Source organism: Cloeon dipterum, chromosome 2 (assembly GCF_949628265.1).
Source record: "Cloeon dipterum chromosome 2, ieCloDipt1.1, whole genome shotgun sequence".
NCBI lineage: Eukaryota > Metazoa > Arthropoda > Insecta > Ephemeroptera > Baetidae > Cloeon > Cloeon dipterum.
The window spans coordinates 6214842-6339050 of NC_088787.1; the positions used below are offsets into that span (position 1 = coordinate 6214842).

Genomic DNA, 124209 nt, shown 5'->3' on the forward strand with positions numbered 1-124209 from the left:
CAAGTTGGAAGCAATTAAACTCGCTCAATATCAATTTGAACAATTATCCCTTGATTGAAAGTCCTCAGACCATGCTAAGATTGATTTTAATTATAATTAATGTTATTTAAACGTGATTTAGCATCAATTTACACCTTTTCGGCGTGATCAGGGGGTTATAAAGAGTTAAAAAAAGGTTTGAAATAATTTTGTCGCTTTAAAATATAGTTTAACTTATTAAAATATATGATAAATTTTTACAATTTCATTTAAATGGAGTATATTTTATTTCTTTATTGGTCCAGGAGCATAAATTCATTCTCTCCCGACTCCCAACCAAATTGATAAGAAAAACAATATTGAAAATGTATCTCACGTCGTGCGTCTCTGCAAACCCTTTTCGGACAGCTTCCTGCTCTTATTCCTCGCACGGAGAGAGAGAAAGAGCAAAGATAATCTCTTTCCCATTCCAACGAGCAAAAAACGCAGAGAGTGCAGATGGTGCTTTTGTGGGTGGCGCTTTGTATGCACACTAATGAGGCGCGAGAGCTGCTATGCTTTGTTATTCCACCCTTGTTATTTTTTCTGCCGCCACCGAGATTTGGGAAAAGCACTCTCTCTCTCTCTCTCTCTCTCTCTCTCTCTCTCTCTCTCTCTCTCTCTCTTCGTTGATTTGTTTGCTCAGCGCGCCAGAATCTCAGCTTACGCGCGCGGCGCGGCCCCTGCATGTTTTTGGCTTTTCGCTTTACATTATATACACAAATCCGCTTTGTTGCGCCGGAGCTAATCCGCAAAATGAAACACACCGAGTTCGTGTCAGTTAACTATATATTTTATTTATTTACTCGTTCGTCGGCTGCAGGACAGTTATTGTGATCGAAGCATACGCCGCCGCGAAACAAACACATCGAATACTCATCGTTTCTTTACATAAGAAATAACAACGATTTACATATATATGTTTTCTTATTTACACGAGAGAGAAAGATAATACATCCACGAAAGCCTACGAGTACGTGTATATTATTAGTTATGCGTTTACAGCAGAGGTATTTATGTATTCTTCTTGTCTGTTTGTCATTCGAAAATTCGGACATTGATCACAAAAGGCGAAAAGACACAAAAGCTGTATGTGTGTGAATAGAGAGCGCCAGCGGCTTGCTTTTAATTGGGACACTGCAGCTTTCTATGGACACACTCTACGGATATAATTGTTTATATGCACGTGCGCGGCTTTTTGCGCGAAATGAATTGTGCCGCTTCATTGAGTGAAAATGTAAAAATCAGACAGGACACGGTGAAATGGCAAATTGAGCAGAAAGGTCGCGGAGTGAATCGTACACATTTGAAACGAATTTTGAGGCTTTTGGCGCCTAGAGCAGGCCTCAATCGGCCGCCATTTTGGATTTTTGGCGCTAAAACAAAAGAAACTTTGCGTCATCACCGTTTCTGTCTTAATAAACCCGTTTATTGAGTACCAAAATGGCGCCCTTATTCAATTTCTGTCCAAATTTTGTTCCAAATGCGTCAATCCTTTATTTAACCATTGAATTAAAAGCCGTAGACAGATGGCAGCACTGTTCAACCGTGAATTCTGGACACAAATATGATTTAATGTGGTTTATGTGAAGAATTTCTGAATCAGATTTAGTTCACAGAGTATCAGAGCAATTATTTTCCCGATTTTCATATGCAAACAGTTGCAGAATTCCCAGAATTCAACAATTGAGAAGATCTTAGGTGTTCAAAGCCGCCACAAGATGGCATCACCGTTCTTTTACACTTTCTGCTAATTGCCAGAAAATTTATCCTGTCCATATTTAAAAAAATTTGCGCTATAATTTTGTGCAGCAATTAATTAAGAACACACAGGTTGATCCGGTGTAAACACTCTTCGATTTTCGCGACCTGTTGAGAAATAGAGGTATCACATGTAAAAATTAGCTTGTTATTTTATTTGAATAACACCGCGTGCTTAATTATTTAATCGACACCGAGGGCTGAAATAATATCGCGCTCCTTTTATTCACTCTCTCGCAGTCGGAGTGCCGCATTCACGCACTAAAACCATATTGTTCTCGTTTTAATATTTGTTTAATTGTTATTTCGCGTCCGTCTTTTCTCTTTTATTGCACGTTTTCCCACAACACGCCGCACAAAGGTTCTTTTGCGAGTTCGCACACGAGGGATGAACTAGACTTTTACAGACTGGAAGCCACTGGTTCGATTTTTCGAACCTTTCCACAACGTTGCACTGGGATTTTGTTTTAATCGTTCTTTCGGCTGGTTCGCATACGCCAGGTGCGCGTGGGCACCGCCACAAGCGTGCGCGGCAGGAACTAAAACTGTCCATTCGACGGATTGAAGCTTTGAAATTGAATTTTGAGTGTATAGGGGATGAAATAATAAACTATGCCCGAATTTTTGTTATAATTTTGGGCAAAATTAAAATTTAGCTATTTTTAGCCGCCAACAGGTGGCACCACTTGTCTACTTACAATGTTATGGTGCTACAATTTCAGATTTTAGACGCAGAAACAGTTTATTTGACGTGGTGAAAACCAAAATAGGTTCAGCCAGCAGTCGCAGTAAAAAGAAAAAAATATACCGTTTTGTTTTTTATGGTTTCAAGCACCTCCAATGAATTTTTCGACATGAAATATTAAAAGTGCTTCAAAACTGTAACTCAATATGGTGGTGCCACCTGTTGAAGGTTTCAAATAAACTTAAAAAAATTAAAGAGAAATATAATCCAAATATCCCTGCTATCACAATTATATAAATAATCATCCGCCATTTTCCAAAATGGCGTCTTTTTAACAAAAGAACATCTAATTGCGTAATCTCAGGGCCTGTTTCTTTAAATTCGGATTAAAACCTGTAAAATAATCATCTGCCATTTTCCAAAATGGCGTCTTTTAACAACAGAACTTCTAATCTCTGGTAAATTCGGATCAAAACCTGTAAATTTCCATGAAATCCCCTCCTAAAAAAAAGGGCCTTTCAAAGCTTCATCGCAGCACTTAGATCTATTTCAGCACGCGCAATTTCCAGTCTCCACCTGGGCTCAGGGTCCCGAGGAGAGGTCGTGGTGGGGCGGCGGCGTCGAGAAGGGCCGGTGGATCATTCCTGGCATGGACAGGGGGCGCAGCGTGGTGAGCGGCAGCATGGGCAGCAGGCCGTGGTGGCCGCCGAGGCTCGAGCCGGGCATCGAGACCGGTGGCAGGCCCAACAGGCCGCCGCTCCGGGCCACCGGGTACACCAGTTTGTGCGTCTCCTCGTCCGTGCCGATGCTCAGGCACGAGTCGGAACTGTTCGAGTCGCTGTGGCCCAGCACGTCCACGTCCGGCTTCGACGAGCCGGCGCCGCCGGAAGAGGACGACGTCGACGCATCGCCGTTGCTGCTTCCGCGGTTCTGCAACCTGAAACATGACACGGAAAATTTCAAATTAGTGAAATTTATTTATTTAATTTTTTTTTAATAAAGGGTGTTTTTTTAGCCGTCAATACAAAATGCAAACAGTTATTATTTTCAAGCCGCCAAAGCGAAAAGTAGCGATAAACCTGTAATTTATTTATTATATTTGTTTGTTGTTGTACATTTGTAAGTGTATAATAAATATTTTATCATTATTATTTTCTGGGGTTTAATGATTTTATAATTTAAATTTTACACAAATAAGCAATTTTTTTTAATTTTTTAGGTTTAAAAATTTAGTTGCAGTATATTTTTTAAAGTTTCTCTCTGTTCTTCAGACAAAAACATTTATATTAATTTGAATTATATTTTTAATTTATAAACTCAGCTGTTCTGAATTGTTAAGGCCGCTCATAGTAAAATAAACTATAGAATTTTCACGAAACTTTCTACTCTAGTATTTAAATCAAACCAGCAACAACTACATTTTTTAAAGGATTAGATATAAAAGATTTAAATGATTTAACGTCGGTTATATTTAATTGAACATTTTCACTAATTTTTAGATTGTTTAAAATGAGCAAGACAATGGAAAAAGGTTCACACATTTATGAAATTTGGTGCATGTGTTGCCCTACGTCTCAACTGAAAATTTAAAAACAAATTTACAGGGGCTCAAAGTTTTTTTGGGCAAATTTTAATTTAAGTAAAAGGCCAAGGTCACTAAAATCAAGTCAAATTTTAAACCAATCGGAATATACTGATGGAAACAAAAATGTGTTAATTTTACTCATCAAAAATGTGCTTCATTTAATGAAAAATATTATGGTGCCATCGTTTTCCCTTGTTTTTTTTTTTTAGCAAATTGAATACGAAAATGTCGAAAAACGTGATTTTCGGCATCCCATAAATCGAGAAATTTGCAAATTCTCGAGATTGTGATCGTCCTGGACTAATTTTGAGTATTAAAGAGGGTTTAAAATAAATCCCATCCTGGGGAGAAGGTTAGTTTCAATCGGAATTTCAAATTTTCTGCATTTGGTTATGTTCCTCGAATCGATTCCTGTATTATTGCTGACATAGAACTCAAATTTAAAGTCACAAATTTCTCCATTTGAGTCCAATTCACAATTTTGAACATTTTGGGTCGCGTCTGATTGTTATTAGCTCTCGCATTGTTTCAAATATGTTGCAGATGTCTATCAATAATTAATAGGCCCACTATTATAGTTGGGAGGTTAAATCATTTGCTCCAAAACAATGTTAAATATTTGCTTCAAAAATCAATTTTATAGCGTTTCAAAATATTTTTTAGAATGGATTTTAACGTCAATCTCATAAAAAAACGTTCTTTCTAATTATTCTATTTACAAAATAGTTTAATATTAAAATTTGGTTTGGTCTCTCTTATGTATTTAGATAAATTTCCAATAACAAATTAGTTCGTATTTTTTTCCTCGGCCGTATAGCGTTTTCTCAAGCTCTCTACTTGCTTAATAGGATCATAAAATTCCTTTAAGGAACTTTTCAGGGAAAACTGGCTTAACAACCCCCATTTCTGGTTACGAAAAAACAGAGACAATTAAAAAACGTTAAAATTGTGTCTATTTAGCTCCCAACAGTCGTTTTTATAAAGACAGGTTCTTTTCAAAATAAAAATGTCGCAATTTGTCGCGACAATTTTGTCATTCAGCCTAAACGAAGCTAAGAAAACATGGCTTTAAACGATTTTTAAATCCCTTTTTCACGTTGTTGTTCACAGGATTTCTGGCTGCTCGAGTTGCGGCCGCGTTGGAAAAACATCTGTTCGTGGGCACGGCGGCGGCATTGACTAATTGAAATGTTGTCACACCTCGGCCTGCCGCAGAGAGCAAGCAGATCGCGGCCGATAATTAAAAGCGAGTGAGCGAGAGAGCGCGTTTCGAGCGCATTCACACGTTGCAGCTGCGGAGACGGACGCGAAATCTGCTTTTGTCGATCTCTGCTCTCAGTTCGTTCGCAAGACGACGGCGATTTTTTCCTTAGGGTGGGGGTCTGTCTATTTAGTATATTTACCCAAGAGCGAGCAAGCGAGCGAGATATAGAGAGGTGCAGCAGCCATTGAATCGACTGCACACAAAGCGAGTTTATTTTATGAACGATACACCTCTCTATACGTATAATATGCCATGATATCGAAGAGCACTTTGAAAGCACGCATTTTTCGCTGCTAATGAGACACGCTGGAGAGCACGTAATTATTTATCCGCCGGCCCCAGGAAAACCTAATTGAGCCGTATTGTGCGCCTAGCTGGCCGATTAAGCCGCTCGAATTTTCTTTCCTCTCTCTTTCGCTCTCTCATCGCGCCATCGAAATGAGTTGCATCTTTCAACGCGGCAGATTATTTTCTTTATATATTATTTTGTGTTTATTTGGCCTTGGCTCGCTTGAAACCTCTGCCAAATTCCTGTTCTCGGCCAAGCAAGAAAAACTAAAATTTGGTTTACATTGAATAAAAATTTGATTAATTTTTTTTAAACAAACCATATTTTTTATTGTTGTTGATAATTTAAAAAAATTATACCGATAAATTCAATAGCATAAAACATTTTAAAATTATTTAAAACACACCGACACTGTTATTGGTAGGAAACTGCGCTTGCTTAACTGGCAAATATGTGGGTAGAAATTTTTAAAACACTAATACAATTTATATAAAAAAATATTAATGTTTCCTGCAAATTTAAGATTGATATTCTTTGTTAATTTTTTTATTTTCAAATATATTTCTTAATTACGCGAAGCTATAAATTTAAATGACATGAATTCGGCGAGCAAAAACCTAGGAAATCCCATGATTTTAATTCTAAATTATTTTCAGCATCCGTAAAAAGTTCATATCGAGCGAGAATTCGAATAATTATATTTTATTCCGACTTTTAATTTAATATCTACCTGATTTGTTCACGTAATAATTTTAAAGTGGAATGATACTGGGCAACAATTGAAAATTATTTAAATTGTTCGATGCCATAAACAATTTGTTTAACAATTTGCAATTGTAAAAAAGGATCTTCCTTCAGTAAAAATTCAAATTTTGCCAATTTTCTCCAAAATTTCCAGTGCTTGAACATATTTTCTTTGCATATTCCGATTCCTCTCGTCGAGATCTGTCCAACGGTGTATGCCACTTATTGGGCAAACTCTTGGTTTTGAAATTAAATCGGATTTCAAGTAAGGAGACAGCCCTTTCCATTTGAAAAGCACGGCAACTTTCCAGCCAATTTTCTCGAAAAATTACAATGCTTCCTAAGTCAATTTAGGCTTTAACTGAATCCTAAGGGACGAGTTTATGTATTGGCAACAAGCATTTTCCAGGCTTTTGAACTATCATTCCTCTTTAATTGGGGTGGTTGAATCATATTTATAAAGAGCAAGAATTTTCCTCATTATTTTAATGGAACATCAAAATTCTAGCAGGGAGTTTTAAAGAACAAATTTTTTCCAATACCTCCAATTGATACGCAGAAAAATATTAAATTTATCCCATTCATTTCAGGTATACACGATTCGCAGAAAAACATCAGCTCCAACGAACATTCTTCCCTTTATACGCATTCTATTTTCACGCTCAATTGCATTCCAGACACTCTCGCAGCAGGCTGTTAACAATTTTCCCGAGCGAGAATAAGAAACCAGAGAGCTCGTCGTCGTCGGATAAGCAAATCCGCGCGCGGTTTCCCATTGATCCCGCAAAATAATCTCGAGTTACAGAGAGCTATATAACAGCGAGAAAGGAAGTTTGTAATGAGCTTTTCATTCTCGACCAGCAGCCAGCCAGCCAGCCAGCCAGCTCTGCTCGGACGAGAACAAAATAATAATAATAATAATAAGCCGCGGAGAGCAGAGCAGAGCAGATCAGCAGACGATGGCCGCTGCTTTGGGTGAATGGCAGGACCAGCCGCGCGATCGGGTTTCAGCCGCACAATTGACTGACGTTTCCTTCGTTTGCAACAATAACATGTGCCAATCATAATCAATGCGCCGCATTGGTAATAATTTCAAATCGTCCGCGGCACCCACACCGCCACGACCGGCTGGCTGATGCGATATTGCACAAGAGCTGAAGCCAAGATCGCTGCATGCGATAATAATTATTATGTTACAGGACCACTTTATGCATCGGGAGCGTCTCTGGGGATATTTCTGTATAAATTTATATTTTTTCAGTGCCAGGAAGGGTTGCGACGTTTACACGGATGCTTTTGCAGATAAGAAAAAATGAACCAGTTTTTCACAGGATAAATTATTTTATATTTTTGAATGGCTTCTGTTGACGTTTCATCCGGGTGTTATTTTTATTTTCTGGTGCACTGGTCAACTCATAGAATTCGTTTATCTGATTTAATTCAGGTTCAGTGTCGAAATTTCCTTATTCAACAATTTAAAAAAGGATAAAAATCAACAAATTTCCTTTAAATATTAAAAATCGTATTTTTTTGTCAATTTTTTCAATTTATAGTGATTATTTTTTGATCTTAGATCCCATCCTTCGCAGATTCTGGCGGCTGATGCAATTTTTTAAATTTGTTTAGCGTCAAGAAATTAAAATAAATAAAATATGATATTGTTATTCCCACATTTTTTTATATTTTAATTAATTTAGAGCTAAAACAGAGACCATTCAGTGAATCTTGATTTTCAACAGATTCTGAATTAAATTAAATCTTGATATTTAAGCTCCGTCCAATTAATTCATAAATTAGAGATCATTGTTAACAATTTAAAATAAAAATCAATTTTTTCATATCTTAACATCATTTCCATTTATCTCTTTTGGATAGTGCAATAACGTTGTAAAATTTTATCATTTATTCCAACGACAAAATGAATAAAATAGACAGTACGAAAATGGGTTCATTTTTTAAATTCAGAATCTGTAAAAAATTGAAATTCACTAAATGGCCTCTGTTTTGAACCGATCTCACCTTCTGTGAAATAAACATTATTTGCAAAATTCGATCCCGTTCTAAAAGTTGCCACTGAATGACTGAGATGAATATGAATCCTCAAAAGGTGTCTCGAAACTTGTTATCGGGCCCTGATGTGTCTGGTCTGGAGTTCCTAGGATTCTTAACAAGCCCTGCACACGTAGGCGGCGTGTGTCAGGGCTTCTATAAAGGGATCTCACATAGGGATTCAATCGAACCAGCATCTCTTTTTTTTCAATTTCTCATCTTGCCAACTGCATTCAAAAATTTATTGAGTTTTTGTATTAAATTTTTATTTTAAATAGGTATAATATGTTAGTTTCATATAAATCTGCAATGGAAAAATGATTTTTTTTTGTTCGCAACAGCAAAAATTTGGCTGCAACTGAAATTTATGATAAACTGAATGACTGATTTGAATGAACGAGCCTCATATATCTTTTATCGATATTGAACGATCGCAACCCGATGTGTTCTGGTCTGGAATACCTGAGATTGTTTACCAATGATTCGGGAATTCAATTGAACCAGCATACCTTTTGCTTTATAATTTCCAAGAATTTAATGCGTTATTTTTTGAAATTAATAATCTAGTAAAAAATATTTTTAAATTGGTAACAATGGTATATATTTATAAATTGATTATTCGGAGCTTAAGTATCGATTTAATTTAATTCAGAATCTGTTGAAAATCAAGATTCGCACTGAATGGTCTCTGTTTTAGGTCTAAATTAATTAAAATTTCAATTACAGCTGTAAAAATATAGATCAATTTCATGTTTTCTCAATTCCCTCAATTTATCTTAATACGACTAAAAAAACTGTCTGAGTGAGTCAATGAATCAATTTGGATCGTGTACACAACACACACACATTTCTGCTCGCGGTCGTGAGAAACGCGCGGGCCGCATTGTCTGCTATTATTCTTCTTCCTCCCTCTTTCCCCCGCCCGCTTTTGATAACAAAATTACATTCATTCTCGACAGATGAGTCAATGACGAGAGAGCAATTGGTATATTTCTGGCCGAGGAGAGAGAGGGCTGCTGCGAATTATCCATCTCGTGCAGGGCAGAGGCTTGTATCCGCGCGCGTATTATTAAACATGTAGTCGGAGGCCAAGTACACGTCGTCGCAGAGCGGATCGGTTTACGCCGCGGTGTCTGGTTACGCGCCAGTTGCGTTTGATCCTCGCTCGCTTGCAATAATGACATGACAAGCCTGCTGGAAAAACGCTCCCATGCACGCCACTGCCGTTGACGACTAATTGCTCCTAGATGCGTATCGCCCGGCACAGCCACCCCTTTGCTCCTGCTCCAATTAAACACACCCACCCGCCTCCGCGTTTTTCACGAGTAAAGAGCAAAAGCGAAATTTGCAGCTTTCACTTTGTCGTTTTGCAGTTGTAATTGTATGCCTTGTGTGATTACTCGGTAATTACTTTTGTCCGAGCATTTGCTCACATGTCACAAGGGATAAAATTAACTTGTTTAAAATTATCACTTCTCTGTTGCTATTTTTAAAAACAAAATTAAAATTCAGAATTTACTCATATTTATCAAATTAACAAAATTTAAAATAGTTTAATTATTCTTGTGCTATTTTGAAGCTTCAAATTTAATTTCAAACGAAAATTTCTGCCTCTCATGCCTTACAGAGAACTGATTTTTTTTTTTAAATTGACTTTTAAATAAATTTAATAATTTTGGAATTTTTCTAAATCATTATTAAAAGTTAGAAATTTATGAAGGTTTGATAATTTAAATTTTTTCTCCCTGTGAAACTTTTTCCAAATATATATGAAAGAATAATTAAAATAAAAATTAATATAATGGAAAATCTGCATGTTGAAATTTCAAAATGGTACACTAAGTATTTATCTAGGTATTATCGAATTTAATTTTAAAGACATTGAATTTTAATTTTTATTAATTGCAATTTTACAATTTCTTGCCACCAGGATCGTTCATTATTCTAATTATATGCTTCTATTGGAGTTTTTAATTTAAAAAAAAAAATGAATTTAGGACATTTCCAAGTTTAAAAATTCTCGTTTTCCCCATTCTTGCCCTTAGTTTTGTGGCTTTTTCGATTTTTTTTGCTTGAATTTTGTTAAAAAAAATACCGCTTGGCCTAGAAGAATAATCTCTCCTGATATCCAAATCAATTACGATTTTTTTTAATAAAAGGGGAGAAACCAATTTCCCAAAATGAATTAACACCATCGATAGATTTAAAGATATTCCAATAACCTATATCTAAAAATTTTGAATTTTGAGGCTGTAATAAAAATATTTAGTTCCTTTATTTGGATTAGAAAATTATTTTAAATTGCGGAGTCTAAGCAATTATTGTTTTTAAATCAAAGTTTGAGGTTGAGAAGCTAAATAGAAAATAATTTTTATTTCTTAATTTTTTTTGGAGCCATGAAAGTTTAAATGGTTTAATCATTCTTGCACCCAAAAACTCGTATAGAGACGAATTAGTTTTCAGTCTGTTACTACTACTACTGCTGTAGGTTATTGCTTTCTAATTAATTATTTTTTTTGTGAGATTTTCTACCATTTATTCATTTTACACTTTTACTTAGTTGTATTTGGAAAATAATAAAATATATAATAATTTTAGTTGTAACCTTTAAAAAAATTGTTTTTATTATAAGGAGGAAATTAAAATTAAATTGAAAATTGAAAGTCTTTTTTCAAGTGAAATAACATTTGCAAAATGTAATCCTTTTTCAAATTTGATCAAGAACACAAAATCAGGAATTTAACTTATGCAGCAAACCTTTTTTTTAGAAAATAAACTCACAAGCAGGTGATTAATAAATATTGTTATGGCTCAATTTTTGTTAAAATAATATTTAACTGCTAAAAAATTGTTTAATCTCTAATTTTGACTAAGTCACCGGACTAAAATTTAAGAAAAAATCAAAATTTAAATTTTCAACTCACCAGAATATTTTTACACTCGCAAAAATAAATTAAAAAATCCATCCATGAACCAATTTCAAACCCTATAGATGCTCTCTTTTCCGCTCAAAAACATGTGCTGACAATGCGAGGATTAATAATTCTTGTGCGGCCCTCGGAGTGACAAAGATTGATTTATATTATTGTGCTACAGCAATTTTCCTCGGGCACGTAGGAAACGAAGCAGCTGTTCCTGATTGGAGGTTGGCCGCAAAATGAACGAGGTGCCATTTAGAAAATTACACCGTGCACGCCTCCTTCCAACTCGAAATTATATGCTTTTTCTTGCGGCTGCTCAAGAGCGAGAGAGAGAGAAAAATATAAAGTATGGTTTGTGTAACGAGGGGTCCATTAAGGCTGGCAGTGTATTTAAACTGGATGACAAGTTTGCTGCCGTTAAAAGTAAACACTTGTCAAAACGGCGGCTGACGGCCTGGCGCCTCTCTCTGCTCGCGCTGTGCTTTTATTATTTTTTTATTTTCCTTCCGAACGCATAATGAGGCAGAAACAACCACGTGTAATTCATCCCCCCAGCCGAGGTGACACCGGAGAACAAATTTCCTCCGCGTGTACAGCTGAAAATTTGTGCTTTCCACCACTTTTTTTGTGCCTCTTCACCGCGCGTTTGTTTGAAAAGGCTCTTGAAGCCGCGTTGGCAAATGTTTGTAAATAAGCTGCTTTTTAATGGCCCTGATGGAGTGACGCTGAGTAAAATGGAGACAATTTTCTTGCGGGAATTCTTTCTCGAGAGACGAGAGGCGACGCAAATATGGCTCAACAGGGACAAATCCTTTTCTTTTATTCTTTATTTGTCGGGTTAAAAACACCTGCATTTAAATAAAATAGATAATTTTTGAATGCAGTTGCCGAGATGAGAAATTAAAAAAAATATATGCTGGTTTGATTGAATCCCTATGTGAGATCCCTTTATAGAAGCCCTGACACACGCCGCCTACATGTGCAGGGCTTGGTAAGAATCCCAGGAATTCCAGACCAGTCACATCGATTCAGTTTTGTAACACACGGATGATCTTATGAAGGCATTTATTTTCAAAGCCATTCAGTGGCAACTTTTGGAACGGGATCGTATTTTGCAAATGTTTATTTCACACATAGTGGGATTGGTTTAAAATAGAGGTCATTCAGCGAATTTTAGTTTTCTACGGGTTTTGAATTGAGAAATTATTTGATTTTGAACCTCCGTCCAATTAATTCATAAATTACGAGATATTTTTACTATTGTTACCATTTTTAAAATAAAATTTTCATTTTTTCCATTGCAGATGTATTAAACTAGAATTAACGCCTAATTATAATTCAAAATAATTAAAAAAAACATCGCAATGAATATTTGGAGAGAGTTTCCGAGAAATATTAAAAAGATGTGCCGGTTCGTTTGAACCCCGATTGATTCAGAGTCCTTGACATAGCAACTCAATATGCAAGGCTTCTCTAGAATCGCAGGAATTCCAGACCAGTCACATCGATTCATTTTGATAACACACGGATGATCTTATGAAGGCATTTATTTTCAAAGCCATTCAGTGGCAACTTTTGGAACGGAATCGTATTTTGCAAATGTTTATTTCACACAAAGTTTGATCGATTCAAAACAGAGGTCATTCAGTGAATTTTAGTTTTCTACAGGTTTTGAATTGAAAAATTATTTGATCTTTTAGCTCCGCCCAATTAATTCATAAGTTAGATATTTTATACTATTGCTACCCAATTTTACAGCAAAATTTCATTTTTTCCACATTGCAAATTGATAATACTAAGTTAAATCCTATTAAATTTAAAAAATTGCAATAAATCTTTGGATGCAGTTGCCGAAAAATTTTAAAAATTATAAATTTGTGACTGGTTCCGATTTTTCTTCTTGAATTTTGTTTGAAAATAACGCGTGGCCTGGAAGGAAATATCTCCTATCAAAGTTTTCTTTAAAATAGCGTAATACGTAATACACCAATTAATACAAAAAAATTGTTAAAGCCGCATTGAAAAGTGTTGAATTTTGAACCAACGGAAACAGCTGTTTTTGGAAAATTTTCAGCAAAACATTTTTAAAGAAAACAAAATAAAAAAAGCAAAACTCGTGTTTTTTCGCATCCACGAAGCGGAACTGTGCAATCAAAATTACTCTCTGCACTTTCCTTTCTCCTCCAACAATGCGAAACCAGCGCTTTTATGTCTGAAAATTTGTATTTGTCCGCGCGCAATGTATTCACGAGAGGTTGTTACATTTTTTAGTAATTTCACGCTTCCGTCGTTTACGAAGGGAATTACGCCGTCAGAGCGTAATGAAGCGACTTTTGCCGCCGCCGCTGGCTGGCTGGCTGGCTGGGTGGTTGGTTGGGCTGCTCGGTCGGCCGCGGGCGCGTCTCAAAGGGAGCTGAGAGCGGAATTGATTTCGTTACGCATCCCCTGCCTGCTGCTTTTCTCTGCGCGCGCGGAATTGCAATTTCGGCCCGCCGCCGCTGCCGCCGTAATTGGGTGAGGGGTAATAAGGCGTGCATCTCGCTCATGAATACGACAAACACTCAGTCAGTCAGTGTGTGTGTGTATGCGCGCTTTAATTTACTTCTGAGTGAGTGCGGCCCTTTCAAAAGGGAGCACAAACACACAATAACATATTCTGTACCAAAATTATATTATAAATAAATTTTCTCGTGAGTGCAGTTTTAAGAAATAATTTTCCAAAAATAGTTGTTTCCGTTGGTTAAAAATTCAACACTTTTATGAACTTTCAATTTGTCTATGGGGTTTCAATTTTTTTTAATTGGTAATACGCTATTTTCAAGAAAATTGCGATGTAATTTGATATGAGATATTTTTTCCCAGGCCACGCGTTATTTTCAAACTAAATTTAAGAAGAAAAATCGGAACCAGCCACAAATCTATTTTTTAAAAGTTTTTGGCAACTGCATCCAAAGATTATTGCGTTTTTTTTTTAATATAATAAGGTTTAACTAAATAGTATTATCAATTTGCAATGTAGAAAAAATGAAATTTTGCTGTAAAATTGGTAGCAATAGTATAAAAATTTCTATTTTATGAATTAATTGGACGGAGATAAAAGATCAAATATTTTTTCAATTTAAAACCTGTAGAAAATCCAGATTCACTGAATGACCTCTGTTTTGAACCGATCCAACTTTGTGTGAAATAAACATTTGTAAAATACGATCCCGTTCCAAAAGTTGCCACTGAATGGCTTTGAAAATAAATGCCTTCATAAGATCATCCGTGTGTTACTAAACTGAATCGATGTGACTGGTCTGGAATTCCTGCGATTCTAGAGAAGCCTTGCATATTGAGTTGCTATGTCAAGGACTCTGAATCAATCGGGGGTTCAAACGAACCGGCACATCTTTTTAATATTTTTCGTAAACTCTCCCCAAATATTTATTGCGATGTTTTTTTTACTTATTTCGAAATATAATTAGGCGTTAGTTTAAGTTTAATACATCTGCAATGGAAAAATATGAACATTTTATTTTAAAAATGGTAACAATAGTAAAAATATATCGTAATTTATGAATTAATTGGACGGAGGTTCAAAATCAAAGATTTTTCAATTCAAAACCTGTAGAAAACTAAAATTCACTGAATGACCTCTGTTTTAAACCGATCCAACTTTGCGTGAAATAAACATTTGTAAAATACAATCTCGTTCCAGATATTGCCATGAAATGGCCCAGATAATGATAATACCTTATAAAGTTTCCCAGAACTAGAGCCATGTAGCACAATATGTCTGGTCTGGAGTACCTGAGATTCTTGAAAGTCTTGCAGAAGGGGACTTGTAGTCAAGAGATCAGGGATTCGATTGAACCAGCATATTTTTAGACTCTCAGCAGCTGGATAAAGATTTAATGTTTTTTTTTTATAATTTAATTCAATTTGTTTAATTTTTCATCCATCTTTAATGATGAAATGAAAACATATCTAGTAAAATTTGGCAAACATCATAAAAACAGATAATTAATTTAATATTTAATAACAATTTCCCTTGAAATCCGATCAGTTATTGCTCTAACAATCATTTTCGGACCTCTTCTAATTAAATTCCCGTATATCTATAGTTACTGTGCCTCAAGCACGTATATTGAAGGCAAAAAGGTCGAAAACGAGATTCTACAACCGCACACACACGTACTGCAGAGGTTTTCCCCGGCAAAAGCGTTTCTTCCGCACCCTCGGCTGCCGGCCGGGATTTTTCCTCCTTTTCGCCTCGTCCGGGCGCACAATCGATCGGGAATCGCACTCGGCACAATTATTCGGCGTGCGAATTGAGTGCTTGGGCGTGTCGGCGGCGCCAATGGCGAGGCGCGTCTCAGTTCGGCGGCGCCGCCCTGCGCAACCCCCGCCCTCGGCGCGGGGCTGCTTGCGTATTCGCACCCGCGCCGCACAAGAGCAAGTCGATCGCGACACCTTTATTAAGTTAAGCTGCTTTCTCTCTCTCTCTCTCGCTCTTTCGTGCCATCGACCAAAATATACCGCCGTCATCAGAGTGCGCCCCAAAGTGTGTAATTTCGGAGCATGAATTTTCAGCTCGTGTCCCGTACAGCCGCTGCCGCACTGCACAGCCGAGCATTTAATTTTCTTCTCGAAGCAAAGGTGAATGATCGCAGACAATCGTATATATGGTTTAATTTTGATTCGTTAGTTCGACTATAGGATTAATTTATTTTAAAATCAACAAATTGTGTGTTAAAATATGATAGAACATCAGGAAATTGACCAGTTGTATAAACCTTTAGTGTTAGAAACTGCAAACAGATGGTGCCACCGTATAGTTTAGGATTAAATTTAGTTTTAAGACAATTCCGCTGCAGTTTCAGACTGAATCCCTGGCACTGTGCATTCTTCACTTAATATGCTTTCTTTGTACGTTCTGAAAACCAAAATCGGTTTAGCCAATCGCCGTAGAATCGTGAAAAGCTATTTTTAGAAATATAAAATCTTTTCCAACGTTTCTACGGCGAATGGCTGAATTGATTTTGGTTTTCAGCACGTGAAAAGAATACAAATTAAGTGAAGAATGAACAGTGGCAGGAGTGAGTCTGAAATCGCAGCGGAAGTGCCTTAAAATTAAATTTATTACGAAAGTACACGGTGGCGCCATCTGCTGGCGGCTTCAAACACTAACTAAGGGTTTTTCAACTGGTGCATTGCAGCAGTTATTTATTTGTTTGATATCTATTGGAAAGCAACACAAGTTTATTTAAATTTAAATAATTTTATGACCGGTTAATCTAAAAATTTTAAGAATAATTTAGAAAAAAATTGTTTCACTCATCTTTTAAAATTTGACTCAAAATAATTACTACCGAGAAATGTATTTGGAATTCAAGACCAGAATAATTTCTCTCAAAACCAAGTCTATTTAAAACAGAGACTTTTACCTCTAGTGAAATTGAATTTTTGTTAAATCTCTAATTTGTAAAAATTACAACTTGAAAAAATCCGTAAAATCTTGAAAAATAAAAATTGTGCAATGCCGAGGCAGCAATAAGTATTATTTTAAAGGAATTTTGATGAAGAAATTTCATAAGAAGAATAATTTTAAAAATCTTGATCTTCATCGTCACTAACTTCTTAGCTTTAAAATTTTAAATTCTTACAAAAATGTAGCTTGTAGAAAAATACTGTGCAGTCATGTGAATTTTACAGAAGCAAAACTTTCGAAATATTCCACAGTAAAAATGTCCAGAATTTATAAATATAGAAGACCAACAAATAAAAAATCCTTTTTTGAAATGCTCTAATTAATCTGGAATGTGCTTCAAACGCTTTTTAAATTGATAAACTATAAAATCGCAATAAATAGATATTTTATTCAACAAAGTGATTCATTGTCTGTCAGAAAACAGGGCGGATTACCTTTGCTAATAAAAAAATCAAATTAAAACTCTTTGGAAGAAATAAATATTTTTAAAATTAGCTTAAAAATTAAATATAAATTATCCTGTAAATTAATCTTCACGCATTAATTTAAGCACATTCCCCACGGCTGTGTAATTTCCCTTATTCTCATGCACACGCACCCGTTGTAAACAAACGCTCTCACAAAGTTCTCACTTTACAAAAGGCCTGTCACATAGAAACTGGATTGAAATTATTTATAAAAAAAAGGCACACACACACACACACACACGCAGCATCACAAACGTATATGCATATAATCGGTTCGAAATAATTGAATAGCGCGTAATAAGCACTCTGGCCGTGAAACCGGAGCGAGCGATGACTGTCGAGAGGTGAAAATTATTATTTACTCTCTCGTCGCGCATATTACATCGTGAATGGGAGCAGCCAGAGCCTTTGTTGGCGGCGGTTATGGCCCCCGGCAGGCAATTCACTCCCCCAGATCGGTTCGGACGAGATTGTCAACACGCGATGTCCCCGCGTAATCCCCAAATCCACGTGGGACTGCATGCTTTTTCGCCTTATTTTGATATTTTAATTCTCGTTGCGCAGAAACAACACGACATTATACATAAGCGGCGGCCGAAAAGAAAACAGTTAAAATTTGTTTCCATTCGCTTGCCTTTCAATGGCTGCACACGCGAATTAAGACGCAGATGCGGCAGATGGCCAGCCGGGGGACGGGAATTTATATACTGTGTGCCATTCAAACAATAATAATAATGCTTTTTGGTTCAGTCAGCTGACGCTTTGGAGCTCGATTAACTGTCAAAACACAAAGATAAAATTTAAGGAGGATTATTTTTAGGGAAATTAAACTGTATAACATTTTTAAATAAAATTTAGCCAGTTTTTGAAATTTCTCTAGAATTAAAAGTGTAGCAAAGCCTTGACAAAGTTAAAAAATTTGATCTTTGGAATATAATTTAGGCCAGCGGGGTCCAGATTCGTGCAACGCGCAGATATGGCGTCCGGCGAAAAAAAAGTTCAAGGGAAAAGGCCCGAAAAGAAGCAAGTTTTGGTCAATATTGTGACATAATTTGCATTACTGTCTTTTGGATCGTAAAAACAAACTCTTGACACTCGTACGGTAATACAAAGAGAGCTTTTTGTTTCCCACATTCAGACGCCATCTTGGATCTGCGCAGTGCGAACCAATTTTATCGCACATCTGGACCCCGCTGATTTAGGCTTTGCTAAAAAAATGAAAAATAAAAAAAAATAAATTTTAAAGTTAAATATTGAATAAGTCTTAATTTTCTGTATTATTAATTGATTAGAAATAGAATTCCATGTATAGATAATTTACAAAAATTGTAAAATATTAAAAATTGTTCATGTTTTATTTTTATTATTTTATTAAATTTTTAATAATGCATTTCAATTATTTATATAGTAGGTTTTAATTTTGTCCATTAAAACATTTAAATAAGAAGTGCTTATTATTTTTAGAAAGTGTAACTGCATCTCAGACTTTTATTGCTATCGTTAAAATATTAAATCGACATTCAACGTTTCGAACTTATAGAACAATCAACTAGGACAATATTAAAAACACTGTGTATTACTTTTCAGGGCGCAAAGCTGCAGTGGAGTAAATATTTGGCAGCTGATTACAAAAGGGAGTGAGTTTATCGCAGGCGTCGCGCGCGTTTGAAGTGAAGTTTGACGCGCGCGTCAATTGGATAAAAGAGCGTGCGCGCACGTTCGCAGCTGGAAACTGCATTAAAGGCGCGAGAGAGAGACTCCTTTGAGCCGACTTAATCAATCTCCCTGACAAATTGACTCCCGACTTGAGCTGCAAACACCTTTGATGCTGCTCAAGCGACACCCCCACTGCCGCTTTTCTTATTTTGTCTGACACTTAAAAAGATTGGTTCGGGAGAAAATGATTTTTTTTGTTGATTGGAAAGAAATAAAATGAATTAAATACTTAAATTTGTGGTTTAATTCGTAACTCCTATTTAAGATATTTTTTTAATTTTGTGCAAATTTATTTAAATTGAGTTTCTATGAATTTTTGTAGCTTTTAAATTTAAATAAAAACACTCACAGCTCAATATCTTGAGCAAATATAAGTTTACTTTAACGCGGGCTGACCAATAAAACTATCCTCGTTATTTTAAATCCACATTTAATTTAATACTGACCCAAAATAAAAGGAAATTCAAGTCAAAATCACCAGTAATAATTTTCTCCGTTTACTCAAAAGAAAATTGAGCCGTTTTGAAGGTCCTGGGTGTGCATCACGCGGAGAAGAAAAGCTGGTAATTGCCGCGAAAAAGGGGTATCAGCCGGGTTGCTGCCACTTTTGAAATTGGAGGAGAAAGAGCAGCAGCAGCAGCAGCGGCGGCAACGAGAGAGAATTACGCTTAACGCGCGCGCGCTCGCCAAATTACAAGGCACGCCGCGTAATAGGAATAATTGCATCTCTCGCGCCCCAAATCACTAAGCACGCTGGCTGGCTGGTAACAAGCAGCCAGCCACCCTCGCACCCTGCGGCAATGGGGTGCGAGGGTGGCCTGCCTGCCGAACTGCACCCCGCCGACTGAGAGCGCAGAGCAGAAAATGTTTATATTTATCTACTCCCGGCGGGCCTCGTCCAAGTCACTTTTATATCCGGCAAATATACTGCAAGACTTTTGTGGATGAATCTCCAAAATAAAATAATGAATTATTGATTTGGTTTTACTCTCGTCTAGTTTGATTTATCGTTTTATGAAAAAAGCAAAAAAATAAGGTGAAATGTTCATTTAAAAAAACTTCAGTGATCAAATTAGCTAAGAATTTAGTTAAAAATAATAACTGCACTATTTTTTAATGTTTAATAATTATTAAAAAATATTTTCTTAAAATTTTTATGTATTTTTTATTATTTAATTTTATTAAAAAATTTATTATGTTTTAAAATTTTTATTGTTGCATAAAATCTTACTGTGTTTAATGAGGTAAAATTTTAACTTGCGTTTTTTAATTTTTTTATATTGTTTGGCATAGACATGAGAAGGGTAGAAATTGTTAATAAAAATAAGTTAACTTTGAAATTTGAATCGAATGTGTTATAAAGACAAGAAAATGTGAAGATCATGATTAAAAAAAAGAAACATGAGAATTCAGCAGAAGCGAGTATTATTTCAGTCTCTTTTCAAATAATGCGTTGTAATTAATTTTCAAGGCTTGGACGTTTTTGTTTGAAATATTTCACTCAGATGGATTAAAAATGAGTTGATATCAACATTTTATTCCGTTTCTAGTAGATCTCACAATCAGTTGCAACCAAATTTTTGCTGTTGCCAACAATTTTACTTGGAAATTCCATTTTTCCTTGCAGATGCAGATGTAAAACTACAATTAACACCTAAATAAATTTCGAAAAAAACAACTTAATAAATATCTAGAGAGAGAGTTTCCGATAAATATTAAAAAGATGTGCCGGTTCGTTTGAACCCCGATTGATTCAGAGTCCTTGACATAGCACCTCAACATGCAAATATAGGCTTCTCTAGAATCACAGGAATTCCAGACCAGTCACATCGGGCGTTTTGACTCACTCAACACACGAATGATCTTATGAAGGCATTTATTTTCAAAGCCATTCAGTGGCAACTTTTGGAACGGGATCGTATTTTGCAAATGTTTATTTTACACAAAGTGGGATCGGTTCAAAACAGAGGTCATTCAGCGAGTTTTAATTTTCTACAGGTTCTGAATTGAAAAAATATTTGATTTTGTACCTCCATCTAATTAATTCATAAATTAAGTATTTTTTTACCAATTTTACAGCAAAATTTCACTTTTTCGTATTGTAGATTGATACTATTATTAAATCTTATTGAATCTAAAAATAATTTTTAAGACAATGCTATAAATCTTTGGAAGCAGGTACCCATATAAATATGAAATAAATAGATAGATTTTGTTTTAAATGCTCCACTTGATGGATAAAAAAGTAATTGATATAAAAAGATTTATCATAAATTCTACGAAGATTTTTTTAGAAAGGACTGTCTCCCTACTTGAAGTCTTTTTTATTATTATTTGGCAAAAAAACAGTTTTCCCCTAAGTGCCGTACCTGAATTAAAAAATGCTGTAAAATTCGTAAAATAGGCTACATTTGAAATTTAACTGTAGCAAGGTCCTTTTTTATTGTTGCTGAAGCAAATTCTTGAAAAAAATTGTCAAATCGACTGCCTGTTGTATAGCCAACAAGAAACGAAACAATTTTCGTTTTTTTTTTATCGAAAGAAAATATCAACAAAAATCAGCCTTTGGAATCACCAGCATTAATCTGAATAACTGCAAAACAAACAACAACATCCGGCGGAAACAATGAGCGCATATTATTACAATTGCGAGAGTGGCGGAAAATATTTGGCTGATTTGCATGCGTGGGTTTCAATGGAAATCCAATTTGGGACAATGCGACTGAACGATTGTCGGCAATGAAATCTGTAATCGCATTTGCTGCGCCGAGAGTTGCTGCTGCTGCTCGTGTTTGCGGACAGGCGCGCGTTATTACATTTGCAGCCGTATTAAGGGTGGAAAGGGGTGCGGCAGCAGCAGGGGTTGCCAAACAATTTTGATACAGAGTGAGAGAGAGAGAGAGCAAGGCCGCTTGCTTTATTATTTATCTGCTCTGTGTGTTGTGTGCAGTGCTGCTTTTGTGCAGGCGCAAATCCCTTTCCAAAATACGGATTGACATGTGACAAAACGAACGCCGAGGAGCCGCGTGTTCGCTCCTCTCCGTGCTAAAGAGCAAATAATGATGTCGACCAGCCTTCCTCCTCTTTTTTTCCCTATAATATATTATATATGCTGGACGATGGGGAAACTCAATGGCAAATCGGGTGTGAAAGACTTGTATATATTATACACTTCGTTTGTTAAAGGGATGCTATTTTTGATACGAAAAAATAAAACAGTTGAAATATTTATGTATATAGATTATTTACAGTGTGGAACAATTAAAAATATTTTGAATTGTTGGATGCAATATGCAGTTTGTTGACTGTTCTGCAAATTTCAATAATCAAAAATAGACTTTGTTAAATTTTCTCCGAAATTTGCAGCGCTTGACCACATTTTCTTGGCAGATTTCGATTCCTCTCGTCGAGATCTGTTCAACAGCGTATGAAACCTTTTAGGGAAACTCTTTGTTGTGAAATAAAATAGAATTTCAAGTAAGGAGACAGTCCTCACCATTTGAAAAGCATGCTAACTTTTTTCAAAATTTTACAGTACTAATTATATCAATTTTGGCTTCAAACGAATCATAAAATGGATCGGTTCATTCATTGGAAACAAGCATTTTGCAGTGCCCATCCTCTTTTAGGTTTATTGACCGCCTGGATTTAATTTTAATAACCATTTTGACTAATTATTTAAACATTCGAACAATTTCTCACAAATTTTCTTTTTAAATGTAAGAGTTTTGTCTTTTTTCTTATATATTTATGTGCAATTTTCTTTTTAAAATGTTATTGAACATCGAAGCTGAGAACAGGTCATGTTTTTCTAAAACTGTTGATTTCAGCATACCAATTCTGTGCCTTAAATAAATAATAATAAATTAAAACAATCTTAAAAAACAATATCCTGGTTGATAAATTAATTTTCAAGAGATTAAAATAAAAAATTTCAGATAAAAAGGAAATTTTAGAATCTTCCTGTTATTTCGTCGTTTTGTTTCTAACAATTTCGTAGCTAAATTTTAAATAATGCTCGTTTTTTAGCTGTGCTAAAAAATAATTACTCTCGGAGGACGCATCCCTTGCTTTTGCTCTATTATTTTTCCTTAAATATCCAGAAACCCAGAGGTCATTCAATGAATCTGGATTTTCTACAGGTTATAAATAGAAAAAATATTTGATATTTAAGCTCCGTCCAATTAATTCATAAATTACGAGATAATTTTACTATTGTTACCATTTTTAAAATAAAATGTTCATATTTTTCCATTGCAGATGTATTAAACTAAAATCAACGCCTTTTATTATATTTCGAAACAATTAAAAAAACATCGCAATAAATATTTGGAGAGTGTTTCCGAGAAATATTAAAAAGATGTGCCGGTTCGTTTGAACCCCCGATTGATTCAGAGTCCTTGACATAGCAACTCAATATGCAAGGCTTCTCTAGAATCGCAGGAATTCCAGACCAGTCACATCGATTCAGTTTTGTAACACACGGATGATCTTATGAAGGCATTTATTTTCAAAGCCATTCAGTGGCAACTTTTGGAACGGGATCGTATTTTACAAATGTTTATTTCACACAAAGTTGGATCGATTCAAAACAGAGGTCATTCAGTGAATCTGGATTTTCTACAGGTTTTGAATTGAAAAAATATTTGATCTTTTAGCTCCGCCTAATTAATTCATAAAATAGAAATTTTTATACTATTGCTACCAATTTTACAGCAAAATTTCATTTTTTATTGTATGAGTTTTTTGCTTAAATAATTATGAGCTAATTTCAAATTAAAATATTAATTTATTTCAAAGACTTCAATAAAAATCTTTTTTTGGTGAACCATACGTTAAAAAGCAATAGGTTTTTATACTGTTTATTACACTATATCAATCCTTTGCGTTAATTACATAATTCTTGATATTTTCACCATCTCAGAAAACAATATCTTGGTTGATAAATTAATTTTTAATAGATTTATATAAAAAATTTCATCAATATAGTTAAAATTAAATTAAAATTAAATGATCACAATTTATTTTTTTAAATAAATTTGTAAACTATCTTGATCAGACCACAATTGAAATTTTCAGATAGCAAGGAATTTTAAAAATTTATTGTTATTTCACCGTTTTGTTTTTAACAATTTCGTAATTAAATTTTAAAAAACACTCGTTTTTTATCTGTCCTCAAAAATAACTAAATAGCTTATTATTTTCCTTGAATATGCAGAAAGTCCGAACATAAATTTATATTTTAGCCTTTAAACAGTTTCATAAAGTGGAAATGAAATTTAAATTCTCCAGCCTTAATCGAAATTTAAATTTTTAATCAAAAAGAAAAGAAATTACCTCGTTTCACTCGTTTGAGAAACTAATTTTGCTGCTCATAAATAATTCGGTGCTCCGGCGAGAGGCGCGTAAGCCCATCGTGATTAAAGGGCTCACTCGGTAAGCCCGCGGACTTGTGCTCGGCGTGATTAAATTTAAAACACACGCGCGCAGCAACAACCGACTCAACAGCGTACACGCATGAACAAAGAGAGAACAGAACGCAAGACTATGATTACATAAATATTATTTTACTATAAATTTTATATTTAATAATTTAAAATAGTTTTTTTAATTGACATGTTTAATTTTAATAACCTTAACATGAAATATTTTTATCTTTAAAATAAAGTCGCCTACCTAAATTTTAATTCAAGATTTTTTGATCAAATTTGTTGGATAAATTATTGTAGATGAAGCTATTTAAGTCTACTTTAAATTTAATTATCATTTAATTAGTTCTTTGAGTGGATTTGGATTTATCATCAAAATTAATAAAATAAATAAATTTTGGCAGCTAATCGAAAATAAAAAAAAACGAAATATTCCGCCTGGCAAATAATCGATTTGATTTCTAGCAAAAAATTCTTTCCCCCTCAATCTGCATTGTTATTACCGAAGCTTTGCGGACGATTGAGAGAAAGATAAGTTCTTTTTCCCCGTTTTCCCGAGAGTGTGTGCGTGGGGAGGCAATTTAATACTTTGTGCGCGGATCGAACTTGTACATGATGTGATTTTGCGTCAAAAGCAATTTCGTCGGGGGCGCATATTCATATAGATTGCGTGTCCAAATTGAAAATCAAAGCCGCTTTATTGAGAGTGACATATTCGGAAAAGGAGAGCGACGGCTGACCCTTGGCCCTTCCCGTTCTTCGGGCACAAGTGCAAATTGCTTTCGTGCACGGAAGGAAGGAAGCAAGCAAAAGCAAATTCGCTCCTAATTGTCCGTCAAAATCGCCGCTGCTTTTCAAGTGAGACTTGATCGTTTCACAGGCAAGGGTTTTTTGAGAGTCAATTTACGCAATTTGTGCGAAGGAGAATAAAATATTGCGAAGAGATAGGAGGTATTTGATGATCAAATGCAATACAAATACGTTAAAAAGGGTTTTATTTATTTTTAAAATTACTAATAGATGATTTGATTAATGAAAAGTATGTTCATAAAATTTAATTAAACTACTAAATATATGTAAAAGTTCAATTCCCATGTTAATTAAATAAAATAATTCTAAACTAATTTTAAAAAAGCCACTCCAATATTTGAATTGTTTTGAAAGATAAATTATTTCTTCTATATTTGAGAATTTAGGCATATGATTAAAATAATGAATTGTTTATAACTTGAAGCAAGAGTAAAAACCTAAAAAATATAAAACAAAATTTAAATAAAGATTAAAAATCAATTTAATTCGACAATGAGTTTTTTAAAAAAATAATATTTAATTTTAACTTTTTTTCCCGTATTAAATTATTATATTTTAATATATTTATATTAAGGAAGCTTGCTTCTCTGGAAATATTAACAATAATTAACATTTAAGAAATTGCCAATTTTATTTATTAAAATAAAAAATAGAACAAAAGCTACGTAATTTCAAAGAAAAAAGTGTTATAAATAAGAAATAGTTTTAAGTCTAAAAATATGTAACCAATTTTAAATTTTTAATAAATTTGAATATTTGTTTTTAATTTAACTGTTTCAGAAAATCAAGTTTAAAATAATATTAATAAAATAACAAAAAATTTATTGCTGATTTAAAAGTTAAACTCAACTTGAAATTTTTAGTTGGTTTATATTATTTTAAAATTTAATTCCTAGAAGCTGCTTGCACTGAGAAAACTTTGTAATGAATCTTTCCTTTCTTACGAGGTAAAGAAATTGTTAAAAAAAAAAACTCAGCAACGAATTTTAAACCACGCTTGAGGGGCCAAATTTGACAAACTCGATTTGGAAACGAGAAGAATCAGTGTTGCATGAAAAAAGAAATGGATAGAGAGGCTGCGCGTGGTGTGTGTCTGACGTCGTCGGAAATCTAATTTTCGACTTGTGTATAAGGAGGGCGCGGACGCAATTGTTCTTTTTTCCTCATCGCGTCCCTCTCGTCTCGTCTCGTCCCGTCTCGTCGCAGGCAGGCAGGCAATTCGATTTGCGAGCAGCAAAAACGCGATTAGACTCACGAGAGCGTGCATCGCTTTGAAATAATAAGAGCTTGGAAAAATAGCAGAATATAAATTAATTATGCAAACACAGACACAAGTTGAAATATACTTGTTTGCTGAGCATTCCGTCGCGTCGGGAAATATTTTGAATGCCATCTGCTTATCGGCGGGGCGGGAGAGGGTGAATAAAAAGGGGATTCTATACATACACGTGTATAGATGTATGTATTTATCGTGCGCGCGGAGCCGCGGGCGGCCCGAGAACGAGATGCTTTCTGATTGCGACGTCATTCGAGGGCCCTTGCCGAAAAATGTTTCCTTTTTGTGTGTGTGTGTGTGTGTGTGTGTGTGTGTGTGTGTGTATTCCCGGCTGTCGGTCGGTCGGGCCAAATGGAAATAAAATGATTGGTGGTTTTATAATGAGCACACATGCTTCTAAAAGAGGGAACTGACAAAATGTTTTGGAATGAGAAACACAGATCTTATAATGTAGAGCCTACCCTGATGGTGATGGATTAATTTATTTCAAACTAAAAGGAGTATTATTAATACATTTTGAAATTCTGTTACAAATCAGATTTTTTAGGCCGGAAAATTAATCAATTTGATTTTAAAAATTGGTCATTTGTCATTTTCTATTCGCGGAGAAAATTTTAAATTTCATCAGTGCAAAGTTCTATGATTATTAATGTAAGTTTTTGTGACATATTTCATTAAATTTTAACATTTTTTTCTTAATTTTCATATTAAAAGATAGACTTTTATTTTTATTTTGAATTTATGATTCACTAAATTTTTTAATTTGAATTATGCTTAATAGTAACCACGCATCATCACATATTATATCGGTTTTTTTTTGGGGGGGGGGGGGTTATTAATTTTAAGAACTATTTTTTCATACTGAATGTCCTCACATTATTTATTTATGAAAAAATGTATATCTCTATAGCTATAAAAAATAAAATGAAATACGAAATTCAATTTAATTTTATATAGAATCAATTGTAATAAAAATAAAAATTAATGTTGAATTAGGTTAAGATTCTCAGTAAAAAAATAGTAAAAATTAATTCAATTAATTATTTACTAAAAATTGAAATGTATCAAAACAGTAGATCTATTTTATTTGAAATTTACAGAGCTTCAAGATACTGTCTTTGACGAAGTTTCTGATCACACCAATGGATTCTCGATGGTCGAATTAGGTAAAGTGGATATTTTTTCCGACCAAAAGGTCCAGCGCAACGTGTGAACTTTTTTTCCCGCCAAAACAATATGAATGTGTGAACTGCGCATGCGTCAGCGCTGGTTTGAGCTCTTGCAGAGAGACCGCCTGTACGAATGACTTCTTTGGCAGATCCAGTCAGCTCTGACGCATGCGCACTCCTCGCATTCATATTGTTTTGGCGGGAAAAAAGGTTCGCAAGTCGCGCTGGACTTTTTGGTCGGAAAAAATATCCGCTTTACATAATTCGACCCTCAAGAATCGAAATTAGTATGCTTAGAAACCTCATCAAAGACAGGTTTTAAAAAATTCTGATCTGCTAAAATAAATGATTCTTGAAATCCTTCTTAATTCAATTTTCTAAATATATGTTTTTTTTTTGTATTATAAGCACTCTAGGATTATCGTAATAAAATGTTAGTAAGTATAGAAGTAGGAAAATTATTTATATCAAATAATGAGAAGCTCTAAATTGAATTCAAAATTTATATATAAAAATAAAATGATTTCAAAGCTCTGTTTTTTAAGAAATTTAGATCAATATTCGTTTTATGCGAGGAAAATTTGTACCTGAATCTTTAAATAAATAAATAAATTGAAATTAATAATTTTAATGAATAATTAAAAAGACAAAATAATCTGCATAGCATTTAGTTCCCATGCAGCAGTGTCTAGCTAATTCGAATACATGGATCAGAGAGAAAATCAAGTTTAATTGCTGCGTTTGTTATAGAGAGAGTGGAGCTGCGAGCGGATTATTTCCACCTGTATTAGGCTGACAGAGGATTAATTCCGCGCCCCTTGCAAAGTAGATTAAACGCGTTGTGTATTAAGTAAGAGATGCTAAGTACGTATGCGAGAGAGCACGAGACTAAAAATAATAAGTCGGTCCGTTCGACTCTGACATGCACGACTCTCGCGTTTTTTTAATTCGAGGGAAAATTGAGTGTTTTGACAAGACAAGCTGACACCGTAATCCGACGAAAAGGAGAAATCTATCTGCCGATAAAATTGATCCGTTTTCAAGGGGACGCGTCAGACGATTGATTTTCCTTTTTAATCCTCAAATAAAAGAAAAGAAAATAACACAGAGTCTAATTTGTGCCGCAACTTTGATTGATCGGCGGCGGCGGGCTGCACGCGAGAGGTGCGCGCGCGATAAGTACAAATTCTGTGATGAGTGTAACAAATGGAAAAATCGCATGACCACAGACAGAGCGAGAGCGAGAGAGAGACCGAGAGAGGGCATCAAATTGCCTCGCACGTCACGTGTGCACAGCAGATAAGTCTCATTCATCACCTGCTGTGCTCCTATATATATATAATATAGCTTTTGATTAAAATAATGCATTATGTACTGCCGATCCATCTTCTGCTCCAAACGATCTCACACCAACTCAAAAGCTCCCATTTCTCCATCCCGTGCGTACACCGTCTGCTGCGCAGAAACTTTCTTATCGTTTTGCCTGTTTTCAGGATTTAAAATCGATACATGGCGACACTTGGAAATTATTTCAATTTTTGGATGCAGTTGGTCGATAAACAATTCAACAATTTTCAATAATAAAAAAGGACCTTTCTAACAGAAAAAAATTCAAAATTTGCCAATTTTCTCCAAAATTTGCAGTGCTTGAACATATTTTCTTGGCATATTCCGATTCCTCTCGTCGAGATCTGTCCAACGGTGTATGTCACTTATTGAGGAAACTCTTGGTTTTGAAATTAAATCGGATTTCAAGTAAGGAGACAGCCATTACCATTTGAAAAGCACGCTAACTTTCCAGCCAATTTTCTAAAAAAAAATTCAGTGCTTCTTAGGTCAATTTAGGCTTTAACTGAATCCTAAGGGACGAGTTTATGCATTGGCAACAAGCGTTTTCCAGGCTTTTCCAGTATCATTCCTCTTTAAAATTTACAAAAAATAAAAAAGGACCTATACGGTAAAAATTTAAATTATTTAAATTTTTCCGAAATTTTCAGCACTTGACCACATTTTCTTTGCGGATTTCGATTCCTCTCGTCGATATCTGTCCAACAGCGAGTGAAAACGTTTAGGGAAATTCTTTATTGTGAATTAAATTCAAAATCAAGTAGGGAGACAGTTCTCACCATTTGAAAAGCATGCTAACTTTGCAGCCACAAATCTAAAAAAATTTTAGTACTATTTATAGGGCAATTTTGGCTTCAACTTGCATTTCCAACAAGAATTTTCCAGGATTTTTCAGCATTAAATCATCTTTAATTTGAACTGTTCGACATACAGTGCGGGCAGATGATCAAATAATTAATTAGAAAAATTACCTCGATGCTCACAATTAACATATCAGGCTTTTCAATGAATATTTTGCTTCATTTCGATTCCTCTCCAACGATGTGGGAATTATTACTGATTAAATATCCTTTATGGCAAAATAATCTTGTTTTTTTAATAAATAAGACAAAACGCTCACCATTTGATTGACACGAAAACTTTGGTGCTGATTTTTTCAGTAATTCTAGTTAGAATCTGCAAGTAAAATTTAGCTATTTTTCAAGATATTATTTTTACAAAAAATTATTCTGTACTGATCCATTTAAAGCTATTTCAAAATTGATGAGAGAAAATTTTTGAATATTCAAAAGTGCTAAGCTGGCGTTGATATTAATTTTGTACGAATTATAAACAGATAAACACAAAAATAGTATATTTATTTCCAAAACAGCAATTTAGTGAAAAAATTTAAACAACTTTTTCATGTTTTTACAATACCTTTAAATTGATATAATTTTTAAGATATTTACATATATTTCTAAAATTTTAATTTTTATATGAAAAAACAAATATCTTAAAATTTAGAGTTTTTCTGTTTTTCTTTCAAATTTAATAGTTTCTTCCATACATATCTATTTCAAGAAAGATAAATTTAATGTTACGCTTTATAAGTTTGGGATTGGAACTTTAATTTACGATTTTATCGATTTGCAATAATTTATTGTTATTTTTGAAGCAGAATCCATAACGGTTAGGCTAGGATTTGGCTCGTTTTTTTATTAATTTTAATTTTTGCCAGGGGAGATTTGTCTAAACAGTTTTTACATTTTCAAGAGATTTGAATAAATTTAAACGGTGCATAAAAAATTGATTTATCCTGAATTTTACTTTATTAATTGAAAAATTATAGCCTCAAAAACCTGTTAAAAATTTATAGTGATCTCGATGCTGCTGAATTTAATACGTAGTACAAAACGAGTCAGTTTATATCGGGGGTGAGCATATTAATTTCCACGAAAGCGGATATTTTGACAGGAAAGCGTGATTTCGCAGTCGGTTTCACTGCACACGCCAGCCGAGCAATTTTGGTGTGTACAAAGAGAGTAAGAAAGGTGCACACGCGATGATTGCAAATACAAGACCCTGTCCGAGGTGAAAAATAAGAGAGAAAAAAATAAAAAAAAAGGAAGAAGGCAAGCTGCTGCGGCTAGAGAGAAAAAGAAATCAGATACATATCAGATGGGCCAGGTATGATATGATATTGGGCGAAAATTTGGTCATGCACGCGAGGAGCAGCGAGAGGAAGCTGCCGATCCGATCCGACGAGTATTATAAAGTGGTGGTGGATCGGGTTTCGCCTGGAATTGCTCGCTCAGGCTGAAAAATAGGCGCAGCAGCGTGAAATCCGATACAGATCCTTCTGCTTTTCTACTCTCTGAATCTGAACTCGATCGTTATTTGGCCCACAATAGAGAGAAGCAAAGCAGCTCGTGGAAATGCCACGCAGACAATGCAGCCGCACGCAGCACTTTGTTATTAGTTTTACGCTGAAATCAATCCGACCATTTAGCAGCGCAGAGCCGTCGTCATAAATATATTCGTTTTGTTTCGCCCTCTCGACGCAATTACATCGCCATTCTCCACCTTTTGTCCGCCCGCCCGCCCGCTCGCTCGATTCTCTCGCCCCGCAGCGAAAATAATCGCGTCTATTATGTCGTAATCAGCGAATGAATGAGCAAAAACGGATCCTGTGAATAATGCCAATTTCCATTTCGTTTCGGCAGGAAGCGAAATTGCTCCGGACGCCGGTTTTATTATATTTTTTTCTATTAAACGCACAAAGTGAACAACAAGAAATGGGGTTTATTATTTTCATCGCCTGGCACAAAAAATTAATTTGCATGAAGTTTGGTTCTGTCAGAATTGATGCTAAAAAATTATCATTATTGCTCTATTGTACAATTTGTATTTATTTGCTTTAAAAATTAAAATTTCTGAAGTTATTTGTAAATTTTAAAAACTGTCAGATTTTTTATTTAAATAATCTGAAAAGCCCCTGAAAAGCAGTTCAAGCGGCACGTTGAAGCTACTAAATAAATGAACACAGGATTAATTTGATTTAATTTTCGAGATGTTCTACTTCGAAGCAGGAAAACGCGATTTTTTTGTTGTGTTTTGCAAAGGTTGTCACCGTTAAATCTCGGGTTCTCACCATATCAAAAAATAACACACATCGTTAAGACCTCCCCTAATGATAAAAGGGTTGCTTTTACCCTCCAGTCCTAAAAGACCGAATTTCAACCCTTTGATTAAAATAATGGACACTCCGGAATTCTCGGCTCATTTTTACTCTTTAAAAAATGGCCATGAAAATTAATGTGCTGGAAGGGTTTTTGGTTTGATCCCACTTCGTAGTGGAATTAAATTTTCGATTTTTCGCCCCCTGTGAGGGAGGAAAATGGGCCTATATCCATCGCAGGATTTTACGGGACGAATTTTGAACTTCATGCCAAGATCTAGAACTCTTAAGTTGGAAAAAAGTGATATTGCGGGCGTTTTGGACCGTTATTTTCCAATTTTTACCAAATAAAAAGAAAAATCTTGCAATTGACCAGTTGTATAAACCCTTAGTGTTTGAAGCCGCCAACAGATGGCGCCAACCGTACACTTTAGTAATAAATTTAATTTTAAGGAATTTTCGCTTCGATTTCAGACTCAATCCTCTGCACTCTGCATTCTTCACTTAATATGCTTTCTTTTGACGTGCTGAAAACCAAAATCAGCTAAGCCAATCTCCGTAGAAATGTTGGAAAATATTTTTATGTTCCACAAAATAATCTTTCACAATTATGCGGCGATTGAATTACATAATCGATTTTTGTTTTCAGCACGTCAAAAGAAAGCAAATTAAGTGAGGAATGCACAGTAGCTAGATTGAGTCTGAAATCGAAGCGAAAATTCCTTAAAATTAAATTTAATATTAAAGTATACGGTGGCGCCATCTGTTGGCGGCTTCGAAAACTTAGGCATTATACAACTGGTAAATTTTGAAACCAGGAAGAAGTGAAATTGGAAAAAGTTTAAGAAAAATTTAAAAATTAGTGTTTTCAAATTTTAGAAAAAGTTGAAATCTATTTAAAACAGTTTTTTAAGCTCAAAAATTTGTTTCACAAACTTAATTTTAATTTATTTTATATTAATAAATAACCATATTAATTTTTAACAATATCACAGTCTTATTTTGATTCCAATTAAAGTCTTTTATTCAATTGCATTCAATATAATTTAAAATTACCAGTCCAAACTTATTGATTAACTTGTTTGCACAATATTTAAGCAATGTGGACACACACAAATGTTAATTATTTTCATTGAATAGGGCAAAAAATTAAAAAAAAAGAATCATGTTTTCCTCTCCTCACCTCCAAGCTTATACATTTTTTATTAAACGACCAATTGTTGAGCAATAAATTAAAGTCAGCCGACCGCAGAAAAGATTATCACAATGATTTGTCCGGTCTGACCGCAATCCTTGACCTCGTGCCTGCGTGAGTGAATGATACACACGCTTTTTCTCCGATTGTCCATTTGTAATTAGCATCGATTTGAGCGAAAGCCGAATGCTGGACGGCAGGCAGCAGCAGGATGCGCGCGCGGACGAGACGTTGGAAATTATGACTAATTACTTGCGTGGCACCTCTCACGCCGCTTCCCACAGCCTTTTCTGCGCCGCGCGACGAGTTAATTAAACCGCTCGAACCCATCACTCACTCGTGCTTTTATGTCTGTGTGACGGGCTAAACGCGCCCCTTTTAATTCTCCGCGCTGCTCTCAAAACAAAAGCAGACATATCAGAGGAATTTTATTTCTCTCCGCTGTTTTGTTTGGCTCACAATGATATTTTTTTTTAAAATCATGTTATTTGAATTCCTTTTTTATAAACAGGATTAAAAAATGGGAGGTGGTAATTAGGTGAATTTAATCAGGTATCAATACTTAAATTATAACTCTGATTAATTTAAAAATTCAATTAAATAGAGAAACACGAAAATTGTAACAATTTCCGATGTCAATTCAATAAAAATTAAAATAAATCCCTCTTAACCCTTTTATTTTTAATTTTCCAAAATAAAATATGGCAAAAATTGCGCCTTTTGTAATTTTAAAGCCACTAAATATCCATTTCAAATTCTTTAAAAAATTCAAACCATCACAGTTTCAATTATCTCTTCTCTTTGTTCAATATTTAGCCAGCTGGGCGGATAGATTTTTGTGCTTTTTACGTTTGCGGAGAGCGCGTTTAGGTTTAGGGAAGGGTCGGCGGCGCGGCCGCGGGCTGCTGCGTTGCACGCTTGACATCAATACTAATGAGATCTAGGCGCGCTGCACGCTATGGTGTAATGTTATTGTTTTGCACGCCCTCGAGCCTCTTCACTTTTCAAGCGCTTTATTATTCGATAATGCGCGCCCGCCGTGCAAAATACCCTGCGCCGCATACAAAAGGGGGAAGAACGCGCTCGTCTTGTCATAATATGTGCACTTTGCGTTCGATTCGGCGACAGAAGGCGCGGCTAATGGACCCACTCGCTCGTCAAACGCATCCTTCATCGTCTCCCTCGAGTCTTTTGAAACTCGACCGCAGAAAGAACAAAAAGCAAAATGTGAATTTCGGGTTGTAATAAAGGATGGATTAAAAGAAATGGTATTGTTGGGAATAAATCAAATTTCAGCTTGGAATATGTGGAATTTTTTATTATTTATTGATAGCCAAAATGTTGTAATTTTACAGTTAAAAAAATTTTGAATCTCATAGTCGGAGAATTTACTGAAATTGAGATTTAAGGCAATAAACTGCAGGGAGAAAATTTCATGTAAAAAATCTGGCAGTGTGTAGACGGAAAATAGGGCAAGAAAACATACTTTTTTACAACATGTCTCAAATTATAACAAAATAATGAGCTCTTCATAATTATTTTAATTTGGATTCTCATAAATTCTTTAAATTATATGTAGTTTTTAAGAGATATTGCGTTTTGAATTTGAATATTAGCCCCTAAATAAGACCAAATTTCAAATAGTTTAGCCCCCTCCAAAATTAAAATTAATTCCTCTAAATTTATTAAATTTATTGAAATAAAAAAAAGGATATTCATTCCTGTGGATGTTTGATTTTATCTGACAGTGCTTTATTTAACCACCCATGGAGGCGCCTTCTGTTTCTGGAACCCCAATTCTCCCCCTGCACTCTATGCTCGTTCCAATGGACAAACAAACGAAGCAAGAAAGAAAGAAAGAAACTATATATATAATATATACTTGTTCAGCTCGCGCATGCAGGCAGATCAATTTGTGCTGTTTCACGTGATTGGCCCGCCGCTCTTTTAAAACATAATAGCTGGCGTCGTTTTTCGTTCCTTCTCTCTCTATCTTTGCTTGTTGATTTTCCGAGGCGCGCGTTTCTACACAGCTCTTAATGGAGCAGAGATAAGTGCGTGCAGTGCAGTGTTTTCGTTTTATTTCCGCAGCCTGCCTGATGAGGGATGCGGCGGCGACGGCAGCAAATTGTTTTCCGCCAGCGTGGATAGAAATGTCAGCGCGAGGAGGGAGGGAGCGAGCGCCGAGAGGCGCGAACACGAGCAACGTCTTTTTAACACGTTGTTTGGTTTGCGCTTCATTTGCTTGACATCTTGGCGGCGCACTCAGCCAGCCTCTCCCGCGGTCCTCAGGGGGAAATGTTAAATTGGTAATGCCCCTCTTTAGCGAAAGGCGGCCTCTTAATTGACTCCCAAAGCACTGACCCTCTCCGCGTTGGAATTTACATCGGAATAATAATCCTCTCCGAGGAGAGCGCAGACTTGTAAGAGGATTGTAAACATTAGGGAAATGTCTACATTTAATTTCAACAGCCACGAAACATGGCTGTTTAGGCCCAGAATAAATTTTGGATGTATGGTTATTGGTGGAGTGTGGCGCGAAAAAACGGTCACGGGAAAATGCGCGACAAGAACCAAGTTTTGGTCAATATTGTGACGCATAATTTGCATTACTGTCTTTTGGATCGTAAAAACAAACTCTTGACACTCGTACGGCAATCCAAAGAGAGCTTTTTGTTTCCCACATTCAGACGCCATCTTGGACCTGCGCAGTGCGATCCAATTTTATTACAAATCGGGACCGCGCAGGTTTAATTTTTAAATCCTGAAGGAATTTAGGGTTTTATGGCCTTAAGAAATATCTTCATTCAACCTTAAAGCCAATTGACAAATGTATTTTTGCTCTTTTAGACCTTGGAAACTTAAGAGAGATATCTTGAGGATATATTGATATTAAATACACGTATTTATAGTCACGCTCTTGCTCAAGATCAGGATCTAAGGATATCTGGAGAGATGTTTTTTAAGATATATTTTAATCAATTCCTCTAAAATATGAAATACGAGCCTCCGGGTACCTTTCAAACTTGGCAGAGACATCTGGAAAATGTCTGATGTCCTACGAGATAGAAGCGTGTAAATTTATTTGTGATATTTTATGTGAATTAAAATCCTTGGAATCCGAGGAAAAATATCATGAGAACATTTATAAAATCCTATAATCTTTTAAGATATTTTACACATATCTTATATAAAGAGATATCTTGAGAACATCTTCCGATATCCGTCCAAATTGGCTTAAAAACCGTCTACTAGGAAATCCAGAGCAAAAATCTACCCTTACAACCCCATATTTTGAAATAATATGTCAACAAAAAAATCTGATTTCCCGTCAATCCCATTTTCACACTTTTAAAATGTCCTACTCCCCACATCTTTTCACTGTCCCTGCTCGATAGCAGATCTCCATTGTGTTCCTTATTGCAATGACGAGGAGAATTTAAGAGCTCCCGTGCGTAAGTCACATAAATAACCCTGGAGGCCGCGGGCAGCAGCCCCCTGCTTTTTCTGCGTATTTAACCTCGAGGCTAGCGCCGGCAAAGAGTGTCAAATTATAGTCGACGACGAGTGGGTCGCCGAGCAAATATTAACAACGACGACGAACACTCAATAGTCGCTGACAAGAAGGTTAATCCCTCGTCGCCTGCACGCAGCCCCCAGCCACAGCAGCAGCCGCGTCTTTTGTGCAGCTTTTCCAGCAGAAAAATAAGGGATGAAGGAAAATCATCGTGTTACGTCCGTTTTCGATTTTCGAGTTTCCTATTTTATTAATTGTTAGATAAGGATTTTTTTTAGAAATGATTGGCAAAATCAGCACGCAGATTAAGATGTAGTCTAGAGTTCTAGAAATTCAACTTCATTTCAGATTAGTGCGTCTTATTTAAAAATATAAAAATAAATTGCTATCAAATTACCCCAATAAAAATAAATCTAATTAAAAATTAAAATGAATAAAATTTATTGTTACAAATTAAAATCGATTAAATAAAAAATAGTACTAATTTAGATTTACAATGGAAAAAAGGAATAATGAGGTAAAAAACAGACAGAAGGATAAAAAAGAAGTGGTGCAGTTTGAAAGCGACGAGAGACGGACGCCGCGGAGAGCAGCGAATCCAATTTGCGCGATGTTTACAGAGCACTGCACATTCATGACGAGCGGCTCAAAATGATTATGTGCTCGCCCGGCTGCAACAATATACATATAAGAGCGAAGCTGCACGCGGGGGATGAAAAGGCTGCGTGAATATTTCATGAATATTTACGACACGCAGACGGAGCAGCTCATTTCCATTTCTTTCTCCTCCGCACGTGCGATTTCGAATTTCACGCCCAATTTGAGCAAATTCGGTTTCATTCAGAGCAGCCGAATATTTAATTTCTATTAGCGTATTCTCGATTTGAATTTTAAATTAATTTTTTTTATACACAGGCATCTGTAAAAAAATTTATCTCGGTAAAATTTTAAATAAAAATAATATACATTTTCTTGCAGTGTTTATTATTCCACCAATTGTTTGAAAAATATCATGAAAAAAATTCATCACTTAAAAAAATCGTGAAATTTAGGGACAGATTGTATATAATCCAATTTAAAATATATTGTACTGTGTATATAGCGTTGCGGCGTCGGAAGAAATATATATAGCTTGAGATTTTCGGTTTGTACTCACCGATTTTTGGCGGCTGCGGCGCGGTCGCGTTGCCGCCTGTTCTTGAACCAGTTGCCGACCTGCGTGGCGGTGAGACCCGTGGCGAGGGCGAGTTCGCGCTTCTTGGTCGGGTTGGGGTACGGGTCCTGCAGGTACCACTCGCGCAGCAGGGAACGCGTCCGCTCCTGCAACCCCAGTAGACGAAAATAAAAAACGATTGGACTTAATTTCTCAAACATTCTGCCGCCGGACGTATTGATATTAGATTTTTTTTGTTAAGAGAAAATAGGGGAAAATTAATAAAAAGCGTATGGGGTGCTTGATTTTTATAGAGATTTTAGATCAAGAAAGTTCATTACATTGTTTACCTTGAAGCAGTGGGTCTTGGCCTCGCCGTCCCAGATGCTGCGCGGCAGCGGGAATTTCTTGCGGACCTGTCAAGTGTAGCAGTCAATGGTCATTTTTATGTGCGCCTATCTCTATTCACTAAATAACGTTGTGAATATTTGTAAATTTTCTCCCCTTTAAAAATGCAAAACGTGGAGAGCCTATAATCACACAAGAAAAAATGTATGCGATGGAATTACAAAAAAGTGGACCAGAAAAATTGTAGATAATAATTGATCTTTGAGTTCTTTTTTGTTATAAAGAGCTAGATCATTACAAGTTTTAGTCAAATTAAAGCAACCCTTAACATTATTTTAAAATGGAAAATTCTGAATAAAGGCATTTTTACATTTTAATTAAGGCTTTAAAAAATTTTTGTTTAGACAAAAATAAAAAAAGCAAAACAGAGTTTTGCAAAAGGATTTAAAATAGCTGCGGATGCGAAGTCATTATATAGATTTTAAAATTCGTAAGTACAAAATTATTGTTCTGATCAACGTCTCATTGTCAATGAGAGCTAAATCTATTAGACAAATAATAAGATTTTCTAATAACAAGTTTGTATTTTTAACCATAAAAATAAATCTAATCTCAATTTATTCAAGCGTCGAAAGATTGAAAGTGAATAAAGATCGAAGTCCAGAAGACGCAATATATATCCTATATCCTACGAATTTTCTGAATGAGCATAAAGTTGCAGGTATTTTTAAAACTTAATTCAGACGATGTCCAGATAAACAGGCAAGAAATATATTTCCGTAAATTGGAACATCAACGGTAGATTAGTAAAAAATGATTTGATATTATGTGCATTAGAAGTGAAAAGATTTCCTTTGATGCGCTTCTCAAGCCCTAATATCAACCCGCTTTTAGTTGAAATTAAAAGCAAAAAATTCCGTCAGCTGCTTTTAAAATTTAATAGCATTAAAAATTCTATATATAGAGTTTTAATATTTGATTTCTTTATCTAATTATTGATGAAATAAAATATGGTCATTTGGGGGTGGAGGGTGAGAAAAACTCATTCAGCTCATTAGGGGAGGTAAAGGTACTAAATCTAATGATGTTAAGTTTTAGCATTTCTGATAAATTGAGATTTGGCAATGACAAAATAAAAAAAACGTTTTTTATTTAAATTTCTCTGAAATATCCAATCTGAAATTTGAATGCAGGCTTATTTGTGACTTGAGACTGCTTTTGAGGGGATTTTCAGATGTTTAAAAAATTTCACAACTTGGAATGTGGTGAAAAACGCCAAAACCCTGAAGAAATCAACGTGAGGAACCTTCTCTTTTTATAAATTAACCACAAGGAGAGAGAGATATTGCCATGTTGAAATATTTACTAAACAAAAATCCGATATTAATAATATATTAATATTATTTTTCACTCTATAGAGAATATTTTTAAATTTTGCTCCAAATTGTGCTATTAATTTCATAATTTAATTTATTAGACTAATTTTTTTGTCATTTTGTTAAAAATATGGCAGCGCAAGGTTGCAAAATAACTTGCCTTTTAACAAACATTACGTCGATGATGTTGACATAATTTTTTCAATATTTACCAATTTCTTGAAAGCAATGTTTGCTCCTCAGTTTTCAATAATTTTCTAATAATTATCGGCTTGCAAATTAGTCAGAAATTGAGGCAATTTAAAAGAAAAATCTGCAAAGTAGAGGAAATTTTTACCCCTCCGACCGCAAATTTTAGATTTTCACATGGAAAAAATTAATTTTTTGCATTTCTTTCGCAAGAAATTGGTTTATAAGCAATGCAGAAATATCAAATTAATATTAAAACAAATAAATAATGTTATTTCGGAGACTCACTCTGTACTTGTCGACGGGGCCGAGCGGCCTTCCGCGCAGCTTTTCGGCCTCGATGTAGTGCGCCTCGAGCCAGAGGGCCTGCAGCTTGGCGTGGCTGTCCTTGCCGAACTTGTAGTGCTCGAGGATGTGGTAGAGCTCCTTGAAGTTGTTGCTGTGGAAGGCGACGATGGCCCTGGCGCGCAGCACGGCCTCGGTGCGCGACAGCTCGGCGAAGTTTGGATTGGCGACCGGCAGCGACCAGAGGAAGCGCGCCAGCCGCTCGACGTCGCCCGACTCCTCCAGCGTCTGGCACACCGCCGACACCTGGCTGCACGTGAAGTTGAGCGTCGGCAGCGCGAAGATGGGCAACAGCGGCCGCGGCTGCGGCAGCTCCGGCGTCGACACGGGCGACGACGTCGGCGTCGACGGCACCGACGACGCCATTTCTTCGTTTGTTACCTCTGAAACAGCAGAAATGACCCAATTTTGGATTTAATCATTTGAATAAATTTAATTTCTAAATTGTGTATCGGTAATTTTGATGGAAAATTCAAATTTGAGGTCACGGTTACACTGAAATAATTAATTTTATGATTTTTATAAAAGAAATGTGGATTGATACACGACAAAAATTGAAAATTATTTAAATTGTTTGAAGCAATATAAACAGTTTATTGATTAAAAATTTGCAATAGTCAAAAAAGGGCCTTTTGCCTAATTTTTAAAGTTTTCTCCGAAATTTGGAGCGCTTGACCACATTTTCTTGGCAGATTTCGATTCCTCTCGTCGAAATCTGTCCAACAGCGTGTGAAATCTGTTAGGGAAACTCTTTTGTTGTGAAATAAAATAGGATTTAAAGTAAGGAGACAGTCCTCGCCGTTTGAAAAGCATGAAAACTTTGCAGCCACTTTACTAAAAATATTTAATGCTGCTACTCAGGTCAATTTTGGCTTTAATTGAATCTAATAGATCAGTCCCATGCATTGGCTACCAGGATTTTCTAGGATTTTGCAGTATTAATCCTCTTTAAAATGTTAAAAGCTATTAAGGAAGAAATTGCGAAGTGTTCGCGTTTCTAAAATGACAATCAAATATAGAAATGAATGTAATTTGCTCGGTAAATGTTAAAAAAATTAAATTTTAAATGAAATTGTCCTTTTAGCAAACCGAATTTAATATATACTTGATTCCCGCAGGTAATTATCGAATTATTCAATCTGGCGTTTAAATTGCATCAAATAATGTTTTAGAAAAAATATCCCTCTACATTATTTTACAATCACAACGATGAGAAATATTTTAAAAACTCCAATACGCCTTGACCTTTTTGTAAAATTATAAAATAAATCTATAGATCGCATGATAAATAAATTTCAATTTAATTTACAGATTGAAATACTGATGAGAGTGACGTGAGTGTCAATATTTTTGGTCAATGCGGTTCCCGACATAAGGGAAAGGAACAAAAATAATCCGATTTGAAGGGCGTGTAGGGGTGAAATGTGATATCAGGTCTAAAAATTGTGAGTAGGAGACACAAAAAGCTTATGTGAATGCTGATCGTATGGCTCAATTTTTTCTCTGCTCTTTTTTTTGATTGAGTAATAATAGACTTAAGGTCTCAAGCGGAGGATATGTTTTATATCAAACCAAACTGCTCTTGTAATGATATCAAACCTGGAAGATTTTGTTTTTAAAAATTATCAATTTTCAATATTAAAATCGTGTTTTAAAAATAATCATGAATTTTTTTAATTCTTGTTATTAACATTTTTTTTTTAAATTTAATGCACTTTCGTTCAACCCGAAAATTAACCAATTCATTAGAGTGACATGAACATCCGCAAATGAATATTTCCTGCTTATTAAATTGACAAAACGCGACAGACAAACAGACAGACAGGCAGCAAAGTGCCGTAGGTTTGTTTCATTCGTCAAATTGTATTTTCCTAATCAAAACAACGACGCATATTGGCCGTAAATTCGTTACCGCGGTGGTGGTGGCGGTGGTGCGGGGCTGCGGACAACATTGCACCCCCGACGCACGAGTTTACAAACAGAAACACGCGCGCCCTGTGCTGGTCCTCTGCCCATTGTGCGGCGCTAATTGAGTGCATTTGCTGTCGCAAATTGATTTCCACGCTCTCTCTCTCTCTTCTCTCTCTCACTCTCAATCACATCACAGCACACAAACTATATACGTGTGTTCCGTGCGTGTGTGTGCTAACGAGCGCGGGATGACAGCAGTTTTGGCGCCTATCTCGAGGGCTGCACTTCTCGCTGCTCTTGGAGGGCTTTTTCGATACACTTCTTCCCTGGATGAGCCGCGCCGCTGCTGCACCCTCGTCACCGAAAAATCAAACGTTGATTTTTAACCAGAGATGAGAACTTGTGTTTTTCATTTCATTAAATATATAACGAGCAGAAAATTCATTCGGGGAAAATGAAGCCAGAAATATAATATAAATTGTGCTATATACCGAGATCTTCTTGATCAGATTGGTTTTTGAAATAAATGCATTCCAAATTATTCCAAATAATGTGAGTACAAAAGAAAATGCTTGGATCTTCTACCGTAATATTTTATTTTCATTTTTAGAATCTAGTTTCAAAAGTATTTATTTTAAAATCAAGAAAGCTGATGTTCAAAATTTAATTTAATTCATGTTGCAGTTATCAATACAAATTTTTAAATACATTCCCAAGCAGTTCGCTTATTGTTTTGAAAATGTTATTAATAAAATAGCCTAGTCGTTTTGCACAACTCAAACGGCACAAAAAAAGAATAAACAGCTAAACATTTTTAAATTTTAGTGAAGAATTGTATACTTCATAGCGTGTATATTTAAAAATTTAGTTCGTCGTAGATGCATAAAGGCAGAAGCATGCGAGGTTTTGTTACTCATTTTGTGTCACAAAATAAAAATCTACAGAATGTCTTGTAAGAAGAGAATTAATATTTCCAGCTATTGAAGCTGGAGATAAAATTTAAGCAATTTATGAGCTTGTCGTTTAAATTGTTTTCTCTTATAAGAAATTTGCAGCCGGCAGTTTTTAGCCCGGCGCACCCTTCAGTTTGTATTTTATTTTACTTTTGAATCTGAACTCGCACCACTATTGGTTTTAAGTCGAAGAGAATTCTGAATTAATTGTCTGCTCGTTCTGTGATGAAATATTTATAACACCACACCGAGTCAATTGATGTTAAATTCTCCCTTTAAAAAATCTTAATCCTGAAGCATTTTTTGTCTTTGCAAGAAAAACTCAAATTTTATGCTTGGAAAAGATTTTAAAGCATTTCATAAATGACAAATGACTTTTTGATTTTTAACAAGTGTTTGCTGGTTTTAATAACCGGAGGAAACCAAGAAATTTTTGTCGGGCTTTAATTGGCTTTTTTTTAAATCAGTTGAATTTTAAGGCATGAAACGCGAGCTCTAATTAATAATGGAGAGTTTTAAAATTAAAATGATGATATTTCGCGTGCAACTGTTTAATTTCTTCTTGCTTTACATATTTCAGTGGACGGTTACCTCTAATTTGAGCTAATTTTTGTCAATTTAGCCGGTTAAAAAATCAGCTTGGCCAAATTTGTTTTTTTCGGAACACTGTATTTAACGCGGGATTGATCACGTAAAAATTTTCACTTTTCCCAGCAGTTCAGCACCAAAGTCGCTTCTAGCAAGAGACGGAAAAGTTCACTCAACACCTTGAAATGCAATTCAGTTTTGTGCCGAACTGGGAAAATTGTAAATTTTTGCGTGCTTCCCTCATGGTTTGTGGGATGAGGCAGGAAAATTTCAAATTTAGCTTTAATTCAGAAAATCCTGCTCTTCCGTGTACAATTATCAAATCCAGACTGAGTAACCGCGCGTGTTTAATTTTAGATTTGGTCAAATATCTTGAAAAATCACTGTTTAAATTTGTAAACGATATTTTCGCTTGATTTAAAATCCTCTCGAATTGTGAAATAAAATTTCCTTCTGGGAAGAAACAATATTTTCAAGCGCTGGCCAATTATTAAGCTTGAAACCCTTATTAGCTTATCTCTCTCTTAATTTTAATATTTTAAATAATTATCAGAATTGTGAAATTTCCAGAAAACTGCCGCACCCTTCAATTCGAATTTATTGCACTTTGAAAATTCTTCCTCCGCACAGCCCGATTTTTAAAAACCCTTTTTTCCGATTTGAGGATCGCACGCGATTGATCCGACTGGCAACGGCCGTTGGGTGTCGATGCGTTCGGGGAAACTTAACGCAGTCAATTAGCGGGGTGTGCGGCTGCGGCGCCGGGCGGGTCGGCGGCGATCGCTCGGCCTCAGCGCGGCACCTTGAAGGGTGCTTTTTGCGGCCGGAAGTACTCACGTTTGGCGAGAGGATCGATCACTGCGGCAACACTCGGCGACGACGGCGGCACATATTGCGTCGGCTGCTCCGGCGGCGGCGGTTCTTTTTCGGCGGTTTCGGCTGCGAGTTATTCGGCACAAATCAGGCAGAGATAATCTGAGAGCGCGTCGCTCGACATGGATATGCTATGATCCTAGCTTTGATACTGGTATAAATTACACAAGGTATCTCTTGCATTACGGACACGGATCTGCCTATGATCTGCTACCGACACCGTCATTCGTTGGCCCGCCAAGGTACGCCGCCCGCCATTGGCCGCCCCGCCCGCCAATCGCCCGCCCGAGTGGTGGGGAGCGCTCGCCACGCCCCCTAACGCTCCCGCTGCCGCCATTATTAATTAGCCTCTTACTTAACGCTCTCGCTCCGATTTTCTCTGTGTGTACGTGAGTGTGTGTGTGCTGCTGCCGCAACGAGATGAAATAATAATGAATGACGAAAAGCTGCTCGCGAGATTCTGTGAGATGGTTGGTTTTTCCAGCAAAAAACTGCTCGTGATAGGCTTTCCGCTGGGCACTTTAGCCAGGCAGGTTGCATAATTTACTCCCAAGCCAGCAAAATTGCTGAAAAATTACAGATTTCTCTCTTTTTTTGCTCTTTTTATCCCTGTCCTAGACTGGGAAGGGCGCGCACTGCACTAGCATGAATGCTGAAACCCCAATAAAACCGCGAACGGATTGAATGGGCGCACCAGACCGCACAGGGACCCAGCCCACTCAAGGGCCACTTGCCTCCGCACCGAGGACTTTTTTTGAAACGCTAGACATTCGTCCCGTGAAGCCAAATCACGCATGCTGGAAAGGTGCAAACCAGCCCGTTGAGCAATTTGAGCATTTCGAGTCACTAAACTAACCACTTTTTGCCATCTCTGACATTGGATTAGCCAGTATTAGAGATCCCAATCGCTCAAAAACCTCCCATTGCTTTGACACTCCTGAGAATGCCGCTGAACAATGCGAGCCAACGGGCTGGATGTGCACGCTTCGCAGCAGTTTTGAATTTTAGGTTTATTTCATAAATATTTTTAATTTTGAACCAATTTTTCCTTAAAATTACGAAAATATGTCTTCAAGAGAGTGATATGTAAGGTTTTAAAAGAAATTTGTTTAGATTTTTGCAAATATTCAAAGCTAGATAAATTACAATCTAAAAAAGGGGAAATATTTATTTCAAACAAGAACTCGTGGCATTTAGTTAAACTGAACCGCTGTTTCGGCGAATCCATAAATAGTGTCCGGCTCATTAAATGAGATTAAATAAACTCTGAATTACTCCAAATTCAACGAGGATTAAGTTTGTTATTCAATTTCCCCTCTTTAATGGAAACTACGAATAAATCGTCCTTGTGACTGATGCAAAGTGGGAGAACAAAGCAACAATTATCTCGGTGATCTGACTCTTTGAATTTATTTTTAGCGTGGAAGGAAGGTGCAGTAATTTGTAAAAAATGTCAGTAAAATTGTTAAACATTAGTACCAAATTCTCTAAAATACCATTTTACAAAATGCAGCATTCAAAAAGTTATGTCATCAACGGAAATGAAAATTTATTAGAATTGCATCTGCTGTCCGCTGAAGGAAAGAAGTGTTTTTAGAATTATTGTCTTATTTGCTTTAGTCTGCTAATTTTTTTAGCTTTGAAATTCCTATTTTTCCAATTTGATAGAGCATATTACAATTTAAGAGCTGAAAAACAGGACTTTTAAATAATTGCTCAGAACGCAGGATTTCTTGCAAACTGTATTAAATATTAAGTGTCAATTGTGCCGATAAATCTTACAATGCTGCATGTTTTAAAACCAAATATTTTTACTACAAAGCTTAACAGAACATTTTTGAAAACATACTTTTTTAAATTCGGGAAAAAATTAAAATTTTTCCTTGGTTTTTGCTATTTACATTTTTGAAAATTTTTGCGTAATAATTCACAATTTAATACAGTTTTCTTCATAATTCGCCCACCAATTACTGAATAGATGAAAACGACGCGAGGTATTGAAATCAGGCGAAAAATCTTTAAAATTTTCAAGTAATGCGCCAAAATCTGAAATTTAACTGTTGCTCGTTCCTCATTTTTCTAAATTGCACATTGCTTGGAGATGGATATTTGCGCTAAATTTCCAAACCAAATAAATTAAATGAACCAGCAATGCAATCCTTGTTTATTTTTAGCCAAGTTAAACTCTGAAAAAGAGGAAATAAATTTTTGTTTTTTAAACTGGTTCTGATTTTCCTTGGAATTTAACTTTGCTGACATTAAAACCTAAAAAAATTCTACCAAATCAATTTTTACTCCATTAGTTCAATAATAGCACTAAATATAATTAAACCCTTCATGACTGCCAAAATGTACATTGACAGATTTTTTTTTTATATAATTTGTTATTAAATTTTAAAATGTTTAAGGAGATGTAATAGTTTGTCAATTTTCTACTCCCCCAACAAGTAATAAATCTAACAGTTTTACTTTTTAGTATCATAAATTTATTTACATTTTTTTTAAAAATATTTTCAGCTGGAGATGCTGTAATATATAAATTTTATCAAAATATTCAACCAGAGGTAAGCCTTTCGCTAACTTTTTTCAGTTAGTATAATATTCAGTTTTTCATTAGATTATCATGTTTTATATAGATGTGGTAAACCTTTGGCGGAAAGTGGTTGCTGCTCTACAGAGGTCGGAAACCCTTTTCTCAGAGGACGCCCAAATAATATAGCCTCCTCGATAAATCGGGGGAGAGGGTGCATTTGGCTGCCAGTTCCAGTTGTACGCGTCAGTCAGTGATTGGTTCAGACAAATCGTGCAACGAGGGCGCGAAAACCACGTTCAAGTTAAACAGTGCTCGTTTTATGCTTTCAATAGAAATGCCAATTCTTGTAAATTATCAATTATATGCGGTGCTTGGTACGGCGGGCGCCTCTAAGGTCAGTATAGCAGGCCAAAGAGTGTCAAAGCAGACACCCGGCGAGCTCATTAGCCCACCAGGATGTGCTGAGCAGAGGTAAAAAAAGTTAAGATAAACACTTCAAAGGAAAAAAATGGCAAAACAACGAAAATCAGTATCGGATATCTTTGGCCTTTTGCTCCAAACAAAAACAAAAGTACGCACTGCAATGTAAATGTGGAAGGGCTCCACGTCAAGGTCACTCAAAAATCTTTGCATCTTGTCAATGAAATGAGAAAAGTTTGTGTTGAAATAGGATGCATCCGGACGAAATAAGGTGTGTCCATTTTTGTTTATCACACATACACCAATGCAGACAAGGTGGACATACAGAAGCTTTTTTATTTTTGTTGCACCACCGGACTTGTATTTTTACTCTTTGCTTTCAGTATAAAAAGTGAACACGTGTTGTGTGGGCCGTAAGTGGTAACAAAACTTTTTGATCGCGGGTGCGGCTAGAGGATGCTCGAAAAGATAATAATCAGAGCAACACATGTCATGCGAAAAGACATGTTAGGGTTTGCAATTTTTGTCACTGTTTATTTATTTATTTTTTTAAAACATCGCTGCATTTCCTTTGGTTTATCTCATTCCTCAATATGTTGTATTGATTTCTGTTGCTCAAGAAAGCAAAAAGGGTTGACACATCATTCATCCACCATCTATGGAGCAGCGCTTGAACTATTTCCGCTCTCTGTTCGAAATTGAGCTCGGAGCGCGCGAGGGGAATAATAAAAGCAGAAGAGTTTTGTCTCCTCTCCTTCTGGTTTTATCCTGATAATTTGAACTGAAAACATTCATCCCAGTCATTTTACTGATTGCGGGTTAACAGACTAAGAAATTAAATTTGATAGACAGCATGGCCTGTATTTGAGCCCGCGGTTGACCCGGATGCGAGCTAATTCAAAGCCTCAACCGGCTGCCCTGAAGCCGGACCCAAATGGGCCGTCAGGGTAGTCGTGTCCTCGAATGTCCACCACTGCCAGAAGGGCGAGTGCAAGGGAGAATTACGTTAAGTAATTAATGAGAAGTTGACACACATTAAGACCAGCGACCAGCTCGCATTGTTCACTGCACCTTCCACGCTAAAAATAAATTCAAAGAGTATTAAGATCACCGAGATAATTGTTGCTTTATTCTCCCACTTTGCATCAGTCACAAGGACGATTTATTCGTAGTTTCCATTAAAGAGGGGAAATTGAATAACAAACTTAATCCTCGTTGAATTTGGAGTAATTCAGAGTTTATTAATTTAATCTCTTTAAATGAGCCGGGCACTATTTATGGATTCGCCAAAACAGCGGTTCAATTTAGCTAAATTAATACCACGAGTTCACGTTTGAAATAAATATTTCTCCTTTTTTAGATTGTATTTTGTCAACCTTTGAATATATTTATATTTGCAGATTTTAGCAATGATTTTGATGTAAAATATTAAATTTTTCAGCAATAATTTATATATTGGTATTATGGAAAAATGAAGTGCGTCGATTTACAACGTATTTCCTACGATCTTTATTATTATTATCAGTTTCATACATTATGATTGACCTGTATTACATCGTTGTAATCAACACACTGAATTTTTGCTATGACAGTCATGTAAACACGATAGTCTCAATTGAAACAGATGCGCGACGACGAACAAACAGGCAAAGAAACGTCGATATGAAAATATCACAATTAAAAACGTAAGGAATGTTGCAATAAGTAGCTTTTTTGGATTTAGTTTTTATTTTGTTTGTATTTATCACCGCAGAAAGAGGACCGATTGGTGGTGTCTGCGAAATTGAGTGAGACCTGCTTTGCAAGTGGCAATAATTTTGTTTGGCAGAGATCGAGTTTCGTGTGTGTGTGTAACAACAAGCGAAAAGCAGCAGCACATTTTGGTGTCTGGAATCATTGAAAAGCTTCAGAAAATACAATTTTTTTTGTTAGTATAGGTCAGCAGCTGCCTTGCTTTTTTCTTTCGTCTTTTTTCAAGGCAACATTCCGAAAATTTAAAAATTCGTCGTTGTTGGCAGCTTTTGCAGATGAGAAAATAATGCTTTTCCAGGGAAAGAAGTTTTGTCCACCAGGGCGTTAGTTACCGCTATTAAAATATCCGCGTTTTGTATATTATATTATATAGAGTCCATTGAGATTATTTTCAACGTCGAATATATATCATCTCTCTCTCTCTTAGTAAAATATAGTGTATAATTAACATCGACTGCACAGTGGCTATGGCGTATTTCGCACTTCTGAATGAGACGCTAGCATTTTTTAATTTTTAATATTTCGGGCGCATCATAAGTCAATTTTAAAATCGGTACAAATTCATTTTAAACGTTTTTCATGCGAAATAATTAAAATTATTCCCAATTCTTTTGGTTTAACCTGAAATAATCAGGGTTCGCCAATTTTGCAATGCGCAAATAACGCATTTTTCTAAATTTAACCCAGAAAAGGTTATTTTGCGCCAAAAAAGATATTAAGGAAAAAACTACGATCTTTGTTAGTTTTCAGCCTTTAGAAATTTTTAAAAATCCCTATTTTTGGTCATTCATCATGAGAAATTTTTGTTTAAAATAATCATGTTTCGGAATAATGCGCAAAATTGCATAAAAAACAAGTAAAAAATTTATTTGCGATGCAGTGGGTTTTTCCGGAAAAATTCGGGTTTTTGAGAACCCTAGAAATGGCTGAAATTTGTAAATAAACACTAATAAAAAGGATCAAATCTTCGCAGGAACTTCAAATAGAGATTCAATAGCTGAGAAGAAAAAGCGTCTCTCTACAGAAAATGCGGATATATCTTAAAATTTCACGCTGTTGGGCCAATTGCGATTCGTATATATATTGTTAATCTTATTCCCTAAACGTCACACGATACCATCTTGTTGGTTTAAGTTCTATTTTTATACGTTAAGAATAATAATTGTATTATTTGTAATCCAACGTTAGCCTTGTAGAAACGATTCGTGTGTCTGAAGTAAGCGCTTTCTGATAAATCGTATAATTATGTGATTTTACACGCACAGCAATGACAAATTCATAATTAATTACGGAATACAACTTAACACGTAGTGATTATGCTGCTCATTTTCATGGTCGGAAATCGTCGTCCTCGTCATCGTCCAAATCTCGTCTGGAAGACACCTGCAAAATATACAATAATTTTTATTTTGGTAATATGAAAATTGGACGTTGCCCACTTTAACACTAATACAGAGCTTGTGTCTGCTAGTATATTTCAATAAATATAGTGAAATTTTTACCTTAAAAAAATTTTTTGAAAAAGTTAATTAAAACAATTTAAAATATTTCTGACAAAAAGCGCTAAGAGTTTTTACTTATCTCATTTTTACAATAGGAATAAGATATTAAAAGTAACCAGCAAATTATTTTTTCGTGTTTGTAAAAAACTTCTTGATTAGAGCGCAGTTTAAAATAAAATAACAAATTATGAGAATTATTTTAATAATATTATTTTCATTTTAAATCCAATTTGCATTTAGCAAACCTTAATAATTGTCCTATGGTCGGTTGGTTTATTCTGGTTGAGTCGCACTTTCTCGTGGTCCATGGTAAGGTCGTCGGAGCTCAGGTCAAACAGGTGTCCCATGTGCAGCTCAGGGATGCCGCCAAACACAGACAGCACCAGCATCGCCAGCGTCAGACCAAACAGCAAGTAAACTGAAAAAGAGATTTATTCAATTATATTCTGAATTTCACAAAAAATAAATTTTCTAACAAGGAATTTCATAGGATTTGACGTTTCAGTTTTGAAAAAAACTAACAATTTGTGAGCTTCCTTTAAAAAAATAATAAAACCTAACGCATTTTTAACCCAAGTCATTTAAAATATGCTTCTCATCATGAAGTAAATTTTAATATTTGATATAAAAAAACGAGTTTTGGCACTGACTGGTGGTGAGGACTTTGTAGAGCGGGCGGTACTGCTGGTTGGGCGAGTCGCCGGGGATGTAGTCGCCGAGGCCGATGGTGGTGAGCGAGATGAAGCAGTAGTAGAAGGCGTCCAGGTAGTCCCACTCGGGCTCCAGGTAGGCGAACACCACCGCCGGGATCAGCATGGCCAGCACCACCACGAACGCGCCCACCAGCGTCACGTGCAACAGCCGAATCGACAACGCACCAAGACGATGTCCTACAATCAAAATTGAAATAACTAATTTCTTCCAATTTATTTTTTATTAAGAGAAAAACGGAGAAAATGACAAAACGTGGCTTATAAAATCAGGTTTAAACTTCTGGCAGATATGCAACCATGAACAAAAGTGAAAATAATCTTTTTTTGAAGAATTTAGGATAAAATAAATAGTGGTTGTTTTTCCGGGGAAATTAGCGGTAGTCAGAGATGAAATGGTTATTTTTTTAGGGAAATTCAACATTTAACAAATCTTCATAAAAATTAGCAACCCTTCCAAGGTCATAAAATTAAATGAAGAGCCAGAAAACTCTTGATTGAAAAGGTCTAAATTTTAAATTCCAAAAAATATATTTTTTTTTGTAAATAAATTTTAGTTTTCTTGTAAAGAATTTAATCCTCTTTAAAAAAACTCCCTTCTCACCAAACTTGATGTCGAGGTACTCAAGGAAGGCCATGACGGGCACCATGAGTCGCTGGACCAGCGCCGAGATGAGGATCAGCGTGAAGGGGATGCCGATGACCGCGTAGAAGATGCAGAAGCCCTTTCCGTACTGGCTCAGCGGCGTCACGTGTCCGTAGCCGATGGTGGTGACCACGGTCGTGCTGAAGAAGATGGACTGGCCGAAGGACCAGTTGGGCTCGCCGGTCGCGTTCCGCGTTGCGTACACTCCCCGGTTGCCGGCGGCCACCACCAGCTGCAGCAACTCTTCCAACGCCTCATCTGCCAAAATGCAATAATAAATTAAGATTAATTAAACGACGATTATTTTGAAATAATAAATAAACGAGATTAAGATTGTCAAATAATAAACAAATTAATTTATACGGTGCTAATCAAGATAAAAAAAATTAAATTATTTTTATCAGCACAAAATATTTGTCAATTAATCTTCTTCAAAATGTGACTCCTGAATTTTTAATCCCGATGTGTCGCTCCTAAATTGACAAGCGAGTTTTATCTTGCAATTGTTGCACAGAGCTGATTAGAAATTAGAAGAAAACGCAAATCTATTATTCAGAATTCAAGCTTCAATGATGAGGGTTTGGAGCGTGTCTGTCGCGATTTTCGCAGTGTTTTTGAAAGCGTATGCGACGTTTGATATCCAAGGTAACAAAATCTTCAAAATTTTAGGTTTTTAAATTAATATATTTATATTTTTAGGCCTGACTCCGCTTGGTGAACCAAATGTCTACTTCTTGAGCAGTTTCAGCGTAAGATTTTTACTTATTTTGCAACTCCTCCCTCACCTCTCTGTATTTTCAAACTGAAAAATGGTTTATCTTCATTTAAATTTTTGTTATTTAAATAACAACAAAATACACCGAACAGAATTTAATTTTTGTTTTTTTAAGGTTCTGATTTAAAAATGAAGAAATCATAAAAAAATCAGTTATTTGTGTCACACCCATCCGATTTCATGCGATATAAATCCCGCATTAGAAATTAATTATAGTTTATAATCTGAATAGTTTATTTTTAATCTTGAAAAATAGAGAAAATAAACCTTGCATGCCAGGATTTGGTTTCAAACTGATCTGGTTGAAAGGGAAATAAAAATCTTTAAAATCATTTCCGAGTTAGAAGTAACCATCGCCATGAATTGTGAGACTTTTACATATGCAGAGTTAACATTTATCGCTCCTCTACATTGTAATCTGGTCTGGAATCCCTGATATTCTTGACTCGTCGAGATCATAAAATCAGGTGTACAGGGGTTCACAAGAACTAGTTTGCTTTTTGGAATTTAAAATTGAATCGTCAAACCGCGTCGAATTGGAAACTCTAATATGAACGTTTTTTGACATCTAGTGATTATTTGGATTAAAATATTTAAATTTTTTTACACTAATGCAAAAAATTATAATTTTTTTATGATTTTTCATTTTTAATAATTTTAAAAACACATCAATTCGTTACAATATTAGTATTGACACTTGAGCGCACGTAAACTCGTTGCAATTTTTTTGGAAATTATATTTTAAATCAAAAACTTTATAATTTTAAATTTTTTAAAATAAAATTGGTGCAATTTATTTTATCCAAGACAGCTTAGAGCTTATATTTATAGAAATGTGAATTTAGGTGTCTCAATGAAGCAAAACATTTAATTTAATTTAATTGGGAGTGTAAATTTAAATATTTTTTAATTTCTTTTATACAGGAAACCTGGGAGAAAGCAGAGGAATTCTGCAAGAACGTTACATTCGAACTTTTAAACGTGGAAACCGAAGCGGAAAACGACTTCATCCTGTCTCTCTACAGTCCGAAACAAATTCGCTGCGTAATTACAAATTAAAAGTTCAGCTTTTTTTTGCAGATGTGACGAACCGTGTTTGGATTGGCGGTACGGACGCGGAGGCAGAAATTGGCAGTTTCTACTGGACGCAGAGCTCGCAGCCATTCAACTACACCGACTGGCACGTCGGAGAACCGAGCGGAACGAGCAACACGACCGGACAGACCGAACGCTGCGTCCTCTACTACAACAGACGCGGCGACGTCAAGTGGAACGACGCACCATGCGAAAACGCGTACCCGTTCATCTGCGAGAAGGTCGTCCCCTAACAAGCAATCAAGTACATAAAAACTAGCTCTGACCTAAATAGCTGGGTTTTTTTATCCTGAGTATAATTGTATTAATTAAAAGGGGAGAAATTATCTTACATGTGAACTGCCGGTTCAGTTGGGGATAAATTTCAGTTGTTGAAAAATTTCGATTCGATACTTGCGGAGGTTTGAAAAATAAAAATTAATAAATGTCTGAATTTCTGTATTAATTTACGCGAAACTTTATCAAGTTATGCATTCCAGGGTTGAGAAACACCCGCATTTACATGCAGAGCAGTGGCAAAAAGTTTTGTTTTTTAAATTTTAACCAGTTTCTCGAAGGCAATGTTTGCACCTACTCTGTTCTCGATAGATAATTTTCTAATTATTAGCTCATGATCTCGACTGAAAAATTATCAGACAAATGGAGGCAGCAAAAAATCTGCAAAGTGGAAGAAATTTTGACTACTCCGACTTTAGATTTTAACATGCAAAATATGGAATAAATTCATTTCTTGGGCAAGAAAATGGTAAAAAATGGAGTGGTATATACCGTAATACAACAAGTAAAAAAACGGGTGGTAGGAAATATGCAACCCTTTTGGCAAATGTTTTCCCTACGTGTAAGAATAAAATAATTAATTATTCAATTTCATTCAATTCAATTAATCTGAAAATTTTAATAGATCTTTTTAGCAAATTATTTAATTCTGTTTCTCTGGTGAAAGACCTAAAAATATATTTTAACTCGATGAATTGATCAAGAGGCTATAAAATATAAATAAAGTGTCCATAAAGTGGATTTTTTAAGGTCTGTCTACTTTATTTTCATTATTAAATGAAGATAGATCTGAAAATGCCTTCATAACTTCACATTCTAAATGTTGTTACCCTTTGGTTTACTGCCTCAGGTTTATAATACAAAGATTAACTAGCAATTATTGATTAGTGTGGAATATTTAATAACCTTTCAACTTTAGAGGTGTCCTTTGGTATATTAAAAAAAGAAGAACATTGTTTTCATTGAATTTATATTAATTAAAATTTCAATAATAAATAAAATTTAATCAAAATAAAACATTATTTTAATTTAAATAAATAATATAAATTTATTCTTTATAAAATTGTTAGATGATATTAAATATTTTTAAGCCATATATGACAAAGAACGCTTTTAAAGCACTAATTTTTTTATTTTACAAATGTAGCAAATAAATAAAAGTAGCAGAGGGTTAACATGCAGAGTCAAGGAAAGTAAAGGGGAGTATAAAAGAGGGTAGATTTTGAAATTCTTATGGGTTTAACCAGAGAATTAGAGCCGAGAAAATTTTTAAAGCAAGAATTAAGTCAAAAAATTAGCTTTTCTTGATTCACCATTCTGAAATTTCCACTGAATTTAATTAATGCCATAATTTTTAAAATCCCAAAATCCTGAGCTCATTTAAAAACCTTTGCCCTTGACTTTAACCGTCAAAGTTGGCGTCAGTTTAAATGGGCTCGGCGAGAGGAATCTAAAAGCACCTATTTTTTTTTAAATTGATTTATAAATGGTGAGATGAGACACTGAAAGGTCTGAAAGTTTTCCAAACTCGTCCCATAAAACCCGTTAAAATGAATATATACACAATTTTTATAAAATTATTATTTTTTCAATAGAAATGGAGAGTCCTGAAGTAATTATCTCTGAGCAGTTTATAATTCCATTTAATCCTATTCTTCCAAGTGCGTCTGTCTCGTGGAGAAGAGGCTATCCCTTTGTGACCTTGCAGGCCCGCCATTCAAAGCTCAGCCGCGGATAATACTCAAATTGGCCGTGATCCGCCGGTGTTTTGCATCTAAGCCGATTTGTACACACCACGCCTCTAATTAATGCACTGCGTGAGTGAGTGTTTTGTCCACGATCGTGAATGGAAGAGGGAAAATATTTGCCGAAAGCGAGAGCCGAGACGCGCAGTGGAAAATTTGACGCCGCACGACTGATTGCGAGTTGTTGTTTGTCGGCGGCAAAAGCAATTTGCATTTCATTAATCGGCGAAGCGGCTCGAATTCCCTCCTCCGACGCCGATAGTCTCAGCCTCCTTCAGCACACCTCAAAAAATATTGTTGTTTTTTTCTGTAAATAGTGTTGCAATAACCACCAGGGTTCGCAAAAACCCCACTGAATTCAAAATAAAAAAACCTTTTTGCGGGTTTTTCGGGAATTTTGCCAAAAAAGGGATTGGCCAAAAGGCCAAAAGTTTTATCTTTCTCTTCGTAATTTTCCGAAATTTCTGAATTTTTGGCGCGAGAATCGGAAAAAATCCAAAACTGGTGGTTTTTCAGCTGTTTTTTCTGCGCAAAAAATCAGTGGTGAATTTTGGCGCATAGCCAAATTGATAAACCTTCACTGCGAAAACCTCCAGAAAAACAGGAAGTAGAATAACATCATTTCTAGGAACAGATAAAATAATATCAACACATAATTCACAAATCCGGGTTGTTTTAAAAAAAAAATCAACTACACATCTATTTAAAATCGTTTTCTAGCAATTTCAGGCAATTTTCACAATTTAAAATATGATTTATCTATGATATGGAAAAAGTGCTCTAGTTGAAATTGAAAAAAAAATAAAAGTGCGCTGCTAAAAAAAAATTGCAAATGCACCACTTTACAAGAAGATTTTTCGTCCGTAGCAGGGTTCTATTTTTTGCTTTAACCCCCTGGTTTTTTCCCCACTGGTGTTTAACTGTTTTTACCGCTCGATTTTTACCAATTTCTTGCGCAAGAATGATTTTTTTCCATTTTTCCCTGTGAAAATCTGAAATTTGCGGTCGGAGTGGTCAAAATTTCCTCTCTGTGCAGAATTTTTTCTTTTAGATTGCCATTTTCTACCTCAATTTCTCCAAAAATTTATCCCTGACAGTTTTTCAAGTCGAGGCCATGAGCTAAAATTATAAAATTATTGAAAACTGAGTTACAAACATTGCCTGTAAGGAAATCCACCACTGCACTTTTTTTAAAATTGCGGGTTTTTATTCCTGGACTAAAATTAAAAAAATACAGGTGTTAAGCGAAATGAGCTAAATAGTTTTATTGCCTAATTTAGCCAATTGGATGTCATTTTAATTTTATTTTTCAGGACTAAAAACCAGTTTAAATGATTTTTAATTACTTCAAAGCATTTAAATACCATTTAGTGTGTTTTTAAAAAAGTCTATAGATAAATTATATTAAGGTTAGCTGTTATTACCCCACCAACAGATAATTTTTAATGGTTTTGTACGCTCTTATTTCAATATTAAATGCACCGCAGACGCAGAGCTTTTAACTCCCCGTAAAAAAAGGGAAAGAAAGAGAGAAACGCAGTTAATCCTGTCCTGTCACGAGACTCGGAGTGAAAGCCGATCCCAGTTGACCTTCGATCCAATCGATTTTATACATACACACTCAAAAAAATATATAAATATAAATTACGAGCCCTTTTTTGAATAATATTTAATACCTTCGACGTCTGGGTACCGGTCGAGGAAGGCCTTGCGGTGTTGTGCCACCGTCTGGCGGTACCTGTCCTCCTCAGGGCTTTCGATGTGGTAGAAGACGAGTCCGCCGGCGCACAGGTACAGCGCGTACGCCAGCACCAGGGTCAGGGTGAGGGCGGTGCTCCTGCGCACGCCGAGCACCGTGATGGTGCGGGCCCGCTGCATCGCGAACGCCACCGGCGCCGTCCGGTTCGTCATAGTAAGTATGTAATTCTCGCGTCCGACACGGCGACTGATCTTCGCAACAATGGGACAACAGAGAGAATGTCGGCGATTGTCGCGCAGTCACCGCATTGCGCGGCAAAACGGCGGGTCACGGCGGACGAGACGCGCGTCGGACGCCCGGACACATCGGACGGGACGCGTCTTCTGTGTCTGTCTGCCTCTGCTTGGAGGCTGGAAGCGGCTAATAATCGGTTCGAATTCTGACACCGCGAATTCGTGCGAAAAGCGAAACCGGTTTTCCCGCCACTGATAGCAAATGGGATTAGTGTCGAACCGGTTTAAACTTGAGAATGTTGGAGTGGAGAACACCGTCGCCGTCCCCACTCCTGCTGGTGCCAAGCGAGCACATGAGTTTTCATTGCTGCCACCATGCTAGTGGCGCCACTCGTTTTACCGATGGAGACCACCCCCGTGAAGCGGCCGAATTTTCAAACTGATTTAACTCAGCAGCCGCGGAGCATAGTGAATTAATTCCGAATGTTTTTTGAATGGATGAAGCTTTGTATCGGGAGTTGACTATTGAGTGTAACTCTGTCAGGTTGGCAGTGGTTTGTTCTCGGATAACGCAGAGGGTTCATTCATCCTCTGCTGGCACTCGCCCAATGGAATAAATAAACGCGCACAGCTTGTAAACATGATAAGATTATTATATTTTTTATATAGGACTCGATTATTTTTTGCTCTTGAAATCGGTGCATAGCCATCAAATGAGCACAAAACAACTTTAGATTTTATTAATTTGCTAACAGAATTGTTTTTAGTCCTCATTGCAAATAAAAATCTAGAAAAATTTATATTTTGGCTTTAAAATTATTGCTGTAACGAAAATGTCATAATATTTAAAACTTATTTAATAAATGACTTCCATTCTGCAGGATTTTCTTACAATTAGTTTTCAAATTTTAATCACATTCTGGAATATTTCAATTTTAAAATGCATCGAGAGTTGCTGGGAAACTTCTAATGGCAGTAAAATAAAATAGCGACTAGCCAATTTTATAGATCTCTCCAATTTCCACCTATTTCAAAATGTTACCGTAAATTGAAATACATTTTTGCAAAAAAAAAAATAAATAAAACTGTTATTTCGCATGTAACCTGTGACCACCAGTGACTGATTACCAGACCAACAGTTGACATTGAATTAGTCAACAAACTGTGTGGGGGAAATGCATTCTATCCAAAGAGCACTTGTCTTACGCTAGCAGTTTGAGCGATCAAATTTTTATTGAAAGATATTTACTCCCCAAATTGATCATATTTCAACCGGAACAGTCTTTCGCCTATTTATTTTAATTTTGTCTGTTTTAAGAAATAAAAACAATTTGAGATTTGAAAGGGAAAATATTTTTTCTTCAAAGGCCTAATACTTATCGGATCATGAAGCAATAAAAAAAGAATTAAAATCAGGAAAATAAAAATTCATTCGCGTCCCTCACTTAAAATTGTATTGTTTAATTAATGTTTTGTTGAATTAATCCAAATTTCTTTTCCTGGCCATTTTTTTTAAATCTTTTACGTCCCCAGTAACCAGTTTAGACGTTATTTTGGATTTTTATAATTAAATTAATTTAAAAACAACACAAATGCATGGAAAAATTTAAAATTGTATTAAAAATAAATTTTTTGTTACTTTCACAAGGTGAGATTTTTTGCCATTTTCATAATTAAAACAATTTGCTGAATTACATTAATAATTTTTAGCAATTGCAAAAGAATTAAATTATTGGCAAATTTACTGACCTAATTTGAATGACGAAAAAATAAATCATTTAATTTGTATTAAGAATTAAGGAAATTTTGATAGCTCTAAATTAAAAAAAATTGTTAAAAATCACAGCCAATTTATCGTTTTGTGCGAATGTTGGGTGGAAGACAAGGCCGCACCTTCACAGAGTCCTTATTTCCATCGTCGTTCTTTGTCTTTTTTTTACTTTGTGTGATGAAGAGAGCAGATCGAGCTGTGCGCCTATCGGATATTGGATTTCTGACGACGTGCGCGAGCCGTGTTTTCCTAGCTCTCCTCGACTGTCTCTCTCTCTATCATGCGTGCGGCCAGATAAAATATTTACCTTGCTTTCATTATTATTTCTGGATTATCGACTCGCTTCGGCGAATCGACGGCCGGCAGCTACGACGCAACTTTTCCATCAAAACTTTACACTCATGGAACTTTCCCGACGCGACTCTGGCAATGCGAAATAAATATAAAGTTGAAATAAATGTCGAAGGTTTCGACCTTCTCAGCAGACTGAGAGTGCTTTTGAGAGGTAAGGGTGATAAAAATATATTTTATTTTTGTCTGTATCGCTATAGGATCGTTTAAATTTTTGTTATTTAAATAACAACAAAATGCACTGAACAGAATTTAATTTTTGTTTTAAAGTTCTGATTTAAAAATGAAGAAATAATGAAAAAATCAGTTATTTATTGTGTCACACCCATCCGATTTCATGCGATATAAATCCCACATCAGAAATTAATTATAATTTATAATGTGAATGGTTTATTTTTAATCTTGAAAAATAGAGAAAATAAAAATTGCATGTCAGGATTTGGTTTCAAACTGATCAGGTTGAAAGGGAAATAAAAATCTTTAAAATCATTTCCGAGTTAGAAGTAACCATCGCCATGAATTGTGAGACTTTTACATATGCAGAGTTAACATTTATCGCTCCTCTACATTGTAATCTGGTCTGGAATCCCTGATATTCTTGACTCGTCGAGATCATAAAATCAGGTGATCAGGGGTTCACAAGAACTAGTTTACTTTTTGGAATTTAAAATTGAATTCTCAAACCGCGTCGAATTGGAAACTCTAATATGAACGTTTTTTTGACATCTAGTGATTATTTGGATTAAAATAATTGGAATTTTTTACATAGATGCGAAAATTTATATATTTTTTATGATTTTTCATTTTAAATAATTTTAAAAACACCTCAAATTCGTTACAATATTAGTATTGACAGTTGAGCGCACGTAAACTCGTTGCATTTTTTTGGAAATTATATGTAGGATCGTCAGATTTATGCAAATTTTTGTCGTTGTATAAGCCAAAGAGATGGCGCCACGATATACTTTCGCAATACATTTAATTTTGAGGCACTTCCGCTGCGATTTCAGACTCAATCCTGCCATTGTGCATTCTTCAGTTGATATTTTTACTTTTGACGAGCTGAAATCCCAAATTGGTTAAGCCAATCGTCGTAGAATCGTGAAAAACTATTTTTTTTAAATTGATTAAAAATTAATTGGCTCTAGTTTCCTCACCTTTTTAAAAAAATTATATGCACACTTGCTCCTAATTTGATTAAACTTTGATTGAAATCAAATTCTGATGTTGTTTGACTATTTAAAAGTGTCAATAAATTAAAAGTAAATATATACTATCGCTGAACTTAGAAAAAATAATCAATAATTCCCATAATTCCTTTCCATGTGACAGTAAAAGGATATATTTCCCCTGAGTCAAAGCTGTATTATGTGCATTTGATGCACGTTTTTTGCCGCCACTGCAGCCCTTAAAATTCTCCCCTTACGGCGTGTGCTGCCGCTGCACCTGATGGTGGAGAGAGCGATCAGTTACACTCCCACTCATTCCACTGCATCAACAACAAGAACGGTACTACTTGTTCTAGCAACCTCTTTCGAAATATTCCTCTAATTTTGCCCCAAAATCCACGTGCAACGTTATTTTTGGCTGTGGGAAGTCTGTTTCAAGCGAATATCAGCAACTGGCGCTACCATGGCAGACTCAATCCATATTAGAATGGCAAAAATGGTGCAGCGGCAAGGAGAAAATGCAGCGAATCGAATCCGGGCCATCGCCGCTAATTTTGGTGCGCAGATTCCAGATAATTTCTTGCGGTTTCATCTCCACGACCAGCGTATGTATTTTATCGCCAAATGTTTTTGACGGACTTTTTTACTTCTTCATGAAATAAATTATATATTTTTTTATTTTACTGTGGTAGTGCGCCTTTTCCCCAGTATTAATTCACTTCCCCTCAATTCAACTCTAAACCAGGCCCGGATATAGTCCATCGGGCAATAACCCGGTGGGCCGCCGGGCCAGCCACCGGACCGACCGTGGGACCTGCCGCCCGACACTCGATTCAATTCCTAAAAAGAGCACGTCTCGTTGTGCGCCCCGCGTTCACAAACACCCAGTTAACAACCATAAACAGTTATTTTTCGCTGTAAGAAATTCCAGAAATTCCACTTTCAAAAATTAAAAAATGGCATTTTCGATTTTTGTTTTTTTGCATTTTTCCAAATCTCGGGTTCTAACCATCAGAATCGTAAAAACTATCCACCGTTAGACTTGTCTCGACCTTCACTAACCAGTTAAGCCCGCTCATCCCCATTGCTACAATTTTGAAAAAAATATTTTAGTATATTTTAGTCCTATGGGCCGCAAATTAACGAATTTAAGGTTTTTCGATCATATGACTCGAATCGACCTCCACTAACCATCTTAAGTATTTATTAAGGGGTGCCACCCTCATATCCCCCTTCAACCCCACGAATCTGGCTCCCGCTGACCCAAATGACCTTTTTCAGTGTACCACGACCTGAGAGCTTGTCCGCTTATTGCTTTCTCAACGATTTAGAGCACATTATTGCAGATAGTCTTCAACGATTTTTCACCCCCGCCTGTTACCGACCCTCCTCGTTCGAAATTCGAAACCACCCGCACCAAACGTCGAGTGCGAAGCGCTTGTCTTTTAGCAACGAAACCCAAATTTGTCTGTTGCAAAAATCGTTCCAACAAGTGAAGAAAAATTAAAAAAAAACCAATCCTTTGTCGAATGTTGCTGGGAAAAGGCGCTGCCACAGTGATTTAAAATTTGATGACCAATTTATTTATCAATATTTCAATGTTATTCCAGCAATTGAAATGATTCTGCAGATTGTGGAAAACTTGATGGCAAAAGAGTGTACTTCACTAAGGCGAGAAGGAATACAGATGGATGTGTTAATGCTGCCTGTCCTTCGCCTCTATCTCGCCACGGGACCCAGAAAAGTCGATTTGACGGCTTTTCTATCATTCTGCCCAAAACTACTCAAATATGAATATTTAAAATTTGTAATACAATATGACAGAGATATCAGGCGATAATTAATTTTCTCATTCTTTACAGTCGGTGAATTGGATAACTGAAAAGGCTGCTGACGACATTGAGGAACTATCTCTGGTCCACACTGATAGAAATGGCCCATATTTTTCTCACACTGCCGATGACGAACTGTTGCAGGCGTTGGGAAAATTAAAACGCCTAAAAGTACTTAGGATTGAAGAAATTTGCGTCATCAGCTTGATTGACTTGATTCAGCTTTGCCAAAATCTTCCCAACCTGGAATATCTCCATTTCAACATAAATGACTACAAAGACCAGCTTGCCTTCAACGACCTGGATCTTTCTGAAAAACTGAAAAACGCAATGCCAAAACTGCAGGTTTTCCTGTTTGAATTACAAGAACGAAAGAATACCCGCATCTTGCTCAAGTGCTGCGCTGAGAATCTTCCAAATCTTCGCGTCATCGAAACTTTTTCAAGCAGATTCAGCTCTTTTGAAGATTACGAGTCAAAAAGGGACACGATAGCCTGCGCCCCGGGAAGCTCAAACCTCAGACACTTGATGGTTGACTTTTTTGATGTGGAAAGCGGCAATGTTGATATCAGTCACTTACCATTGGCTTTTCCTTTGATCACGCATCTCAAGGTTAGTTTATATTAATTAACTGAACTATTCCACACTCATAAATATCAGAATATTTTAAAAAATGACCAATTATTGGAACTTAACCTCAACCTCAAGATTTTTCTGATTGTTTGACTGATTTTGGGAATTTCCAGAACAATTTAAAAATTAATAAACCGTTTTTCTGCAGATTTATTGGTCGCTTTCCGCCGCCAACGAAGCAGATAATTTGACAACGTTGCTGCAGCTGACCCACTTGGAAAGTCTGGACTTCATCAACGTCCCGAAGAACATTTTCCACCTTTTTGTGAAAAAATTCGGACCGAATCTGCGGGAAATTTCGATTACTTATGACGATGATGACGATCACCATGATGCTGATGGTGATGCTGAGATGGTTGAGTGTAGCGCATCAACAGACTGTTCGTTCGGCCAACTATTAGAATCGTGTCCGAAGCTAGAGAGACTCGCATTCATGAAAAATTTCGAGGAAGATCTGGAGCCTATCAAGTTTTTTAGCAATCTCAAGGAGATCAGAGTGGACTGCTGGAGGTAACAATAACTTTGGAATTAGTTTGAGAATACAATCTATAAACAACAGTTCCAGGTCTGGAGACAAAAATATTCGACTGACTGACATCATCGTTCGAGCTCCGAACTTGGAAAAAATAACTCTCGACAGCAGCTGCATCGACTATGAAGAACTTGGCACGTTAATCGGAGACAGGGAAATGCTGGGAGAATTGAAAGAACTTCATTTCGAGTCTTATATGAATTCTATTGACAATTTCCAACATGATAATTTTAGGAAATTATCGAATTTAATTAAATGCTTTGCGGCGTCGAAGCCAACCATTAATGTCATTACGTTCGATGTGCATCATTATTTTAAAATTAATAGCTACGCAGCGCTGGCAAGGAGCTTGAAGAGCGGAAAAAGGACGAATGACGAAATCGACGGCATCACCCAGTTTTTTGAAAGTGCAAATGACAGTAGCGAGTTTGCGGAGTTGTTTGTCGACGAAGAACTGATCGCTACTCTCGAAACGTGTGGGTGTTAGATTTTAATCTAGTGCGTATTTTCTGTTTAAACTTTTTTACTTTACTATAAAATTTGTACCTCCCGAATATCCTCAATTGACCAGTTGCATAAACCCTTAGTTATCAAAGCCGCCAACAGATGGCTCAACCACACTTTCTTAAAAATTTTGTTTTAAGCGGTTTTAAGGCATTTCCGCTGCGATTTCAGACTCAATCTAGCTATTTTGCTTTTTATAATTAATTTGCTTTTTTTGACGTGCTGAAAACCAAAATCGGTTCAGCCATTCGCCGTAGAAACGTTGGAAAAGATTTTTTTATTTCAAAAAATAGTTTTTCACGATTCTACGGCGATTGGCTGAACCGATTTTGGTTTTCAGCACGTCAAAAATTAGCAAATTAATTGAAGAATGCACAGTAGCTAGATTGAGTCTGAAATCGCAGCAGAAGTGCCTTAAAATCGAAAGTCTACGGTGGCGCCATCTGTTGGCGGCTTCGAGCACTTAGGGTTTATGCAACTGGTTGAGAGTAAAGGCAAAAATAATGAGAGCTCAAATTTCAACTTCCATTCATATCCGCTGTGCTGCTCGCGCTCGCTTTAGCAAAAATCAACTATAGAAACAAAAATCCTCGTCAAAGATAAAAAAAACCGTTGGTAAAGTGGTGTTGCAAAAACAAAAATTCGCGTTTGAACGTGACATTAAGCGCGAGCGACCAAGGGAGCTATGAGTTCGCGTGCCATGACGCAGAAATTGCGCCTTTTTTGGTGCGCGTTTGTTTTTTGTCGTGGGCGCGTGCGGTCGATAATTCTCTGCTCCTGCTTGCTTGCTTTTGCTCTCTCGCATGTGAGCCGTGGGATGCGGTTTCCGAGATGAAAGACCGGATTAATCGCTTGCTAATTACAAGCTGCTGTGTAATTAGCGCGAATCCTCACCGCCGGCGGCTAATCACGTGATTGCAAAGTGCGTAATTAATTCACTCTCGGCGCCACGTGCCCAAGCGAGAGCATCGATCCGCTTTTACGCAACACCTTTTTCGTTCTAATCGCGACATAATGCGCCCTTTATCTGCATCGACGATATGATTGATTGTTATTTTATGTAAGACCCGGCTGAATAATTAAATAAAACCAGGCGGATTTCGTATCTAATCGTGGCCATTAATTTAACATCACATTTTCGAGAGCGTGGAGACGAAGACGGAGGCGAATCAATGAGTGGGGCAAAAATAGATTTAGGGGTTTGTTTTTGACAGTTTCAACCAGACAGAGAGTTTAAATTGAGATTTATATTGGAAAATCCTCGTTAACTAATCTCTATAAGGAGTCAGTTTTGAGCCAAATTTTGGAAAATTGGCATTTAATTTTTTTTAATGTTTTTCAAATGGCGCAAACAGTATCCATTATTGAAATCTAACTTTATTTCGCAATTTAGAGTTCTCCCAAATAATTTCATGTGCTGTTGGTTGAATTCCAATGAGAGGAATTGAAATCTGAAAAAAAAAACAATAAATTTTAGAAAAAAAACTAAAAAAATTAATATTTGTATTAATTCAGCTAAAAATTTTAATTATATTTAATTACAGCCCTGTATTGTTCAAATTAAAATTATTTAACAGGTGTACAGACCGGAATGCAAAGAAAAAAACCCAAAAATCTTCGTTGACGTAGAGTTCAAACGCTTTTTGCTTCTATAAATATAATTTTGCATACAATTTTTGTAACAAAATTCCTTGAAAAATTTGATTTATATGTTTTAAATCAAAATTTCCAAAGTTTGTGAATGATTTTCTTCTATTTCATCAGCCTACAACTGTGAGTTTCTTGATGAATTTTCTGTTCCTTCCTTTATTTTTAACCAAGTTTTCGTGAACTCTTTTTTGTTGTAAAATTTTAAAAGTCGTTTTCATTTGTTCTATGACAGGCTTTTCAATTCGCAACAAATTTTCTTAAAAACAGCAAGTATCTTAAGAATAAATTAATCAAAATTAAGGACTGTGTTGAAATAAAAACCGGACAAAGTGTTTTCTCATTGTCAAGAGCGACAATTTTATTTACGTCTAGGAAATAACATTCCTCGACAGGCTTCTTCTAAAGAATATTATAAAAATTTAAAAAGCTGATTAGTCAAATAACACCCAATTTTTATCAAAATGACTGATGAAAGCAAAGAGACTGGCAGTCGGGAATGCCATAAAGCCACCAGCCAACCTCAATAACATGTTCAATTGCTGTTTGTATGGAAAACAAGATAATTTTTATCGAACTTAATTTCCGCATAGAATTCTTGGCAAGAAAAATTGCATTTAACTATTTTTATTTTTTAACTGAGTTAATTTTTTTAATTTAAATATCTTTTTAATATTTAATTTTTTTAAAAAATACGCTAGCAAAAACTTTATCAAGAAGACAATAAAACTCTTTTTACTATAATTATTATTTTAATTTAATTATAATAATTTTACAGTGCAGAGCAGACATTTTTAAAGCCAAGACCAAGAGTCCCTTCATATATTACGTTTTGAAAATTTCAATATAATTGGCATTATTCAGTTTCATATTATGGTTTCTCAAAAATAGAAAAAAAATAAATAAATAAGCGATCGCACCTCTCCGGAATTTTTTTAATTTTCCTAATTTTTACGGGCTTTTCTGATTTCATTCGAGCGGACATAATGAAATTATAAATATATTTTTTTAAATCCAACAGTGAGGTAAAATGTAGTATGAAAAATATTTTAAAAAAACTTAGAAACCCCTTACAATTAAAAATCTTCGAAGATTACCATTTAGCTGGTGTGAATTCCATTAATATATCTTGCCCAAAAACTGTATTTTAGCTAAACACTTAAATTATTACAAAATCAAACAGCTATTTTTTCCTGCTAAAATTTTTAAATTGCTTTGCTGTCACAAAACAAGTCGGTGGAAATGAAAACAAATAAAAAATTCTAATTTTTCAGAATGACAGTGGTTGGAGCTTCAAATAAATTAAAGCAATAAAACTAAAATAATGTAAATTTCCAATTTGTATTCACCTGTGACCTGTGGGAAGGTGTGAAGGAACTGCTTCCTGGCGATGCGCAACACGTCGACGAGTTTGGCCTCGATGGGGCGCTCGATGGCGCTGAAGACGGCGGCGCCGACGGCAAGGTAGGCGGCGTAGGCGGCGACCAGGGCCAGCACCTTCAGGGTCTGCTGGCCGGGGCAGCAGCAGAAGCACCTGGCGCGCATCAGCTGCATGTCTCGCAGTGCAGCCTCGTGTCCCTGCCGTCGAGAGGCAGCAGTCCGGGCGCCGCGCGACACAGTGCGGCGCCGCCAGCGCCGCTGACGCAGGCGCCAACCTATTGATCCCCGCCGACGGCCCCCAGCATCCCTTTTCTTTTCTATTTTCTTTCTTCCTCGGCCGACCGACCAACTGAGTGGGCGGAATTTTTCTTTGCTCGCCGCGCGACAAGCCGCACGCACCTGAATAATTAATGCTGCCCTGACACGACACACAAAAACAACGCGTTTTATCGCCTGTTTTTTGCACCAATCAGCGAAAATGTAGGTCAAAACCAGAAATTTTCACATAATTTTGAGAGAAAACAATTAAAAAAACGTCTTGTCGAATAATTTGGCAAATAAACTCGTTTAAAAAACAGCCTGACTGATTCTTTTCTTAAAACCATAGTTTTAATTTCCTAAGGAAATGCTTCTAGAACGTATCCCAAGGCAGGAAACTGAAATCCGGACCTTTTCTGGTTTTTCACACAAAACCGGAAATATTTTAACAGGATTTTCAATATAAAAAATCAATTTTTCCTTTTTTTATATTAATAATAATTATGCCCCCGTGGCAAAAAAGGCGTCTGAAAATTTCAGAGTGGTGTTATTTTTAATTTTCGAGAATTTCCACTTCAAAAAATGACATTTTTCGATTTTTTGGGAACTTTGCACCTCCAAATCTCGGGTTGTAGCCATCAGAATTGCAAAAACTAACCACCGTTAGACTTGTCTCGACCTCAACTAACCAATAAAAGTATTTAGAGGGTGCTTACCCCCATCCCCTTTCAACCCCATTTCAAAAATTTCGAGAAAAAATATTCTAGCATACTTCCTCTGGGCTTAAACATAGTTTAAATTGCCCAGAACTCCTTCTTAACTACCACCACATCCTTTCTTTTAAAATAAAAAGATTTTTTTAGAAAAAAGAACTACAAATTAATTCAAAATTTTGAAGTTTAAATTTTTTACTTTTTTGAGGGTTTATTTGAAGTATTGCCACTTAGGGGTGGAAGCAAAGCACCCCTAAACCCTTCAGCTGGTCACAGGAGGTAAATACAAGTCCAACGGTACGTAATATTTACAATTTTGAGGGTTAGGACCTGAGATTTCGAGTTTGCAAAATTCGAAAAAAAGTGATTTTTGTATTTTGCCACCATTTCAAACTCCAAAATCTCGAGTTCTAACCATCAGAATTGCAAAAACTAACCACCTCTAGACTCGTCTCAATCTCCACTAACCAGCCAAAGTGTTTAAAGGGTGCTCACCCCCATCCCCTTTCAACCCCATTGGTTCAATTTTGACGATAAAATTTTTGGCATGCTTCCTCTTAGGCAAAATTTTTTAGAACTATCCAAATTTCCATCAAAAATACCACCCCATCCCTTCTTTAAAACTAAAACACAATAATATTTTTAATAATATTATTAATTAATAACAAATAAATAAAAAATCCAGCTATAAAATGTTTTCCTTTTTTTGAGGGGGATGAAGTACCATATAGCGACTTAGGGGTGGAGGGTAAGCACCCCTAAACCTTTCAGCTGGTTAGGGAAGGTCGAGACGAGTCCAAAGGTGGGTAGTTTTTTCAATAATTACGGTTAGAACTCGAGATTTGGAGTTGCAAAAATAACGAAATTGGAAAAATTCCTATTTTTCGAGTTTTGTAGTCGAATTTTGCACCACATTTTGCTCCATAACTATTTTTTGAAGAATTTTTTTTGAAACCAGGGGTATTTTAACTGATTTGTAAAATTCCCTATTTTTTTCATTCTTCGTGAGAATTTTTATTTGAAATAAAAACGCTCGTGTTTCTAAAAAAATTATCAAAATTGCAGAAAAAAACGCAAAAAAAGTTTTTTTTCAATGCAGGATAGGACAATCTCTTCTTTCAAGAATACTCTCTTAGTTTGCTGCCTCAATCGAGATGAGAGGATAAACAAGCGCAAGGTGCGCACACACGTCAAGCGGCAGGAAACGTTTCTTTGCAAAGCCCTCGGGAGCAGCGGGAGGAGCGAGTGAATGAAATCGATCTCTGCGCGTCCATTGACAAAAATAGCCAGCTGGCCGCAGAATGGGCACGGGCTGTTTGTCCAACGGGGCAAAAGGACAGCTCGGCCGCGGACCTGTGGATTCATTTTTGGCAATTTAATCAGAGCGTGTGCACTGCCCACTCATTGACGTCAAAGTAAACGGAACCGCCGGCCGGCCGGCCGCCCGTGCGTCCCGTCGTCCTGGCAACGCACGCCCTCTCAAAAATATTACTATTATTATTATTAGGCCTCGCGCTTTCCTTTGTTTCGCGCCTGCTCTCACGTAATGCGTGTGTACTGAATTTTTTATTTTCGCCTCTTTTTTGATTGATGCCCAAATCGCATTAAAATAGTGTTTGCTACATTTTGTTCGTTCTGCTCAAAGAATTCGGCTGGTCGAACACATTCCTTGCAACATAATAGGTGGCCACCTGCTCGTCCGATGTTTGCTCATAGGGGAGAATAGCGCACGTGCTTCCTCCCTTATTCAATGATTCGTTTCGCCGACAAAATCTTTGCTGCTTATGAGCGACTCACACGATTTTTTTCTCTTTTGAACAATGGCGCCTCATAACTCTCGGCTTTTTGCTGCTCTTGCATTATTTTTACTAAAATTCACAACGTAAATTCAGATCACTCCTGATTTTTATAAATTCAACGCGTCTTCTAAATTTCATTAAAAATTAAATTTCTCTTCACAAATAGCTGATAACACAAATCTCCTGAATGCTCCACAAATTTTATTTTTAATTTTGGACTCTGGATCGCTTCTATTGTTATAAAAAATTTTACAGAATACGATTATGAAATATCCTTTTAATCTTTGCTTGAAATTCTATCTAAAAATTATGAAATAAAAATAAAATTGCCAATGTTGTCGTTTAAATTGTTAAGAAAATTGGCTTAAAAGTTTTCAAGCTAATCAAGCGATGTCTTGTCTCTTGCTGTAAAGCCACGATTTATTTCACAATTTAGGGAATGCATTTCCTCAAATTTTGCACACTATTTGATAAATAGCGACGAGAAATCTGGCAAAAAAATATTTAATTTCTCGAGAAATTCGGCAAAGTCTAAATTTTAACTGTTACATACTTGGCCCTAATTTCATTATTTCAAATTGCAGAGATCTATCAATTTAAAGAGGAATGATACTGGAAAAGCCTGGAAAATGCTTGTTGCCAATGTATAAACTCGTCCCTTAGGATTCAATTAAAGTCAAAATTGACCTAAGAAGCAGTGTAATTTTTCGAGAAAATTGGCTGGGAAGTTAGCGTGCTTTTCAAATGGTAATGGCTGTCTCCTTACTTGAAATCCGATTTAATTTCAAAACCAAGAGTTTTCCCAATAAGTGGCATACACCGTTGGACAGATCTCGACGAGAGGAATCGGAATCTGCCAAGAAAATATGTTCCAAGCACTGCAAATTTTGGAGAAAATTGGCAAATTTTGAATTTTTATTGTAGGAAGGTCCATTTTTTATTATTGCAAATTGTTGAACAAATTGTTAATCGATCAATTGTTTATGGCATCCAACAATTTAAATAATTTTCAATTGTTGCCCAGTATCATTCCACTTTAAGAAACAATAAACTCAAATAATGAACTATGTATTATGTGCCATTTTTCTAATAACAAATACAAAATGATGCTAATTGTTGGCCTGTAAAGCTCTGCTTACTTTTTTTATTACATATTATTTTCTTAAAAATGGAAAACTATGTTGTCATTTTGATTTTATTCCGATTTTGTATTGTATGGTCTTAAACCGCTGAGTGTAAAAACTGAAAAAATTAAATATTTCAATTCTTTTATGTAATAAAAAATATTCATTTATTCAATTTTCTTACTATAGATATTTTATCAACGCGTAAGATTTTCAGTTTTCAGCATAAACATTTTTAATAAGGAAATTGAGCGCCTTGCAGATTGGCGGATACTGTGCCGGCACGCAATGCAGTGCCGCAGGTTGCCTGCACGAGTGGTGTTCTTTTCAACGCTTTTAATATGAGATTACATTTACCTTTTTGAGACTTGAGGAGTGTTTGTGATGATCAATTGCGATTGCTTCGATCATTTTAATGCGAAAAATAAGGAATAACTAATTATTTGTCTCTGAATCACTTATATGAGGTCGGAGATCATTGAATTTTTCTATTAACTTTAGGGTTATTTTGCTAGAAAAATCATAATGGCATCGCTGGCGGTGTGAAAACCGAGATAATATATTTGTAATGTTGAATTCTAATCTAAAAATTTTAGTTAATAAATATAAAATTAAAAAATATTTTTAACAATATTTTATTCTTAAATATTTTATTAAAAAAATATTTAGGCAACAATATAATATTTTTTTAATTCAGGAAAAATTGTAAATTTCACAACAAAATTTTAAGAATAGGTAGTTTTCCATATTTATACATACATATGTGGAGTATTGCAAATATTTATTTATACATAAATAATTAGATGTCGTTTTAAGAATGAGATCCAATTTATTTTAAATGATAATTGAACCGTGTTTCAGTTAATACTTAATTTAATATTATTAAAAATGATTGAGTCGAAAGATGGCCCACTCCCTTTAAATTAAAATTGAATGGTTACTTTAAAATTTCAAGAAAGCCGGACCAACATTTTGTTTTTCATTTCAATTAACGAGCCTCAAAAGATCGAAAATATTTATTAGCTGGCTCTATAATATATCAGGAATCGATTATTGATTTAAACAATTTCATAATTTTATCCTACTGTAATGTAAAGCCTTTCCCTTCTTTGGATGATAGTAAATCTAAGAACTAATTAGTTTCTTTTCTTTGCTTCTTCTTATCCAGTTAATTTATAAAAATTAATAAAAATTGAGAAATTAATTTTGATTTTTTGTTGAATTAATTTTTATTGTAAAATTCTAGTATCCATAAAATGAGTTTCCAAATCGAAAATTTAAAAATGAATAATTATCAGTTAACAGACCAAAACTTAAGAAATTCCAGCAGTACGCATTAGTGAGGGCTGTGGTGGCTGACAATGAGTCATCTTTAAAAAAATACATTTGTCGCCCCAAATTGTGTCATTTTGCGGCCTACTCGGTTTATACTTTCACATGAGGAAAACCACGATGGCAAAAAGACGCCGCACGGATGCACTCCACCTATCAGTGGTGTGCACCGTCCTGTTTCCAATTCAGTTCAAGCTCCGTTCGTGAACTTCACATAATGGTAAAATAAGTTTACAATTGATTAAGTGATTCTGAGCTCATTTTGGAGTAAATTTAAAATGTTCTTTCTAAATTTCATTTGTTTGCAAGGGCAAAAAACAGCAATTTAAATGTTTTTCACATATAAAAAAAACTCCTAGCACACAAGATATGAAGTAAATTTAATGATTTAAATGTCGTTGAAAAGGTTGGGAAAATTATTCTGATGGTGCTGGCCGCCTTTCTATTGCTGAACACCAGAGAGACCGCAGGACAGGTGAGTGCATTATACCAATTTTAATTTAATCACCAAAAATGTTGTTTAACGCTTGATTTATAATCAGTTAACTCATAATCAGTCATTTTCATAGCTTTGAGACAGCGTCAGATTTATTTTTAATCAGAAATAATTAACTCACATTGGGAAATATGCGTATAAAACAGTCTTTTCTTCAGCTTGTAAATTTAAATTAAAGAATAAGTGCATTTACATTTGAAATAGGTCTTCTTCTAACTTAAATAATTCAAAAAATTTATATTTACAACATTTTTATTCATGATAATTTCTTTTGCCCAAGAATGATCAATTTTAACCGCTCTTTGAATGTAAAAAACCTTTCCCATATTTTAAAAAATTATTAATTTGCTCCAAACACGAATAAAAAATTGCAGATAATTCCATCTTGACATTGCATCTTAAATTTATTTTTCGGAATAAAACTGGCTGTGGAATAAACTGCAAAATCTGTAAATTTAATTAATTTTCGGAACAATCAACAGATAAAATAAAATAATTCCAATTAAAAAAACCCATTGCCCGAAATGTGGACTATTTTTTATTTGGATTCTGACGACAAGCCACAAAAATAAGTTTTTAGCTTATTCTTCAGGGTAATCTCAAACAATCATGCAACTAACTCCCTTTCTAATTCTAACACTTGAGCTTTATTTGCTCGAAAGAGACGACCGCCTCCCCACTCGCTGCCGCAAAAGAGGGGTAGAATTAAACAGAGGTGATGGGGGAACAGGTAGCTGCTGCTGTTGGTGCAAAATGTGAAATTAATGTGAAAATTCGGCTTTTAATAAAATACTCGAAATATTTATTTCTTTATAAGGAAAAAATTCGAATTTTTTGAAAAATCCAATATTGGTTGGAACTTTTCATTTCAGTAAATAAGCAAGAGTAAAAATGAATTTTAGGCGAGACATGAACAAAGAACGATCAATTCTGTTTCTACTCCCAGATTCTCGTTTTGTTATTAAGCAAATATCACAGTGCTGCTGGTCTGGTATTCCTGACATATCAGTCTCCTAGAACTCTCTGGGACATGTAAATAGTAGGCTTAAGGGTCGGGTACATGCGACCAACACCTTTTTTAAATAGCTTTTTAATTCACAATATAACTATTAAAGATGTGTGATTGTTTGGAAAGTGTTCATTTTTTTAATACAAACTCGGATATGTGCATTCCTTATTTCTGTTCCAAAAATCCGGAAAGCAGATCAACGTGGATCCTTACCTGTACAATCACCCCTGGATGCGACAGCAGATGAACTGCCTTCTCGACCGCGGATTTTGCGACAACCAGGGCAACCTCATGAAAGGCAATTTAATATATTTCAAATTCGCATATTTATAATAAAAAAAACTTATTTAATTTTTGCAAGCAGGTCTGGCAGGATATTTCATCAAAAACAGGTGCGGCTCGTGTGATGGTCCTACATGGCAGGCGTACAACCGGGTCACCGAATTCCTCTCCAACAATTATCGCCGCGAGTGGCGCGAACTCCAGAATAAATACAGCCACTAAATTTATATTTTTATTTTAGGAAAGCTAAAATTGTAAAGAAATGTGTACAGAGAGAGGTTCAAAAGTCATAAAATATACGCAAAATGATCTTTAATATTTAATATGGCGTCTTCTAAGCGATATTTTTGTACCAAAAACTCAAAAGGACACTCTTCTGATTCAAAGGTTGACAAATCAACTGATGGGTCACCGTTGAATATCCTAGAAAAGTCCCTAATTTTATTAATTTTGCTTGGGAATTGACAAATGACTGACTCATTATTTAATGGATTTAAAAATTTTCTGAGCAGACTTCCATGAAATGAGGCTAAGTTTTTGTCTTTAAAAATATTTTAAAATACCCCAAGTATTTAAATTTAAAAAAATCCCACAAAATATTTGCCAAACAAATGTAAAATGGAAATTTCGTCAATTTTCGTAGAATTTTTGGATTTTGAACTAATGTTTGAAATTAAAAACAGCGGGGTCCAGATGTGCGATAAATTTGGTTCCCACTGCGCGCAGATCCAAGATGGCGTCTGAATGTGGGAAGCAAAAGGCTCTCTTTGGATTGCCGTACGAGTGTCAAGAGTTTGTTTTTACGATTCAAAAGACACAATTAGTTCATGTAATGTAGATTATGCGTCACAAAATATTGACCAAAACTTGCTTCTTTTCGGGCATTTTTACGAGACCGTTTTTTCGCGCCTAACTCCACCGAACGCCATATCTGCGCGTCGTAAAAATCTGGTACCCGCTGATTAAAAAAAATTATAAAAGAAAAAAAATTAATTAACTCCATATTGGAAATTTAAAATTTATTTGCAAAAAAAAATATAAAAAATGACCTACCAATTGATTTGTCTAGCTGAACACTGTTTAGAGACTAAATTTAAGTCAATTTCAGCAAAATATGTAATTACAATCCAATTTTGAAATATTCGGCAACAATTAAAACGTCGAACCTAGGATTTCCCTTGTTAATTAATAGTCGCCAAAAAGCGGTCACGATTGGTTTTGAAATCATGAATTTTCTTCTTGGGGGTGTATTTTTCACCTTGGAACAATTTATAAGTCATTTATTGAAAAGAATCGATTTTTCTGGATATTAATTCAGGAAAAAAGGTATTGCAAAAAATTGCGTATTTTTTGTTCAAAAATAAAAAACCTTTTAATTTTTTTGATTTAAAAATATCTAAACTTGAATTTCAAATTTTCCAATGGTTAAAAATGTAATACGAATTTTTTTGCGAAGTTAAAATAATATAAAATTTTGCTTTCTACCTGTAATAATTAAATTTAAATAAATAAAGATACTAATTATGAGTCACATAAATTAATTTATTTTCAGAGGGATAAATGCGTGGAATAAAAATCGAGCAGATTGTGTTTTCACTTTGTTAATTTTATTTAAAAAAACATTATCCTCCTCGATGAGTGAGTGTCTGTGTGACAACACCGACTTGCTTTTGAAATTGTCTTATCTCGGATTCGTTTAACATATCATGTTTCATCGCAGCATTTTGTTATGTTTGTTTGTGTCGACTAAGCTAACAAAAAATAAACATTCTCGAGAGGGAAGAGGGCGTTTTCGGGTGAAAAATGCGGCCGACGACCTCGGTGTGATCCCTGCTTTTGCTCACTTGTTCACTTTTCGTTCACGCAAATAATATAATATATATATTAAATTTCCTATCCGACTCGCATACTCACTCCGACACACAAGCATCACAACCATTTTAGCATCTTCGAATTTCATTATTTTTAATTTACCCCCGAGGTGTTTAATATACATAATTATATATATATTTTTATACATGAGAGTGTGTGTGTTACTGTTTCGATTTCCCGAGGAAGATTAGACAGACACCGAGTAGAGCGATTGATTATTGCGTGTTGTTGTTGTTTCTCGTCTTTTTCGTGTTAGAACCAACAAACCAAAATTAGTCGAACCCGAGAGCAAATAAGAAGAACAAAGACTAGACGCGCGTCAACAACGATATACTTAATTAATTTGATTAGATACGGAAATTTAATAATCGAGGGGCTGCAACAACAAAAGGGGCTAAACAATATTCAACAAATTAAATAACCCTAAAATTATCAGGCGAGAAAAGGAAGAGTCGTCCGGACCGAAGCGTGATTCGTTTTATTTTATTTTTTTATTCCATTATTCAGAGTGTGATTTGAACGTCTCAGGATTTAAAAAAATATCTCGCACGCATCCAAGAGGGCAGGAAGCAGGCGTAAGGGAGTCAATTGAATTATTAATTTCCTGCGTGTGTAAGTACGGCAAGAGGTGTAGCAGAAAGTGAGATGAAATAATAATTATTAATGCGGGCGGGCGGGGCGTGCTACATACGAACACACGAACGTACATGATGCGACAGACAACAATGAGAATGGAACGATTAGAACAGAAAAGCAGCGAACACTTGTCAACTCTATTAATTTACAACTCGGTCCCACTCGCAGAAGAAGAAACACGTCGCTTTTGGCTTGGCACTTGATTTCTTTTCTTTTTCGCGTTTCGTCTCCACACCGTCAGTCCGTCAGTTTGTTTGTTTGTTTGTTTTTATTTGTCCGAGGGAAGGATTTACACTGGAAGAAAGACTAGAGCCGAGTGTTTGTCCGAACGAGCAGCCAATCACAGCTTTTGTTCCGCACTTGACACGCGCGCCCATCCCGCTGGCCCCGCTGGGGTTTGTTTCTTTGTTTTTGTTTTTACGGCAGATATACACCTAAATTTTGGGTGAACACTCGCAGGGACGGCATTGCGATCGCAGAGCTGCAAATCGGGAGTGGATTTAAGGGCAAAATAGATGACGTATTGGCTTTCGGGCGCAGAGAAAGTTGTTATGGAGTGTTACTGGCGACAAAAATTACAACTTAATCCGACTTTTTGGTCAACAAGCATTTCTTTGCCCCGAAAACTAATATGGCGTCTCTTCTGGTCCCGAAATTTAATATACAAGCCTTTCTGATATCCAAATTGCAGACTCAGATAATAATTCATATTTTAGTTTTAGGCAACAGCAAATCCAGTGAAGCCCATACTCAAAGTCCTTGCTCTTTGGAGCCGCCAACAGATGGCACCACAGGATTTTGGCATTATTTTTAGAAAAAGACGCACTGAAAACTAATATCGGTTCAATCAGTCGCAGCAGAAACGACAGCAAAGATTTTTTCGCTTATAGAAAGTTTTACTATTGCTAATTTGCATTTTTTACATTCAGCAGGTGAAGAGGAAGTTTTAATAATTCAATTTGAACCAAATTTAAGACCGCATACCACCAGCAAAAATGAGCAAATAATGACTGTGGAGCCATCTTTGGGCAGCTTGAAAAATAAAAATAAAATCCAGAGGTCTTTACCAAGACTGATTTCTTCATTTAAAGGCCAAGAGAGAGACTCATATCTCACCCGAGATGACAAAAAATGGTCAACTGACTGTGGAGCCATCTTTAAGTAGCTCAAAAAACTAAAAATCTTTGCAAATATCCGTTTTTTTTCACTCTACACGAATTTCACAACAGAATTTCTTAGTCCGAAGGTCAAGAGGAAGACTCTTCTGTCCAGATTGAAGTCACTATCAGACCGGCATTGGCAAAAATGCCCAACAGACTGGAGCCTTCTGTGCCAAGCAAAGAAAATTTTAGTAAATTGCACTTTCGTTTAAAAGAAGCTTCATGAGATATTTTATTGCTGGTCAGCAGGTCAAAAGAACCCTCTACCGACCAGATTGAAAAAAAATCTGAAGCTTCACAAAAGTTTTTTGGTCTGCAGGTTTTAAAAGACAAGATTCCGCTTCTTACGAGCTTCACAGGCAATTTGCTGGACGATTCGTTTATAGCTTGTAATTTTAAAGGAAAAACTTACTATTATCAGTTCAAAATCGTTCTCTTCGGGGATTATTATATTTATTAGAATGAAATAATAGCTCGAGTTCATCTCGATTTGTAGGAGAAATCAATGAATAATTTCCCGATTTGCAGCTGCCAACGAGCGAAAGTCGTGCCCGCTTGCAGGGCATTTTGAATTGTCTCCTCCTCAGTGGCGTCGGGAGGGGACGGCGGGGGGCCAGAGGGGCGGCGGGGCTCAGACGGAGATCTCGTAGCTCATGTCGTAGACGCTGGCGCGGTCGGGCGTGTCCTGCGGCGAGGCGGGCGCCTGTCCGTTGTTGCCGCGCATCTCCATCGAGTCGGACATCTCGAGGGCGCGGACGAAGGACATGGGGCGGCGGGAGCCCGGGCTGGGCCGCGAGTGGGGCGCCGGCTCGGCGGGCTGCTTGCGTTTCGGCTGCGGCGACGGCGGCTGGGCGCGGGCCTGCGCGGCGGCGGCCGCGGCCGCCGCGCCCGGCAGCTGGTGGTAGTAGGTGGGCCGGTGCGGCGGCGGCATCGCCGAGAACGGCTGCTGCGTCGGGCTGGCCGGCGTCGAGCGGTGCAGCTCGCGGTGGGCGTGGCCCCCCGCCGAGGGCACCGGCGGCCGGTGGCCCACGTACTCGTAGTCCGAAGGGTACGGCCCGGGGGAGGTGTCCTTCCAGGTGTAGACGCCGCGCTGCGGCGAGCCGGCCAGCTCGCGGATGTTGTCGGCCGTGGCGCCGCCGCCGCGCGAGTACAGCGCCAGTTCGGCGCCGCCGCCGGCCTGCCGAACCAGCTCGCCCTCCGAGAGGAAGCGCCGCTGCGGACTCATGTTGCCCGCCTGGCCGTTGGCCGCGGCGGCGGCGGCCACGCCGGGCGGCGGCCGGTGGTGCAGGCGCGGCTGGAAGTCGTAGTACTGCGGCTGCGGCGGCACCGGCACCGGCTGCGGCGGCTGGAAGCTACCGAGCGCTGTCTCGCACCCCACCCCGATAAAGTCGGGGCGTCGTGGCTGGGTAGGAGTTCCGGGGTTGGACCTGCAGCAAGCAACAAAACACGCCCGCCACCGCGCGCATTAGTCCCAGCACACGAAACGACACAAGAGAGAAAAACCCAAAAAGCGTGGACAAAATATGGGGAAAAATGGAAATGATGGGCCCGACCAACCAATTTTTTATACCGTCAAAATGGCATTTTTCCAACTGATTGGTCACAATTAGAGAAAGGTTGCAAAATTGAGTTGATTTTAAACTAATTAAATTAAAATATTTGGAGATGATTCCTTAACTAGCAAAATTATTTTTTTAATCGACACGGCTCTGATTTTTAGTAAACCTCAACGAGAAATATTTATACTTTGTCTTTTTTAGGAAAAACAATTCTTATTTTGCTTAAAACTCACCTGAATGATATATATATTTTAATATTTAGGATGTTTACCAGGCTTTACAATCAATCTAGATGGTTTTATTTGTGGCTCTAAACTATTAATTGCGTGATTTGTTCTTAATTATTGCATGAAAGTAATTCAGAAGCACAGAAAAGAAAATACCGTACGTACAGAAACCGTCTAAAATACCGACCGCTTTAATTTTTGGTTTATTTGAGTCCAAATTAATTAATTGGATAAGCCCTTCATGTTCAAAATTACCAACAGATGGCGCCACCACACACTTTCGCAATAAATTTAATTTTAAGGCACTTGCGCTGTGATTTCAGACTCAATCTTGCTGCTGTGCATTCCGCTTTTAGAATCAATTCTTTAGACGTGCTGAACACCAAAATCAGTCCAGCCATTCGCCGTAGAAACGTTAAAAAATAGTTTTCCATGATTCTTCGGTGTTTGGTTGAACCGATTTTGGTTTTCAGAACGTCAAAAGAAAGCAGTCTAAGCGAAGAACCCACAGTGGCAGGATTAAGTCTGAAATCACAGCGGAAGTGCCTTAAAATTTTATTTATCACGAAAGTACACGGTGGCGCCATCTGTTGGCGGCTTCGAACACTAATGGCTTATACAACTGGTTAATTGCTCTTCTTAAAAGTCAACCTTCTGCAAGTCTTCTCATAATTATGACCTTTCATTTAAAGAATAAGATCGAATTCTTAGTGGGCGGGCCCTTCAAAATTTGCAGGATGGAATTGCATATAAATCTGAAAGAAGTGTCACAGATTAAACCACTGAAAAGCGATCAAAAAACTCCACTGGCGGCTACGCAAGTTACTGAGAAGCGGCAATAAATTAATCTTCACTGTCCTTTCAGGGGGTGGGGAAGGTGTGAGCAAAATGACAACAATTAAGAGAGAGAGAGAGAATAGGAACTCACGTGAAACAGAAACAAAATAGACGAGCGGCTAGTCTATCGACAGTTTCATGCAAGCTCCTATTTTCAGCTAAAGCGTTCAACACAGGTCAACAGAAAGCGGCTCAAAGCCACTCTGAGCCCATTTGGCCGCCGCGACAAAACACAGTCAACTCGACATCCAAACACAAATCATGAGATTTCAAAAAAGATGCGGTGGAAACGAACGGCCGGCAACCAGAAATAATTAATTAATTGTAATTAACTCCGCCTTCTCTCGCTCCAGTCTAATAACACATGCAGAGATGCGCTCGACTCGAGAAAAAAAGGTGTGTGCAGCCCTAGGAACAAAGCAGCGGTCCAAAAACTACAGAGAAACTCGCACGTCGTGTGTCTGTACCTTTTTTGAAACGCTTTCACTCTTTATGAATGGATGTCCGAATAATTTAGCAACTTTTTTTAACAAATAAAACGGGATGCGGATGAGCAACGGGTGGGTGTCTATCTGCAAGATGAAAAACCAACGCATCACATTAGCCGCTGGCCACTACGCGTTTAGTTTTTTTTTCAGCTCAGGATGGAAGCGTGAAAAGATATTATTTATCACATTTTAAATTGAATCAAGATGAAATTATAATAAAAAAAATGATTTTAATAATAACGTAATAAATATTTTATTGTTTATATCTATTTACAGCATGTTTAAAAATAAGTTAATTGCCAGGGTTTGCCTCTGAAAAAGAGGATTCATAAAAATTAAACAAACTTTGATTTCACAGAGACTTTTTGAACTCTCTACTAATTTTTCTCATGAAAAAAAATTATGAAAGCAAAACGACTTAAAAAATTGCAAACCCTGTAAAAATCATCTAAAATCTTTGGTGATTTTTAAAATAGTTTCCCATAAGAACGTCTATCAGAATTATTTTTTTGTCCCAAGTTTGCTTTTTACCGGGAACGTGACTGCTCGGGGATATTTCCTTTGAATTTTGGCACCGGGGTTTTTGGTTTTAAAAATTACAAGATTTTTTGGCCGATTTTTAAATGTGCGGGAAACCGAAATGTTCGGCGTGGGATTGCCGAAGAGGGGGGTCTAACCGAGGGAATACAATATGGCGGCGCGGACATGGCAGGCAAGAATGCACTGCTCGCCGCTCATAGGGGGCGTGGTGCGCCACCATATTGTATTCCCTCAGTTACGCCCCTCTTCGGCGGCCAATTTCAACTGTTTCTACGTCAAACATTTCGGTTTCACGCAAATAAAAAAAAGGCCAAAATATCTATTATTTTTTAACCATGTCGAAGGAAACATCCCTAAAACTTCAGGCATTCCTGAAAACCCGAAAAATTCCCGGTTTGATGGACGCTCTGTTTCCCATCTGTACGAACAATTTAATTTTTAACATATTCTGACGCCTTAAACGCAATCAAATCACGCTCATTCATCACAATTTACAAGTAACGATCTGTAGCAGCTACAGTCAAAAGTGGGGGAGATTCGGAGCCTAGATCCGGGGGATGAGGGGGCAGCAATGCGTGTAAAAGGTCTGGCGTTACGGTAGCGGCCGCGTCGGTCGGTACCTTGGCGCTTCGAATGCTCTTTTTGATCGGTTGGTGGGGCAGCGAGGCGCGGTGCTGCGGCTGCAGCACCGGCCGCAGCGGCGAGCGCGCCGACTCGAGTCTCTCGCGGGCCTCGCGCAGCATCTGGCTCCTGCAAAATCAGCACCGACCCCGCAACAGAGCCCTAATTTACAACCACCCACTCAATCGAACGAGTAAAAATAGCAATTAAAGACAACAGAGTGCAAGAAGCAGTCAGCGCGGCTGCGGCTGCACCAACAACGGTTCGTCCTCGTCGTTGCTGAAATGAGGTTTTTGTCAGAGGTCAACACTGAGGAATCAGGGGCCGACAAACGGGGTTCGTTGCGCAAGGAAGGGGGACCAAAGAAAGCACTTACCTCCTGATTGGACTCGACATGGCCAGCGGAGTTGGCACCCCGATCGCTTTAATCCGCTGCTGCATCGTCGGGCTCGGCGGAAGGCCCGGACTCCGCCCTATTGGCTGCTCCGGAGACAGAGGGTCTGGCGTGTGGCTCCGCGACATGCTACCAAAATCATTTTTAAAATTAATACTCTGTTTGGAGTGGAGCGATTCAAGGCAACAATTAATTTAAAGTCCTGTTCCGAATTTTAAAACCAGGAATTTTTTCCTGCATAAATTTAAGGCTTAAATTGGTTGTTTGTGAACAGAAACACTTACGATTTTATTTTTGATGATGCATTCCTAATTTTAAAATTGAAATGTCTTAAAATATTAAATATCAAGTTTGAGCAGGGTTGCAAAAAATCCTAATAGTAGTAATATTGTATTTTTTTTTAATTTAACCAGTTGCTTGCAGGCTCAGCTTTCAATAAATTTCTAATTATTTGCTCAAAAAATTTTCAGAGAATTGTTTGGAGAAATTCAGGCAGAAAGGAGCAATTTAATGAAAAAAATCTGCACACCAACTGAAAATTTGATATTTTCACAGGCGAAAAATGGAAAAATTCAATTCCTCCAAGAAATTGATAAAAATTGAATGGTAAAAGCCAGTGGCGAAATGCGACCCAGGTCCCAAGGAATTAAAAAAATGTATTAAAGCGTAAAAATAACCAGTAACATTTTTTGTACCTCTGTCTGGGGTAGGGCGAGGCCCTGCCGTACTGAGTCTTCATTTGCTGGACGTGTCCGGGACGTGGCGAGTCGTTGAACGACCGCATGTCCACGTCAGCGCCCGGTGGCAGGAAGAAGTTGTTCTTGGAGCCGTGCCGTTGCAACGGCGGTGGCGTCGGCTCGCAGTCCTGGCTCTGCGACGCCGTCGGCTCCATGTCCATGTCGGACCCTTCCCTGCCCGGTGACAACTAAAAAAACGCACGCCGCCAAAAAGTGTTAGTCGGCTCCGAAAAGGGGTGCCGGAAAAATCACCAATATTAATCCAAACTTCTGATTAGACGAAAAATTAGTTAAAAAAACTCATGTTTTGTATTATATAAATGTTATCCGCTGATGTTGCATTCCTAGAAAATAAAGAGCAGTCAAATAATATATTATCTACACAAACAGAAGTCTACAGGATTAACTTGGATCATCTTCCCGGCAAGAACTGAGGGTCTACGGCTACAAAAGCGGGTCTTACCTTACTATAAATTCTAGCATTAGGGTTTCTAGTGCCATTGCTGTTGTCCATGTAGGTTTTTACCTGGTTTTCACTCGTGATGGTGGATATTGCTGGCGGGTTGACAGGGAAATTGTAGTGCTTTGGCTTCTTGCCGACAAACTTACTAGGTTTGAGTAAGCTGTGAATGGAATTTATTTATTATAAATGCGATAATGAGAGAAAGAGAGAGTGGAAATATTCACCTTGGGAACTGAGGGCCGCACAGGGTGTAGCAGCAGTTCTGGCAGCAGCCCCGCGAGAAGGGGTTGAAGCCGCCTTTGAACTTGCCGGTTACTTGTTCGTTCGTCGTTCTGCCCCGAGAGACAAGAACCACGTGGAATCCGGTGAGACCGAAGATCGGGATGAATAGCAGCGCGATTATGCCCATGATGACCATGCTGGAGACATGATTTAATTTAAATTGAGTGTATTAAAAACTACAAAAATGGGAATGGGAGAGAATTACTTCCATTTTTAGTCTTGAAAGACTATGGTTTAAAAGTTCAGAACAAAAAACTCGAGAATAATTCATTTATCAGTATATTGTTAACTATTTAATTCAGGTGATTCAATAATTAATTTCCAAATTTCCTCATTCTTCGCCTCTAATCTTGGTTATCAATGGGCCACAAACAAACTGTTAACGCATTCATTAATACGAAATAGATTTCCTCATCAGTCCACCTCATCCTGCATTAATTTAAAAAAAAAACATGTTTGTCCCAACTCCCAACACGAAATCATTCATAAACCTAACTTTCAAAAAATAATGGAAGCAGTGATTACCAGATTATTGTATTGAGCTCTGCCAACTTGTCTTTGCTATTCAGCACTACGATGAGGCACAGTGAAAAGATGCTCATCATGTGGATGCTGAGCGAAATGAGAAACATGAAGAAGTAGCGGTAGTTTCGTCTGCCGATGCAGTTGTTGACCCACGGACAGTGATGGTCAAAAGTCTGTCGAACAGATCACGATTAAAATCTCGTTTATTCAATTTAAAAATGCGCAAACCTCGATGCAGTTGTTGCAGACGCTGCAGTGGGAACACCTGGGCGGCCGGTAAAACTGGCAGGTGACGCACCATTTCATCCGCACGGTGATGCCGTGGATTTCGACGTTTTTATATAGCGGCGCTCGGAAGTCATCTTCGCGGTCCTCGTCTGCGTTTGCTGCAAGAAAATTAAATTAGGGTTAAATTCAAAAAGGAGATATTATTTAAAAAATAACCAATTGAATTAATCATTTCCAATAATTATTTAAACAAATTGGTAAAAAAATAGCAATATAAATTTTTTTGAGCAAATTCACAATAAAACTGCGATTATTGTCTTATCAATTTTCATGTCTAATTTTTAATCCATTAATATAGAGTTTAGCTCCATTTTAACGAGCTTTTAAGTAAAACTTAAAAGGCAAGAGATGAGCCGCTTTTAATGGAAATTCAGGTGTCCAAACAAGGAGAGAGCGAGCGGCCGTCTTTTTACCTTTTGGGATCACGCCAGGGTCCATGAACGTGGCAAGAGTGAAGTTGGCCAGCACGAAGAGGGTGATTAAGCCTTGCACTGCGAGCACCCATGGGTACGTCTTGATGTAAAAGTGACTCCTGCAATTTGACACACTCTCTTAATGCGATTACGGCTCTGATCATATTGAGCACGAAAGCGAGCGAGCGCCGTCGGCACGCGATCCGGCGGCTCGCCTCCTTCGGCTGCGAATTCTGCGGACGCTGGCCGGGGCCTCGGAGAGCCCTTTCGGCCGACTCGATTTGCGAATTCGAAATTTGGCACTGCTTTTCGAGTCGCGAGAGCAGCGCTGGGGCCAGTGGGACGGCGGTGCACTCACGGGTAAACGAAGAACAGGGTGGTCGTCCCCAGCAGAATGGTCCACGCGAAGGTGGCCGGAATGAATCTCGTCTTCGCTTTACATTTGGGCATCCTGTTTACTTCGCGGCGCAGGCAGAATTTGCAACTTTTTCAGCAAGAACTGCACGCTCGGGTAAACATGGCCGCACCTTAACACCGGCTTCCACAGCTGGCCGCTCGCAACTGGCGGCGCTGCCACAGCCACCGGAGAATGCGCTTCGAGCGCCTGCGCTACCAACCGGACAGCACGGGAATTTTGACCGTATTACCCTTTCTATTTAGCAAGAAGAGTTCAAGAATTCTCATTTTTAGGGAAATTGGTTAGTTTTAAAACTGAAACTAGATCACTTTTCTTTTATTGGAGATTTTTAGCGATTTATTTCGATGTTATTTCACCGTAACAAGTTATGAATAAAATCCAAGAATTAAGAATTCCCGCCCTTGAAAATGCAGTCTCCGTCACGCCCCCTTTTCTCTTGTTTATCCAAACAGCATGTTTTTCACGTTTATGTATAGAACAACACTAATAGCGCTCACGAGGTCTGACGAATATTGAAATCACGCTTAGTTTTCCTGTTATTAAGGTAAATTGTTGTTGTAGACACACTCATTGCTTAAAAAATAAAGATTTAAGACTTAAAAATTTGTTTGTAAACATCATCTTACCAGGAAGAAGTGTTATGTTTCTCTAGATTATTTTTTTCTTTTCTCAAACCCATCATTTTTATCTCAGATTTTACTTGTTTGCCCTTGAAACCCTCCAAATGCCTTTGATTAAAGAAATAATACGCTTTATTGAATGTATATTTAACAGGCGTCAGTAAAGAATTTACTCTTTTATTCAACAGAAAATGCCTCAAGGAAAGATGAAAGTCAAGGCCAAAGTGCCTGAAAAATACAACAAAAAGAAGTCGCAGATTAAAGGGCCGGCTGTCACCAAAAGAGCCAGTAAGACTAGAAAATTTTTTAATACAATTTCCATTATATTAAAAAAACTCATCTTTGCAGATAGGCCTGAAAAGCCAAAAGTCTCCTCCTTGCAGAAGTTGAAAAACGAGACTATAAAAAACATAAACAAATCAACCGAGGACGAGTTGAGGCAGAAGGCGCTGGACGGCAAGGTGAACCTCGGCAAGGGCAAAAAGCGACCTGCGCCAGGCACCGAAAAAAAGGAGTCGCAGTCAGAGGAGGCGCCGACAAAAAGATGAAGAAATCGTGATTGTAAGGTTTTATTTATCGAATAATATACGCAATTTATTGATTTCGCACATATCGCTTATTTTATTGACGTGAAAATATACAAACAAAAGGTTTATCTAATTTGTAGCATTGGTAATTGACTCCTTCCTCATGGCGCTTCGATGGCTGTTGTGAATAACTGTTGACTAGTTGACCGTAACCTGCGCAAAAAATCACAATTATTTTTTTTCTGAGAACTGAATGGGTTTTAAACTTCTCTTACCACCAAGTGGCCTGTTTTGCCCTTGCCGAAACCCAGTTCTGATCCGGCGGTGACTTCGATTTGACCTTCCTTGCCTCCAATCATGTTGTGGGAAATCCTAGATCAAATATCGTTTTAAAATCTAAATTTTAAATTAAAATTTGTATGCGTACATGGAGGTTGAGGCTATCTTCAGAATATTTGGCTTCTTGACTGCGTCGACGATGAAAGTCACGCACTCAATGACGTGTGCACACTGGAGAATAAGATCTCCCTGAAATTTAAAATTTAAATTTAGAACAAATACTCATTTAACTATATTTCGGAAAAATATCAGGCCAATTTTTTCGTGATATTTAAGTGGCAATAAATTATCTATTTCACGTTGAAAAATTAATTATTATTAATGTATGCTTCTACTATTTTAAATTTCCATTTTTGGTCCTATTTTATACCTTGTCCTTTTTGAGCTCAAGCGGAATTCGGATGAGCAGGAGTCCGTCCATCTCGGCCGTAACCACGAGTTCGGTGACGCTTTCAAGGGACAGTTTGTGCTTGACCTTGAACCCCTTGATGTCCACGATGTGGATGGCCTTGGTGGTCACCAGCAAAGCACGATCTCTGGGCGAGTAGCCGTGACGGTCGTACTTTGTGATATTGGTGCAGTACTGCATAAAAATCAATTAATATCATTTTTAAATAAACCCCAGGATGATTTAACAAACCAGCAATTTCTCTCCAGGAACCAGTTGGTTTGTCTCGTACTGCGTTTTGTGCTGATGCAGCTCCGACGGCAGTCTGACTTTTTCGAACGGCGTCAAATAGGTGCTCGTGTAGCTCTTCTTTTTGTCTGTTTTGCGGAATGATTATCATAAAATTTCGCATGAAAAACTTAAACTTACGTTGGAACAATTTCTCAGCCAGGATCTTCAGGTCAAACTGTCGCTTTTTCTCAGGGCTCAGGGTCTGTCTGTATATTCTCGCCTGCTGGCCTCTGTACAGCTTGTGCAGAACAATGGACAACTGAAACAAAAAGGGCTGAATATTCGAGTTTTCAGGTTGGTCAGAGTCCTACATCTCTGCACGCCTTTGGACAGGGTGGCCAATTACGGTCCACCAGGGATTTGGGCAGGTTCCCGGCTAGTCTGTTCAGGTAGTTGATTCTGGACAGCTGGATGAAGGCCATGTTGTCCTCGGTCGGCTGGCCATCCCTCGTGATGAATCCCTTCAGTAGTCTGCAAGTTTGTTTTGTATTAATCTTGGTGTTTGGAGGGTTTGAATCTTGATACCTTCTGAGAACTTCAACAGCCAAGCGTCTCCTCCTCATCGCCCTCTTGGCCAGGAAGCGTCTGATGTACTTCTGCATCACAATGGCCGCCCAGCGCATCTTGAGGAAGTTCTTACGTGCAACGTGCGTTTTGTACTTCCTCTGAATCAGCGTGGCCAGGTCGTTCTTCTTCAGCTGGAACAGGTCCTCCGTCATGAAAAGCGTCTTCGGGTACCTGATGAAGATTTTGGTCCTGCGAAACAAATTGGTTTATCTCTCAGACTCGTTCCATGCCCAAACACTCACTTTCCCATGCTGAACTCGTACTTGTTGTACTGCAAGTGCTGCGTCAGGAGGGCAACACCGTCCTTGGGGTCACCATTGAAGTTGGGCCACGTGCCGGGACACAGGGACTTGTACCTCTTGAGGAACACGTCGTAGGTCCTCCTGTAGGCAAAGCCAGCACGACGCACTCTCAGGTTCTCCATCAGACCCAGATACTGCACCTGATGACGCACCAGCTGTTCGTCGAAGATGCCTGAAAGGTTGGGAATGTCAGGATGAATCGTTGACAAGAAAGAAGAGATTTTTTTATTGGGTCATGTCTTGCCCCCAAGAGATTTTAGGTCAAGGTTTCAACCTTTGTTGGTCTAACCTGGTCCAGAGCTCAATTTACTGAACTTTTCCGTACCTGATGTCTGTTCATTGTTGGGCTTGATGCACCTGACGTAGGAAGGATCCTTGGTGACGAGAATCTGCATCAGCTTGTTCAGACTCTTCTTGAATTGCGAAGCGGCAGTCTCCGGCCTCTTCTTGCTCTCCAGCTCCTTTTCGGTGAACACAGCCTTGGTGATTGTGTTTTTCGTCGAGGCCATCACCTCAATCAGGTTGCGGAACAGGAGGTCATTGTTCTTGTCCACGAATCCGTGCACGGAGTAGGTGACTTTTCCGGCGTAGTGCACCAACTGGAACTCCTGTGGAAAATTCATTCGTCAATAAAATGATTCATTGTTTTTAAAAGTCTATACTAACGTCTCTGGGAATCTGTTTGAGCATCGTCCTCTCAGCTTTGCTGTAGCTGACGAAGTGCTTGTGGTCGACCAGGTTGATGCTCATCTTATTCAGGAAGCCCATGTCGCTGGTGTCTCCAGGTCGGAGGCACTCTTCGTCCAAGAGGGAAATTATTCCTAGACAGACAAAATTTCAGAATTCGTTATTTTCAAAACTTGTTTGGATCTGACCTTTGTGGCGCTCTTCAATGAGGTCGCAGATGACTTTATTGTCAAAGTACTGCACAGGCACCCACTCAATGCCCTCGCGGAAGTACTCCTCCTGCTCGGACTTCAGGGTCAGCTCGATGAACAACTGCTGCAGCTTCTCGTTGCAGTAGTTGATGCAGAACTGCTCGAAACTGTTCTTGCCGAAAATCTCAAATCCGTAGATGTCGAGAATTCCCATGACCTTGGTCCTGTTGAACTCATCGTCGACGGGCCTCAGGGACGAGTTGAGCCTCTGCACCAGCCAGGTGAACATGCGGTCGTAGATAGCCTTGGCCAACGCGTCACGCGCGTACATGGCCAGCTCCTTGTTCAGCGGCGTGGTCACCGAGTCTCCCCTGGCGATGATTGTCTTCCTCTCCAACGCGTGCGTCAACTGAGCCGGGTCACAGGCAAGCAACTATACAAGAAAAATGGGTTTAATTGACGAGATTTTTTATTAAAGGAAAGAACACGCACTTTAGCGACGGTGGCGATGGTCTCAGGAGCGTTGATTGAAGCGTTTCCATTCTCGTCCTGTGAAAATCCGACATTTCCCAGGTGCAGGATGCTGGCCACGAGGGTAAAGATGGCCGTTTGCTCTTGTTCAGACAGCTCGATCACGTCCATCGCCCGTTTGACCACTCGGAACTGCCCAATGTCGTCGATCTCATTGTCTTTCATGGACACCTAGAATTTAAAAGTTTATATATTGTAAACGGCAAATTATGATATGAAAATCATTGGTATAAAAATCAAATAATTCTGAGAACTTGATTTATCTTGTACAGTAGGATTTAAAAAATTATCTCGGATGTGTTAATTCGGAGAAAAATATAATCTATAAGCGGCCACTTTTTGATCTACACTTACAATACTGGTGTTGAGATAGTGGTAGTACGTGTTGGGCGACAAATGCAGGCTATCCAGCAGGGAAGCGTCACTGCTTGAAAGCAGCTGGTAGAAAATGTGGAAGTTGCGTTCGCCTGGCGCCTGCATCACCACACGCGACTTCTCCAACAGGTAGTTGAGCAGACTGCCTCCAATCGTGTCACCCTGCGATACAAAAATAAATAATAAAATTATTTCTGAATGGAAACCACTTACAATGTAGTTGAAAATGATGTCCATGTACTTTCCGAAGCGGCTGGAGTTGTCATTTCGGGTGGTTTTGGCGTTTCCGAAGGCCTCGAGCAGCGGCGTCGACTGCAGAAGCTTCTCCTTGACCGACTCGACCTGATTGGTGCGTCCGGTCGTCACCGCGATGCACTGCAGGATCTTCTTGGACGCCTCGGTTTTGCCCGCGCCCGACTCGCCTGTTTAATATTAAAAATATTTTTCATATAGTTCCCAACTCGCCTAAAACAGACAAAAGAATTACCTGAAATGAGGATGCATTGGTCCTTGTTCTCCTCCTTGAGTGCTTGGTAGGCCGTGTTAGTCACAGCGTATCTGCAAGACAATATGTGTTTTTTTAAATGCAAAAAAAAAACAACGCCCGCTCGAGCTTGACACCGACCGAGCGGAAAAACAATTCTAAGTTAGTCCGCCGTGGTATTTAATTAGAACGGGCAAAAACCATAACATTCCGCCTTGCTGGACGGAGCTATTGCGCTAATAATAATCTTTTATTTCTTTCATTCTTCTCGACAGGCTGCAAAAGGTGAATTGTTCACGGAAATACATAGCTGTTCTTTTGTTTGTGTTTGGCTGAAGCAGGAAATCTCAGCAAATTTTGGATTTAAACAAAGGATGTTTGTTATTCCTCGGCTTTGACTTTAGTGGAAAATTGCTACAAATTAAGTAACAATTAAAGCCCAGACTATACGGCTTCTTCAGACTTTTCGCTTGATTTCATTTCCTCTCGTTGCGATCCTCCAATGGTGCGTGAATTTAGGAGCTATTTTTCTTCTGGTAAAATAAACCAAATGACTTTTTAGAACAAATTCACTTCAGCACTTTGGCTATAATCACTTTGAGTTAGGACTCCACCCTGATCTAAATAATTACGTAAAAATGTACAGAATAGTGGCTTGTGTGTTCACGAGGCTTTTAAGAGTTTTATGAACACTTGAAGCGTTTTATGATAAAGTTGGAATAAGATCTTAATCTTTTGAATGAAGCTAGCGTAAGAGAGTTGATAAGTTGTTAGAGAGCGTGACGTCATTAGTCGATAAAACAATTTTCAGTGCATAATTATCGCAATTACTCATTATTATTGGACCGTGCGACACTGAAGAAAATCATTATCTCCACAAGCTATGACGTAAAAAGACATCCAACTCAAACTACCATCGAAATCCAAGAAAGAAAATACTAGAAAAATAAATTATGTCTCTGCTTCTACCGGTCTGTACGAAATTAGTTCCGTTTTCTGGGCAGGATCAGATAGAAAGCCTCCTTGTTCCTTGTTCGTCTCTAGTTAGATGTGTTAAATTTGATATTCCACTTACTCCTATCTTTTGTTGTAAAAAGCAGGGCTGGGCGATTGTAAAATAAATAAATTAATGGCAAACTATCTAGGGACCGTTATAATACACGCGGTCATCATTTCAAGTCGAACAAGATCAACAATCGGCGGTCGTGACTCGGATTTCAATGTCGGACGCAGAAATCCGAGCCAAAGCCGGCGCGTGCAGCCATCCTCGCCCGATCTCGGTCCACCCACGCCGTTATTATTATTATTATTATTTCTCAGCGTCTTTTCTTAGTCCGCGCGAGGCGACGCGTTCTGACTCAGCACAAGGTGCGACCTTCCACCAGCGAACAATCGACCTTTTGCTATATTTGGTGCGCGCGGCCGTTCCTATATACACACAAAAACTCGAAGCATATGGAGAGATAAAGAGTGGAAGGCGCCGCGCGCTTTCGAAAATTATGTGTATGGTTCATCGCCTAGATTAAATCAACTATAATCGGGATTTTAAATTAAAATTTCTTAATCAGAATAGTCCTCAGAAAATATTTTTTTAAAAATAGTTTTAACTTTCTCTGAGCATCTGATTTACATTTAAACATAAATTATGCAATTGATGACTTTTAAAAGTTGTTTAAATCACCCTTGAATTTATTTTATAATAAAAAACTTTCTCTTTCGGGTGCGGATTTTTTTCCTAATTTTTCAGATGATTTTTAACTTACGTTTTAATAAGGAAATATTGATTAATTGTTAATTTTTAATCCCTTAGTCCTTTCTAGTATTCAATTTAAATTAAATTAAGAATTTCAGGAACTTCTATTATTTATTGTCGCACGTTCTCACGGTCGCGTCAGTCATTTTACCGGAAAAGTATCAAAAAGCCACGAGTTTCGTCGATTTTATACTATTTTTTTTCTCTCAGCATTTGGTTTTGCATCCACAATGGAGACAGAATTTCAAAAAGCTCCAGTGAATCACCGGGTTAATTAGGCACGCACGGCTTTTGCTTTTGGCGCGCCTTTGCTTTCTTAGTCATAAATATTTTTCTTCGCTCCGACTGAGAGCCGGAGGTATGTGCAAATACGCGTTCAAATTGGCAAATCAAAGAGTGCGTGAGTCACTTCTTATATTTATTTTTTCATTTTGAAAGGGGAGAGAAAACGCCGGAGGAAAATTAATATGATTAATCGGAAATCACTGAATATTAATACTCACATGTGCGGGATCGCCTCAAAGTAGTGAATGTTGCGGTACGTTTTGATTACGTCATCCGTGTAGATGGGAATGTTCTTGTAAGGGTTCACAGAAACCAGCACAGGCCCGATGTATGTCTGTGGAGAAAGAAGGTGCATTCAAAATGTTAGATCTCTCGATCGAGATTGCCACTCTCGCAATGAGCTCATTAATTTTATTATTGGCTCGCACTCTCTGCGGTTGAAAAGGAATTAAACTCTTCCGCAGAGATTAAATTAAAAACTCTTAACCAATAATTAAAAATGTAATTTTAATTACTAATTAATTACATAATCTCTTCTAATACCCAGCTCGAGTCCTGACCTAACCGAAATAGATTAGGCACCGCGTAAAGATAATTTGGGCACCGTGGCGAATTGCGACAGACGATAAGCAGTCTGCCCAAAATTGAAATGAACCAACTCACGTAAATTATATCGGTGTTGAATCTCTTTTGCAGGTTGTTGATGAAAGCGTCTTCGCTGCCGTAGTTTTCAAGCAGCACGAAGTCGTGCACTCCAGCCACGTCGCGGGACTGAAGGGAGCTCTCCATCCCTGAAATAAATGAACACCCATTTGGGTCACACGCGAGAAAATATAAATTCAATTGAGGCGATGAAAGTATCCGATTGGATTGCTTTCAGAGAGATCGTGACTTTCGGGACAAAGGAGTGTGTTAAAAAATTGTTAAATACGCTTGAGTTTGATGTTGGACGCCATATCCTCCATGTTGAGAGCCCAAGGTTTTTTGGGTAACTAATTAAAAATTCTCCTCAAGTTGGGTTTCGCCCGTTCGTCCGTTGTTCTCGAAATTATCTCTGATAAGCACTAGTTGATTACACAAACTTTTGATAATTAAGCAGCCTGGCCAATCATCAATCAAGTTTGAGCAACAATTTTTTTTGCATCCAGATGGTCCAAAACAAAAAATTAATTTTTTGTCCGAATCACGGTGACTGGGCCGTAGCGAAAGGTGCTACAAAATATTCGTGTCGTGCGATTCGTTTGTGCAATTCACTGCAGGGAAAAGTGTGTATTGGGATCAAATGGTCTGTCAAGGCTTTTGCTTTATCGCCTTGCGCGCCACAAAAGCCAGTCGTTGATCCCTTATCTGCACAGACGATTATTGCGATGGAAACAGAATTATTGTGCTTCTCGCCCAGATAAAATTCGCTCTCTCATCGACACCACTGACGCACGAAATTCGCTAGTCAAAATTTAGCGCTGTGAAAAGAAAAGAAAAATGAAAAAATTGGGAAATTGACAAAAGAAAATGTTTAAAATATATAAAAATACAAACTAAAATCGTTTCATATTAATTTCCTTTTCTCCATTACACATTTATTCATTCATTTCATTTGCTTGGCTTGCAATGTGATTGCGAAGTTTTGAAAATTGAATTTAAAATGTCTAGGCCGGGAAATTGAGTAAGAAATATATGGCGATGCGGGGGCAAGGTTGTTATTCACGCCGCGGCATGCTAAATGCGGCCATGGAAGTGTATCAAATAATCAAAACACACAGCGCACATGCTTTGAATTTTCAAAAATGCGTTATTGCTTATCCTACACTGTAACTAAATAATCTCAATTTGACATGGATAAAGCATGTCAACGACATTTGACAAGGTTTATCCTTGTCACGACAAGGATTAAACTAGTCAACGACCTGATGACAAGTTTTAACCTTGTCATGACAAGGATAAAACTAGTCAAAGTTCTGTGACATGTTTAAAACGTGTTGCGATGAGAGGTTTTAACCATGTCAAAGTTTCCTGATCAAATTGACATGGTTAAAACGTGTCAAAAACGTGATGACAGGTTTAAAACGTGTTGCGATGAGAGGTTTTATCCATGTCAAGATTTCTTGCTCAAAATGACATGCATAAAACTTGTCAAAGGTCGTTGACATGTTTAAACAGTGTTTCGATGAGAGGTTTTAACCATGTCAAAATTTCCTGGTCAAATTGACAAGGTTAAAACTTGTCAAAAACACGATGACATGTTTGAAACGTGTTGCAACGAGAGGTTTTATCCATGTCAAATTATCCTACTCAAAATGACAAGTTTAAAACTTGTCAAAACGCGATGACATGGTTAAGACTTGTTTCAACGACACGTTTTATCCATGTCAAATTTCCTGCTCAAAATGACATATATAAAACTTGTCAATGATATGACGCGGTTTAAACTTGTCAAAATGACAAGTTCTATCCTGCTTCTAAAGCTTTTCTTTAATTAAAAATGATTAATTTAATTGATTGGATTGCTCAGAACTAATGAAGAAATTGGGGAAAGGAAATTAACTCTGTAACTACACATGACTCAACTTGTGGCACTATAGGGTTAGCGGGTTAGCAATCCAATTTGGAAAAGCATAGGATGAAAAGGCGGCAAAAGCATCAGTGGCGCTAGTATCGATATAGTAGGCGTAACATTGGAAGGGACAAATTGAGGAAAACGGCAACCTCGCGTGAACTTCAAATCTCAGATGAAAGAGAAGCCCAACGGTCGACAGCGGAAAACCATGAAGAATTTGGCTGCGCGAGAATGTGCGGTGCTCGTTGTGAAAGCCGCGCGATGCTTGATTAAGATATAAGAGGTAGGACGTCAATTTTTCATAAATATGATTTATTTTGTAATTCGATAATGCAAATAAATGTAATATTGTAATGTGGCGGCCAGCACCAGGGGCGATGGGTGGCGGGGCGGCCGCAGCGGTGTCGGCCACTAGCGGGGGCGGTGGGCCAGCGTTGGCGGCCAGCACTGGGCCGGGGGCTGCGAGCATTGGGGTGGCCGCAGCAGTGGCGGCCAGCGTGCGGCGGCCAGTACCGGGAGCGGTGGGGCAGCAGGCCGGCAAATGACGCTTCTCAATTTGACAAGTTTGTTCCTTGTCAAATTGACAAGTTTGTTCCTTGTCAAATTGACAATTTAAGTACAGGGAAGGCGGCCGCATTGGCAGCGGCCAGCGTGCAGCGGCGGCGGGTTGGCAGGCCAGTATGTATGTCGCGGAGGCCAGCGTGCGGCAGCCAGCGGCCAGCGTGCGGCGGCGAGCGACCAGCGCGCAGCGGCGGCGGGGCGGCTAGCAAGCAGTGACTAGGATAAAGCTTGTCAATTTGACAAGCTTTTTCCTAGAGTCTAATTTACCCATTTTAAATAGGGTTAATGCGGGCGCTATGGAAGCGTAGGTCGCAGCGGCCAGCGTGCGGTGGGGCGGCAGGTCAGCGTATACCACGGCTGCCAGCGAGCGGCGGCCAGCATGCGGCGGCCAGCGTGCGGCGGCCAGTACCGGGAGCGGCGGGGCAGCAGGCCGGCAAATGACGCTTCTCAATTTGACAAGTTTGTTCCTTGTCAAATTGACACATTTTTTAAGTACAGGGAAGGCGGCCAGCGTGCGGCTGCCAGCGAGCGGCGGCCAGCGTGCGGCGGCCAGCGTGCGGCGGCCAGCGTGCGGTTGCCAGCGAGCGGCGGCCAGCGTAGCAGTGACAAGGATAAAGCGTGTCAAATTGACAATTATTACCGGTATTGACAAGCCTAAGGCTGGTCAGCGACCATCTTTGACAAGGATAAAGCATGTCAAATTGACATTTACCGCTTGACATGCTTAAGGCGTGTCAGCGACCGTCTTTGACAAGCCTAAGGCTGGTCAGCGACCATTTTTGACAAGGATAAAGCATGTCAAATTGACATTTACCGCTTGACATGCTTAAGGCATGTCAGCGACATGATGCTTTGACAAGCCTTAAGCTAGTCAAGAACTGTCGTTGACAAGTCTTAAGCTAGTCTAAAGCACAATGTCGCTGACAAGCCTTAAGCATGTCAAGCGGTAAATGTCAATTTGACATGCTTTATCCTTGTCAAATTGAGATTATTTAGTTACAGTGTAGAAGAATTTTATCACACTAATCCCTCATCGTGACGTTCAGATATGCAGCGCACCCAACGCGAAAAATGAAGAAATCTCGACTTTTCTGATAGCACTTAAAGCTACTTAATGCATTAATTATCTCTCGGCCTTACACAACTTGCATAATAACATGTTATTTTTTTTTTGTTAAATTAACGAAATTTAAAGTCGATTTCTCTGTGACGAAAAATAAATACATAATTTCCAAACCATTAAAAATAAATTATGACCTTTTTAAAACGAGTTCAAAGCTCATGTGTATCTCTTCCATTAAAATTACACTTCACACTGATAAAAATTACATGACTCACATCACAAACCAGTGCAGCAAAGAGATTACAGAAAAATAACATATTATCAATTTGACCTTTCTATTTTAATTTACTTAAAAATAACTCAGAAGATTTAGAATGAGAGAAAAGAGATGTGGTGAAAACGACCAGGTGCTTACCTGAGTGCACGTGTGTTGCCAGGCCGACTCTCTCACCTGGACTGTGGCCTGCCTGCATTTGCCCTGACTGATCTTTTCTCGAGTCAGGATTGCCACCAGCTGCAGCCAAGCGTGGTGCCTACACACGGAATAATAATATATACTTTATTTCGGTTCTTTCACTGCCCCCCTCGCAGCAAACCGCAACCCTATTCGTCGAAATTGTGATAGATAGCTTTATCTATTGTTGGTTTAAACGATATTTTTTATCAAATGTGGTAAAATTTTAAAATTATTATTTAAATCAAAGTTTAAAACCAAGAAAATGTACGTTATTTTTTAAACTAGTCTTGTTTTTTAAATTAACGGAAAATATTACCAGATTGAATTTTAAATGTAGTTAGTAGACTTGAAACTCAAACGGTTAAATAAAAAAAAGGAAAATTAAAAAGCCAAAATTATTTCCCGGAGACAGTCTTGTAACCGCAAATGAGGAAATTATATTTTTTTAATTATCGCATCCGGTTTTAATAACAATTTTGAAAAACACGATTTTTAATTTAGTTATAATAACTGAACAAAGTATAAAATTAAAATAAATTTTTACCTAGAGTGAACACAATTGTGGAAAGCGAATAATCCGTTTTCCTGGTGAGCCGCTTGGTAGACGCACTGCGAGCAAAGTCCAAGTGCAGACTGTGAAAAAAAGCGAAAGCTGCACCTGCATATACGCGAGCTGCTATCTAGTAACCAGCTCGCAGCTGAAAGCAGTGGCGCTCACCGTGCGGGCCTTGCTTCGACTTCTTCAAACGTAAGGAAAGGATTGCTTAAATTATTGTTTCTCGTAACACAACGCTGCAATGAGACAAAAACAAAAATTCGAAAAATAAAGTAATAATTTTAAAATTAAGTATTTTAATTGTTTTTAAATTTTAATTTAATTTTAAGTCTCTTACTCTCTCAAATGCTGTTTATGGTAAGGAATTGTAACCCCTTTAAATATCTAAATTCTTATTAGTCCTCAGAAGGGTCAAATTCGAAAATTATTATTTACATGATGGCTGGAAAAATCGTAAAAATGTCGGTACTGATTATTCAACAGTTTAAATTATTGTCCTTTTTATCCCTCACAACAACTTTTTCCTGAAATATCCACCGATGCCTAATATGGAGAAATTAAAGGGGCTTGTCCTCGTTGGTTGTGTAGTTGAGAATTTTATTATCCAACGCTTGGACATTTCACAAAATATTTTGAAATTTTAAACAAGATGAAAATTTAATTTCATTATTTACTAGGAAATTATTTTTTCATGTTGACCAGTACAATAATTGTTCCAGGGTTGAGAACATGACAGTATATAAAATTAAATGTTGGTTGCGTTTGAATACAGCCTCTATTACTTTTCGTTTTACACCGATGAAATTTAGAATTTTTTCTGAGCTTCCAACCGTTGCAGGATCATCAATTGAGCACCAATCATGCAATTTTAAGCCAATTTAATTGCTCTAAATATTCTAAAACTATCCTAAAAGCATCTACAAACAGTGTCAAATACCGTCTAAATTTGCTAAAAGCCAAGGAAAAGGTGCATAACGTTTCCTTTTCTTGCTTTGTAATTTTTGAGAGTTCTTATCACATTTTCAAAGCATTGACACACACCTTTGAAACAAGGAAAAATCACATCTTGTTCGTTTTGGTGGAGATGCAATAAAAACCAAACTAAAATGATTATAAATAAAGGGTTCAGGTCATCCGAAAGAGAGAAATAGCTCACTCATCGTCACTTTATTTGTTGCTATTATATGTTGTAGTGGAGCCAGAAAAATATAAAAAACAACTCAAAAAATAGGAATAAAATATCTTCTGGTATCATATTCTTGAATTTACAAATACTTTCCCAACTTTTTAGACAAAACAAAGTATTTATTTTCAAAACAAAAAGTTAAATTTTAACTGTAAACACATGTGTTAGTAGGGCTGAAATGATGCCCCGAAAACCTTCTAAAAACGACTAATTTGTGCTGAGAAACAGTTTAAATATAAAATGAATAACCATCGAAAATTCCCAGCCCTCCTTTTTAAGTGCTTTTGATTTCTAAAAAATTCAATAAAATATTTAGCAGCATATCTGTTAAAAACCAGGTCAAAAACAACAATTTTCCGCCAAAACCACTATCAGGAAAATATTTTGCAGCTTGTGTGTATGTCTCGCGAATTACGCCATGAGTGACCCAGTTGTGTTGTCCAGTCGAGCAGACTCTCCGCGCGCAATATCTAATCGGTAATTGCATGCGCGACGGCAGGGACAACGACACAAATAAATTATGAAAGGGAAAATAGTGTCATCGTCCGACGACATTCAAGAATACAAAAAAAAAACACACACACACACAAGAAGCAGCCCAGTCGATTCGTCGGCAAACAAACACGCATCGAATCAAATATGCAACAGCACCGCTTTGATGCCTATAGTCGCAAATTATGCATAGATGCGGCGTTTCTAAAAACCAAAATTATTCCCAGAGTTACAAATTTGATACAAATTAGAGCATTATATTTAGGTATTTTTCAATGAAACAATATTTTCAACATTATAAGATTAATTTGTTCGGCTTAATGTTGACCACTAATGAACCAATAGAGTTATAGATATAATTTATGTATTCTCTAAAAAATAAATAAATTCAAACAAAGTTCAATTTCGAATTAAATTTTGATTTATAAAAATATTTAATTTCCATAGCTGTAATTTAAATAAAATAAACATAAAAGTTTTTCGTTAATATAAATAAAGGAAAATGTTAATAACCGTCTTGGGTTTGACTATGGTCCAGCGGGAGCCTGATGTGCGATAAAATTAATTGCACTGCGCATATCCAAGATGGCGTGTGAATGTGGGAAACCAAAAGCTCATCTCTTTGGATTGTCGTACAAGTGTCAAGAGTTTGTTTTTACGATTCAAAAGACACTCTAATTTAGTACAAGTAATTCAAATAATGTCACAGTATTGACCAAAACTTGGTTCTTTTCGCGCATTTTCCCGTGACCGTTTTTTCGCGTCAAACTCCACCGGACGCCATAACTGCGCGTCGCACGAATCTGGTCCCCGCTGCTATAATCCAGCTTTTTAGGGGAAATTATGAGGGAAAAAACGGTGTGCAGTTTTTTGTAAATCGAATCAGTGGTTAGAAAAGCTAAGATTTGGTGAAAAACATGTTTTATTTCGGAGACAGAGCTAATCAAAAACTAAATCTCAGGTTCCAAGTGATGCGTTTACAAAAACCGCACACCCCTCGACTCTTATTTATGTATTACTTACTATAGGCTTTAAAATTGGACAATAAGGTCCCTGGTTGGAAATTAACTGTAAATTTGGGAAGAAAAAACAATTTTGTTTAGGATCCTTGATTCCAACGGAGGGTAGAAAATATTTGAAGTTGTTTATCCATGAAATTACAAAATGGAAAATACCTGGAGTGTGATAACTTGAATAGGGCTGGTCGGAAGAAGGTTTAAACTGTTCAGTTTTGTCCAAAAAGTCTGGTTTTTGCTGCAATTCTTCTAAAAAGATGCAACTCTTGAGGACCTGATGTGAAACCTCTGCTCTGGAATCGGGACTGAACGTCTCTGATACTTGGTTGGGAACAGAAAAAATATATTAATTGTGAGGGACCCACTCGCGTTATACAGTACTTTGTTGATTCTAAAAATAAAAAAAAAAACAAATAAAACTATGTTTGCTCTCGGCGCAAAGGTCAAATTTAGACATGGAAAATATGCAGTTGGATTGATCAAAATTCTCTCTACTTTGCAGATTTTATCTTTCAAATTGCCATTCAATTTCTCCAAAAATTTATTTCTGACAATTTTTCAAGTCGAGGTCATGAGCTAATAATAAGAAAATCATTGAAAACAGAGAGGTGCAAACATTGCCTGCAAGAAACTGGTTAAAATTGAAGAATATAACCGCTTTTTACCACTGCATTCTTTTAATATAAATTTAAAAATACAATATTTTTGCAATTCTAAATAATTCATAATTTTCATATTCAAGTTCCATTTTGAAAATTTGATTTACTGCCCTTGACCTTGGACCCAAATATTTAAAATCAACAGGAGAGTTTTCCTCTTGACGTGACGATTTTTTGTTCTAGAAGCAATTTGAAACTAAAATTAAAAAAATTCGTAATTTAATTGCCCCTGCGGGAACCTAGCAAATTCAATTCAAATTCAGTTTTCTCAATGACAAGGTAAAATATATATGGCCTATAGTTTCAGAAAAATGAGATGAAATCACGAAGATCTTCAGGTCTTTGCCAGAGCTGTAACTTTTAAGGCTCTGTTTTTAAATTAAAAATAAAATGCTAATTTTCCCGGACTTGCGAGAAAATTTTAAAGTTAATTTAATTATTAATATTTTTTTAAATAGTAACTTTTGCGGAAAAATCATATTTGAGATTAAATCACAACATCTCTAACCTTCGACCGTTTGATCAAAAGTAAAAAATATTTTCGCTCGAAATAAATTGGTTTTTTAATTAAAAGTTTTAATTTTTTCTGTAAAATAGCTGCGAATGATCAACCGACAACTCATCCTGAATTGGCTTGGCTTCTTGCAATGTTTTTCCCAATAAATACAATTCTCAAAAAACAGAATAACTCATTAATTTTTAAATAATTTAGCCAAATATTATTTATTGACCAAGTTTGTTCAATTTAAAGTTAAAAACACCACCCAAAATAGCATTTTGTGTTGAAACGTACTTTCAACATGTCAAGGGGTGTAAGGGGGCGGGGGTGGCTCAGCGCAGGCGTGCCTGGGGTGGCGGTCGCGTGACTGGCGGTGCGCACGGGGCCGTTTACCGTTCGCCTTGGAGACGCTGGGTGCCGATAATTCGACTTACTTTGCGAGTCGTCCGTCGTGAGGGTCGACGCGGCCGAGCAGTGTGTGTTCGCGCGCGCCGAGAAATGTCATGGGCGTAGACTCGATGCTGCAGCAAACGCCGCCCGCGTCCAGGGGCTCCAGGGCTTCGGGCCTCGCCAGGTACGCCGGCGACGCCACACCGCCGCGCTCCAGCGGGTCAGTATAATAAATATATACCATCGCACCCCCATCCAACTCGAGATTTATCCAGAAAGTCGAGAAAATCTGGGGGCAAGGACCGATGGGTGCATTGGCGCTTCTTAATTTTGAAATTCAGGGATGAAATGGATTCTAAAATATTTTTGCGGAAGTTTTATTAATTTGAAAGTAAAATTTAATTATTTAAACTAGATATGTTGGCATTTTTCATTTATTTGAGATTTAAAGATAAATTAGGTCAAGGTTTTTTTTATAAAAATGAATTAAAATGATTTATATTACAAGTCTTAATTTTAATTGGAAAAAATCTATCATTATGTAATGCAAATAAGAGTTTACTTTCAATCGCGATAGTTATAAATAAATACAGGGTTTACAGGATTGGCTTACATTCGTGCCAAAATTACATTAAGATACAATCAAAATTCAGTACACTCTTGATTAATTTATTATTAGTTTAAAAAAAGGGCAAAACTATAAAAAATTGATAATAAAATGGTTTATTTTGGATTTGTTACTAATTTAAACGATCCTACCCTGCAGGGTGGATTCGTTCATGGATGTTCACGAACAATAAGCACAATAGATTATCAATTATGAAATATTATATCCATTTAAAGTGATAGACATACACTACTCTTATTAGGTTGATTACATATTGCAATAATTGAACTATCAGTTAAATTTATAATAAATTTGTTAAATCTTATTAATTAAAGCAATTTTACCGCTTTGAATGAAAAATAATATCGATTTATTATTTTTAACTAAATAAATAAATAAGAAATTATCAGTAAATGATTTTTGGAACAAAACAATAAAAATAATTATTTTTGGTTTCTTTTATTTAGCAATAACAATAATTTTTATATAAATTTTAAACTGTACATAATTAATTTTAGTTCAGCACTATTTTGCTGTTTATTATAAATGTATTAAATCATATTTTCTGTGTAAACCGCGGTCTCGTCATTAGAATACATCTCGCGGTGTAAAATTAAATTGAATGCGGAAAGGCGGAATCAAGAAGCTAAATTACCGACGATCAAGCACGATAATTACACGTTTATATATACCCACCTTGTTGCAAAAGGCGCGACGGCGAAATTATCTCTCAATTGAAAAAGATCGAGCGCTGCGAGGAGAGGAAAGAAAGTTGTCAAACAAGATAGAGGCGAAGACAATGTGTGTATGCAACGTTACCGCTTCAATAACGCGAAAGCACTCAATTTACCAGAGTTTCTAACGTTTGATGTTCATTCTCACTTTCAATCGTTGCTATTTTTAACTTTAAACTGGATGAAAATTAAAGAGATAAGAAATTTAAAGCTGAACCGCGAATTTAAAATAAAATCACAGGTTTTTTTAGCAACAAGATTTTTTCATAATTTTTAATTTGGATTTCTAAAATAAAACAAGGATTTTTTATAGTCATTTTTAAATCTGAGGAAGATCATAAGTCACTAAGAAATGCGATCAGAAAATGAAATGAATTAACATTAATTGCTGATTTGCGAAAATTCGATTTTGAATCTATTATTGCTAATTAATATCAGCGGGGGCCAGATGTGCGATAAAATTGGTTCGCACTGCGCAGATCCAAGATGGCGTCTTAATGTGGGAAACAAAAAACTGTCTTTGGATTGCCGTACGAGTGCCAAGAGTTTTTTTACGATTCAAAAGACACAATTAGTTCAAGTAATGCAAATTACGTCCCAATATTGACACGGAAACTTGCTTCTTTTCGCGCATTTTCACGTGACTTTTTTTTCGCTCCATACTCCACCAGACGTCATATCTGCGCGTCGCACGAATCTTGCCCCCGCTGATTAAAATTAAAAAAAACTTCAATGGGATTTAAGTAAATGGCACTCAAGGTCCTTTGAGTTGAGTAATTTTACTTAAATTTAATGAACATAAAATAAGTTACAACCTTTTTTATTTATTATTTTTTTTAAACATGATTTTAATATAAAATTGTTTCTAAATTGTATAGTAGGATTTTTCCGAGCTATTTTTTATTAGAAAATATAAAAATGTTGCACATCATTTAAAATTGCCAAAAATTTGATTCTCAATTATCCGCAATTAATTTGGACATTTTATTTATTGAATTTAGAATTTTGCGAGTGACACATGACACACGCGTTCTCTTCCGATAAGCGGTCATTGGCACAGCCACCAGCTGGTTTATACCGCGGGGGAGGAAGGCACGCGTATACATATAGTTCAACAACCCCAGCGTCGGGGGATGAAGTTTATCACGTGCGAGATTCCATTGAGTGAAAATTATTGCGTTTTTGGCCGGAGAGCAGTGCGTGCGCGAGAGTGCGTGAATGGACAGCCGCACGAATCGATTCAATTTTTGTGGTTGACGACGCGCGTGACGTGGACTGTTTGGGGGTAAACATTGCCGCTCGGCGGTGGCAGTGACAGGGGTGCTGCGGCTCGCCGCTGTCCACCGCTGGTCGGTCAAGCATGCGGTCGGATGAACAAGACGCAACGCAGGTACCAGCCGGCCGCGCCGGGCAGAAAAAGGCGCTCTGACTCGCCGTCCAAGAGCAAGTCCAGCAGGACCATTACAGACTCCAACGCATCCCTCGAGCTCGCCAACTTCGATTTCAACCAAAGGTCGATTTTATCGAATATTGATTTTCTGTCTGGATTTTTGTTTAAATCACTTGTAAAATTAGGAATATATTGATTTTTTAATAATTTTGATCTCTCTGAATGTTGAAAAATGTTGTTATGGGGAAGATTGTTTCACAAATTTCTTGAATTGATTATTTTGTCAATCTAGACGAACAAAGGGAAAGAATAAAAATTTTTTTTTCTCTGAATTACCAAAATAGAAAACGGATGGAAACATTTTCCCCTGAGTATGCAATTTATTAAAATATTAAAAATTTATAATTCACTGGGTTGCATTTACAACCTTTTCTTTCACCACTGGTTTTTGCCACTCAATTTTTACAAATTTCTTGCGCAAGAAATGAATTATATATTTCATTTTTTTTCTTTTGAAAATCTAAAATTTGCTGTCGGAGTGTCCAAAATTTCCTCTGCTAAGTGCAGATTTTTTCTTTTAACTTGCCATTTGCTGCCTCAATACCTCCAAAAATTTCTCCCTGACAGTTTTTCTCGTCGAGGCCATTAGCTAATAATTAGAAAATTATTGAAAATGAGGTGCAAAGAAAGGCCTGGAAGAAACTGGTTAAAATTAGAAAAATACGCTTAAAAATAAAAAAACGCCAGCGTCGATTTTCAAAATTGATGTTTTAATGGAATTTTTGGTTTAAATCAATTGTAAAATTAGGAATAATAGTTTTTTTCATGATTTTAATTTCTCGGAATGGTAGAAACTTTTATTTGGGGATTATTTTTTTTCAGAAATTTCCCGAATTGATTATGTCTTGACGAAAAAAGGAAATTAAAACGTATTTTCTTAATTAGTAAAATTAAAAACGGATAAAAAGGTTTTTCTGAATGCATTTTTAAAAATTTTTCTAAAGCATTTTTCTTTTAACAAAATTAATATTGATGAATTTTCTGAGATTGTATGAGTCTCTTTGAATATCTGTAAAATTTAAATGGCTATATAATCTTATTATTCATATTTCACGAAAAATCAGAATATTTGAATAAAGAAACCTTGGTTTTGTAACACTTTCATTGTTGAATTCTATATCAAATTTCTTTTCAGGGTTTTTTCCCGAAGATCATTCAATTATTTGCAAGGAAAACCTTTTTTCGGTTGCATAATCTGTGCTCATCAAGCACAATTAGGGATCTGATTTCTGCAACTTCACCTATATTAACTTTAACAGGTTTTTAGACGATTCATATCGTTGTTTCTTTCAATTTTAGTGTAATATAATAATTTGTTTGTGTTTATAATACAATAGATTGTTTTAACCAGTTTTATACAATGTTTTAAAACAATTAAAAAATTAAATTTAAGCTAGTTAACTTTCTAAAACTTGTATTCTTTAAAAAAATTTAAATTGTTGTCGTTGTTCAATTTAATACATACATATTTATATTATTCATTTTTTTAAATTTATTTTAAAAGCAGCTATTTTAATATAAATAATACCTCTTGTATTTTTTTAATATTTTTATTTATTAAAAAATTTAAATACTATATAAAACCCTGATTGCAAATAGTTATCTTTAGCAAATTATGAAATCGAAATTTACCGAGCATATCATAATACCTATACATAGCAAAATTTCACATTATTAACTAATACTCCAAAAATATGATTTTCTAAGCATAAATAGCCTCTACTGTAGATCATCTTTATCTAGGGAGATCAAGATGAATTTTATGGAGTAAAGTTTTCACAATAAAAAGTTTCCAAAAATAGAAAAATTCGTTTACTAGGTTTAACAGTGGAAATAAAAGTGAACAGCACTCTGATATTACTACCTTATCTTAGACGCGCTTTGTCTCTGTACTTACTGGAAAAAATTAGAACAAAAAATGTTATTTCTTAGTAAAAAAGCAAATTAAAATTGTAGAACAGATTTTGATATTTTCTTTGATTATTATTTATCTATCAAGTAACTTTTCCGTGCAATTTTTGTTAGCAATAAATCAGAATGAAAACGGATTCACAATTAAAGTGGAATGATACAGGGCAACAATTGAAAATTATTTGAATTGTTGGATGCCACAAACAATTGATCGATAAACAATTTGTTCAACAATTTGCAATAATAAAAATGACCTTCCTACACTAAAAATTCAAATTTTGCCAATTTTCTCCAAAATTTAGAGTGCTTGAACATATTTTCTTGGCATATTTCGATTCCTCTGGTCGAGATCTGTCCAATTGTGTATGCCACTTATTGGGGAAACTCTTGGTTTTGAAATTAAATCGGATTTCAAGTCAGGAGACAGCCATTACCATTTGAAAAGCACGCTAACTTTCCAACCAATTTTCTCAAAAAATTACAGCGCTCCTTAGGTCAATTTAGGCTTTAACTGAATCCTAAGGGATGAGTTTATGCATTGGCAACAAGCATTTTCCAGGCTTTTGCAGGGTCATTCCTCTTTAAAATAAATTTTGGTAAAACCGTCTTTTTAATAATTGTTGGGCAATTCACGATTGTTTATTAGTTTTAACTCTGCACTAAAACATTCTAACCACTTCCAAATATGAGCTCCCTTCCCGTGCAATCAGCAAAGATTGTTAATTATATTTAGAGAATTAAAGACAGTCGAGTGCATGGCATGTGTATACGTCTGTTGTCTTCAATTGGGCTCTTATGTCTGAGATAAGACAGGTTGATTATTGGACCACTCTGCTGACTAATATTAAGTTTTTGAACTATCATGAAATTTTTAGAAAGATAATTTTAATTCCTCCGAGAGTAAATCATGCAATAAAAAGATAAACGCAAAAATCATAAAAACAATTCTGAGAAATTTATCTCAACATCAATTATAGAGAGGATTTATTAATTATTATTGCAGTGAAGAATTTTTGTTTTCTTATCGGTCGAGAATTGCAGTCAGAAAAACGAGCGTCAACAATGTCAAATTTCGCTGAAATTTTGTAAATTTGCATCGATCGCATGCAATTGTCGCGGCTCAAAGGTCGATTCTATTGTAACATTGACCCATTTAAGTAAACACGCTTTATTTGTTGACACATCTGTCGAAATTTCCCCACCTCATGGGCAAACACAGTGTGTGCCAGGGTTGCTTGAATTTTCAAAATGAGGTTCAATTACGATTTGTTTCTATTAAAGTTATCAATTAAAATCACAAACGCTTACCACTTTGGGGCTAATATTATTTGACACATTTATAACGAATTTCAAAGCACTCGCAATTTAAAAAATTGAAATATAAAATAAAATAGGAATATTAATTTAAATGAAAAATTTAATAAAATCATGCAAGGCAGTTAAAAACTTTATAAAAAAATTGAAATACAAGTTGAATTTTATTTGATGATAGTAAAAAGTTTATTTATTTATTTTAGAATTATCTACTCTGCAAACTGTGCAAACTAAGTATGTGGAAAAGAATAAACATTGTTAAAAATAGTTCTTCGAAATGTTCATCTGGACGGGAATTTAAATGTCATCTTCCTGTTTGAAATTTAAATTAACTGTCCTCTGTTATTCCGGTTAAAGAATTTCCGGATTTTTTTTTTATAAATTTGAGAGCTGATCAATTAGAACGTTTACAATTCGGAGAAAATGGCTCTTAACGTTTGCATGCTAATCAATCAGCGAGCATGATTTTTTTTCACCAGAAGGTAAATTTAGCTCTTAATTTGCATTCCAATTCTAGATTACAACGGGAGAGATCGAAATTAGACGAATTCCTAAATTTAGTTGTTGCTCGTTCTTGATTTCACTTAAAGTGGAATGATACTGGGCAACAATTAAAAATGATTTAAATTGTTGGATGCCTTAAACAATTGATCGATAAACAATTTGTTCAACAATTTGCAATAATAAAAAAGGATCATCCAACAGTAAAAATTCGAATTTTGCCAATTTTCTCCAAAAATGTACAGTGCTTGAACATATTTTCTTGGCATATTCCGATTCCTCTCGTCGAGATCTGTCCAACGGTGTATGCCACTTATTGGGAAAACTCTTGGTTTTGAAATTAATCGGATTTCAAGTAAGGAGACAGCCATTACCATTTGAAAAGCACGCTAACTTTCCAGGCAATTTTCTCCAAAAATTACAGCGCTCCTTAGGTCAATTAAGGCTTTAACTGAATCCTAAGGGGCGAGGTTATGCATTGGCAACAAGCATTTTCCAGGCTTTTCCAGTATCATTCCTCTTTAATAAGATTAAAAATTGCAAAATTCCACTAAATAAATTTGAAAATAATTTCTATGCCATGAATTTCCAAGCATGAGAGAATTGAGAATCCGTCTGATGTTTGGTATTGTGCACAAAGGTGAAACAATTTTACTGCCGCCGCGTGTTTCCTTGACTTTGGTGCGGACAATTGACCGGCGCGTTGGGCTTTGTGTGTGAGTGTGTTTTATCATTTGAGGGGTAGGCGAGCCGCTGGCTGCCGGCTCGATGCTTAATAAATAAGCGTTTGCCAAGGACGTGAGCGCGGCGCGCGCGGCTTCGATTTTGTATACGTATTTTCCGCCGCATTATACCCTATATATGAGCGGTGAAAACGGCCGGCGCCGACCTTGCACAGAACACACTACTTTGAAAGCGCCGCTGACAAAATGAGTGATTGCATTTCTTCGCCAAATAAACGAGAAAATATGCGTCGCGAAATTTCGCTTTTTAAATTGCGATGTGTTATCAAGGTGATTTTTCTTCTGATCTAATTTCAACGTGTTGTATTTATAATTTATTTGAGATTTGATTGAAGGTCACAGACGGGAAAGGAAAATTCAGATATTGATCGTTGAAAAAGCCATTGTTTATTTGTAACTTAATTTTATTTCCAGGAAATAGGGCTGCTTGTCAGCCTAAACTAGTAAAGAAATTAACAAAAACGATTTTTTACGAATTTGCCTTTCAATTACAGTACATCATGAAATTTTTAAAATATTTTTACAGGAACCCCAGCTTAGCAGTTTAGATTCTTTAAGAGATACATTAATTACCTAAGCAAGTGTCGAATTATTTAATAAATGGAGTGTACAATTTTTGCGTATACATGTTTTTTTTAAAAATAACAAAAGAAAATAGTTATAATTTTTTTTAAGAAAATAAATGCTAAAGAAAAAATTAACTATTAAAACATTATTGTGCTGAACAAATGATCTATCTATTTATCGTTTTCCACTTTATTATCTTTTAATTGTTACTCTTTATTTACTGTTTAATTATTTACTTATCTATATTAAATTTTGTAAAAGTTTTAATCAATTTTAAAGTCATGAATAGTTGCAGTTTTTTGCAAAATTAAAATTAAATGCTAAAAAACTTTCCCTTCCTATTTCATTAGGTAGTAAAAATAAACTGCTTTACAATTTTGAAAATAAAATATTTTTAAGTTCTCACAAATGGTAGAATGCATGGTATTACATTTTTGATATTTAAAATGTAGTCAAGGGGTTGAAAGGGGTGAATTTAAACGCCCCTAAACCACTCAGCTTCTTAGAGGAGGTCGAGATGTGTGTTAAAGTGTTCAGTTTTTGCAATTCTGATGGTTAGAACCCAAGATTTGGAATTTACAAAATTTGCAAAACAAAACGCTACTTGCTGGATTGCACCTTTCCAGCATGCGTGATTTGGCTTCACGGGACGAATGTCTAGCGCTTCAAAAAAAGTCCTCGGTGCGGAGGCAAGTGGCCCTTGAGTGGGCTGGGTCCCTGTGCGGCCTCGTCCGCCCATGTTATCCGTTCGCGGTGTTATTGGCACTCGGAATTCAGCATTCGTGCTAGTGCAGTGCGCGCCCTTCCCGCTCCGAGGACAGGGATAAAAAGAGCAAAAAAAAAATGGAAAAAATCGTGTTTTTCAAGTTTTGAAGCGTAATTTCTCGGAAAAGAAAAATAACGACTCTCTGAAATTTTCACACAAGTTAACACATGTCACAGCACAACTTTAATTCCCATTTCCAAAATTATCAGGTGTGACCCAGGACCCAGGGCATAAAATTTGTTGTTAGTTCGATCGGGCTCTGAAAGGGAAACCAAATTAAGCGTGCTAATTTTTGTTTTTAAATTGCCCCGCACAGGAATAGACCTAGGCCTCAAAGTTTTTCTGAATTTTCCCGTGAAACCCATTGAATTTATTTTTTTGTCAGGCTTCACCTCATGCCAATTTTTTCCCTTATTCTTCAATGAACTATTCCAAATCCTCCCCTTCATTCATAAAGGAATCAATTTTTTGCAATTATTAATTCCGCAGACTGACATTTCGGGGTTGAAGAGCTCGCGAATTATTAATGGAAGCAGCGGGCGGACAGGAAGATTGGCATAATTTATTCTAGTGGCTTAGTTGGCGCATCGATCACTCAATTGTTGGCTCGTTTTTCCGCGTGCATTCTCGGCTGAGCATTCACCTCTCGTTTCGGCGTTGAATCATTCATTCGATTGTGTCCGCGTGTCTTCCTCCTTTTTCTGCGTTATTGACCAGCAATCGATGCCAAAACTGCTCAAACGCAAACAACCAAATTCCTTGTAGCGCGACAATTGCTTTCTTATTGACCGCGGCGTATTACGTTACAAATATATAACTAATTGTAAGAATGACTTTGAATGAATAAATTATCAATATTAGAAAATTAACCCTTGCAAACTGACTGAAATTTATTATTTTTTTTTGCATTAGACGTGTAGAAGTTCGTGAAAATAGGAGGAAAATCACCTGAAATGAAAAGTTTCTATCAATCAGCAAATAGGTGAGCTAAGATGGAGGCAATAACCTTTGTGTATGGGAATTTCCAAGTTAATTAAATTATTAAAAATTGTTGTCCAATCGATGTGAAATCTCTTCGACAGGAAAAACCGATCATTGCCATTTTTTTTTAAATTTTGCTTTTATATCTCAACTGTGTACCTTATATTAATTAACAAAATGTTATAATTTTTAATTCAAAATTACCAACAAACAATAAGTACTTTGAAAAATATGCTTTTAAGTAAATTTTATGGTTTTCTTTTCGTATGCGGCTAAAATTAAATTTTAAATGTATATATTAATTAAAATATATAATTTTAATAAATTTCCTCCTTCAATTTAAAATAATCATGATAATTTCTTAAGAGCAAATATTATTTCGTTAATACATGGTGTCATTTCATTAAAAAATTAGTTAAACTAAACATAAGAACATATAAATTATTTTTCTCGTTAAAAAATGATAATAACGCCAGCTCTTAAATTAATTTATTTGTTGAACGTTAAAAAATTTAGAGATTTTTGATGATTTCTTCTTATTAAAACAGTTTTAAAATAGAAATTTAATTTTAATCCAGAGAGTAAGAGCAGCCAATTAAGTGTATCATCGATGCAATGCAGAATTTATGCTCATTCTCGTTGTGCGTGTTTCTAGAAATTGATACTTATTGTATTATTGTTAGACATCTCTTTGTTTTGACTAGTCAGGCACCGTAGGTTCACCGACCCATTAAAATTTTTAATCATAAAAATATCCTTTTGTTTTTAAATATGTAGCGGAAAAGCATAATGAATATATCTCGGGTTTTTCTAGAACATCAAAATTTTTATTGTTCAGTATGACACAATGATAAAATGTTTAAATTTAACATCACAATTTTATTTTTGGATAAAAGTTTACTAATATAATTAAATTTTTTGTTATTTCGGAGTAATTTTACCAATAATATTCTAGTCTTAACATTTCACAAAAGTTAATTTTTATAGAAAAATTTGACAAACAAAAAACATGATAAACGTTCTAAACGTAATTAAGGATCCATGTTCGCTGCGGATATTAATTTCGGTCTTTTAAGACCTTATATTTGTGAGATAAAAAATTTCTAAAAATCAATGTGCAAAATTCGAAACAACCACCTTGCTTAAATATTTAGGAATAAAATGCTGTCTAAAAAGTGTCCAAATATAAATCAGAACTATATATCACAAACTCCTGCAAGTGTATTTTCATTTCAGTTCTGGATCGTCGGAAAATCTCGACCAAAGCACCCTAACTTTTCCAGCCTCAGATGAGGACAACATCAGCGTCGTCATACGGTAAGCGAGATTAAATTTTATAGGGCACACTATTTCGAGAGCAAATTTCATTTCATGCGCGACGGAAAAACGCAAAATCGTGCGCCAGACACGGAAGAGATTTGCATTTAACTGGTTCCGCGTGGTTGCGATAAGAATATGTTGTAATTTTTCTGCTGACACGCGAGTTTTTCCAACAGGGTGCGCCCTTTGAACGAGAAGGAGGTGAAAGCGAGCGATGACGAAGTGGTCCAATTCCCTGGAAATGGACAACTGCTGGTAAGACAGAGATTTCTTTACACAAAATAGTGTTGAAATATATATTTAAAAAATTCTTTTCTATTTAAAAAAATCATATTAATTTTTTTTCGGATGAATTCCACTATTTTGTCATTTTTAAAGCATTTTATCTCGTTCAAATTAACTTAATTTATCATTTTTACTCCTTCAATTTAAGCTCGAGGGCAACTTGGTGGCCCAGAAGCCGCGTCTGTTCTCCTACCACGCGGTTTTCGGCCCTGGCGCCACGCAGACTGACGTTTTGCACTTCTCCGGGGTGGAGCGGCTGCTGCAGCTGGCCGTCGAGGGCTTTTCCTGCACCGTCTTCTGCTACGGACAGACCGGCAGCGGCAAGACCCACACGCTCACCGGACCCCCAGGATTGGTAAATATTCGAATCTAATATTTATTTTAAAAGGATAATTTTAATTCCTTTTTGATGGCAGTTTGACCGAAAGCCAGATCCGTTGGACCAGAACCATGGACTGGTCTTCAGCTCGTTCGTCTTTCTGTTCCAACTGCTCAGCCAGAGGCAGGACACGCACTTCGTCCTTAAAGCCTCCTTCCTCGAGATTTACAATGAGAAGGTAAGAATAAAAACGGACTAATAATGTAGACATTTTCGTAATAATTTTTAAATTATTTTTTTGGTTAACAAGATAAACAAAAAATTAGCTTATTTAATTTTAAAGCACAATAACAGCTACGTGTTTTCCCAAAAAGTGTCATAAACTATGAGATAGAACATTTTAAACCCCTTTAATATTGTTCGAAGCCGTCAACAGATGGCGCCACCGTATACTTTATTAAAAATTTAGTTTTATGGCACTGTCGCTGCGATATCAGACTCAATCCTGCTACTGTGCACTCTTCACTTAATTTGCATTCTTTTAACATGCTGAAAACCAAAATCGGTTCAGCCAATCGCCGTAGAGTCGTGAAAAACTATTTTTTGAAAAAAGAAATCTTTTCCAACGTTTCTCCGGCGAATGGCTGGACTGATTTTGGTTTACAGCACGTCAAAAGAAAGCATATTAAGTGAAGAATGCACAGTAGCAGGATTGAGTCTGAAATCGGAGCATAAACGCCTTAAAAATAAAGTTAATACGAAAGAATACGGCGGCGCCATCTGTTGGTGGCTTGGAGGGGAATTAGCAGAATTTTAAATTTAACTGTATTAAGTTCCTTTCATAATTTTGCATGAATCAACTTTATATAACCAATTATTTTTATTTTTAAATAAATTAAATCAATCTCCCGGAAAGCTAGCTCAAAAAACCAAACGTCTGCTTGCCGTCTAAATTTCACAGCGTGAATTGAAAGAAAAAAGCCACCTTTGCTAACAGCAGTATTAAAAAAGAGGTCGAGTGCGCGTTGAAGCATGTCTAACCGCCACGAGAACGGCAAGCACAATTGCACCTCGCGGTGCTCGCACCTGACGCCCGCCAGCCGCCGGCCCCTTGCCGCCGCAACAATAGCGTCGGCCCCGCAAAGGCGCAAAATCATCCGTGAATTTCACCGCGCAATTAAAACGTGTTTAATCGTAATTACTCTGCGGCTGTGTGTGTGTTTCGTTGCATTCTATTTTCGGATTCCAAAGCCGAGCAGAGGGCAGTTAAATGCGTGTCCTTGACGCCACGGTGAATATCGACCCAACATGCAGGCCGAGAATATATGCCAGTAGCAGGAAAAGCGCTTTTATTAAAATTAATTTGCTTGTTGGGCTCACGGCCGCGTCATTTGCCCGATTGGATGTTTGGATTAATTTTTAATAAGACCTATAAACGGACCAGAGAACTCAGTTAATTGCACTTTAATTGAAATATGTATGAGTATAAGCATGAGTTAAATTCTCGGAATTTAAAAACGGCATTCTTCTCAAAGCATTTTTTGTGAATTAATTTGTTTTATCAAAGAATATTCTAGACCTCTTTTTTTCCCGCTCGTAAATTTTTAAAAATCCTCTCTTTAACATCAGCGTGAGCCAGATGTGCGATAAAATTGGTTCGCACTGCGCAGATCCAAGATGGCGTCTGAATGTGGAAAACAAAAAGCTCTCTTTGAATTCCCGTACGATTGTCGAGAGTTTGTTTTTGCGATCCAAAAGACACAATTAGTGCAAATTATGCGTCACAATATTGACGAAAACTTGGTTCTTTTCGCGCATTTTCACGTGACCGTTATATCGCGCCGTACTCCACCGTACGCCATATCTGCGCGTCGCGTGAATCTGGCCCCCGATGTTTAACATCAGAAAACTCAAATTTGAATTTCAATCTGACAGTCTTATTTAGTATCACGAACGAAATCACACCAAAATAAAAATTCCATCAAACATGCAAACGAGGCCATCGTATGTCATTAATTAAAAACCCTGCTCGCAAGAATGTGTGTCGCGCCGCTGCTGCTCATGTTTTCCTGGTGCGTGAGTCAACAATTAGTGTTGTCGCCCTCGCGACGGGGTGCGTCGAATTCGGGTCACGATCGATTCAAAATGCGAGGGCAGACGCGACTGCACGTGTGTGTGTCTGCATGTAATTAAATTTTGTTTATTTTTATTGTCAAGGTGATCGATCTGCTGAACCCTGGCTCGGCAAGGAAGCCGCTGGCGGTGCGCTGGTCCAAGAAGAGCAGGGGCTTTTTCGTCGAAAACCTTTTCACCGTCGACTGCGAGCAACTCGATGACCTCTTGGCCGTCCTTGAAGAAGGTAGTTCAGTCGTTTGATTTAATTTTATTTAAGTTTAAAGACTGTCTTTGACGATGTTTCTGTGCACACCAATCGATTCTTGAAGGTCGAATTAGGTAAAGTGGATATTTTTAACGACCAAAATGTCAAGCGCGACGTGCGAACTTTTTTCCCGCCAAAACAATATGAATGCAAGAAGTGCGCATGCGTCAGAGCTGGATGGAACTGACAAAGAAGTCATTCGTACAGGCAGCCTCTCAATTAATGCAAGTGCTCAAACCAGCTTTGACGCATTCGCACTTCTCGCATTCATATTATTTTGGCGGGAAAAAAATTCGCACGTCGCGCTGGACCTTTTGGTCGGAAAATATATCAATTTTACCTAATTCGACCCTCAAGAATCGATTGGTGTGCTCAGAAACTTCGTCAAAGACAGTCTTTAAACAAAACACGAAATGAAATTAATTAATTCTGAGGCTATTAATTAATTAATAAAATGCGCTTTTCCTATTGTTGGATTATCTCGTCAAATGAAATTGATCAGATTAATTTTCCACTTTTTCCGGCCTATATTAAAACTCTTTGCATCCTGTGTAACTTCAAACTAACTTAGAAACAATTTATTTAGGGATGCGCAACAGGTCTGTGGGCGCCCACAGCATGAACGATCACTCGAGCCGCAGCCACACTATTCTCACCGTGCACATAACTTCAGAGGTTTGTTTCTCAACTTTTCCATAAATAAATAAATAAAGTTTTGAACTCTATAAATCGGATCAGATGTCGGCGGAGGATGGAGTGTTCATCACGAAGCAGGGCAAAATCAACTTTGTGGACTTGGCTGGCTCCGAGATGACGAAGAAGACGCACAGCGAGGGCAAAACGCTCGAGGAAGCTAATAATATCAACAAGAGCCTTATGGTTTTAGGTAAAATAAAATTATTTAATTTTTTTTACTGTTATTACTTTAATTTTAGAACAATTACAAGGAATGTCTTCCCTATAGTTAATGGGATTGAAAATCAAACCATTATTTTTTATCATTTTTAATTTTTTTTTACAATCATTCGAACATTGTAATTTCACGATTTATATCAAAATGTAAATATTGTATGAATATTTTTAATACTTCTATATTTGATCTCAATTAGTTATATTTATTCTTATGAAAACAAAGGTTAAATTTTTTATAAAATCACGCGTCAAAATATTTCTCTATTAAGTGATTTTTTTATCTAGGCTACTGCATTGCCTCTTTGAGTGACAGCAAAAAGAAGGGTGGCCACATCCCCTACCGAGACAGCAAGCTGACGAAACTGTTGGCCGACAGCCTGGCCGGCAACGGAGTTACGCTCATGGTGAGTTTGCGTTTGATAAATGTATCCAAAAAAACTCGATTATTTTTAATTTTCCCCAAAGATTGCGTGCGTCTCGCCTGCAAAGTCCAATTTCACGGAGACGCTCAACACGCTGAGGTACGCCGCACGCGCCAAGAAAATCAGAACCAAGCCCGTCATCGTTATGGTGAGCTTTTAAAAATTATTATAAAAAATAAATAAAATCTTAAAGTACCTGTGAAGGGAAATTTGGCGGCAAAAGAGTTCTTTAAAGAAACCCGAAAGGTTGCAGAGTTAACAAACTAAAATTAAATAAATCCTCCCAATAGGACCCGAGGGAGGCCTTGATCTTATCCCTGAGGAGGGAGGTGAACGCCCTGCAGGAAGAGAACGACACCCTGAGGAACGCCCTCCAGTTGAACGCCTCGGCCTCCGAACCTTCAAGATCAAGAAAGACCAGCGCTGAAAAAGGTAAACAAAAACAGCTCAAAAATGACAAAAACAACTCAACTAATCTCAGGTTCAGGGCGCCGAAGGTCGGTGTCAGGGCCGGTGAGGGGCGAGTGGAGCTCAGGCGTGCCCTGGCCGGACGGCGTATCGCCCGATCTGTCCAAGCTGGCCGACCTGAAGCCCGAGGACCTGGCCAAGATGGCCGAGCACTTCCTCAGGGAGAACGAGGCCCTGAGAAAGGAGAACTCGGACTTGTTCAGCACCAGGGAGGCGCTGCTCAGGGACCAGGAGCTCGTCTGCAGGGAGAATGAACGACTGCTGCGCAAACTCGAAGATGTCAACTCGTGAGAATTCATTTTTTTAAATAGACGCCATTTTAATCCAAGATGGCGACGATTTTTAAATTGTTTTTAGCCCCTTCACCGAATTTATTCGCTACTAAACTTAAATTTATTAAATTTTAGATCCCATTAATGTGATTTAGAACTTATTTCTGGTTAGTGTACATGTCCTTTAATTAATTTCAGGGTCTGCTGCCGGTCGCCAATAATCCCAGCAAGGCCTACTTACTCCGCTGACAAAGTGCAAGCGGCGCAAACAGAGGCCGAGGTCTGGACGAATCCGCTGGCCCACAGCGACAGCTCTGTCTACGGACCTAAATTCAAGGTGAATAATTGAAATTAGTTAATTAAAGAGTAAATTAATTCAATCCTCTCAGGAGGACATAATCAGTGAAAGGAAGTCGGGCAAGCCGCCGCACAGACTTCCTGACTCGATCCAGAAGGAATTGGACAAACGCAGAATTGGAGTGGCTTCAAAAAGGTATATTCTGCTCTTATTTAGTGTCAAAATAAGCATCTCAAAATGTATATTTTTCAGTTGAGACGGTAAAAATGGTTGTGCATATTTCGGACGAGAAGCAGCGGTGATGCTCCTGTTTGTGGTTTCGCAGCAGAAGAACTTGTTGAGGTTGCTGAATTTTTATTGCTATATGCCGAACTTACAGCTGGGCATCCAAATAATTGATTGCTGGAATTTCAATATTGTGTAATAGATATACGAATATATATATATACGACTTAACAGTCTTATTGTTGGCTTCTGCAGGATAGAGATTCAATTTTTATCTTTGAAAATTCTTTAGTGTGCACAGTCTTGCTTTTGCTTTTGTAAAATTGTATTTTATTTTTTAGAGAGAAAATCTGACAGAATTTTGTGTAACGCACAAGGAATTATAATAAAAAAATTTAATTTACAAGGAACAAAGAGAAATTTATTTTCTACAAAACTTATTTAGTTTTAAAATTTTCTAGGAAATTCAGAGAGTGCTGTGTTTTCGTCTGTCAGGGTTCTACCGGACAATATTACGATCAATAATATTATGGTACCGATGTAATCGATGTAAAATATTGAGGTTGGCTCTTGCGTTGCCTTTCACGTCGTTAAATATCAGTACACAAAAATTATTAAAGCAATCGTAGTCTCGTCAGGTAAACCCTGACATAGGTTTGGAAACAACGTCACCTCTTTTCTTATCCGACGGGCTAATTAAAGCCGTCACTCTATATCTGTAATTTTGACTATAAAAAGGAAAAGGCCCGACACTCGTGAGCGACCTATGACGTCACGGCAGGGTGCTGACCACTTGCACCCCCCTGGCGGCCCTTGCTCGACCTCGACTTCGAACCCTGATTTGTTTGCAAGATGGGATGCTCGCCAGGAGCGCTAACGTCCCTGACGGCTCAACTAAGGAATAAAAACATGAAACAAAATTAATATAATATAAATATCCTACAGTTCGTGCATGCGCACATTCCACTCCCTTAAGTTTTATTACGATCCCGTTGGGCAAACGCAATGATTCTGAAGAACGTCTGAATAATTCTTCAGACGAATCATCATAGAGTTCATCACCTAAAATTAATTTTTTTCATTATGTTATTTTGTAGTCTTTAATTAATCAGTGACGAGGAAAAAATCATACTATCGCCTTAATTTGCTCCGAAATATATACATAAATATTTTAACGCTTGATTGTATGTTGTGCAATATGAAATTAGCAGAGACACGTAAATTATGAAAATGATTTATTTATTTCTTATTTTGCTAACACTAGACAGCAGTGCTTCAGTGTGTATTTTAGGTGGGCCAGGCTTGCATATTTTGCAGACGTTTTTATCGGTGCCGAAAATGATCTCGACAACAGAGTGTTAATAAACCAATAAATAAATAAATCATTTTCATATTTGTGGGGTTAATGAGATTTACGATTCTCTGCTAATTTCGTATTGCACAACATACAATTAATTGTTACCATATAAACACTTACTTTTCGTAGTTTTGGGACAAGGTTGGCACACATAGCTGTAAAAACGAAATTATTCATGAATTCAAATTAGTTAAAAATTTTCCATTACATTAGCTGATTAAATTTATAACGAATAGCTGTCAGTTCCTTCTGACATTCACTGATGGTATGCGATATTCGTGAGATATCGCACTTCAGGTTAACTGCCAAATATTTTTCATGGATCAATTCTGCCCTAACATCTTTCAGGTTTTTCCTTATGACTTCAACCAATTCGTTGTCCTGGCTCATTTGCACCGTTGCATTTTCCAGTTTTTCCTTCAAGTTGTCAATCAATTCATTTTTCTGGTCTGATTGTTCCGTCAGGTCCTTTATTTTTTCTTCCATGACTTCCAAATGCTTAATTTTCTGGTGTAATTTCTCCGTCAGGTTCATCAGGTTTTCGTCTTTGATTGTTAAAATTGCTTTTTCCTGAGTTATTTGCATCGTCGCGTTGTCCAATTTTTCTTTCAAGTTGTCAATCAAATCATTTTTCTGTTCCATCAGGTCCTTCAGTTCTTCCTTCTTTTCGTCCAGTTTTTCTGTCAAGTCCTTGGTCAAATCATTATTCAGGATCAATTGGGTCGTTGCGTTGTCCAGTTTTGCCGTCAAGTGGTTTATTTCTACCGTTGAGTTTTTCAGCTTTTCCTCCATGACTGCGAACAACTCTTTGTCCTCGATCATTTGAACTGTTGCATTTTCTAGTTTTGCCGTCAAGTCTTCAACCAATTCCTTTTCCTCGTTTAATTGCATCGTCACATTATTCAGTTCTTCCTCCTTTTCTTTTAACAGCACTTTTTCCTGACCCATCGCGTTTTCCAGTTTTCCTCTCAAGTCCTTGATCAAATCATTATTCATGATCAATTGAGTCGTTGCATTGTCTAGTTTTTCTTTCAAGTTGTCAATCAAATCATTTTTCTGTTCCATCAGGTCCTTCACTTCTTCCTTTTTTTCTTCTTGGCCTAATTGTTCCGTTGCGTTTTTCAGTTCTTCCTGCACGGCTATGTAAAGCTCATTTCTCAGGTTCAATTGCGCCGTCAACTCACTTAGTTTTTCCTCCTTTTCTTCCAACAAAACCTTGTCCAGGCCAATTTTCTCTGTCGCATTATCCAGTTTTTCTTTTAGTAGACTCAAATGCACCATTGCGATGTCGAGTTTTTCCTTCAAATCATTCAGTTCTTTCTTCAAGTCTGCACATGGACTGTGAATTTTTAGCACAGTTAAAAGAGTCTGCATTTTTAAGCCGAAAAATACTTACTCATCACAACTTGTAGCTGTATGTTCATCATTAGATAAATACTTCTGAAAATAATAATTTTTTACGTATCTTTATTCAGTTAATTTAAAAAAATGCTCAGGAAGTCGAATCTCTTACGCAGAAATGCATGATTAATGGACTCAGTCACACAACATAACATTTTTTATTATATAAATTTTTTACTGTCCACTACGCAGCTACGAGCAGGCCGCTTGGATTTTCTGTTAATTTTATAGCGTTTACATTTTCGCGATCTCCCTCATTTATACTTGTCGTGAAATTACTCGGCCTGAACTGCCCCAACGCGCGCCTGCAGACCCAAACGACAAGCGAGCACCGTTTAACGTAGAGTAGTTTTGGCGTCTTCCACGCCCCACACTGTATTTTTGCAATCACTGACTATGGCTCGTGACACCCCAAGTAGAGTCACATCCACCCCCTGCCACTTTCACCGGCTCATTGTCAGACCGCAGACGCGGTTTCCTGACCTCTGCCGAGCATCATCTCTCCTGCGCCTCTGCCTACTAGTTGCCCGGCCCTCTTTTGCCTTGCCACTCACAGTAAAAATTGACGTTTTACTTTCCAAGTCTCGTCCGCGTGAACTAGAACTTCAGTAACGTAATTAATTGCCAATTTCTCGATCTAAAGTCTATTTCTCTCTGTTACTATAAACCAAACTATAATTAATTTCAAAGCTCAATCTGCGCTGTTTCACATTTTTTTTTCTTGACCAGCAATATAATTAAAGAACGATAAATAAATCTGAAAATGTCATAATTAATTAAAGGCTCACTTAAGGAGCAGCCTTTTTCTGTCTTAAAGCCCATTGAATATTATTTAAAGTGATATTATCACGGCAAATCCTGCTTATTCTCGGCTCTCGACGTTAAATATTTAAGATTGGCTCCGGGACTTATCAATTGTTTACGAGGAAATCTTAGTCCGACTTATCTTTTTTGGGCACTCCTGACCGTACAAGGAATTAGAGCAAAGTAGAAATAATTGAATAATATCTGAGAGACGATTGATCGTGAGAGAAAGCCGCCGCGCCGATGAGTTAGAGGGAGGGCTCGGCGAGGTCAAGAAGTCGCTCCAGCTCTGCGGGATGTAAGCTAAGTGGTCGGAGGGCACTAATCATGTACATATTTTGGTATAGCTGTGTTGCAGATAATCGCAACAGTCCACTGTATGGTTTTCAAAAAGCTGTATCACCAAAAGTTTTTAATAGTTCAATCCCAAAGAACACAAACACTCGATCCGCTTGGGTGATGTTTTAAAAAAAAGAGCTTTTAGCAAATTTGTGGGTCTGCAGGGCGAAAGGATCCTTGTTCACTTCATCGAAGACAAAAGGTCTAATATTATAAATACCTCGTCGTAGTTTGAAAATGCAGCCGCATAACTTTCCTCGGGTTGCTGCTGCTTAGCCGTCAATGCGTGGCTGAAAGACAGAAGCACCAGCAAAATAATGCTTTTCCTGTCCATGTTACTGTAGCTGGACTACAAACGACCAAGAGCTTTTTCAGACTAGCAAACGAGCGTCTGCATGCTCTGCGACTGTAACAACATCTTATCAGTGACCTTTTGACATCCCGAATTATGCGTCTCTTTAAAAAATTGTACGTAAATACTAGCTGCTAAAATTATTTACAACATAAATTAAAACGAAAGCAAAAGCGAATAACTTGAAAGTCTAAACCGATGCATATGCAACCTGCACTGGAATGCTGATTGGCGGCACAGTTTCCCTCTCTTGACAAGGCGCATAAGACAGAAAAATGTATTTTCCTGTAATTATATAGGTTCTATCCGCAGTTAATTATGAATTATTAAGGTAAAACTGAGCTGCTCTTTTTAAACTGATTGTGAGTGAAGCCTTAAACTTGCTTTGTACAGTCACAGATCCTCGGCAATTTTCAGTC

At 36.9% G+C, this 124209-nt stretch overlaps 8 protein-coding genes across 17 annotated transcripts in view; 3 read left to right on the top strand and 5 right to left on the bottom strand.

The window, feature by feature from the left end:
• Window positions 1–789: 789 nt before the first annotated feature.
• On the bottom strand, window positions 790–44825 carry LOC135935889 (homeobox protein SIX6-like). 5 transcript variants are annotated; one of them, XM_065478510.1, is made up of 5 exons: window positions 44576–44825; window positions 40230–40669; window positions 38370–38444; window positions 38032–38195; window positions 790–3401 (listed from the first exon to the last, which is right to left on the bottom strand). In XM_065478510.1, the coding sequence occupies exons 2-5, from the start codon at window positions 40650–40652 to the stop codon at window positions 3047–3049; spliced, it is 1017 nt and encodes a 338-aa protein (XP_065334582.1). In that variant the 5' UTR covers window positions 40653–40669; window positions 44576–44825; the 3' UTR covers window positions 790–3046. The 5 variants fall into 5 exon arrangements, with proteins under 5 accessions (XP_065334582.1, XP_065334579.1, XP_065334581.1 ...); XM_065478507.1 differs by lacking the exon at window positions 44576–44825 and adding an exon at window positions 42199–42470 and having other exon boundaries at window positions 38370–38435; XM_065478509.1 differs by lacking the exon at window positions 44576–44825 and adding an exon at window positions 42199–42418 and having other exon boundaries at window positions 38379–38435.
• A 5192-nt stretch (window positions 44826–50017) lies between these two features.
• LOC135935890 (potassium channel subfamily K member 6-like) lies at window positions 50018–68023 on the bottom strand. Of its 2 annotated transcripts, none has more exons than XM_065478512.1 (5): window positions 67786–68023; window positions 52133–52432; window positions 51469–51708; window positions 51064–51236; window positions 50018–50699 (listed from the first exon to the last, which is right to left on the bottom strand). In XM_065478512.1, the coding sequence occupies exons 1-5, from the start codon at window positions 67988–67990 to the stop codon at window positions 50646–50648; spliced, it is 972 nt and encodes a 323-aa protein (XP_065334584.1). In that variant the 5' UTR covers window positions 67991–68023; the 3' UTR covers window positions 50018–50645. The 2 variants fall into 2 exon arrangements, with proteins under 2 accessions (XP_065334584.1, XP_065334583.1); XM_065478511.1 differs by lacking the exon at window positions 67786–68023 and adding an exon at window positions 57742–58189 and having other exon boundaries at window positions 50019–50699.
• On the top strand, window positions 52706–54458 carry LOC135936439 (C-type lectin-like). The gene is made up of 4 exons (XM_065479248.1): window positions 52706–52819; window positions 52874–52923; window positions 53874–53973; window positions 54030–54458. The coding sequence occupies exons 1-4, from the start codon at window positions 52744–52746 to the stop codon at window positions 54275–54277; spliced, it is 474 nt and encodes a 157-aa protein (XP_065335320.1). The 5' UTR covers window positions 52706–52743; the 3' UTR covers window positions 54278–54458.
• Window positions 68024–78956: 10933 nt separating the features above from the next.
• On the bottom strand, window positions 78957–86450 carry Zdhhc8 (zinc finger DHHC-type containing 8). 2 transcript variants are annotated; one of them, XM_065481292.1, is made up of 9 exons: window positions 86230–86450; window positions 85872–85990; window positions 85399–85556; window positions 85171–85343; window positions 84588–84782; window positions 84427–84523; window positions 83859–84088; window positions 83146–83292; window positions 78957–79924 (listed from the first exon to the last, which is right to left on the bottom strand). In XM_065481292.1, exons 1-9 carry the CDS (start codon window positions 86319–86321, stop codon window positions 79129–79131), a joined length of 2007 nt encoding a protein of 668 aa, XP_065337364.1. In that variant the 5' UTR covers window positions 86322–86450; the 3' UTR covers window positions 78957–79128. The 2 variants fall into 2 exon arrangements, with proteins under 2 accessions (XP_065337364.1, XP_065337363.1); XM_065481291.1 differs by having other exon boundaries at window positions 84364–84523.
• Window positions 86451–86698: 248 nt separating this feature from the next.
• LOC135937936 (uncharacterized) lies at window positions 86699–87519 on the top strand. The gene is made up of 3 exons (XM_065481294.1): window positions 86699–86833; window positions 87098–87197; window positions 87258–87519. Exons 2-3 carry the CDS (start codon window positions 87101–87103, stop codon window positions 87455–87457), a joined length of 297 nt encoding a protein of 98 aa, XP_065337366.1. The 5' UTR covers window positions 86699–86833; window positions 87098–87100; the 3' UTR covers window positions 87458–87519.
• Myo61F (Myosin 61F) lies at window positions 87503–98961 on the bottom strand. 2 transcript variants are annotated; one of them, XM_065481289.1, is made up of 20 exons: window positions 98809–98961; window positions 98223–98340; window positions 94293–94420; window positions 93848–93963; window positions 91595–91665; window positions 91321–91529; window positions 91087–91269; window positions 90694–90903; window positions 90199–90634; window positions 89990–90144; window positions 89649–89931; window positions 89264–89495; window positions 88980–89210; window positions 88766–88925; window positions 88593–88713; window positions 88416–88540; window positions 88146–88358; window positions 87864–87964; window positions 87712–87808; window positions 87503–87649 (listed from the first exon to the last, which is right to left on the bottom strand). In XM_065481289.1, exons 2-20 carry the CDS (start codon window positions 98278–98280, stop codon window positions 87635–87637), a joined length of 3144 nt encoding a protein of 1047 aa, XP_065337361.1. In that variant the 5' UTR covers window positions 98281–98340; window positions 98809–98961; the 3' UTR covers window positions 87503–87634. The 2 variants fall into 2 exon arrangements, with proteins under 2 accessions (XP_065337361.1, XP_065337362.1); XM_065481290.1 differs by lacking the exons at window positions 98223–98340; window positions 98809–98961 and adding an exon at window positions 94561–94742.
• Window positions 98962–103076: 4115 nt separating this feature from the next.
• Window positions 103077–119833, top strand: LOC135936478 (kinesin-like protein KIF12). Of its 3 annotated transcripts, none has more exons than XM_065479306.1 (15): window positions 103077–103282; window positions 113873–113953; window positions 114133–114211; window positions 114390–114596; window positions 114658–114798; window positions 116778–116919; window positions 117527–117615; window positions 117679–117826; window positions 118138–118256; window positions 118318–118422; window positions 118565–118706; window positions 118756–119029; window positions 119213–119351; window positions 119404–119507; window positions 119565–119830. In XM_065479306.1, the coding sequence occupies exons 1-15, from the start codon at window positions 103176–103178 to the stop codon at window positions 119566–119568; spliced, it is 1881 nt and encodes a 626-aa protein (XP_065335378.1). In that variant the 5' UTR covers window positions 103077–103175; the 3' UTR covers window positions 119569–119830. The 3 variants fall into 3 exon arrangements, with proteins under 3 accessions (XP_065335378.1, XP_065335376.1, XP_065335377.1); XM_065479304.1 differs by lacking the exon at window positions 103077–103282 and adding an exon at window positions 105610–105916 and having other exon boundaries at window positions 119565–119833; XM_065479305.1 differs by lacking the exon at window positions 103077–103282 and adding an exon at window positions 105610–105916 and having other exon boundaries at window positions 118762–119029; window positions 119565–119833.
• A 104-nt stretch (window positions 119834–119937) lies between these two features.
• The window catches only part of LOC135937424 (putative leucine-rich repeat-containing protein DDB_G0290503), an 8020-nt gene continuing 3748 nt past the window's right edge, over window positions 119938–124209 (bottom strand). The window contains exons 5-7 of the mRNA XM_065480575.1: window positions 121103–122233; window positions 121015–121049; window positions 119938–120599 (exon numbers count right to left, since the gene is read on the bottom strand). Of these exons, the coding sequence (XP_065336647.1) occupies window positions 120310–120599; window positions 121015–121049; window positions 121103–122233 (1456 nt within the window). The 3' untranslated portion in view covers window positions 119938–120309. The remainder of the gene's footprint in view (window positions 120600–121014; window positions 121050–121102; window positions 122234–124209) is intronic.

What these genes read in the sequence shown, in the direction of transcription:
- LOC135936439 (XM_065479248.1), top strand. Translation starts at nt 52,744, where the DNA reads ATGATGAGGGTTTGGAGCGTGTCTGTCGCGATTTTCGCAGTGTTTTTG. An exon ending in TGCGACGTTTGATATCCAAG is followed by an intron (nt 52,820 to 52,873) that starts GTAACAAAATCT and finishes TTATATTTTTAG; the next exon opens with GCCTGACTCCGCTTGGTGAA. An exon ending in CTTCATCCTGTCTCTCTACA is followed by an intron (nt 53,974 to 54,029) that starts GTCCGAAACAAA and finishes TTTTTTTTGCAG; the next exon opens with ATGTGACGAACCGTGTTTGG.
- Myo61F (XM_065481289.1), bottom strand. Translation starts at nt 98,280, where the DNA reads ATGCAGGCAGGCCACAGTCCAGGTGAGAGAGTCGGCCTGGCAACACAC. An exon ending in TCAACACCGATATAATTTAC is followed by an intron (nt 93,964 to 94,292) that starts GTGAGTTGGTTC and finishes CTTTCTCCACAG; the next exon opens with ACATACATCGGGCCTGTGCT. An exon ending in GGCTGAGAAATTGTTCCAAC is followed by an intron (nt 88,541 to 88,592) that starts GTAAGTTTAAGT and finishes TCCGCAAAACAG; the next exon opens with ACAAAAAGAAGAGCTACACG.
- LOC135935890 (XM_065478511.1), bottom strand. Translation starts at nt 57,976, where the DNA reads ATGACGAACCGGACGGCGCCGGTGGCGTTCGCGATGCAGCGGGCCCGC. An exon ending in CTACAAAGTCCTCACCACCA is followed by an intron (nt 51,237 to 51,468) that starts GTCAGTGCCAAA and finishes TCTCTTTTTCAG; the next exon opens with TTTACTTGCTGTTTGGTCTG. An exon ending in ACCATAGGACAATTATTAAG is followed by an intron (nt 50,700 to 51,063) that starts GTTTGCTAAATG and finishes TATATTTTGCAG; the next exon opens with GTGTCTTCCAGACGAGATTT.
- LOC135935889 (XM_065478505.1), bottom strand. Translation starts at nt 42,325, where the DNA reads ATGCACTCAATTAGCGCCGCACAATGGGCAGAGGACCAGCACAGGGCG. An exon ending in GCCCCGTCGACAAGTACAGA is followed by an intron (nt 38,445 to 40,229) that starts GTGAGTCTCCGA and finishes TACACTTGACAG; the next exon opens with GTCCGCAAGAAATTCCCGCT. An exon ending in ACTGCTTCAAGGTAAACAAT is followed by an intron (nt 38,196 to 38,369) that starts GTAATGAACTTT and finishes CTGGGGTTGCAG; the next exon opens with GAGCGGACGCGTTCCCTGCT.
- LOC135937936 (XM_065481294.1), top strand. Translation starts at nt 87,101, where the DNA reads ATGCCTCAAGGAAAGATGAAAGTCAAGGCCAAAGTGCCTGAAAAATAC. An exon ending in GGCTGTCACCAAAAGAGCCA is followed by an intron (nt 87,198 to 87,257) that starts GTAAGACTAGAA and finishes TCATCTTTGCAG; the next exon opens with ATAGGCCTGAAAAGCCAAAA.
- Zdhhc8 (XM_065481291.1), bottom strand. Translation starts at nt 86,321, where the DNA reads ATGCCCAAATGTAAAGCGAAGACGAGATTCATTCCGGCCACCTTCGCG. An exon ending in CCCTGGCGTGATCCCAAAAG is followed by an intron (nt 85,557 to 85,871) that starts GTAAAAAGACGG and finishes ATTTTCTTGCAG; the next exon opens with CAAACGCAGACGAGGACCGC. An exon ending in GAGCTCAATACAATAATCTG is followed by an intron (nt 84,783 to 85,170) that starts GTAATCACTGCT and finishes TCATGTCTCCAG; the next exon opens with CATGGTCATCATGGGCATAA.
- LOC135936478 (XM_065479304.1), top strand. Translation starts at nt 105,774, where the DNA reads ATGAACAAGACGCAACGCAGGTACCAGCCGGCCGCGCCGGGCAGAAAA. An exon ending in AACTTCGATTTCAACCAAAG is followed by an intron (nt 105,917 to 113,872) that starts GTCGATTTTATC and finishes TTTTCATTTCAG; the next exon opens with TTCTGGATCGTCGGAAAATC. An exon ending in TCTACGGACCTAAATTCAAG is followed by an intron (nt 119,352 to 119,403) that starts GTGAATAATTGA and finishes CAATCCTCTCAG; the next exon opens with GAGGACATAATCAGTGAAAG.